This window comes from Peromyscus californicus, unplaced genomic scaffold, assembly GCF_007827085.1.
Source record: "Peromyscus californicus insignis strain IS unplaced genomic scaffold, ASM782708v3 Scaffold_12__1_contigs__length_115047231, whole genome shotgun sequence".
NCBI lineage: Eukaryota > Metazoa > Chordata > Mammalia > Rodentia > Cricetidae > Peromyscus > Peromyscus californicus.
The window spans coordinates 92,635,761-92,746,959 of NW_026294413.1; the positions used below are offsets into that span (position 1 = coordinate 92,635,761).

The window sequence follows — 111,199 nt, forward strand, 5'->3', positions numbered from 1 at the left end:
GGCCTCTTGTTTGGAGACTATCTTAGACACCCTTGGTCAATAACTCAAATGGAAGTTTCTCATTGCCTGGTATGGGATTATTGTTAGGTATATGACTCTTGGGGGGAGTATTATTACCCCAAATGGCATAACTTCATTTAAACTATATATGTATGTATATACTCAAACATTTATATGTATTATGTATAATTTTATATAAATATAAAATAATATGAATTCTATGGCTTTTTTAAAAAAAATCTTTAGAATTACTTAAACCATCTCTCTCCTTCTGTATTGATCTTCCCCCTCAATTAAATCCACTCCCTTTCTCATTTCTCCCTTCACTTGAAAGGAATTGTAGAGAGAAGAGGTAGACTGGGAAATTATGTAATTATATTTTAATTTAAAAATTGCAAATAAAATGATAAATAAAATTACAATTAAATGAGTTATGTAGAATTTCCCTGAACTGATTTTTAGGTTCAATGCCATCCCACTGACAATTCATATGCCATGTGTGTGTGTCTATGTATATGGTAAGTTGGACAAGTTGCAGAACAATTGACTCTTATTTGTTTTAAAAAATGTCAGTGTGGCTTCCTGTTCAACATGAGGTGAAGGATCTCTCCTGTAACACTCTCATGCCAACACAGTCTGCTCAAGGCCATGGGACCAAGTGATCATGGGCTGAACCCTGAACTAGGGACAACCTGACAAGGTGAAACATGTACACAGCTTTATCCAGCACATAAAACTGCCAAAAAAATGTGTGACCTCAATCTGATCCAGCCTCTAGTTTAACATCTTGTTTCTGGGCAATTCAATGGCAGACGAACAGATTGAAGAGCATCTTGAGAAATAATTAGGCAAGTTTAGAGGCCAGGACATCTCACCTGGTCTCTTGACAAGGGCAATGTTAGGGAAAAAAAGGTGCAAAGATGATTGTGGATTAAAGGAAATACAAACAGCAATCAGTATTCATATGTATATACCATATGAATGTACAATTAAAAGTATGTACATTCTTCCTGTGGGAATTTTTAAAAATACAGAAGGCACAGAAGAAAATTAATGATTATATATAATCATATTTACATATGTTATCTGTTAAAGTGTTCTTCGGAGGCTCTTTGAGTGTGCTTCCCAGTCCCTTGGTCAATATTAGGAAAGATCCTGTCAATAACCCAATGTGGAATCAGTCCCATGAGAGCCAACAGCCTCATCCAGCTTTGGGAGGACTCATCAGCCTCTTCACGGTGTAGACTGGATTGTCATTCACTCTGGCTTTCCTCTAATACTTCTCTGAGTATAAACGGTGTTTGTGTTCCTTATTTTATAAAACTATAAAATAAAAAGTCAAGGATTTTTATTCTGTGTATGTGCTATCTAAACACTTGAATAAACTAGAGTCTTAATATATATATATATCTCCATGATGCTACAGAAAAGAATAAACCATACTATCAGGTCCAAAAAAAACTCAAGACAAATGACTGAGTGAACATTAGCATACCAAAGTGTATGCTGGCCTATAGGCTCCCTCAGCACCTGTGTGGCTCCTCTTAGCTCTTCTCACCCCACCCCCTTCCCTAAACCTCCCCAGCCCAGAGGCTCCCTTCCCCCAGCTCCTTGTTCTTGTATTTCAGCCATTTAGACCATGCACTCGCTTTTGCTCCATTGGTTCCCTCGGCTCCTCTGCCCGGCTGACCCCATCCCCTCACGCCCCCACCCCTGCTCTTTTGCTCTCTTGGTTCTCCTTCCCCCGTCTTGACTCTCTCGGTCCTCTCTCTCTCTCTCTGTCTCCCTTGCTCCCTTTCTCTCTCTTCCTCTCTCACCCCTGCCCATGGCCCAATTCAGTCTGCTGGTCATGTTTATTCTATTATTTTCTCTCCCTGCTCTGGACTCTTCTGATGCCTCCGGCTATACACTCCCTCATATCTACCATAAGATCCTCCACCTCATACCCTGGAGTGGCCATATCCTCATTTCATTCACATGCTAAGCAAACTAATAGTTAGAAAACAAGAAACTGCAAAACCATTAAAAGGACAGAAATCAGCCACACCTTTCAGTCGTAACTGACGATTAATGGTCTCAATTTCCTAACCAAAGGACACAAATTGACAGATAGGATTAAAAAACAGGATCCAGGGCTGGAGAGATGGCTCAGCAGTTAAGAGCACTGGCTGTTCTTCCAGAGGACCCAGATTCATTCCCAGCACTTACATGGTTGCTAACAGCAATCAACAACAACAACAATAACAATAATAACAACAATAGGTGAGTTAAATACATATGTTGACTTGTGTAACTACTGCTGCACAAAAAAAGGCAGACCCATACATACAGTACCCCAAAGATCTCCCTGTACCCACCACCAATGGGTCTACTTGCTACCCACTATCCCAGACCCCAGCAGCCATGAATCCATTTCCATCCATACAAGCTTGTTATTTTGTCTTATCAATGCAATCACCCCCTCTGCCACCTTTTGAGATTAGTTCCCACCCACCCACCCACCCAATTCAGCAATATGCCCTTACCTTTAAGAGGTACATCATCACCAAGGGATAAGTTCATTGTAAGTCGTGAAGCTGAGGACTATATGTTGAACACTGATTGTATGGAAATGTTTTTGGCTTTAAAACAGGGTTACTGATTGTCTTGGGGGTCTTATTACTGTAATAAAACACCATGACCAAAAGCAACTTGGAGGCATTATTTCACCTTACAGTTCTCAAGTTCACTGAGGGATGTCAGGGCAGGAACTCAAGGCAGGAACCTGGAGGCAGGAACTGATACAGGGGCCATGGAGGTGTGCTGTTTATAGGTTTGCTCTCCATGGCTTGATCAGTCTGCTTTCTCATAGCACCCAGGACCTGCAGCCCCAGGTGACACCTCCCACAGTGGTCTGGGCCCTCCCACATCAATCATTAATTAAGAAAATGCACTACAGAGTTAATTACCAGCCAGCCTTATGGAAGCATTTTCTCAATTGAGAGTCCCTCCTCCCAAATGATTCTAACTTGTATTAAGTTGACATAAAATGAGCTAGCACACTTGTCTGTTCCTTAGTCATCAGAGTGACTTTTATAAATTTTGTTGTATTTGGTATTTAAATTCTCTGAAAAGTATGGTGGGGCTTCCAGCTAACTGTTGAACAGAATTTTCTTGTGTTGAGATGAGAATGGTCTTTTTTTTTTTTTTTTTTTTTTTTTTTGGTTTTTCGAGACAGGGTTTCTCTGTGTAGCTTTGCGCCTCTCCTGGAACTCACTTGGTAGCCCAAGCTGGCCTCGAACTCACAGAGATCTGCCTGGCTCTGCCTCCCAAGTGCTGGGATTAAAGGCGTGCGCCACCACCGCCCAGCTGAGATGAGAATGGAACAGTACTGAAGAGGCTGTGTTTGTGGGGCTTCTGCTGCAGAAAGGAGAGTTCAGACCTTCCTCCAAACACTGTGAGCCTCATGCCGGTGGCTCCCTGCTGCTGTGCACATGGAGTAAAGCACACCAAAGGTGTCTGGATCCCCCAGAGGGAAGCCAGCTTCAGGACCACATTTGCCATCCATGGGAAGTCATCCGTGCCTCTGAACACTGGTGAGAAAGGGACTCCTTGTGGTAGGGAGGCAAAGGTCTCTGATGGGAGAAGCCAGGTCCATAGGGCTTCCTTCTTTCATCATCCGTCCCTGCTGGGTCTCAGAACTTGAGCCGTGATGGGAAGGGACAGTGAACATGTCCATGGTGATGGTCAAGGTAAAGACAGGAGCTGAATAGGTATACATTTGATTCTGCTACAATACTTAGGACTCATTCTGATTTTTAGGTGAAAAAATATTTTGAATATACAGAAAAGGGGCCACAGGAACAGACATCAGTAAACCCATGGACCACTTATCTTGATCAACTCCTGATTTTGTGCTTCACATTAAAATTTTTTTTAATGTTTGTTATTTAAATTTTCTGAGCATTTCATACATGAATACACTGTATTTACATCATCAAAAACCCTCCAACATCTCTGTTCTCCCCTCAAAATTAAGGTGCCCCCCCCTCACACACACACACACACACACACACACACACACACACACCATACCCTACTGAGTGTTGCCCATATTTATTTTTAAGAAAATAAAGCATAACAAATAGAGTTGAAATTCTGTTATTTTCCATATGGAGTTTTAAAAATTGTAAGTTTTGGAATCTGATCCTTGAGATTATATGTGCATCATCTCCCCATTGTATTTACCCATTCTTTAGATAAATAAATACAACCAGAGGGCTGGCTTTTTGCTTGCAAACCAGCCATAATACCACACCAGCCACCTCCTCTAAGCCCCCTCTGCCAAGCACCAGGCAGCTAGAACAACTTCTATGCCCCTTAAGTATTCCATGCCTGCCACAACTGTGCACAGGAGCCTGCCTAAGCCTGATGACTTGTTCCTTCTTGTTGAAACCACACAGGCCTCTGCTCACCCCATGCCCTTTGCCCCTGGGGATCAGAAGACCTGGCCTGGTCTGCCTCCTGATTCTAAGAGTCCGGGAGGATAATGGACATCTTTCTTGTGACAGTCGTTTCGTTTCTGTGTCTGTCTTTCTGTATGTGATTTAAACAAGTCTCAGTTACCTGTGATGTCTAGTTTCTGTCAACTTGACACAAACTTAGGGTCATCTGGGAAAAGCAAGCAGCACTCCTCCATGGCCTCTGCTTCGGTTCCTGCCTCCAGGTTCATGCACTGACTTTCTTTCATGATGGATGGTAACCATAAGGTATAAGATGAAATAAACTCTTTTACCCCACAGTCAGGATGTTTTTGGTGAACCTCACCAGGTGAAAAATCCTCTTGGTTTTCTGGCATAACAGTCCTTTTGTTTACCACATGTACAGTTCTAAGTGGACTGTTTTCCCCTCAGTCTTCTCAAAGATGCCACTGCATTCTCTCTGGCTCTCACTGGCTGATGGAAAGCTTCCCTGACACCTTTCTTTTCCTTTTTCTTTCTTTCTTTTTTTTTTTTTTTTTTTTTTTTTGAGACAGGGTTTCTCTGTGTAGTCCTGGCTGTCCTGGAACTCTATAGACCAGGCTGGCCTTGAACTTAGAGATCTGCCTGCCTCTGCCTCCTGAGTGCTGGGATTAAAAGCATGTGCCACCACTACCCGGCTAACATTTTCTATTTTTCTTGTCCTTTTTTGCAGTGCTGGGAGTTGAGCTCAGAATCTTGCATGTGTTCTGTGAGTACTTTACCACTGAACTATATCTCCAGGCCAGTTTCTTCTTTTTGCCCTTGATGTTATAATTTCTTTTTCTTTTTTTTTCTTTTTTCTTTCTTTCTTTTTTTTTTTTTTTTTTTGTGTTTTGAGACAGGGTTTCTCTGTGTAGCTTTGCACCTTTCCTGGAACTCGCTTTGGAGACCAGGCTGGCCTCAAACTCTCAGAGATCCGCCTGGCTCTGCCTCCCAAGTGCTGGGATTAAAGGCGTGCGCCACCACCGTCCGGCAATTTCTTTAGGTGCACATTTATCTTTCTGTAACTACTTGACATTTATTCCAATCCTGGAAATTTTTTATCTAGTATTTTCAAATGTGCAGTTTTCTATTTCCCCATTCCCTGCCCTGTAACCCCCATCATGTAGCTGTTAGAATATCTCAAAGGAGATTCACAGCTGCATAGCTGCCTTAGGATACTTTTATTGAAAAATTTTCATACAATATATTTTGATCATACTCTTTTCTCTCTCCCAACTCTTCCCAGATTCTCCCACCTCCCTCCCCACCCAACTTCATTTTCTTTCTCTTTTTCTCAAAGACAAACTGGAAAAACAACAAAAAGCAAAACAGAAAATCAAAACTACAAATAAAAAAAAAAAGAAAATCAGTTAAGACAAAAACAAAACAAAACAAAGACACCCGCGCACATGCACACACACACACACACACACACATACACACACACACACACACACACACACACACACACACACCACGAGTGCATTTTGTGTTTACCAACTAATGCTTCTGAGTGTGCATTTCTGCTCCTCCGTATCTCACATCACAGTTGAGTTCCCCAGGACTGTCTTCTAATTCTTCTCAGCTACAGTTTATATTCTTTAATGAATATTACATTTTTTCTTTTCAAAGATTTCTACTTTGTACACGGATGGCTACTTGGTATTTTATTTTAGCATGCATTATTCATTTCTGCCTGCTTAAATGTATTGTTTTTCTTTTCTTGTGCATGTGTACATGGGTCACAGCGAGTATGTGTATGTCGGAGGAAAACTTGTGGGAGTCGGTTCTCTTCTTCCATGATGAGAGTTTCTGGGATTGAATAAGATTAGCGGTCTTGGCAGCCAGTGCCTTTACCTACTGAGCTATCTAGCTGGCCATGATTGTATTTTATTTTTTTACTCTTATTGTTTTGAGATAGGTCTCATTGTGTATCCCTGGTTGCCCTGGAGCTTGCTATGTAGACCAAGCTGGCCTTGAATTCACAAAGATCCACCTGCTTCTGTCTCCAAAGTTCTAGGATTAAAGATGTGTGTAGCATAATTCTCAGCGGTCCTGATTTTATTTTTAATGAATGTTATTTTTACAAACCTCTTTGAACAGCTGTAATTGGAGAGAATTGTGTGCTGGTTAGTTTTTGTGAACGTGAGTGACACAAACCTAGACATATCTGGGAAGAGAGAGGGAAGCTCAGCTGAGGAACTGCCGCCACCAGATCGACCCACCATGGGCTGGGCCCTCCCCATCAATCACTAATTAAGAAAATGTCCTACAGGCTTGCCTACAGCCTGATCTTACAGAGACATTTTCTCAGTTGAGGTTCCCTTCTCTCAGATGACTTGAGCTTGTGTCAAGCTGACATAAAACTATACAGCACACATCTCTTTTCCTGTGGGATACACTTAAAGACCTCCAGGAGATGCCTGCAACCTTGGATGTTACCAAACCCTAAGTATACTGTGTTTTTCCCTATGCACACATAACTATGTTAAATATTCATTTATAAATTAGGTACAGTAGTAAATTAGCAATGGTAACTAGCCATAGACTTTAGCAATCCCAACACAGGGGTTTTTTTTGTTTGTTTGTTTTCAGTTTTTTGAGACAGGGTTTCTCTGTGTAGCCCAGACTGTTTCAGAACAAAGATCTGCCTGCCTCCTCCTCCCGAGTGCTGGGATTAAGGGCATGTGCCACCGCAGACCTGCTGCGTCGTTGTAATTATTGAACACCTTGTTGCCTAAAGGAAGCCCTTTGTATTTCTCTTTGGAAGCTCTGAATCTCCAGGCATCACCAGCCCTGTACTTTGGAGACGTTATTAAGTGCAATGAGTCACCTGATGCAGACAGTGTGAGTGCTCAGCCAGCCTGATCACCAAGATGGCTTACAAGAGACTGTGGGGCTGTGTGTGCACAGTATAGATTTGCTAGACAAAGGTGTGAGTCATGGCCACTGTGATGGAGCTGAAAGTGGGGGACGTCATCACACCACTCAGATTGCTACAAACTAATTCTTTATTTCTGGAATTTTCCATGTAATGTTTTTCTGATAGCAGTTGATCACAAAACTGAGTGCAAATGGGGTTCATAACTGTCTCTGATTTTGGATATCCTCTGAGGATTTTGGAATGTAGCCCAAGGATGGGGCAAGTGACTGCAATGGAGATCATGGATTCTATTCTATGGTGACACAGGAGAGATGCAAAGCTTAGACTAGATGCCATGAAGCGCTTCATTTAGTTTGGGTTCTTTATCCAGACTCCCCTTTAGGTCCAGAAGCGCAAAGAAACTGATGTTGCAAGCATCTAGGTAGAGTTTGCTTTGGCTCCATTTCCTGACTAATGGATACTCACTCAGCACCTGATTTGAAGCAGAAATATGGTATCAGTCTCCACCTGACACACAATGCTTTCAGCCCTGTTCCTGGAGAAGCCAGACTTCCTGCTCCAGCTCCAGTGCTCACACGCCCCGTGGCTCCGGCCCATCTACTATTTTCTGTCCAGTCTTGTTTCTGGTCTCAGGATGTTTATCATTTTTTTGAACTGACTTTATGTTAGGGGACTCCTCTCTTAAAATTCTACCTGTGGTTGTGATGTATCGGGAGCAGGGCAGTGTGCTGAATATGCCTTCTCGCAGGGTGTCTTAGAGTGCATTTCTTGCCAGCCACACACCTGGAGAATTTGCATCTACAAAGTCCATGGAACAGTGTACACAGTGTGTGTGTGTGTGTGTGTGTGTGTGTGTGTGTGCGTGACCAGAATGGATCTGAGCATTTTTTGCTGCCAGAGCTGATGGAGGGTCTGTTCCATGTTTGGTTCCCAAGATGAATTCCTGGGTTTTCTATCCACGTTCTATTGACTTGTCACTGTCTCTAAGAGTCTAGAAAAGATATATATGGCATCTCTTGGCCAATCCATATCTTTCTTGGGGTAACTGGTAACTTTTCTTAAGACTATGTACAAGGAATGGTGGAAGGAACCAAACAAAGCTGGTTGTGGCTTCAAGAAGAAAGGGATGTGGGTGTGGTCAGAACAAACTATAGGTGGCCATCCTCTGTTGCCAGAGGCAGTATGAAGACAATGGCAATACCCAGTGCTTACCCAGTGCTTTCAAGTTCTTACTGTGTGTCTGCTTGGTTTGGGGCCCTTCGACCTTGCATGGCCTCTCAACCTCACCCACCTAGGAGACACACCCAGGGTCACAGCTGAGAGTCACGGCCTCTGGGTGGGGGTACTCAAGGCTGTTATGAGAACAAAGAGAGGTGGGTCAGAGAAACCCTGAGCCTGTGCTGCTCAGGGTCCAGCCATGTTGATCAGTGTGGGTCCAGCTGGGGCTCATTTGATTGTCTCCTTATTCGGGGAGTGGAAGAACACAGCCAGCTGTTTCCTTTTGAACAAGCAACTTCCCAATGTGATCAGAGGGATTTCTCAGAATTTAGAGGTAGGAGCGGAACTATGTTACAACTTATCCACCTCCACAGGCCGTTTGCACCTCTCTGTCTAGCTGGAGTGCAAAATGAAAATCCCCTGCAGTTTTTTCCTTCTCAGAATGTCACACCCAGACAGAGAGGGCTGCAGAGGACAGAGGCAGGGCTTCAGTGCTGATCCTGAACAGCAGGCTGTGTGGACAAACACAAGGAAGGGACAGCGGAACAGTCCTCCATCTCCACTGACAGCTTCGCTTGTGATTTGAATCACACAGTCTAGGCTCCTTTAAAAAACTGGGGGACAGGTGTGGTGCGCACGCCTTTAATCCCAGCACTCAAGAGGCAGAGGCAGGTGGATTTCTATGAGTTTGAGGCCAGTGTAAGGAGTTCTATGAGTTCATGGTCTGTGTAGGGAGCTCTGGGATAGCCAGGGCTACATAGTTTAGACAGACAGACAGACCGACAGACAGACTGATAAATCTGTGATGATAAGGATGGAACCCAAGGAGGGCTGTGTTGCACTGCCCCATTTTATAGGTCAGAAAGTTGAGGTATAAGAGGCTGAATAGTTTTTCAGTCATCTAGAGAGGTGGCATTCTGAATCTCTACCTGGAGCTGCACAGATTGGGTGAGCAAAAATCAAGATAGCAAGCTTCTCTTTTTTCTGGTTCACCATCCCATCACAGGACATACATGCTTCTACATGAGCAATCACTGAAATGTTTCCCAGACACACATGTGCCCAAATTGTCTTGTGCCATAAAGGGATTTCAGGACAACCATGTAGCCTGTTGACATGTGTGTTTTGAACAAGATGGTGGCCATCCATGCTGGGTGGGGCCAGGACTCATCTACATTTTAGACACACTGTCCAGAGAACAGCATCAATCACTGTGACAAACTGAACTGCATATTGGGAAAGGGTAGTATTTTCCCAAACATGCCACGGTGACAAAGAGTTTTCTCAGGAAAAGCTCTACAGCACACCTTCGTGCCTTTGCCCTAACATGCTCCAACACCTCCACATCAAATGGAGAGAGTCCAAGTGCTTTCAGTCACCCCACTTGTGGTCTCCCTCACTCATTAACACCTTGCTCACCCAAGCCATCTTCTAATTCCATCTGGGTCACACAGATCTGAGTTGGAGGCTGACTCTGCCTCTACAGGCTTTGGGGGTGTGTGTGAGAAGTTTCATTCTCTGAAATACCTTTTGTAGCATTATTTAGCATATCCAGAAAACTGAATTCTGAATGTTGTCATCTCAAAGAAACGACAAGCACATGTCCCGAGTTGACCAATAAGCAATGTGTAAATGTAGTGCAACATTTTTACAGTACTCCAGATAGCTGCATGATTGTTATCTATTAACCAACAGCATCTGCAAGCAAGGCTTGTTAGCATGCAAGTCCTTGGGAGCTCCTGAACACATGTGAAGAGCCTGGTATTGCTTCCTCGTTCAAAGAGGTGACAGGTTGAAGTCTCCTGAACTGTAGCCTATGTTTGCCTGGAGTAGAGACCAGGGGGAGGTTGGCTGCCCAAGGAGTAAACAGTGAGTGTTTGCTTCTGAAGGAGGAGGTGGCAGAACCCATGGGAAACAAGAAGAATGAGGGAAGAGCTGAGCTGGCTGGATAAGACAGGTGAGAGCCTGGGGTGGGGTGGGATAGCTATATAAACTTGAGGAAAATATTTCTTACTATTTTAAAACTTTATTCCTAATTGGTTTGTGATTACTGATACTCTTGTGAGGCATATGCTGTTGTTTGTTTTTCTACTCTTTTGTGGGGACATGCCACCCAGCTCCCAAATAAGTCACACATGGCTTATTCTTACTTATAAATGTCCGGCCTTAGCCTGGCTTATTTCTTATAAGCTTATCTTAAATCAGCCCATCTATCTTTTACCTCTGGCCTTTTCCCTTTTCTTACTTCTGTGTATATTACTTTAACTCTTACTCCATGGCTTGTTGTGTAGCTGGGTGGCTGACCCCTGGCGTCCTCCTCTTTTCTTCTTTCTCTTTCAGATTTCTCCTTCTTTTTATTCTCTCTGCCTACCAGCTCCACCTATATCTCTCTCCTGCCTCACTATTGGCTGTTCAATTCTTTATTAGACCATCAGGTGTTTTAGACAGGCAAAGTAACACAGCTTCACAGAATTAAACAAATGCAACATAAACAAAAGTAACACACCTTAAAATAATATTCTACAACAGCATGGTATGATGTTTCAGTGTATGTATACATCATGTAACAATCAAGTCAGGCTAATTAGTAAAAGGATCTGATGCCCTCTTCTGGCATCTGTGGGCACTGCATGCACACAGTACACATACAAACATGTAGACAAAACATTGATACACAGAAAATAAAAATAAATCTTTAGCACGACAATTAGGGTGTTTGGCCATCTTATCACCAGAGTAGGTCAGTTCGGGCTTTCTCTCGACCATTGCCAGTAGTCTATTGTGGAGGTATCTTTGTGGATTTCTGTGGACCTCTCTAGCACTTTGCTTCTTCCTATTCTCATGTGGTCTTCATTTATCATGGTCTCCTATTCCTTGTTCTCCCTCTCTGTTCTTGATCCAGCTGGGATCTCCCGCTCCCCTAAGCTCTCTTTCCCTCGATCCTTGCCCTTCATTACCCCCACTCACATCCAGGTTGTTCATGTAGATCTCATCCATTTCTCTGTCATTGGGTGATTCCTGTGTCTTTCTTGGTTGTCATGCTAGAAACCTCATCCAATGACTGAGGGAACCGGATGCAAAGATCCATGGCCAGGCCCCAGGTGGAGCTCCAGGAGCCCAATTGGCGAGAAAGAGGAGGGTTTGTATGAGCGAGAATTGTTGAGATCAAGATTGGAAAAAACACAGGGACAAATAGCCAAACGAATGGAAACACATGAACTATGAACCAATGGCTGAGGAGCCCCCAACTGGATCAGGCCCTCTGGATAAGTGAGACAGTTGATTAGCTTGATCCGTTTGGGAGGCCTTCAGCCAGTGGGACCGAGACCTGTCCTCAGTGTATGAGCTGGCTGTTTGGAACCTGGGGCTTAAACAGGGACACTTGGCTCAGCCTGGGAGGAGGGGACTGGACCTGCCTGGACTGAATCTACCAGGTTGAACTCAATCCCCAGGGGAGTCTTTGCCCTGGAGGAAATGGGAATTGGGGGTGGGCTGGAAGGAGGGGGGCCAGAGGGGAAAAACAAGGGAATCCGTGGCTGATATGTAAAATTAAATTAAATTATAAAATAAAATAAAATGAAAATAAATCTTTAAAACACTTTCTATGGATAAAGCATAGGAGCCCTGTCTTTTCTCCCTAGGGAATCAGAAATTCTGCTTGGTGCATGGGGGTCTCTGGGAGGGTGGGCAGATTGGAAGATGTCCCAAGAAGAGGAGCATCAATAGCCAGTTCCTACAGGAGTGTGAGTGATTCAAGTCTAAGACTTGAGTGGAACATGCTAGGAGCTGTAGGAAGCTGCCTGGTTCCTGTATGAGAGGCACCCTGGCCTTCCAGCTACTCAACATCTTACTGTGTTATGTTTGGAGGTGGTTCTAGGGAAAATTGTTTTGGTTCCAAGTGATAGGATCTGATTAATCAAGCTGGCCTAAGAAAATCTGTGTCTTGGGAGATGTCCTACTTTGATTGACCAGGCATGAGTCAGTAGCAACAACACGATGGCCAAAGAGAAACAGCCAGTGTCCACCACTGTTGCTGGAGCATCTTGAGAGTCAAGCCTCCCTGACTCACAGTCAGAGCTCTGCCAGACACCGGGACCCAAGGGAAATAGTTTCCCCAAGGAGTCAACTGCTCCCTAAAAGGAGATGCCAAGTAGCTGTCAGAAACAATTTGTACTATGCACTTCTGGGACGTTCAGACATTCCCAAACATGCTTTATCCCATGAAGCAAGAACGCAGCACAGCACCTTGGGGTATGAATGGGACCTGCTCAGTCTTAGCAGGTTGCAGTGTATGGTTACTTTTGTACTAGTTACCTGTCGTTGTGACCATTTGTTTCTGTTTTTGTCACAGTGACCAGATACCTGACAATGAGTAACTTAAGGGAAGATTCTTTTGGCTCCTGGCGAGGGCAACAGTGGATCATGGCAGCAAAGGCGTGAGCTCCAGATTGTGATGTAGTTAGTTACGTTGTGTCTACAGTCAGAAAATCAAGGGAGATGAGTACTGGCGCTCAGCTCACCGTTTGCTTCCCCCCAGCCCCTGTGACGGTGCCACCTACTTCCAGGGTGGATCCGCCCTCTCCGGTGAATCACCCTTGGAACCTCCCTCACAGTGATGCCCAGAGATGTGTCTCCTAGGTGACAGTAAATCCAGTCAAACTGACATTGAAGATGGACCATCATACCTTCTGGTGTTCTCCACATGACTGTGGAGAGTTGATGACATGTTTTGCTCTTGGGTAAGAGGCACGAAGATAGAAAAGATGATATGGCTGCTGCTGTTATGTGCTCTTGACCCTGCCTGGAGACAGACACAGCTACGATGTGTCAGATATTTTCTCAGAGACCGTGGAGCACACAGGCTGTGTGAGACAAGAGGAGCCTATATCTTTCTTCCACTATCCTAGAGTCACATACTCTAGAGTCAAGGTGTGGGGCAGAAACTGACCAAGCATGAGCTATTTGCTCATGTCGCCTAATATCCATGATAATGCAGGTCCCTAAAATAATATTAGGACAGGAAGGGAATATAGCCACAGGAAAGGAATGGGTGATTGGGAATGCAGAGAAACTCTTGGTAGTCATGTGGAGAGTGGTTTGCAGCTGGGGATCCTGGGGATCCCAGGGACTGATTCATGAGACAGGAATCCAGGGCAACAGCTCAAGAGGGGGATGTCCAATCACTCAAAGTAAAAGTGAGAGTGCTGTCGGGTCTGGATCTTAGCTGTCCCCACAGAGCCGTGTGTTAAAGGTGTGGTACCTGGAACGGTCCTGTGGGAAGGTGGATCCCAGTGGATGCTCTTCCTGTCACATGGGGGAGGCAGACCCTCACGGCAAGAGGGGGCCCCCCTGGGCCTTTCTCCTTTGCTCTGCTCCCCAGGCACAGCGGGAGTGATTGGCTCTGCTGCTGGTGTGTGTCACTTCACTCCAGGACAGGAAACAACGGGGTGGATTGCTCAGGGGACAGGAAACTCCAGAGCCAAGCATATTCTCTTTCTAAATTGATGATCTTAGTTGTTTGTTATGGTGATGGGGAGATGGGTAGCACTGTAGGAAAGGCAAATTGGTAATATTTCAGGAAAATGTAAGATGGCAGGGGAGTAATCGTAACAGTCCCTAACTTTCCAAAGTAAGCCACTGATAACTGGAGTCAACATGGGGGTAGATGCAGTTAGGTCTAGTGATGAGGAGCAGGTGGGGTGCTGGCCGTGTGGATGGGGATATGTAGTTGGAGATGTCCATGGTACATGGAATAATGCTCTTTTTGGTTACTCTAGTCTTCCCTACTCGGGAATCAGTCACTGTTTCCCTTTTGGAAACTCGTCCCTTTCCCCTACCAGGTCTGTTGCTCTAACAGGATGAAATTCTCCACCTCTCGAGCCTACAAGTGTGTGTGATGTGGCCAACCCAGGTCACCAGAGCACTCTGAAATGAGTACGTGACCCAATCAGGGGACATCAGAGTTAGGTTACAGAACTTGACTGGAATTGATTGGGAAGCAAAAACTTCCTTTCCACTAGGGCTTCCCAGTCAGGGAATTCCAGCCAGCCTGGAGCTGCTGGTGGCTATCTTATCACTGTTTTGGGAAAGTGTAGCCAACCAGTGGCAGGAGAGGCCAGATGTCACCTATGGGGCATTCGTGACCAGCTAAGACTGAAGCTGACTTTCTCTGTTACACAAACCAACATATATCTATTTCCTTAAGTCAGTTGTAGTTGACTTAAAACCACTTGGTTCAGCCACTGGGATTTGGAATCTGGTCTTAGCAAGGGAAATAGGGCTCAAGGAAGACATTGGGGTGTTGGAGTGAAGATGGGACCTCAGAGTTACAGGGAGAAGATAGGTGTGGACAGAACCATGAGATGAGCCATGATTTGGGAGCTTGTGTAGAGATGTGCTCAGAAATACTTCTAACTCCACTAACAATTCGCTGTTCTTATAAAGCACTGATGTTTGTAACAGATTGAGAAAACACTTAGGACTGTTAGAAATACAAGAAGGGGCCTGGGGAGTCGGCTCAGTTGGTAAAATGCTTGCCTTGTGAGCATGAGGACCTGAGTTCAGACCCCCCAGCATCTGTGTAAGAGCAGGTGCGGCAGAGTGCACGCACCTGTAATGCCAGCATTGGGGAGGCAGACAGTGGAGGACCCCCGGGCTCTGTTGGCCAGCTAGTCTAGCTGAACTGGCAAGTTCAAGTTCAGTGAGAAACACGGTTTCAAAAACTAGTAAGGTGATGAGCCACTGGAGAAGATAACTAATGGCTAATGTCAACCTCCGGCCTCCACATGCACCTTCACCTCCATATGTACACATGCACACACACACACACACACACACACACACACACACACACACACACACACACTACAATAAGCCCAGCATTTTTTTTCTATAAGGAAGATACAACTGACATTTGGGAAGCATCTTTAGAAAGTGGGAAAACAGGTTCCTCTGAAGACTGTCCAGAGTTCCACCCTTCACATGTCATTGCACTTCTCTGGGGGTCTGCAGAAAGTACGTCAAATAACAAGCACGCTGGAGATTTCTCTGCTAGGACTGGAGGTGTTCAATTCATTTTCCCAGTGCTGCCGAATCACCAGGGCATAGTTAAATGACGTACATTTAAGAACAAGGGTCAGTCAGGTCCTGGCGCCTGAGCTGCTGCTCCAAGTCCCCTGTGTGCTATTCAGGCTCTTTGCCTAAGCTTTGGTGATATTGAAGTTTGTTAAATGAGGCTGGTTTATCTCACATGGGTGCTGAGGTGGATTGTGTTTGTCATTCTTTTGTCACTAAAGGGTCAATTGGGGGACAGTTACTAAAATAGTTTGAGGCCCATTTCAGGAACAGGAGAGGATAGAGTGGGAGCAATTGAGCTTGGGGGTCTCACAGCACTTGGTTCTGCCTACAGGCTTGGCTGCCTCTTACCTGAATAGCTCAGCCTGGTTGAGCCCCTTAACTCCACTGAGACTCAGTTTCCCCATCTATTAAATAGAATTTTGTGCAGGGATCTGTGTGAGGATTCAGTGACACTGACTGCATCAGGACACCAGATGGGCACGTGCACATAGCCAGGGCTTAATACTCACTGATCCTCAGTAAAGGAGCTTAATTTTTATTACTATTTTAAAATAATATGTGTGTGTAGGGGGTGCCTCTGGAGTTACAGGCAGTTGCGTGAGCTACCTAACATGAGTGCTGAGAACCCATCTCAGGTCCTCTACAAGAGCAGTATACCCTCTTCACAGCTGAGCCATTTCTCCAGCTCCTAAGGAGCTCATTTTTTGCCTTTTTACTGTGTTTTAATTGTATACAAACAAAACTGCATGTGCTCACAGTGCGGTGTTCATTCAGGCAGCTCAGACTGACATAGAGTAAAAGGGGAGTGTCCTTTTTGGTCTCCCTGTTCATCTCGCTCCTGGGGTCTCCAGGAAAGCATATTTTTTCAGATGTACTTTTACCTGTGTGAACTGGTGTACCTACAACACACACCACCTACTTCCCCACGTGCACACATCCTTTCATACATATCACACACACCAGGCATTGTTAACATATTTATGACATTGACATCTTTGCAAAGCTAATACATATAGACAAGTATAATAAGTAAGTTCATTTTTAAGTTGTTCAAATAGTTTAAAGAGTGGACATAATGGCTGTTTATTTTTTCAGAGCTGAGGATCGAACCCAGGGCCTTGCGCTCGCTAGGCAAACACTCTACCACTGAGCTAAATCCCCAACCCCTGCTCTTTTTTTTGCTAACAGCTTTGTTAAGATATATATAATTCACAGATCACGCAATTCGCCCATTTTTTTTTTAAGATTTATTTATTTATTATGTATACAGCATGTATGCCTGCAGGCCAGAAGAGGGCACCAGATCTCATTACAGATGGTTGTGAGCCACCATGTGGTTGCTGGGAATTGAACTCAGGACCTCTGGAAGAGCAATCAGTGCTCTTAATCTCTGAACCATCTCTCCAGCCCCAATTCGCCCATTTCTAAGTGCACAATTCTCTGGATTTTAGCATGTTCATGGACTGGTATAAGCATCACCACAATTAATTATAGGACATTTTCATTATGTAAAACATAAGCGCCTTGACAGGCATGGTGGCACACACCTTTAATCCCAGCACTCGGGAGACAGATGCAGGCAGATCTCTATGAGTTTGAGGCCAGTCTGGTCTACAGAGTGAGTTTAGGACAGTCAGGGCTACACAGAGAAACCCTGTTTTGAAAAACCAAAACCAACCAACCAACAAACCAACTAAACAAGTCCCTTAATTTTTAGCTGTCACCTTCTTCTCACTCCCTCCGTGTCAGCCTCATACAACCACTAATCTACATTTGGTCCCTGTATGTTCATTTGGTTTGACTCTTCTTTTTTTCATATGAATAGACTTATATGATAAATGGTCTTTTAAAAAAAGATTTATTTGTATTTTATGCACATGTTTGCCTGCCTGTATGTATGTGGACCATGTGCATGCCTGCTGCTCTTAGCAATCAGAAGAGGGTGTGGATCTGCTGGAGCTGGAGTTATGGATGGTTGTGGGTGCTGGGAATCTGGCCCAGGGGCTCTGCAAACAAGTACTCTTAACCACCGAGCCATCTCTCCAGCACCCCTAACCATGTTTTAACGACTTTCTTTGTTCCTATAAACATTGGTTTGCGGACACTGTTAGGATAAATTCCTGAAAGGGACTAATACTGAACTGAAGGATATATGCCCTAATTTTTTGACAAATAATGCCAAGTTGTTACACAAACATCTTATCAACATGCTGTTTCTGTCCAGGAGTAAGTACTTCTTCTGCATCTGCTGCAAAGACAGCGCCCTCTCCTCTGATTTAATATTCAGCTTTAATTCACAGTGATCTTATTATGAGTGAGGTTAAAACATCTTTTCCTGTGTTGAAGGACCATTTATATATCCTTTTCTGTGAATGTTCTCTCCATTTCCTTTGCCTTTCTTCTGCGTTAGCTGTTAGGATTTTTTTTTTTTATTGATTTTTGGGAGTCTTGTATTGATTAAAAAATGAGTGGAAAAGGCCCTTTTCCACATGTATTTTTACTTCTGATGTGATTTAATATTTTGTAAAAAAAAAAACTGTGAAATTTTGTTTCTTATGGGATTGAAGTTATCCATTTATTCTTTTGTGTTTGGGGGTATTAAGTCACACTTTTAAAGGCCCTCTTTATGGGGGCCATTGAGGTGGTCCAGTGGTTAAAAGTGTTTGCTATGCAGGCCCGATGACCCGAGTTCACTCCCCAGAACTCATATGGTGGAAGGAGAGAACCGACTCGCTAACACTTCCTCTGACATCCACAGGTGTGCTCTGACATGCTTCGCCCCTCTCCACAGAAAGCAAATAAATACAAATTCTTAAAAAGGAAGAGCTTTCTTCAAGAATTTCGGATTCGTGGTTTTATTTGTTACATTTAAATCCCTATCATTTATTTCAGTCTAGGTTTAAATCCAACCTTCTTCCAGGTTGCTGTCAAACTTCCCTAGCATTTTTAGAATAAACACTCTTCCCTCAAGTGGTTTGAAAAGGCATTTACTGTATGCTGCTTTCCTTGGTGGGTCAAATTTCAGTTCTGCTCCATACTGAGGGTCACTTTGCTTGATAATATTTCAATATAAACATTGTAATTAGTTTGTCTTGTTTTCAAACAGCCCAGCTGGCATTTTTATTGGCGCAACATCAGATTCATAGGAGAGCTGGTATTGTGTGATGAAACTGCTTAAAGCACTTGGCAGGGTGAAGAGTGAGAGGGCTATGTGGAAATATCCCCAGACCTGAAACACTTTGTTCATCACAGTCACAAGCCCCCAACGGTGACCAGTTTTCCTCTGGTTCATGTGGAGGGGACATCCTGTGAGCACGTGGGATGCTGGTGACCAGATTCCATGGAGCTCAGAAGAGCTTGGGGTATTCCTGTACAGTGAGAGTACTTGCTCTCCCGGCTGAGACCTCTGTTCATGGCTAGGCTGGAAAGATTCTGGAGGCTGGTACTCACTGAACATGACCAATTATCCCCAGGCCTCCGGCCTGTGCTTGCTAACAGTGGCAGGAACACTGGAGCCTCATGAGATGTGGGCAGACCTGCAAGGTCTGTCTGCTCTTGGGGTGGAGTTAAGGGCCAGTGTGTGGAGGGAACTATTTCCAACCAGAACAGGGGCAGCAGCTGTGGTCAGAGCCTGCAGAACCTGCTGGAGGTGAGTCAGGCAGTAAGCAGGTCTCTATGGGAGACCATTGGCACATACAGTCCTCAACACTCCTGTCCAGAGACAGTCTGGCTTGGAGGTGTGGCCTTGTCCTTCTACCATGCAGGAGGACACTTCTGAGCAAACCCACAACCCAGGAAGAACCCCCCGAGGATCTGGGTGGTGTGCTTGAAAATTGCTCACCTTTCTACAATATCTGTGTATTAAAATTCACAGTTTTTCATTTAGAAGTCTTTTGCTTTGAATAAAAAGCAGTAGAGGCCTGTGTTCCAGCGAAAGGTGGCTGGGGAACTGTGATCTTAGAGGAGTGGGCCTGAGACCTTCTCCCAGGATACATTCGAGTTATAACTCTTTCATCTGGAGGCCCAGTGGAGACTAGTATGGTACCCAGTTAGGGGATGAGCAGCTTGTTGAGCCCCTAATACTGATGTGACCATGTGATGAATGTAGAAAGCTAAGTTGAGAACCAGTTCCAGTTTTTGTGGCGTGTTTCTTTCTCTGTGGGCTTTGCGTTAGACTTCCAAATTGCTCTAACCATTGCACTGCAAACTGTGTCTTGAATGTATTATGGTTTTTCGTGACATTTAAGTCCTACCACTGGCCTGCCTTGTATCCTGTATACACACCATCTTAGTTACTTTGCTGTCGCCACAACAGAACAGCACGACCAAAGCAGCTTATAAAAGAAAACATTTCATTTGGGAGATCATGGTTCCAGAGGGTCCATGACCATCAGGGTAGGGAGTGTGGCAACAGGCAGGCAGGCATGGTGCTGGAGCAGGAGCTGAGAGCTCATATCTGATCCACGAGCACAAGACAGAGAAAGAGAAAGGCAGAGAGGGAGTCAACTGGAATGGCATGGGCTTTTGAAACCTCAAAGCCTACCCCCAGTGGCACACCCTCTCCAACAAGGCCACACCTCCTAATCCTTCCCAAATAGTCCCACTAACTGGGGACTAAGCATTCAAACATATGAGCCTATGGGGCCATTCTCATTCAAACCACCACACATATTATCAGGATACCCGTGTTCTTAGATGAGCTTGCCACTGTCCACCTGCTGTCATCCAGCCTCCATAGCTCCAGAATGTGAGCTTACCTGGAAAAGGTCCCTTATCTGCTTCCCGTGACTCAGAATACTAGCTCACAGCCAAGCTCAGAGCACTTGGCTGCACTACCATCACATGCTCTTTTCCCTTTAAATGTTCAATTAAGGAAGACTGTCTCTCTGCTGGCACTTTCTTGTCTTTCACCTGGATCTGGCTAGCTAGTGTGTTTTTCTTGGAAACTTGGCACCCAGAGGGAGCATGCATTGTTATCACCTGACATGTGCTTTTCCTGTAACATTGAATCACCCACAAAGGCATCAGCTGGAAGTCAGTGTCTGAAGGAGAAAGATCTGGGTGTCGTGTCCCAGGATTACTTTGTCTGGGAGATGTGTCCAAGAGAGTATTTAGCCCCAGAGGGTACAAGGGTCTCTTCCAGGTCTTCTCTCTGTCACACTCCTGAAATGTTCCTGTGTCTGTCCTTGGGAGCTGAGGTTCTCCTATATATGGCTAGGTCGTAGGATTGTTGGCCACAGGTTTCAAGGGTAAAACTAACAAGAGAAAGCAGGTGTAGTCAGCAAGGCTTACAGCAACAGCAGTCTTGGAAGCCCCCACGCCCCAAATCTATTCATTAAAAAATTTTAAAATGATGAAAAAGGCTTAGAAACTCCAAATTTCATTTCTTAAACTGCTGAGACAGAACCATGACTTTAATTTTATTCTAAAAAAGACACTTTCTTTATGTGTTCCACTAACAGTGGCATTGATTTGTCATTTTATGAATCTTGAAATGTGATTTAATTAAGTGGTGTTTTAGGAGCATTAAAAGGCACCCGGATGTCTAGCTTGTGGAGGCACAGAGCACTTTTGTCTTCACAGGGCAAAAGCAGGTTCCTGGTTCTCTACAGGGAAGTGTCTTCAAGGAGATGGAAGACAGAGGAAGGCAGGGAAGGCAGAAGAATGACAGGGACATGTCCTCAGACGTTTCCAAAGAGAGGCCATGTGGATAGATGGCTCTATTCATGCCAAAGTCTTAAGTGCCTCTATTTAGTTTTTAACATTTGTGTGTGTGTGTGTGTGTGTGTGTGTGTATGTGTGTGTGTGTGTGTGTGTGTGTAAGAGGGCAGTTGAGAGAGTTGGTTCTCTCCTCTTACCATGTGAACTCTGGGGACTGAACTCAGATCCTTAGACTTGGTGACAAGCACCTTTATCCACCGAGCCATCTTGCTGCTCCTTAAGTTTATTTTCAATGTTTACTTGAAAGTACTTTTTCTAGGTTTGGAATAGGTTTTTCCCATAAGGTTTATGTGCTAGAAGTTTGGTCTCCAGTGCAATGGTGGGGTCTCTGAGAGGTGGAACCTCACAGGCAGCAGATGAGTCATGAGTGCTTTTTGTGGAAGAGATTAGTGATGGCATCATGAATGGTACCATGAATGGCATCATGAATGTATCATTAATGGTATCATGAATGGTACCATGAATGGTATCATGAATGGCATCATGAGTGGTATCATGAATGGTATCATCATGAGTGGTATCATGAATGGCATCATAATGGTATTATGAATGGTATCATAATAGCATCATGAATGGCATCATGAATGGCATCATGAATGGTATCATGAGTGGTATCATGAATGGTATCATGAGTGGTATCATGAATGGCATCATGACTGGTATCATGAATCAGGTCTCACAGGTCTCAAGAGTAAGTTCTTACAAAAGCGTAGACTATCTCTTGTCTCTTGCTTCATCTCTCACATGGGATGGCATCTACCACGTACCAACATATCACCAGACACCAGCGCCATGCTGTTTGGACTTTCTACCAAACAGAATTATGAGCCAAATAAACCTTTTTTCTTCATGCATTACCTCGGGCCAGATACTGAGTTACAGTAATGCAAAACGGACTAAGACAGCTCCTTACACACTTCCAAGGAGAAGAACTTCCCTGATTTAAACACAGTGCTCAGACAGTCAGTAAATGCTCAGCCACATGGGAACAAGCTCAATATAAAACACTAAGTTAAAAGAAGAAATTACAGTGTGGTCTTGACCAGGCACAGTCAAGTTCTGTGTATGTTCGTTTCTGTGAATATCTAGACCTAACTAGAAGAAATTCAAACATGAAATACACCAAAACTATGCTGAATTTCTACTCTATCATTACTTTGTATTCTCCATAGTTCTTTAGTGAAAATATATTCCTCTAAATTTTTATATTGAAATAAATATGAAATGCTACATATATTGTAACTGAAGTTGGCCTCTAACAAAAGGGACTAAGGAATTTTGAAAACCAGTTCCAGAAACTGGGAGGGAACTGTACTGGAGCCTGAGTTTCTTACTAAGGGGATGATTAAATATTTCTGAAGAGGTCTGAGCAATTTGTAGTCTGGATCGACTCTGACAAATGAAGGCTGTAATTCAGCACATGGAATCTCTATTGGCCTTTGTAATTGGGGATGTGGGGGAACCTGAGGCTTCCCAAGCTGGTGGGAAGGACAACTTCCCAGGTGGTGTAGATTCCTGCAGGGTATGAAAGCACCTTTCTTTCTGCATAGGCTCTTGACTTCCGTTGGGGTCTTCTAAAATATAGAGGTGTGCTGCAAACAAGCTCATATGTGACACCGTACAGTAGAATCTCTTTCCCTCCTGACTCTGTGCCTTTATAGTTAAGAATATACATATATATTCTTATAAAAATTACACACACACATACACACACACACACACACACACACATACACACACACACATGCAGCAAAGGACTTGGAAAGCAAACACACCGTCATTTCAGCACGACTGATACTTTGCTTTACAGTACCTGTCACTAAAGTCCCTTTCTGTGAGGCTGTGTTCTCCACCAGAGAGCCCGAGAGTCACTCTCATTGCCCTGGACTGTTTCCTGCCTCCTTCAGAGCATCCGGTTAAACTGGCTCACACAAAAGAAGGCAGATGCTTTTCTTTTTGCAACAGGGACAAGTGAAAATTTGATCTCACCTAATTTTATACTAGCAATTAAAAATGTACTCCAGTAGGAGCAAGAAATAAATCTGTAGAGACAGCCAGGTTTCCGAATTCTTCATTGACACTGACTTGGTCCAGGTTTTCAAAGGCCTCATTCCCACCCTCTGCCCAGGCAGCTTTAATTTCACCTATTCCTAGTTCTTGGCTTGCTTCGGAATGGAATGTCTAATGCTCCTGGCAACGGTGCTTTATTAGGGGATGGCGTTCTGTTATTAGATTGCATTTTATTATTTCCTTCAGATCCACATGCACCCGATATTGGAGGGCCCTCCCTATGGGTTGAGACAGAGAGATGCTGCCAGTGAGGTGATTTTTTATTATTTTTGTGAGTGTCTATGCAGCCAGATGAGAAACCCAAACCGCACAGACCAGAGGATGGGTGCCATTGCCATGTTCTAACTGGTAGAGCCCACTGTCCATGCCCAATAAGCCCCTTTTGCTGACACTGTAGACTGGAGGGAGAGCTGGCTTTCTTCTGTCTGCTCCATGAGATCAGAAGGCATTTAGCACAGCGATCCTGGCCTCTTCACACAGCGGATCTAGTTTGCCGTCACCCCCTAGGGAAATAGATAACACGCACCTTCGGCCAGCTTTATGTACAGTTTGATGTAGCACTAAATATACCTTGGGCTTCCATCGGAAGCGTATTTTCCAAGGCTACAGGCATGTAAAATATTAAGTAGCCTCTAGCAGAGTCTTAGTGGATTCCTGAAGCTCTTACTCTCAGGCACAGGGAGGTAAACATGGTGTCAGTCTATGGGCCAGAAGCCCTCCAGGGCAAAAAAAGGTGCAGAATACAGCTGATGATGCCATACACTGTGGGCATACTCTAATTGTCTCAGAAGTCTAGATGAAATAAACAAATGGAACAAAAAATCACTTTGAAGAAAATAATAAAACACATTATTAAAGTTAAAAAAAAGAAACTAACCACAAAACCTTATTTTCTTCCAATTCCATCACATATGAAAGGTGGGCTCAGCTTTGCTTTCTTTCCTCTCCTGTCTCCAGTATTGGGGAAGAAGCTGGGTACCACAGCACTTCAGTGTGACTATATGTGTGTGGTGTGTATGGGGGTGTGTGTGTGCATGTGGTATGTGTGTGTATGAGTGTGTGTGTAAGTATGTGTGTGGAGTGTGTGTATGCCATGCTATGTGCATGTGAGTGTGTGCCATGCTATGTGTGTTTGAGTGTGTGTTGTATGATTATGTGTGAGTGTGGTATATGTGTGTGTGTGTATTATGTGTGTGTATGTGTATGAATGTGTGTATGTGTGCGAGTGAATTTGTGTAGTGTGTGTGGTGTGTATGTGTGTGTGAGTGTAGTGTATGTGTGTAAGTGTGTATGAGTGTGTGTGAGTATGTGTGTGAGTGTACATGTGTGGTATGTATGTGTGTGTGCCATGCTATGTGTGTGTGTATGTGTGTGTGAGTGTAGTATATGTGTGCAAGTGTGTGTGCGTGGTGTATGTGTATATATATATATACATACATACACATATATATGTATGTGTGGGGTGTGTGTGTGTGTGTGTGTGTGTGTGTGTGTGTGTGTGTGGTGTGTGCCATGGTGTGTGTGAGAGAGTATGTGTGATTGTGTGAGTGTGTGTGAGTGTGTGTGTGTGTGTGTTATTTAGTCAGATTTTTCTTTGGTCTGCCAGTTCACAAATAATGACATGGAAACTTATTATTAATTATGAAAGCTTGGCCTTTCACTTAGGCTTGTCTCAACTAGTTCTAATAACTTAAATTAACCCATTTATATTAATGTACATTCTTCCATGTGGTGTTACCTCATCTCTGTACTGCCCATCTTGCTTTCTCTGAGTCTGCTGGTGACTCCACCTTTCTTCTTTCCAAAGTTCTCTCTCTGCCCAGAAGTCCTATCTATACCTCCTGAGTAGCTGTTGGCCATTCAGCTTTTTATTACACTAATCACAGTAATACATCTTCACACAGTGTACAAATATCCCACAACATTTCCCCTTTTTTGTCTAAATAAAAGGAAAGGTTTTAACTCTAATACAGTAAAGTTATATACAATAAGAACAATTATCAAGTAAGAATTGCATTCACAATGTCAAGTCCATTTTTATTTGGCAAATTTGGAGAAATTATTATCTATCCTATCCTGATGAGTCCATAGTTTTATACCTAAACCATTTTCTATCATAACTTGTATAACCATCCTAAAAATATCCTTTTAGATCTAACAACATTTTTTTAGATAGATAAATTAAGCTTTTATGTCTCTCAACCTTAAACACTTTACATCTCTTTTGTAAGTTTTCTTCTGAATTTGATAACAAGGAAAACTGTAACTATAACTATCTAGTCTTCAACCCAATCAAAGACCTGAGAAGAATATACTATTACCTATGTAAACAGGAAGCACAGAACAAACAACTTCTAAAATTATAGAAATGACAGTGACATCTGGCTGCCTGGACAGTCACCCCAAGTTTCCTCTGCAACACTGGGTCATCCACCTCTGGCCTACAGGCCTGGCATATATGACAGATTCTTCTGTGAAGCAGCAATTTTGAAGGACTCTCCTACCTTGTTTTGGCAAAGTTTGGCAGTTGCCTTCTTTTGTGTCCTGCTTGTCCAATTAGGACAACATAATGTTAGCAGTTGAAGCAAGGACAGTTTCTTGCCTAGTGGCTAACTTTGCCACAATGAAAGCAAACTCCATATGGAGGTTCTCTGATGCCCATCATCTTTTTTTTTTAAGTAAATTAGTGCTACCAGGAGCACACATGTCTCACTGTCATGAAAAGCCTTATGTTGTTAAAGCATCTTAAATGCCATATTCTATAGGTCTCTGAAGTGTTTGAAGACCACCTATCTATCTAAAATATATCTCTGTTAAACCTTGAAAACATACCTACATGACTGCAAGTTTGATTGTTATAGATGACTAACTACCAACCTACATTTTTTAATTATCCTAAACAGTTTCTGATAATAGCATTTAAGGACTAAAACTTTACACTAAATTTTAAAATGACCTGCATAGGTATAATACCTTAAACAAGAGTAGAAACATATATACAGTATAACAAAAATAACCTTAAATTTGTATCAATACACAAAATCCATACCAATGTAAAATACTTAAGACTAGTATTTGCTTTTTTTAGTTTAAAAGGAGATTCAATAATCTACTATCTTATTATTCCTATAGTGGTGTGTCTGTACCATGGTGTGTGTGTGTGTGTGTGTGTGTGTGTGTGTGTGTGTGTGTGTGTGTATGTGTGTGGTGTGTATGAGTATGTAGTGTGTGTGTGTGTGTGTGTGTGTGTGTGTGCTGTCTTTCATATGCCTCCGGAAACAGGGCTCTTGATCTGAGTTTGAGATGCAGAAAAAACCCCAATTTGGTTCTAGGCATGACTCCCTGAGCTTTTCAACTAGAAACTGAGGGACTTCTCAGAGGAGGCTGAGTGCTGGGCAGAGGCCTCCTACGGCCTTACCAAACTCCAAGTCTTGGATGTCACACCGGAAGACTATTTCTTCATTTACCACAAGCTCCACTAGATTCCAGTCTTCTATCTGCTCCAGGATGACATCATGTCCATCTTTGGTCAACACAGCTGGAAAACAGGGAAGGATGTAGGTGACATGGGGGCAGACTCCAGGTTAGCCTATGTCTGTGTTCTCATGGACGGCAGCAGCTTGTCTCCTCCCTGGCTGTTCATGGTCATAACCACCTGCTGGGCACCTAGATGGTCCTTGATCTCCATGTATCCTTATAGTCTCAGGAAAGCAAAGACAGATACCCAAGTGGCACATCTCTTGCTTATGAATTACCCCAGACCTAGGGGATCTGTTAGGAAATGACCCATCTCTTGGAAGTGGCAATTGAGTGTTCCACAGCTTAGTCTCATAGAGACAGTGCTCAGGGGACCCAGGATCCAGCAACTTCTTTCCCTGCTGATGGAAATATAATTTGGTTGCCTTTCAAGAGGGCAATCCATAGCATAAGCCATAACCTTCAAAAACATGTTTTGAGAACATCATACTTAAAAGAAACCCCGTAAGAAAAAAGTCAGAAATACAGGTAGATTTTTGCAATAAGATGTTCTTTTTACTATATAATACCAAAATTCAGTGAACAATTCATAAGTCTGATAATAAAAGGCTGACTGAGTAAATAATGCTATGTGTTCATAATGAGATTTTAATTTGGAAGTTTATAGTTACAGGATGGTGAGATTGGTGAAGGGTGCTTGCTGCCAAGGCTTAGAACCTGAAGTGGAAGGAGAAGATCAACTCTTCAGTCATTCTCTGATGTCCACATGTGTGCCATGATGTGGTGGTATGAATAGGGATGGCCCCCATAGACTTATGTGTTTGAATACTTGGCTAATATGGAGTGGTACTGTTGGAAGATATGGCTTTGTTGGAGAAGGTGTGGCCTTGTTGGAGGAAGTGTGTCACTGTGGAGGCAGGCTTTAAGGTCTCACATATGCTCAAGCCATGCCCAGTGTGACAGTTCACTTCCTGTTGACTGTGGATCAAAATATAGAACTCTCAATCCCTTCTTCAGCACCATGTCTGCCTGCATGTCGCCATGATTCTCACTAGGACAATAATGGACTAAATCTCTAAAACTGTAAACCAGCCCCAATGAAATATTTTCCTTTATGAGAGTTGCTGTGGTCATGATGTCTCTTCACAGCAATAGAAACCCTAATTAAAACACATGATGTACACAGAAACACACAAACAATATGTAAATATGTGTAAAAAATTAAATAGGAGCTTAGCTGGGTGGTGGTGGGGGTCTCTCAGGATATTTGAGGAATGGTAGGCAGTTCAGGCTGGTAGAAGATGGTGTACAGCAAGAGAGTTGGGTCTGTTTACCTCTGACCTCAAGGAGTTGGCAAAGGTGCCTAGGTGAAGAACCATGAGTTAGCTGGGCAGTGGTATCGTACATCTTTAATCCCAGCACTTGGGAGGCAGAGGCAGGCAGACCTCTGAGTTTGAGGCCAGCGTGGTCTACAGAGCTAGTTCCAGGACAGCCAGGGCGACACAGTCCATCTTAGAGTCTGTGTGCCGTTTGCCTTCAGCGTTCTGTGTGCACTGCTGAGGATTTGGGTTAGAAGGAACAAGGCAGCAGATGGGGTCATTTTTTTTTTTTAAAGTCTTAGCATTCCAATCAGTTTTAGGATGGGAAAAGCAGACATTTCTGTCAGTTAATTGCATTTAATTACAGAGACAATTGCTGTTTGAAAACGTTGTCCTGTCCACTTCTTCATCTTTCAATCAGTTCAAGAACATCCAGCCCCAGCTGTGAGCATTTTAATTGCATAATTTTGATTTCACTTTTGGAAAGAAACTTGAGAAAGACTCAGTGAGGGTCTCCATTAACACGATCACGCTCCTCAGGCGCCCAGTGGCAGCCCTAATTGACCTGCTTCAGCTAATGCCTCTCTCCAAAGAACGCCTGCATCGTTTCTTTGGCATATTTATGCTATTGTATCCTGTTCAAGTGTCTTGATCTTAAACATCTCTGAAGAGGGCACTCAGCTTGGACCAGTGACTTGTTTAAATGGAAGTGGTCCAGCTGGGTTGGAAGGGCAGTTCATCGTGTAGGGAGACATGACATCAGTCCATGGTAGGGATTTCTGGCTTCACCTTCCCCTGCCCATAGCACCCCTCTCCCCAGTAGGAAATAGCTATACTTGGGAAAGTGCACTGTGGCCTCTAGGACCTTAGGCTTTGCACGGTCTGTAGATCCTCCTGGGGAGTGGGCTAGAATCTGACAGGGACAACTCAGGAGCCTAGCTGTCTGTCACTCTGCTACAAACTCCTACAGCCAGCTTTCTAAGGCCTAAGGGGCTCTGAGAGACCGAGACTATAAGGACTAGCCTAGCCAGGTGGTCCCACAAGAGACCTCAGGAGGTAAGCACCTCCCAGCTGCCCCTGATGTCCCCTAAAAGGCCCATCAGATTGAGCTCAGATCACACTTGGGTTTGGAATATCGTATAGAGATGAAATTACTCTTACAAGACAAGGTGTGGCTGAGAAAACGGATTTGATCTACAAAACAAGACAAGAAAGGGTCCTCCCTCCTTCTAGGGGCTGCCAGGTACAGGCACCTGAGCTCTGGAAGGGCAGGCCTCTTGACCTTCTTCTGGGAACCTGGGGTCAACACTGGCTCCCCAAAGTAGCAAACGCAGAATGATGCTGAGTACCACCAACTCCCCTTGTGGCTGTTGGTTACCTGCCTGGTCTGTACTCCAGCGACAACAGCTGCAGAGTCTGTCACACTGTCAGCCTCAGGACATTGTCCCCTTCCTGTCAGAGAGGAGTGACATGGAACAGCGAGGCTGACTGTAACATGGCTGGTGCGGGCTTAAGGGATGAGAGAAGAAGACACGTTGGAATCCCCGCAGCTCACCCAAATGCCACCACTCGGCACGGAGGGGGCCACGGTTTCCTGAGTTGCTACTGAGGTGTCTATTCAAAGAAAGGTCAGATAAATATGTTCCCTGAAACAAAGTCTGTGCACAGGCAGTGGCTGAACTCCAGCATAAATCAGCCAGAAGTGGTAAGCCACCCGCAGAACACCCACCTCTTTGAAGTGGCACCTCATTCCTCACAGGCGATCTGGATAAAGAGAAGGGACAGGGGAAAGGCTCTGTCCTCACTGAGCGGGCAGAGCTGTGTAGCGAGCTGTGTAGCCTCTGCGGATGGTATAAATGCTTCTGAGTAGGAAGTCGAGGTATACCGGCAGATCGCTTTCCTTCCTTTACTCTGAGCAGACAAGATGCCAGTGGCCATTAATGAGTTCAGCTAATGCATCACTGGAGAGGCAGGGTAGCATTTGGGTGCCTCGACTAAATAAAGATTGATTCTATTTTTAATGGTCAGTTTCAGTGCCTTCCAATCCCTTTGAGGGGCTCCTTTGGCAGGCTCAACTACAGTAGGCAAGGAGCAACCGTGGCCAGGGCAATTACTTAGCACTCTTTTAAGCAACTGGCTTAGTGAAGACATTTTTTGCTGCGCCATCATAATTCATGGATAACAAAGAACAAAAGTGTTCAGATTGCTTAGGGCATGGTACGTTCAGAAAAGATCAGGCATCCTTCCAAAGACAGCAGGGCTTCGGGAAACGATAAAGGGCTATGATTTTTTTAAAAGTCATATGCAGAATTCAGATGCAGATTTTACAGAGGGGCTGCAAGAAGATCTGCTTGCCTCAGTGTTAGCACCGGGTCTCAAGTGGGGGGCGTGGGGGAGGAGCGAATGTTCCCTGCTTTGTTGCTATTAACACCTCGGCCCTTGTCACTGGGTCCTCTGTAAATGTTGGCAGCTGTTATTAGATGCGTTATCAAGCATGGGTGTACACAAATTACTCTACAAATCAGCCACCTGCAGATACCTTACAAACCTCGCCGGCCATCAAAATGCTCCCCATGATCTTCTCAGAATACCTTCCCTCCCCAAGAGGGTGCAGCAGCCTGCGCCTGTGGCCTCAGCTCAGTGCCCGGCTCCACCGATTCCTTTCCCTCGGCACTGAACCACACGCTCAGTAATTCACCAATCTCTGCATCCCTCTCCGACCCATGTCTGCTTTCTCTACTCTCTTCCATTTCCCTCTCTTTCCTTCCTCTGTCCTTTCTTTTCCCACCCCTCTTTCTTACTTTATTTGCAGGTGGGTGGCAGGGTCTTAGTGTGTAGTTCAGGCTGGCCTTGAACTCATGACCCTCCTACCTCACCTCCTGAATCCTGGATTACAGGTGTGTTCTCCCCTGACTGGTTCTCCATCTTCCTCTTTTGTTCTCCCCTCTTCAGAGTCTCATGTAGCCCAGGCTAGCTTGAACTCCTAATCTTCCCTCTGCTTTCCAAGTGCCACGATTACAGATGTGCACTGGTTCTATGTTTCTTTCCCAGTGCCACGATTACAGATGTGCACTGGTCCTATGTTTCTTTCCCTTGCCACGATTACAGATGTGCACTGGTCCTATGTTTCTTTCCCTTGCCACGATTACAGATGTGCACTGGTTCTATGTTTCTTTCCCAGTGCCATGCATACAGATGTGCACTGGTTCTATGTCTCTTTCCCAGTGCCACAATTACAGATGTGTACTGGTCCTATGCTTCTTTCCCAGTGCCACGATTACAGATATGCACTGGTTCTATGTTTCTTTCCCAGTGCCATGCATACAGATGTGCACTGGTCCTATGTTTCTTTCCAAGTACCATGATTACAGATGTGCACTGGTCCTATGTTTCTTTCCAAGTGCCATGATTACAGATGTGCACTGGTCCTATGTTTCTTTTCAAGTGCCATGCTTACAGGTGTACACTACGTCTATGTTTCTTTCTTCTTTTTTTAGTACATTTTTGCTGAAAAAAAAAAGTACATCTAAAAATATTATCAGCTTATCAATGCAAAGCAGACTCTTGATTCTGTAAAAACCTTAGAAATTATAGAAAAGGACAAAATTTTTAAAACCACCCTGACTCTATCCTGTGTGCCTCTTCCATTATCTGCCTCTTTGGGCACAGAGAGATCATGGAGTACAGGGGACTCTGGGCAGGCTCTCTCCCTAGTGCTGCGCTTACCCAGCCCAGCCTTCCACCACCCCATGTCACATGATGGATGTGCTGCAATTTACCGAGCCATTGCAGTTTCTGGTTGTTTCTATTTTTTCCTTTCACCAAGAAGGTTGCAGAAAACATTGGTAGTATGCCACCTGGGTATGGGTGGTCTTTTTCAGTTAAGAAGGCACCTGGAAATGAAGCGGTTGGTTTCTGTTGTGTGGGCTACATTTTATAGACACTCCCAAGTTGCCTTCCAAGGTCACTGTCCCATTTGCGAACAACTGGGAACCTAGGAGAATATTCATTTTCTAATCCTTTCACAACTGACAACCATGACAGCATCTCTCTCTGGAGATAATTTGAGCTCAACAGTTTAGGATCCATTTCTTCTGGAATCCCACCTCACATGCCTTCTGGTACTTCCACATCATCTCCCACTTGTGCACTACCCATCCCTGGCCCCTAATACTTTGTCCTTAGGCAACACCTCTGCCAGCTGCCTGGTTACGTCTCTCCCTCCAGCATGTGGCTCTATCTTTCTGATGAGTAGTCATGTCCTTAAAACATTCCCTCCTGGAATATTTAGAAAATTACTTTATCAGGAGACCCCACTTTGAAGGTCATGTAAGCAGTGAACCATGACTGGGGAGAACATACTCTTTAGTAGGGTCAGTTGAGCAGGGACCTCTAGGAATGCAGCTTTTGCGACTCATCACCCCTGCCAGAGTGGACTTTCCTAGGAGTCGCTCATGCTCCTGTAAGCAGGCAATCCCAATAAGCTCGCTGGCTGACTGCATTAGACTTGGGTGGAATTGTTTCTTCGGTCTTTGTTAGTGCCCCATCTGGGGTGAATATTTGTTCACCCCCCTCCAGGAAAAGTCATGGAACACTTTCTATACACCAAGTACAGGAACTGGGACCCCACGGGACAGACGGGAATCTCTGAAGATTACATCCGAGTGTGTATGAGGAGAGGAGGTGAGATCAGTGCTGTGGCAGATACCTAGACACACTAAGAAGGACAGAGGAGGAGGGAAGGACCAGAGATGGAGGAGGGTAGAGCTGCTGAGACGGCTCAGTGGGTGAAGGCATTTGCTATCAAGTCTGCCAACCTTAGTGTGATACCCAGTACCCACATGGTGGAAGAAGGGAACAGACTCCTGCGTGAGCGCGCGCGCATGCACACACACACACACACACACACACACACACACACACACACACACACACACACACACAAATACTTCAGGATGTCTTGTCCATGAGGGTGACTTTCGGGCTGATAACTTGAAGGCTGAGGGAGGAAAGGGAAGATCACGTGGAGAAAGGCATCACAGGTGTAGCACCTGTTGGGCATGGGTGTCAGCTCCCGGGATCCCTGGAGAGGTCCTTGGTCAGTGAGGATGTGGCTGTCGCTGGAGAGGATGTGTAAGGAGGTCAAGGAGGTCAGGAGAAGCTTGGAAGGTCTTTAGCGTCTATGAGCTGGGAGTCACCAGAGTCACCCAGGAATGAAGCCATGTTCTGACCCGGCTCTGGTTCTGAGAACAGACTATAAGGAGACCGCTGTGGTCACAAAGATCTCTGGCTGGAAGCCATGACACAACTCAGCAGAGAGTGATGGGGACTGGACATAAATGGAGGAGGAGAGAGGTTGATAGGGTGAAGGATTGACTTATGGACATGTGCTGAGGACAAGGACCATGGGATGGATTGACAGGCCTGACAGTAGGTACAGTGGAGGGAGGCCTGAGACATGAGTGACAGCAGAACTGGAGCAGTGAGGACCTGGGACAGGGATGCTGATGTCATCAGTATCTAGATCTGGTCTACAGTTAGAAGGGCTCCTGCCTTCTTCCTTCTAAATTCTAGAACATGATTTCTACCCACTGGTTTGGTGTCTCTTAATAATCCAACGTCCTACACTTCTCTTCTCCAATTTCCTCCTTTCAGAATCAAACATTAAAGTACAAATTAATGGTGGGTTTTTTGTTGTTGTTTGTTTTTTGTTTTGTTTGTTTGTTTCTGAGACAGCATTTCTCTGTGTAGCCTTGACTGTCCTGGAACTCGCTCTGTAGACCAGGCTGGCCTCAAACTCAGAGGTCTGCCTGCCTCTGCCTCCTGAGTGCTGGGATTAAAGATGTATGATACCATTGCCCAGCTAACTCATAGTTCTTCACCTAGGCACCTTTGCCAACTGCTTGATGTCAAGGGCAAAACAGACCCAACTTTCTTGTTATACACCATCCTCTACCAGCCCGAACTGCTTACCAGTCCTCAGATGCTCTGAGAGACCCCCCCACACACACACCTTTCCTAATGACTGTCTCCAGAGTAAGTCCTTGTTATGTGTGCTTTTCTCATTAGACTCACACCAATGGGGGGCGGGGGTTCATATTCTCCTTTACCAACAAGGAACATGAGGCTCATAAAGGAAAACCAACTTGATTTTGACTTTGTCTATAAGTCTATGAGGAGTAGAGACTGTGTCAAAACTAGGTTAGCTCAACATCCGGGCCCCTTGTGCTTTGCCTCTGCTAATGCTGTCTCCCTGGCAGTAGAGAAGGCCTTATGAGCAGATTCTACACAATATTAAATATCTAAACTTGGAAGATTCACGGGTGTTGTGGAATATTTCACTGTGTAAAGATGTGTTGCGTTTGTTTATGCTGTGGAATATTACTTCAATTGTGTAAAGGTGTGTGACATTTGTTTATGATGCATCTGTTTAATGATGTAAGGATGTGTGTTTAACTATGTAAAGATGTGATACATTTGTTTCACCTGGTCTGCCTAAGGCACCTGATTGATCTAATAAAAAGCCGAATGGCCAATAGTTAGGCAGAAAAAGGATAGGTGGGGCTGGGGGGCAGAGAGAATAAATAGGAGGAGAAATCTAGGCTTGGGAGAGAAGAGAAAATGAGATGATAATGATGATGATGAGGAGGAGGATGAGGAGGAGGAGGAGAGAACAAGGGAAACACCCAGGGCCAGAAGCCAGGCAGCTACCACCAACCAGACACAAGAAGCAGTGAAAGTAAGATATACAGAAGGAAAGAAAATTAAAAGGCTCTGAGTCAAAAGGTAGATAAACAGAAACAGGGTAATTTAAGTTAAAAGAGCTAACCAGAGATGAGTCTAAGCTACGCTGAGCATTCACAACTAAAAGTCTCCGTGTCCTGATTTGAGAGCTGGTTGGTGGCCCAAAAGAGAGAGAAAGCCTGGTGCACACAGGGCTGTAGAGAGGATTAGAGTGTGTCAGGTCTAATGTGGGAGGTGGAGTTACTGCTTTCTAAGTTATTGTTCAGGACACTGGAAAACTCTGCCAATAGACAGTGATGGGTCTATGATATTGCGATCTGTAATGAATGTCACCACATGCTGCTGCTATGGACTGAATTGTGCTTTTCCTATTTTTTTTTTTTTTTTGGTTTTTCGAGACAGGGTTTCTCTGTGTAGCTTTGCGCCTTTCCTGGAACTCGCTTTGGAGACCAGGCTGGCCTCGAACTCACAGAGATCCGCCTGCCTCTGCCTCCCGAGTGCTGGGATTAAAGGCGTGCGCCACCACCGCCCGGCCGCTTTTCCTATTTTGTATGTTGAAAGTCCTAACTCCCTCTGACCATGCTTGGAGACAGGGCCTTTAGGACATAACTAAGGTGAAATGAAGTCATTGTGGGGTGGGGGGCTGGTTTGACAGGATTAGAGTTTCTTATTCTTTGTGCATTGACCTAAGTAGCTAAAAGCACATGAAGTTTAATGTGTCCACAACCGAATGTGATCATCCAAATTGTGGCCCCCGGTTGGTGCTTCCCAGTTTGGTAGACAGCATTGCCATCCATCAGCTCTGCTGCTAGGCAGACGTGGCTAAATGCTGGTGGCACCCTCCCTACCCTTGCCTACCCAGTCTACTGTCCTAGGGAGGTCACTGCTGTTACTTGGCATAACTTCCCTTTATGGCTGTCTTGACCCAAGATGCTCTCATTACAACCTTGGACCACCATCAAAGCCCTTCTGCTGTCTCTCTCCCTTCTGCTCTTGACCCTCCAGCTTGGGACCCTCAGAGCAGCTGATGTTTCATTTCCCTGCCTGGAGCTCTCAGGGTGCGCCTGGAGCTCTTGCTCCTTCTGGCCTAACCTCCATCAGTTCAACATCTCAACACTTATTCCTACCACCGGTTTCTGAAAGCGTCAGGTCTTCTGCCCGGAATGCCCTGGCCTCTCTTTACCTGGCCAATCTCTATTCATTTATTAAAACGCAAATGTATCCTCAGTCCCCTCCAATTTACCGGCACTCTAACAGGCACTTAGGAAATGCTTTTGCTAAAAAGAACCAATTTATCTCTTGGTTGTACAAGATAACTCAGAGTGGGATGAAAGTCTGCCATCTCTGCCTTCACTTTGTGTCTGTCTCGTTTATTCTGGGTCACTTGATTGCTTAACGTGGCTATCGCTCAAGGAGTCTTCCTGAACACTGGGGATGCTCAATCAATCAGGATGGCTGGAGTATATGAGCATCTCACCTCCTGCACCAATTCCACTTTAATTGTTTTTGTTGTTTGTTTTTTGAGACAGGGTTTCTCTGTGTAGCCCTGACTGTCCTGGAACTCATTCTGTAGACCAGGCTGGCTTGAAACTCAGATCTACCTGCCTCTGCCTCCTAAGTGCTGGGATTAAAGGCGTGTGCCATCACCGGGCCCTTTCTCCACTTAATCCTAAAATGTAGGCAGCACCCCAGGGATGGATTTGGGCTCATTGTGCCCTTTGTCCCTTCCTCCTTTCAGTGTGCAACATTAATGACATTTCTCTGCTTCTGTAGGCTTATCTATTTAAGTATCATATTGGGGTGGTGTGATGGCTATTCTCGGTTGTCAACTTGACCATATCTGGAATGAAATGGAGGGCACATTTGTGATCCAGATCTTGAGTCAGGAAGGGAGCATGCCTTTGATCCGGATCTTGAGGCGGGATGACACACCTTTAATCTGGGCCACACCTTCTGCTGGAAAGCCTATATAAGGACACTAGAAGAAGGAAGGGGTTGTTTATTCTTCGCCTGCTTGTCCTTGTCAGCACATCCATTGAGCCTACTTCGGGATTCCAGCTGAGACACCCAGCCTCAGGGGGGACTGAGCAACTACTGGATTCTTGGACTTTCCATCCACAACTAGCTATTGTTGGGCTGCAGCCTGTAAGTCATTCCAACAAATACATATTTTGTAAGTTCTGTGACTCTAGAGAACAACAAATATATATTCTATTAGTTCTGTGACTAACACAGGTGGTGGCTGAGTTTGGTCTCTTGGGACTTTTGCCCTAAAATTCTGGTGGCTCCGCTGTGAGCAGGTTCCCATGCAGCCTCTAGTCTGTCAGGGTTTAGGCATGACTCTGAGTAATCAATGCTCTCCTGCACACATCCTGTTCAACGGTGAGCCCATCTGCCTGAGTCCAGGCACACAGATGTTTAACACAGGCCTTGCCGCATAAATGAACAAGCAGGGGATAGAATCTCAGCCTTGTCACTTTGCAGCCATTTGACTTGCAAAGGACACTTAGTATTTCTGACCCTAATTTTCCCAAATTGTAATGTGGGATTAGGTGCTGTGTGTGTGTGTGTGTGTGTGTGTGTGTGTGTGTGTGTGTGTGTATTTTGCCTGGTAACACTCAGGGTGCCCACAGATCATGTAGTGGGAATCAGAGGGAGGTGCTAAGTCATCTTATGAAGGCTTCCTGGGGAAGGCAGCACTTGCCTGGGGTCTGAGGCAGGAAGGCCTAGGTAGAAGACTCAGCCTGAGTCCGGGAGGCTGAGTCTCAAAAAGGGGCACTCAGCAGGGTGTCCCACCTTGCAGACCCTCCAGTCGGTAGGTACGGTGCTCCACGGACAGGCCCACTGCGCTGTAGGGCCCGTAGCGCAAGGTCACTAAGGCGTTCTTGGGCATGGTGCTTCTTCCTGGCTGCTGGAGGCTGTCAAGGACTCCAAACAACACCTGCTGCTAGGCAACTACTCTGAGGCCCTTCCGGCCCCCAGAGGGGTGGGCGTGGCCATGCGCTGGGCGGGGCTAAGGCTTCCTTGTCCCAAGTCCCCAGGCCTAGGACAGTTGCTGTACAGCCTCATAAACTAACTCAGTTTCCACCTGCTGCGGTAAGTGCTGTGTGGTACGTGCTGTGCTAAGTACTAGCGGTGAATGGGTGAATGACTAACTAACGCTGACTAGCTATGGAAAGCACGTGTCTGGCTGCGTTTTCCAAAGTTTCTTCCTTTTCCCAGTAACCATTGCTCAAGGTGAGTTGCCGCCTGTGGTTTTGCTGAGGCTCGGGAGCCTTGCCAGGTGGCGCAGGAAAGTAGAGTGGATGGGAAACTGCGTTTTCTCTACTCTCTGTTCTGTGTTTGATTGATTGATTATACATACACACAAATAGACATAGCTTTGTTTTGTTGAAGCCTCCCAAACGCTGGGATTACAGGCATGTGCCACCACATGTGCTGATAAGTTTTCAATTAGTCCATTTCCGCTCTGTTTGGAAGTAGTTTCCATTCCTTGCTAGTTAACCTGTTTGGCTGAGACAAACCTAGATTCACCAAACTCTCATCCTGGGGTTGGGATAAGGACTCAAAAGGGTCTCTGTCTGTCTGTCTGTCTCTCTCCCTCCCTCCCTTTTGCCCTCTTACTACTACTACTACTACTACTACTATTACTACTACTACTACTACACACACACACACACACACACACACACACACACACACACACACACACACACACACACGCCCCAGGCACAGACAACCCAGGGAGAAACTGGAAGTCCCATAATCCAGAGACCCCACTACAGGGAGGAAGCTGGATTCCTGGACGTAGCCTCAGCAGCCTGCTTTATTCTGGGGGAGGAAGAAGGAAGCATTTCCTCTACAGTCCTGAGATTCAGGGGTGAGTTGTTGTTTTTTTTCTTTTTTTTTTTTTCACAGCAGTTAGCCAGTCCTAACAATCACCTTCTTGTGAGTGCAACACACATTTATAAAAATCAACATGGTTGATATTTTTATACTCATTATGAAAAGTGCAAGGATTAAAAACTCCCATTAATTCTTCTCCCAACATATGCTACTGTTGTGCATTAATATTAATTCTCTCCACGTGCACAGTCTGCTCTTCTGTGACACATACTGGTTGATCCGTATTGCCAGTAGACGTATGACTTTCGGAGGGCACAAAGAATTTCCCCTAGTACTCGGCTTCACATTGCCAATGCAAGACATAACTTTCACCTTAATAGGAAGAGTTGATTCTGAGCCAAATACCAGTAACCATGGCCCAGAGGCACGAATTCAGATTGCCCCAAATATAACGTGTTTTGACATAGACGTCGTCTTATGAACTTTTTTATAATCATAAAACAAAAAAAGTCATAATTCAAAGCATTTACCAAATACATTGGTGGGCACAGTGGGTATACAAGCTACAGCAAGGCGGGGTAACTCAGCAACAGGCTTCAGACATAGTCTGATGATATTTTAGCTGTGGGGTTGTGGAAGCTAATGGTCTGTTAATATACTCCAAAGGTTTTACATAATAGCTGAAAAGATGTTGGGTCAGACAGGAAAGTTAGCAATGGGTGAATATTAAGGGGACTAACAATAACCCAAGATAATTTGGGCTCTGGATCTGAACATTACAAGCACGAAATCAAATCAACCAATCAGCCATGCAGAATCTTTCATATGGGTGTGGCTTTTTCTGGGAACTTCAGTTTACAGCACCACTGAATAGTAGAAAGGGAGTCACAACACGGAGGAGCACAGCCAACTACAGGGAGAGAAAGGCAGAGCCCTACATGACATCAGTGCTCTTCATCCTAATCAGTGTGGCCTCATGCCTTTCGGAAGGACCCAATTGTGCTGGCTAGTTTTATGTCAACTTGATACAAGCTGTAGTTATCTGAGAAGGTGGGGAGGGGAGAACCTCAATTGAGAAAATGCCTAGAGAAAATCTGGTTGTAAGCAGGCAAGCCTGTAGGGCATTGCCTTAATTAGTGATTGATGGGGAAGGGCCCAGCCCATTGTGAGTGATGTCATCCCTGGGCTGGTAGTCTTGAGTTCTAAAAGAAAGTAGGTTGAGCAAGCCACAAGGAGCAAGCCAGTAAACAGCACCCTTCCATAGCCTCTGCATCAGCTCCTACCTCCAGGTTCCTGCCCTGTTTGAGTTCCTGTCCTGACTTCCTTCAATGATGAACGGCAATGTGGAAGTGTAAGCCAAATAAACCCTTTCCTCCCCAAGTTGCTTTTGGTCATGGTGTTTCATCACAGCAGTAGTAACCCTAACTAAGACACTGATGTTTGGTTTTCTCTGAACTTGGTGCACTTTTAGAAGACAAAATCTACTCCTCACTGAAGTACTACTGATTGGATGATTAACTTTGTTAAAAATGTTTGTAAGTACTTTCTTCTTGGTTTTGATACTAATCTGTTTTCATATTTCACCTCCTTGTCGCTGTGTGTGCCTATTTGTATGTGTGTGTGTGCTGTGGCATGCATGTGGAGGTCAGAGGACAACTTGTGGCACTCGTCTCTCTCTATGTGGGTCCCAGGGCTTGAACTGAGGTCATCAGCCTTGGTGCCCAGAGCCTGGATTCACCACGTCTGCTTATCAGCCCACTATAGTGAGCTTCTTGCTTTTTTGTTTGTTTGTTTGTTTGTTTGTTTTGAGATGCAGTTTCTCTATATAACCCTGGCTGTCCTGGAACTTGCTATATAGATTAGGCTGGCCTCAAACTCACCTCTACCTTCTGAGTGCTGGCATTAGAAGTGTGTGCCACCATGCCTGGCATTACCTTGGATCTAGATACAGAGTCTCTCACTGAACCTAGAGTTTACTGATTTGGCTAGACTGGTGTCTTAGGGGTTTCTATTACTGTGAAGAGACACCATGACCACAGCAACTCTTATAAGGGAAAACATTTAACTGAGGCTGGCTTACAGTTCAGAGGTTTAGCCCATTATCATCACGTGGGGGAAGCATGGTGGCATGCAGGCAGACGTGATGCTGGAGAAGGAGCTGAGAGTTATACATCTGAATCTGCAGACATCAGGAAGAGAGAGTGACACTGGACCTGGCTTGAGCATTTGAAACCCTAAAGCCCACCCCCAGTGACACATTTCCCCCAACAAGGCCACACCTACTCCAACAAGGCCACACCTCCCAATGCTACTCCTTAAGCATTCATATATATGAGCCTATGGGGGCCAATATTATTTAAACCACCACAACTGGCTTGTTGGGCAAGTTTCTAGAAACCTTTTGTCTCTGCACCCCACCCCACCCCCAAGTGCCCAGGGTTGAGGTTATAGATGTGAGCGTCCACATTTAGCTTTTACACGGGCACTGGAGATATGAACTCAGTTTCTTGTGCTTGCATAGCAAGTACTTGGCCCACTGAACCATGTTCCCAGCCCCTAAACCATGTCTTTTCAATGCTGAGTTTATTTCTGGAATATAACATAAATTTACATAAGCTACCTTGATCTTCTTCGGTATTTTTGATAATGTGTTTGTAGGTCCTTTTGGGACATCTATGTAAACAGTCATACAGTTTGAAAACAGTTACAGCTGTATTTCCTTCATTGAACCTTTCCTTTTTCCTTCTTTTTATCGTATATCACTGTCTAGAAACTCTGCCACAAAGTCGAATAGAATGGTTATTATATATATTTTCTCTTTATTCTGAGCTTGAGATGTTATCCTCTAATCTTAATTTTTCCTCTTTGATTCTGCAGTTATAGTCTCACATGGAACAGTTCTAATTCCGGGGAAGACTGGCCTTTCATATGTAAATTACCGTAACTCTTATTTCTGGATAACAACTTGATTTGTCCTATTACCTAGGTATTTTCTACATTCCAGTTTGTGGAAATAAATGGAAGATAATAAGGCTATCCTACTTAAAAAAAATTTTAACAAAGTTATATTTTCCACAGGTTCAAAGTATTATTAGTAATAGGGGCAGAAATAAAAGTCCAAATATGTGAGAAAACAGGACTCCATAGATTTTGTTTGCATGACCAAATCTCATTCATTATTTTATATCAGAAAACGAAATGGGATCCAACCACTCTCAGCTTTCTGGAGGTGGAGGTAGGAGAATCAGAAGATCAAGTTCATCCTCAACCTAGGTAACAGGTTCAAGGCTGGTCTGGGCTACGTGAGGCCCTGTCGTCACAAAAACAAACAAAAGAAAAAAGAAAAAAAAAGAGAAAAGGAAGAATAAAGGGAACTGTGACTCCAATGGAGTTGTTTTGTAACACTGTTCATTTACTTTTCATTGGAAAAACATAATGTTGTTTAGTTTTTTTTTTCTAATCCAAACTAACTGCATGATGGGGCACCTTGAAGACTCAATAAGGAAGTATGGGTTCTTAAACTCTGGTCTCCTAGGTTACAAATTTTCTCTGTTCTGAAATAACAATTTTCATGTCCCATTTTTGAACATTAATTATTTTTAAAGTGTGTCTTTTAAAATTATTTTCAGCAGATTGGGTTTGTCCTAAAATTCGCAGGCCAGTGCCTATACTCCCAGAGAAGTTTCTTGATTCTAGCATTTGGCCAATTTTTATTAAAAACAAACTGACAACAAAAACATCATCATAAATGTTTTTGCCATTGGATACTGTTTGTACATAATTTGAACAAAAAGTGTCAACCTAAATCTTGGGTAGTCCTGACAAGGGTCAAAGTTACTCTAAAGAAGGCGTAAGTTTTTACACTATGGAGCTGTCTAGAGGTTTTAATTTGTTCTATCTTAACATTTTTAGTGTCAGTAGCAATATAGTAAACCAATAGGTCAGACCCAGTTAATATTCTTTCTTTGGGGGCACTGGGGAAATATAGCTCTGTTGGGAAAGTGCTTGGAATGCAAGTCTGAGGACCGGAGTTCAAGCCTCAGCACCCACATAAAAAAGCCAGGCAAGTCTGAGGACCGGAGTTCAAGCCTCAGCACCCACATAAAGCCAGGCGTGATAGTGTGCACTTACGTTCCAGCATGGGAAGACAGAGACAGGAGGATCGTCCAGAGTCTAGACTCGGTTAGAATGGTAGCCAGCCATCTTAGTCTAATGAGTGAGATTCTGGTCCCTCCCAGTGAGAGACATGCATATACACACATGCAAATCCAATATATATTAAGTTCTTTTGTTCTTATCTGTAAGAATTTGGATCTCAAATAAAGATATGATCTACAGCCATCCCAGACTAAACCCACCCAATTTCATCTGAGAGAAAGGTACCCCAAAATACAAAGCTCTTTTTAGAAGATTTTCAATAGGCCTCTATGGGACTGGAACAATGTCTTAGCAGTTAAGAGTGAGTACTGCCCTTACAGAGGACCCAAGTTTAGTTCCCAGCATCCACATGGGACAGGGTGACCCCAGCCTTTGTGAGCACCTGAAACTCATATGCACATACACCCATACAAACATACATGTACACATATAATTAAAAACAAATCTAAAAACGAAAAGCCTCTGTCCAATTTTTGTTTTGTTTTTTTGAGACAGGATTTCTCTGTGTAGTTTTGGTTCCTGTCCTGGATCTCGCTCTGTAGACCAGGCTGGCCTCAAACTCACAGAGATCTGCCTGGCTTTGCCTCCTGAGTGCTGGGATTAAAGATGTGCGCCACCGCCACCCGGCTTCCTCTGTCCTATTTTTTTGTCTAAAAATTATATTTTCTCCAAATAAGATACTTTATTTTATGAAGGGAGTGAAATTTTTAAATTTTTTTAAGACTAGAAACTTGATTCAAATAAAGTAGAAGGTTTGGGTAAGCTAAGAGTCATAACAAATAATGTGATTAATGTAAGGATGTAATATCATCCTCATTTGTACTTTTATTAAAACTCAAATCATCACTCTCTCTCTCATTTAGAAAAAATAGACTAAGGAATGATTTTTTTCAGATAGTTAAAATATAAAAGGATTTAGGAAACATGCTATAAAAGAGCGGAAGTTAGTAGAGATGTGAGAGGAGCATTGAGTCCCGTTGTGCCCAGCTGGGGTCCTCCACTACAGATCTGAAGTGGTGGAAATAAGCCTCACTGAGGCCCCCTGAGGTTCACATGGGTATGCCCGCAGGACAAGGGGGCACAAGTCTGAGGTGAGAAACACAAACCTAAGCTTTGTCTCTTGGAGTTTTGCAACACAAGGGTTAGAAGTGGCTCTTGTGTCTCTCTTTACTGTGGCTGAACAGAATCTTCAATCTGGTATCTTTTTCAAAGTCCCTGTAACCAATTCTGAACTTTTAGCTATCATTTGAAAAATACCGTCCAATGCCTCATGCAGTCATTCCGTTTTGATAGGATGCCCAGCGATGATTTTATAAAGAGATAAACTGATGTTTTCCACGTGACATAGATCTTAGTCTGAAGAGCCAAAGGCAGCCTCTTTGGCTAAGGAAGCTGAAGCGTGGTTGATTTTGACAATTTCTTTTCATGTCATTTGTTTAACAACTTACCCAGAGGACTGACGATCGTAGGCACAGTGAAAATTCTGCACAATAGGTCAACTTTTAGATTGAAATGTTTGTCCATAAATATAAGTTTCATGATTGTTTAACAAGAATGCTTCCAAAAGGAATAATTTTTTTCTAACATATTTTTCCTTCCTACTGACAAGGTGGTGGTTTTCTGAGAAGAAAAGACTTTACCCCAATAGGAAACTAAACTATTCCAAACTAGTTTTACCACACTTGTGTATTTTGTTAGTCTTTTCAAATAGCCTAATTTTTCTTTCTCTTTTCTACTGTGTTTTGTTTTCTGTTTCTTTGGTAACTGATTTTTGTCTTTAATCTTTTCTCTTCTTCTTTGGGGTCACTGGTTGGTTCCTTCTAACTGATTCTAAAACCCTTTACTTTTTATTGGTTTTCTTTTTAAGACAGGGTCTCATGGTGGTGCTCTGCCTAGCCTGAATGCACTGTGTAGCCTAGACTGGCCTTCAATCTGATCCTCCTGTCTCAGATTCCCAAGTGCTGGGACTATAGGCACAGGCCCCCAGGTCCAGCTTTTCCCTTTTTGTTTCAAAGTTATATTTAGCTCACCAATTCTTTTATCATATCCTTTTCTGATGTATTTTGAAGTATTTGCCTGTGAAAATTTTTGCCATATCCCAAAGGTTTCGATATTAGGTACCTTTAAATGAATTTCATTTACTCCTTTACAACTTCATACACATCTTTAACACGCTTTGAGTGTATTCCCACTCAGCCTCTCTGCTCCCACTGAACCCCTTTTCCTCCTTTCCAATGTGTGTTCCTCCCTCGTTCTTGTCTTTTTGTTTGTTATTGTTTTTTTACCTCCTGTATTTAATTACAGTTGCCTTCATGAGCATGTATGGGAGATTATTTACTTGATCAAGAGAAATTTACCTGTGGCTCTACCACTGGGGAATATGACTCCTTCAGCCCCGTCAACCGTTAAGTTCCTACAGCTCCATGGATCCCTCTCAGTCTGTGAAGGAATGTTGATAGGCCCAGTCTTACGAAGGTCTTATGCAGGTAACCACTGCTGCTATGAGTTCATGGGTACAATAGCTGGAAGCATCTTCCCTGGTTGGCTAGCTTTCACAGTGCCGTGTTTAGAAAATAGTATGGCTCTTACATTCTTCCCATATCCTCTTCCACAATATTCCTTGGAGGAAGTGATATAGTTACCCGATTTATGGCCAAGCACTCAATAGTTACTTATTCTCGGCATCAACTCCAAACAGAAGCTTCTCTGACCACTTCAGAGAGTGGCACTAAACTATGCATATAAAAACTGGAAGGCAGCGTGGTATCATATCCACTTAGCAAAACAATAGAGTAGGTTCCCATCTTAGGGTCTATGACCTTCCTGGCCATGGTTTGTGACTAGGTTTCTAGTACCAGACATGAATTCCTCTTGTGGAGAGAGCCTCAGATCCAACAATAAAGTGATTGGACACTCCCATGTCAGCCATGCCACTATTACGTCAATGAGCACATTTGTCTGACAAATTGGTACTGTATAGTGCACAGGGTTCATAGCTAGGTAAGACCGTTAATGCCTTTTCTCACCCAGCAGACTATATAGAGCGTTCCAACAGTATGAAAGCTAGCCAGCAGGGAGCACAATTCCAGCTCGTTTTCAGCTTGATTTATTGGTCTCCTGAGACCAAATCAAGGGGTGTCTTCAATATCGGGGTCTTATCATCTAGTTCTGGTTGGTAACCAAGAACAATGGTAATGGCCTGTATGTTTTGAGGTGTGGTGTGTGTGTGTGTGTGTGTGTGTCTCATAATAAGGTATCCTACACTTTGGCCCCAGACATTCCGGGAACAGCATTGCTATGTGGTGTCTTTAGCATTCTTTAAGTATTTTAAAGTTTATGTTATCTTCTTTTCTTTGACCCAGGAGTTTTAGAATTGTGTATGAGATTCTGGAATATTCTCAGTCATTTCTCATTGACTAGTGCTTTCCCACATTCTGTCTGACATGTCCCTGTGCTGGCTCTGGTTTTGTCAACTCCACAGAAGCCAGAGTCATCGGGAAGAGGGAGCCTCAGCTGAGGAGTTGCCTCTGTCAGATTGGCCTGTGGACAAGTTCATGGGGACATTTTCTTGATCAATAATTCATATAGGAGGGTCTCACCCACTGTGGTGGTCCTGGATTGCATAAAAATGCAGACTGAGTAAGCCATGAGAGCAAGCCAGTAAGCAGCATCCCTCCGTGGTCCGTGCTTCAGCTCCTGCCTCCAGGTTCCTTCCTTGAGTACCTGCTCTTCTCTCAGTGATGGACTGTGATGGAGAGGTGTAAGCCAAAGAAATCTTTTCCTCCCTAAGTTGCCTTTGGCCTTGATCTTTATCACAGCAACAGGAAACAAACTGAGATGCTTCCCCTGCGACTCTTACATGTACGTCTGAGTTTCGTATTTTGTCTTCCTTCAACAGTGTCTTTAGCAATACTAGACATCTGTTTATTGGTTTCTCTGAGGTGTCTATTATCTGAAGCTGCTGTGGTACTGGCTCCTCTTTACTTCTCTGCTGCTCTCCTGTGGTGCACATCATTTCCTAACTTTGTATTTCTGACTGTGAGCTCATCTGCAATAGACTGTTTCCCACTGTGGGTGTTTGATGTGTCCAAGGTGGAAAGTGGTTTTATATTGTATCAGGCCTTATTGTATCAGGCCAATTTGGCCTTTTAAAATGATCATGTAAATTCAGATTTCTCGTCTTCACATGGTAAAGTTTGTGGTTTTGATTTCTCATTCATTTCTTCCCTCTACATCTACTACCTTGAGTAGATGACAGACTTTCTTGGCCTTGTCCGGGGCGGGAAGGGGGCTCATGGGAAGATTTTTTCTAGTTCTTTTCACAGGATGAAGATGCCTCTGGAAATTGGTTTTGTGCTGGACATTAAGTGGTTCTTCCACCCTCCATGGGCTTGTGCATTCTGTCAACCCCAAGGGATGGTGTGCTGGATGGGCCAGTGGGGTCATGGGCTGCCTAGTTTTAAATGTCAACTAGTCACCACCTAGAATCACCTGGGAAGGGAGTCTCAGTTGAGGGATTATGTCGATCAGGTGAGCCTGTTGGCTTGTTCTAGGAATTGCCTTGACTGTTGATGGCAAGACTCACCCTGATTGTGAGCAGCACCATTTCATGGGCTGTGCCCTGAACTGTGTAAGAGTGAAGAAAGCCAGGTGACATCGACGGTGCTCAGTAGGGGTCCATGTGCATCTTCTCTGTCTGCTCCTGGCTGTGGATATGGTGCTTGAAGTTCCTGTCTCCTGACTTCTCAGCCATACTGGACTGCAGCCTGGAACTGTAAGCCAAATAAACCCTTCCCTCCTGCAGGCTGCTCTTGGACAGGGTATTTCACCACAGCAACAGAAGTGAAGCCAGGACAGACCTGTCGTGTGTAAACTTGTAGCTCCTGCTAACTATGGGTGCCCTTCCTTCTGAAATGCACTTATTTTCTTTCTTTCTTTCTTTCTTTCTTTCTTTCTTTCTTTCTTTCTTTCTTTCTTTCTTTCTTTCTTTCTTCCTTCCTTCCTTCCTTCCTTCCTTCCTTCCTTCCTTCCTTCCTTCCTTCCTTCCTTTCTTTCTTTCTTTCTTCTTTTTTTTTGAGACAGGCTCTCTTTATATAACCCTGGCTGTCTTGGAACTTGCTTTGTAGACCAGGGTGGCCTAGAACTCACAGAAATCTCCCTGCTTCTGCTTCCCAAGTGCTGGAATTTTTTTTTTTAATCTTCTGAATGTCAGTACATAGCTTAAATATTTTCCTTTAAGTATATGTTTTCATAGTTGGAGGAGCCCTTCTGCATCAACTCGGCCTGCCATACCACTCCTTCTTAATTAGAAATAGAGAGCATAGACAGAACACTGGGGCCCATGACATAAGGGACAGAGGCAGGAACAGAAATCCTTTCAAGAGATGGAAGGGACACACGATGGGAGTGGAACCGAGAGAGAGTCGGTTTAGAAAGGTCTTTGTGTCTGGTGGGAGGCCAGCTCTTCCCTGGGGGAGCACTGTACTCACCCTACATGTGTAAAGGGATTTCTGAAAGGGAAACTCGGGGAAATAAATAAATAAATAAATAAATAAATAAATAAATAAATAAATAAATAAATAAACAAATAAACAAACACACACACACACACACACAGTGACTAGGATGAACTGACAAGAGAATGGCTGCTGGTATTTCCCTCTAAGGAGACTGCTGCTCCAGAATCATTTGGAGACTGCTGCCCCAGAATCATTTGGAAACTGCTGGTTGCTCTTGTGCCATTCAGAGGGATTCTCCCCGCCACCTTCTCTGGATATTAACATCCACCCAATGGAAAGGAGGCATAATTTTATATTGTCTTTACTTCCTGTTCTCTGTGTTATCTGTATTTTCACATCTGGTTGTTTGAAGGCCATCTGCCATATGTATGATAGATAAGAACAAATCACATTACTTTCATCCTCTTCTCCATGCTGGAATATTCTAAGCCATTCTCTCTTTGAAAAGTGGCTTTCCCACATCCTGACTCCCTAACCAGCACACCCCAGTGTTCCGCATCCAAAGCCCTGGTTTTCCCATTTGGAAGACTCTCCATTCTGGCACTATGGATTGCTCACTTGTGGAGAGGTCTTGCAGCCTGGACCAGTGTGACCATGTATTTGTGAGCCTGTAACAAGAATGCTAGATCTTTACATTGTTTTCCTTCTATTTTCAAACAATGGCCATCTCATATCATCTTGTCCCAAACCTCAGAGATAAGTAGTGTTGTTCTCAACATTCCCACATTATAGGTAAGGATTCTATGGCCTTGAAAGGCAATAAGGCTCCCCAGGAACCATAACAACTTTGGAGTACCACTGGGCTTGTTAGCCAGGCATCTGGCTTCTGAGCCTGGCGGTTTTATCTCTACTTTATGCTGCCTACATATGTTTGGACAGGCTTACAGGCAGCACCCATCTCTATACTGAGTTCCTGTCAATCAATTAAAATGTCACATGGAACCTATGCTTCTCTTCAATCACAATATGGCCTGCCATATACACTAACAGAGACTTAGTTTCCTCCTTCCTTTTCTTTCATGGCCCAGTATCTTTTATTTTAGATGCAGAATCTGCTTATGTTGCCCAGGTTGGCTTCAAACTCCTGACTTCACGTGATGTTCTAGCCTCACCCTCAGACCCTGGTGCTGTCATAGACATAGGCCATTGAGCTGTGAATTTGTATCATCTGTCAGCAGGAACAATGATATCATCATCTTTCTTGGCATTACATTTTATTGAATACCGTCTTACAGTCCTTAAATATCTTGAATAGAATATTTTCAATATACTGCTCTTTATTCATACATGTATTTCTTTAAAGCACAGAACTATAAATTAAAATGTACATATTGCCATAAATCTAGAGCTATATTATAAAAATAGAACCCAAACGTCAACTTCATATGTAATTTGGCAATTTAGCAGTACGATAAGGTGGCCACACTTAGGATGCGTCATTGCTTCAAACAGCTGTCTCATTTTCCATCTCTTTAGGGACACACTGGACAGTCTCTCTTCCCAGGGTCCCCACAGAGCAGCCTGTGGCCATGGCTCAGTGTCGCCTTTGCATAAAGATGAGTACGCTTTGTTCTTGGAGGGGGAAGGCCAGCTTCCAGTCTCTTCCTAAGGGAGGAGGTGTTCCCTCCAGCCAAGGGTCTGCCACTCATGAGTCTTGACACCCTCACAGTGCGTGGTTTGATATATCCAATAAATACAGTGAATTCCTTTTCTGATAGAGGATTGGTTCTTCCAGATCAGTGTAAATAGTTTACAAGAAAAATCACTCAATGCCAGTGGGGTATTATCATCCCAAGCGGGCACCACTGCTCAGCTACCATGCAGCCCTTCACCCACAACCCAACCTTTAATCTTCACAGCCCAGAAACCTAGTTCCCTCCATTATCAAATGAAGAGACTTGTTTTTTTCTTTCTGAATATCTGGATGAGATGATCTGAACTCAAGGAAGACCGCTGTGGAAGATGAAAGCAATGTCTTTGAGGGTGTGGGCCGCGCTGTATTTTAATGGAACTTGGGCTGTATGTGTGTGGAGGGACAGCGGCAGGTAATGATCCAGAGCTAGCCTCTGCCTTCATGACTTATTTGGGTCCACCTCATCATGTGATGAGGTGACTCATCCTTTTATGAGGCAGAACTACTATGTGTACCACTGGGTGCTGCTGGGAAAGAAGCATAACTGTTAAGTTTTTGAAGATCCTAGAGCATGGTCCCAGTTCACCCAGGCTGCTTGCAAGCTAGGCTAGTCTCATTTCCAGTTGTAAAGGCCAGGGGCCGCCTTGATAAATAATGAGGGACTCTTTCTCCTAACATGCCAGCTTTGTGTGATGCCTCCCCACAGAGTCTGTGGGTTGGGCCCATAAGGATTGGGGAGCAACAAAAAGCTGGGGTGGGGGATGGGAGCAGGGCTTGGCAGGGTTTGGCTCCTGCAGGAGATCAGGCTAGCGGCAGGAGTCAAGATTGTTTGCCCGGGTTGGGCCTCTAGCATTTTCCTTTGTTGCTGGTGGCTTGCCCTCAGCGGGCTGCCATGCACTGCAGACCTCTCTCATGTCAACCAGGCTTGCTCCCACAGCTTCCGCAAACTCCACAGAAGAGGTCTCTTTGCAGCTGTGAAAGCTGGAGATGCAGAAGATGATGGCCTCAGGCTGGGGGTTGTAGCAGGCTCCATATCCATTGGGGACCACAGGGCCGTAACAGCAGAACATCTCCATGGTTGTGGGCACCTGGAGAAGAGCATAGGTCAGAAGCAACCTATTCTGACATTCAATCTGGAACCTGCTAGACTGCGGTGGGTGAGTCCCTGTATCCTAAGACCTCCAATGTATTTGTTTCCCTGTCTATCCCTGTCCATCTGGATTTGACCAGATTAGATTGTGTTGGCATGAATGAAAGGGTGTGGCTAGAGTAACAAAGATGAGCCCATCAAGGTGCGTGGTGTCGGGGGGAGAGAGACCCCCAACCCACTCTCCACTGTGCAATTGGTTCTGCTTGTGGAGCTGGAAGCTCCCAGGGCGACCTGCTGCTCCGGCTTGAGCCAAGACTTTCCTTCATCCAGGGGCCATTTGAGGCACTGTGGCAATCAGGCTAATTTACTAAACGGCACCCTGGTGGCACCCAACCATTAGATGGCTTCCCACAGGGAGTAATTTATGAACTGGAGGAAATCTGGCCCATCTTCTCTGTTGATTTCCCCCAGATCCTTAATTACTGTCAGTGCCGCCTGGCTGGGCTGATTTCCTCCCCAAGGCCCACCCATGCACAATTGCGCAGCGCTGGGCACCTCCAAGCCTGCTGTCACCTGGAATCTTAGTCAATCGGCTAAGATGTTTTGAATTTAGAGGGCTGAGGCTTTGCAGTCCAGATCACAAACCAAGACAGTGTGTCACTGAAAGCTCACGCCGCAAATGCCACTTTCCAGCGGGAAAGGACTTAACAACCCACACCCCCAACTCATTTTATCAACTGGTTTTAGGGATAAGTAGAAAGGATTGTTGAGCCAGTGTAGTGTGGGACAGGGTCTGTTTTCAGTCCACAGGTTTCTGGGGCTGTGTTCTTGGGCCTTCAGAAATGACACTGGCCATTTTAATGGGGCAGAACAAGCCATTAGTCTTGCTAATAGACTCACTGCATTGTCAGAGAAATTTGCCGTGCAATGGCTGGAGGCCATAAAGCCATTCCAGAGCACTCTGTGCCCACGGATGGTTTCCTGAAGAATTTATGTTGTAGTATTCTGGTCTCATTTATTCCTGTCTGCGAGCTCACCACCGTAATGACAAAATTAAATTACTGAGTGGGCTTTTATCTTCAAACATAGCTTCGTCGGCCCCCTTCGCGGTCCACGTCCAGCGGTTTGCAGAGAAGGTAACTTCCAGGAGACTGGTGTGTTTAGGTGTGTCCTCCCCTCCCCTGCAGCTTCCCACTAATGAATGTCATTTCTCTGTGGTTGTGGTCCTTTAACACAGTCTGCGTATGTAGAGCACCAGGTCGGAAGTGTTGGGCTGACAATTGATTTTCTGCCATCCGTGGCCTGGCCATTCATTAACATAATCCCCATGACCTAATTGGGGAACCTCCAACCAGGCCTGTCTGGCTTCGGGTCCTAGGGTCCTCTACAGTGGAATACAAGTCCGTGCAGCAGATGGCAAGGCAGTACCGCATAGAACCCCCAGGTGGATGTGTTCACAGCCTGTCTACCTTGGCTAAGGGAGCCTGTGGTCATTCCTACTTAGAAGATAGAGATAGGGGACTATCAATTCCTTAAGAACAGAGTCTGGGGTCGGAGAGATGGCTCAGTGGTTCAGAGAGCTTGTAGCTCTTCCAGAGGTCTCAAGTTTGAATTCCCAGCACCCATATCAGGCATCTAGCTCACAAATGCCTGTAACTTTAGCTCCAGGGCATCCAACACCCTCTTGTGGCTTCTGAGGGCACCAGCAGACACAGAGCATACACTCACATAGGCACATACATGTATACACACATAGAAACACATAAGTAGAGACAAAACTTGTTAAAAGAAAAAAGGAAGAGCCAGGTGGTGGGGTTGAGAGTGAAGAGGATATTGTTTGATGGCACAGTAGGAAGGATATGGTTGACAACAGTAACTTAAATATTTTAAAGTCGCTAGTAGAAAAGATTTTGAATGTTCTCTAAATGACTGAGTTGATAGATATACCAATTAGGCTGATCTGACTGCTACCCATTACATGCAGATAGTTCAGCATACACTGTACCCTGTAAGGATGTATAATTATTTTTGCATAATTAACATATATTAAATATATGCAAATATATTCGTGTGTGTGTGTGTGTGTGTGAGAGAGAGAGAGAGAGAGAGAGAGAGAGAGAGAGAGAGAGAGAAGAGAGTGTTAATAAAAAGCAGAGACAAAGACAGATTCCAAGTTATTATTGTCTTCAGAAACTCCCTGATTCTCCTATGAGGCCCTGGCCCCACACACAGAGGCAGTACCTGGCTGGTGGAGAGGACAAACCGGTTGCTCATCAGGTATGTTTCATCCATGAACATCTCAGGTGGCTCCTTGCACAGGTCCCGGGCCAGCTCCCTCAGTGCCAGCAGGTGGTTGTCAATGGCCATGCCAGTTATGGCCTGGGAGTCAGGAACAAGAAATCAATGAGACTTGCACTCCTCTGTACCTTCTCTCCTGTCTTGTCTCCTCAAGACCAGTGATGACCCCAGCAGTCACGGCTCTTGCTTAAACTTCTCTGGATAGACAGCCTGTGTGAACTCAAGCTGACTGCTCTACTATGCAGCCTCTGCTCCTGGACTCTTGCATACTGCTACACACACAGGCTGTGTCCAGAGAAGGCTGGGGCCTACCTTACCAATGTCTGGGTAAAAGGTAGGTGGACCCATCACCCACTACACAGCTGCACCAGCATGCTATTCTAACAGAAGAATGGGTGAGCCTGCCTATCCCAACACCAGCCTGCTCTGGACAGGCAAAGGGTATTCAGGAGAAGGCTGGCTCATGTGTTGGGTCCAGTCACAGGGGAGGGGTGTCAAAACTGTCAGGGCTAGAATCGCACCATAACTAATTCTTCACCCTCCAGCACAAAGCTGCAACAGGGTTCATCACCCAGTCAGTGCAGTGTGTGGACTCACTTAAATTCGACTCATCATCTCAGAAATTAAGTCAGGAACTAGACGGCTGAGCAAAGCTCTGCTGATGCTAAGGTGAAGAAAGTGCTAGTTGATGATGTGTGTGTGTGTGTGTGTGTGTGTGTGTGTGTGTGTGTGTGTGTGTATGTCTGTCTGTCTCTGTCTCTCTGTCTCTCTCTGTCTCTGTCTCTGTCTCTCTCTGAGATAGTTAAACGCTTCTCAGTAGATGAGGTGAAGGGGGAGGACTCGGGGCCAGAACACTGTTCTAGGTCTCCCCATCTTAAGGCAGCATGGATGGCATCTACACTCTTGTTTGCCTTTTGTTTGTGATCATGTGTTTATTTGGGGCAACTGAGGAAGTGGGGAGACTCGGGGGACTGCTCCTGGCCAGTAACAATAACCCAGTTACCACCAGAGTAATTAAACTTTTGGGGTTCCCCTTATGTATGGTGGCCATTTAGCTGTTCGAGGCCCTTGTGGGAGGGAACTGCCCTTTGCCAGTGAACTTGGCTTGGGTTTACCAGGCACGTATTCACATCTGACAGCTGCTTTCCTTCCTTTAAGAAAAATGCATAAGGATGATGCAGAGGCTCTGGTCTCTCAGACGGCATCTAATTACAGTCTCAAAAGATGTTATAAAACTTCAGCTAACTTTATTCCTAATTAATTTACTTATGTAAGGTGGTGCTGGAGATGGAATCAGGGGCCTCATACATGCTAAACAAGTATTCTACCATGGTGCTATAGCCAGGTCCCATGGTTTGGATTTTATATGCTCTGTTGGGACAGAGAAGACGTACTATAAGCCCTCCCCAATCGTGAACACTCTTGTTTCTCTGGGGACCTCTATTTATCCTTCCCTTTGTGAAGGCCCACAAAGGGAGACGTTCTGTAAAGCAGCCTGCCCACTCTGCTCTTGTCAATTAAATGTGCCCAGAGGAATGAAATGAACAGTTATTTAGAGTGTTGAGTAGCAGTGAGTACAAGGACTCCTGGGTTAGTCCTCCATCTAGGACTTCGAGGAGTTACCGTATGTCTGATGCCGCTGCTGTGGACAGCAGAGGGGCAGAGGCCTGTGTTCATGCTGTAGTGGGATAGGGCGTCACCATCATGTGACCTGCATTGTACTGTCAACTGCAATAAAGGCTGGGAAGGAGGAGTGTCGAGAGATAGGAGAGGAGTGAGGGGGCTGGACCATGCCTTCCCATCGAGTTTCCTTTCCTTTCTATCTCAAATACACTTGTGCTGTGGGAGGCTGCCTCTTCCTGTGTCTTTCCCCTGTTCTCAGGGCTGCCTGGGTACCAGTGCCACCTACCAGCTGCCCTCCTACCTCTCTCTCCTCTCTCTGCTGCCCACTCCTGAGTCAGTTGCTTTTGTCTGATTCCCACTCCACAGGGGCAAGGCCTTTTAGCCGCTCTTTCTGATATTATGTTCATTGTTCTGAATCCGTGCTTGAGAGTACAGTGACTGTACTTTTCCAGACTTACTTAAAACTTCATGTTATAAGAAAGAAAACAGCTGGGCAGTGCTGGCACACACCTTTAATCCCAGGACTTGGGAGGCAGAGGTAGGTGGATCTCTGTGAGTTCGATGCCAGCCTGGCCTATAGAGTGAGTTCCAGGAAAGTCAGGGCTACACAGAGAAACCCTGTCTCAAAAAAAACAAAAATAAATAAATAAAAACAAAAAGAAATAAAACATTAGCTTCTGCTTCCTCTATCATCTTTCCAATAGTCATATTTCAACTCTTTGCTGTTTGAGCAACAGCCAATGCTTAGATGATATCACTGCGTAAACATTCACAGCTGGGTCTTGTAGTATATTATGATTAGATTAGAACCCAGCACCTATCACCTTAGGCAAGTGCTCTACCAACCTAGCTATGTTCCCAGACATAGATTTCCTTTCTTATTAAACATTTTGTTCTTCCTTTAAGTTGAATAGATTAAATTGGTTATTTTTTATGTATCTACTTCTAGTTAGTTCTCAAATGCAGCCATCATTTCATACCTCCTCTCACTGATCCCTCCTTTATGCACCAATAGCTCTCTAGATCTACTGAGTAGCTGCTGACTTTTTGTTTCCTTTTGGCATCATCCTGGGGAGTCCTTCTACTTCATTTCCATTTGTGTGTGTTGAATCTTCTGGTTTTATTAGGTTTTATGTCTCATTTTCTTACTTTAGAGACATGCAGCCTTTAGCAGTTAAATGAGAAAGAGTATTTAGTAAGTAAAAAACATAAATTTCTTCTGTCCAAAATGTCTGTATTCTGTCTTCACATCCGATGACAGTTTAGCTAGGTATGGAAAGTGTGGTGAAGATAGTTTTCCCTTAGAGTCTGAAGGCCTTGCTCCACTGTCATCTACCTTCTGATGTGTTGTTGAGAAACCAATTAAATCTTTATTTATGACCTTTTTTCTCCTTTTCTCTGAGAAACTTAGGATCTTCTCTTTGTCTGTAGTGTAATGAAATTTCCTTGATATGAGAATTTTCTATTGTGTAAGATACTTGGTGGATTTGCTCAATATAGAAACATTTTCTGCAGTTCTAAAGAGTTTTTACTTTCTTAGTGCTGGGGATAGTACCCAGGGCTTTATGCCTGCTAGCCAAGCTCTCTGCCACTGAATTATCCTTTGATATTTCTCTGAATTACTTTGTTGGTGATCCCTCTACTCTCTAATTTCTCTTTCTAACAACTTTTATTTGGAATACTGCTCACCTGAACTAAGCCACCCCATTTTTCTTACATTTCACCCATTTTTTGTTTGTGTTTAAAATAGGTTGCCTCGGATTGTCTCCCAATATTTCCACTGAAATTTTCTACTACATTCTACTTTAGAACTATCTTTATTTCTTGATAACATTTTTTAGAGTTTCCCATTCCTATTTATTTATTTATTTATTTATTTAGGTTTTTCGAGACAGGGTTTCTCTGTGTAGCTTTGCACCTTTTCCTGGAACTCACTCTGTAGCCCAGGCTGGCCTCGAACTCACAGAGATCCACCTACCTCTGCCTCCCAAGTGCTGGGATTAAAGGTGTGCGCCACCACCGCCTGGCCCCCATTCTTATTTGTAGAATAAGAAAATTTGAAATTTCACATCTTGAAAGTTACTAATCAATGACTACATTAAGAGGTCATGCTTTTAATAAGTGATTAGGTCATTAGGGCTCTTTCCTTGTTAAGGTTCCTATAAGAGAAACTTCACACAGCTTTCAGCCTTCTTGTCTTCCACCACATGAACATAACACATCCTTCCACTCTGGAGGATGCGGCAGCAGGCACCATCTTGGAAGCAGGGGCCAACAGCCTCTCCTGCTGACCCTTTGATCTCAGACTCCCTGACTCCAGAGGTGTGGGAAATCTGTTCTTGGTAAACTATCCAGTTCAAGGGATTCTGTTATAGCAGGCCAAACAGAAAAACCCATCAACCAACCCCTTCTTTTCCCACACCCCACTTCCGGTGCATCCCTGGTGCCTGAGCTACCCCAAGTGCGGCGGTGCAGTTGGGTGGGTCTTCCAGCCTCTTTGCCTGTGCCCTAGGCCGGCTGCCATCTGCTCTGCTTTCTCTAATTCTTTGCTGTCACCTTTTCTCCAATTCTCTTTCCTATGTGTACGGCTTAAAGTACCTGAGTGTTGTCCTGGAGAATTCCAGAGTGGGGGATATTCAACTTTTATGTTCAACATGCCCCGTTGAATCAGAAGTCCACACATTCCTCTTCATCCCTTTGGCCCTGCCCAGCCACAGTCTGTACACCAGCTCTCCCCAGTAACATACAGCTTCTGCTTAGCCAGCCACTCCCACAATGCAACTTGCCTGTGGGGGGCCCGTTTTCAGGTTCCTCGTGGCTTTACCCAGCAGGTCCGCATAGAGGATGATTAGGACCACGGGCCTGAGTGCAGATGTCTGAGATGGTCTGCACTTGGCTGTGCTGGGGGAGGAGGTCTTTTGCTCTACCCCTTGGCGTCTCTATAAATACCCTGAGGCAGAGACAGTCAGGGCTTGTTGGAATAGGTTCCAGGCTCTCTTGAGGCTATCCTTTATTTTCTATCTGTTTATCTCCGCAATCTAAATCCTTCTATCTAATATTTCCTGCTGCTCGCACTCAAAACTCTGGGGAGCTGTGGGGTTGGTGGGTAAACGTCCTGCACTTGCCCTTCTTTGGTCCCACACTGGTGTAACAGACAACCTGGCTCTTCTGTCCTTTGCAAGCTGCACACTCAGCTGCTCTTCTCATCAGGTGTATTCACAAGACGCCCGTCTTTACAACAGGCTGCTCTCCCCTTGCCCTTCTTTCCCTTTCTTCTTTATTTTTTTCCTGGTTTTTCGAGACAGGGTTTCTCTGTGTAGTCCTAGTCCTGGCTGTCCTGGAACTCACTCTGTAGACCAGGCTGGCCTCGAACTCACAGAGATCAGCCTGCCTCAGCCTCCTGAGTGCTGGCATTAAAGGCGTGCACCACCAACTCGGGTTTCCTTCTCTTTCTTAATCCTTCCCACTTCACGTTCAAGACTGCCTCCTCAGGGAATTCATCTCAGCTTTTCAAAGGAGAGGAGAGAGCTTGCTCCTCCACGTTCTCTGAAACTTCTCAGACTCTCTTCATGTAGCTTTGACATAACTTTGAAGTACCTCTACCCCAGCTCCATGTTAAACTCCCTACTGACCAGCGCTTAGGGATTTGTTTCCTGTATGTAGCACTTGGCCTAGCATGAAGCAGGAAAAAGAATAATTCATGGAAAACAGAGAGGACACTTGCTGGAGTTTGGATCTGACATGTTTCCAAAGGCTCATGCATTGAAGACTTAGCACCATTGGACCATTCCACCAAGCTGTGGAAACTTCAAGAGATGGAGCCCAGTGGAAGGTCTTCCTGTAATTTTGGGTGTGCCCTTGAGGGGGATTGTGGACCCCAGCTCCTCCTTTTCTTCTTTTACTTTGTCACAGAGGGGAATGGTTTTGTTTCATCGTGGGCTCCCTACCATGATGTACTGCCTTTCCACAGACCTAAAATCCCTGGACGCCACCAACCTTGGACTGACACCTCTGAAGCTGTGAGCCAATACCCTGTCCCTTTTCTGGCTGATTGATCGACTGTCTTGACTATTTTGCTTGAGTAATGGAAAGTGACCTTTTCAGACAAGAATCTCACTCGTATACCAGGCTCGCCTTGAACTTGTGATCCTCCTGCTTTGGGCTCCTGAGTACTTGGAGCATAGGCTAATACAATGCTTAAACAGAACAAACATAGCTATTAAGATGAATTAGGGACTGAGTTAGAGGAAAGTCTACCCTGGTGAGTTCTAAAACCCACAAATACGTTGTATTTGCTTTCAAGTACATAGAGAAAAATTTTATCAGTCCTTCTCATAGATTTTTGTCATCCTTCTGGTTGATTTTGAGTGATCTGTAATTAACGTATTGATCACTAGCTCAAGTTCCCCATTGTTTATATGCAAATAATGGCTTTGCAATATTAAAAAATAAATTATTCCCTCAAACTAGAGAAATAGTCCCCATACAATTTTGATGTCACTATTAATTTTGAGCAAAGACTTTGAGTTCACGGGCAGCATAAATGAACATAGAGCAATCAAGAGGGAAAAGCAGCCCTGGGTATTAGTAAATTCTAACTCCTTTCCAGTGTGCCAGGGACCAAGCTACCAGTATTCATCAAGCTGCCCCACCCCACCTCAATTTGGTTCTTGTAAACTGTAAAGCACCACACATATTGTGAACTATTATTATCATTATGGCTATGTCAACAGGTTTCAAACACCACTTACTGTTCTCTGATGGAACCTGGGGAAAGCAGGAAGGGTAGGCTGCCCATGTTGTAGAAAGAAGAAAAAGACCCATCCAGTGGCAGAAGCCTGTAATCAATCCCAGCCACTTGAGAGACTGAAGTAAGAGGATCCCACATTAAAGGCCAACCTGGGCTAATAGTGAATTCAAGGCCAACTTGGGCAACATAATGAGACTCTTGTCTCAAAATGAAAAGTAAAAAAAAAAAAAAAAAAAAAAAAAAAAAAAAAAAAGGACGTAGCATATACAGCTTAGTGCTATAGCACTTGTCTTGCATGTGTAAGACCTCAGGTTCAATCCCCAATGTCACAAAAATAGAATAAGAACGAGGGTCGGTAGCCTGGCTGAGTCACCGAGCAGTTGGTGTTAGGGAGGCCCCACCACTCACCATGACTGTGTACTCAGTCTGGGCCTGGATGGCTGACTTCAGCAGCTGCAGTTTCTCAAAAGCCTGTGAGCAAAGGAGAGGGTGTCAGGGTGCCAGAGAACCCTGTCCTGGAACAAAGGGCTGGGGCAGCCACAGCAGCCTCACGGGCCTCCTTGTGGTTCCTTAAGGCAGAGCGGGGTTTACCAGCACGACAGCCTTGTGGTCAGTCATGGCTCGCACGAAAGCCAGAGCCTCTGGAGTGGCCGATCTGATGTTGTCCACCCGACCTTCCTGGAACCGGCGAATGGATGCGCTCTCGTAGGTGGGCACCAGTCTCTGATAAAGCCTGAGCAAGATAAAAGATGGATGGCAAACAGTAATTTGTTCTCAGGGAGTCATAAATACTGAAAGAAGTATAGCCCCGGCAGGCTTTATTTTCATAGCTCTGACATGACGTGGCATAGTATTTCATTTTAATGTTAATAGAATTCTAGAGGAGAGTTCCAAAGATGAATGCTGGCAAGTCTTTGATGTGAAGAACCATGTACACTTTTATACACTGGGGACTCCGTTGATATAAAACGAAGAGACGACTGGTTGCTTTTGAAAAACAGAACACTGCCACCAGTCTGTAGGGAAACCTGGAATTTTCTGTGAAGCCTAATGAGTGTTGATTAATATTATCACAGCATCAGATGAAAGTGCAGTGCATCATGCACACCTTTCAGGGAAGCCTGCTTTATTTTAAATGGTTCACCATGACCTCTAGTTAAAGCAGGCGAGCATGGTGAGTGTAGACAGATGCCCAGGCCCACAAGCGTGTCAAGGTGTGTCTCATGGGAAAACTGCAGCTGACATCCCCACACATTGTTTCAGTCTCTGGGCCGTTCTAGCAGAGCTCATGCTGGTGGCTTGAAAGCCTTTCTTCCTGTGCATGGAAACCAGGTGAACACCCCCGGCTTGCCACCCTGACCAGCAGAACCCCCACTTCCCATCAGCCAGTAACGTCCATGGAGTCGAGGAAAAGGAAGAAGAAAAAAAATGACAGAGTTCAGACCAACGGAAACCCAGTGTCACATAATGAGTTGTAGCCCTGCGCCTTACTACCTTTATAGGGGGTGAGCTCCTGGAGGGACAATGTGATATGATAGAAAACTGGGTGACAACAGAGCCCAAGGTGGTGGCTTCCGGGAAGAGAGTATCTCCAGACAGTCCTCTGAAAGGTGACAGGTAAGAGAGTGGACTCACAGCCAAGGCAAAGATCTGGAGGCCAAAGAGTTTACAGGAGGGTCCCAAAGCACAAGGGGGGTCCTGGAGTCCCAGACAGCGAGTGTTTGTCTTATTTGCATGTGTCCAAGGCCACTCTTCGTGAATACAGGACTGTAGGGGGCACACATGGAAGCAGTGATCTGTGGAGCCCGTGCTGCTTCTGACCAGGCAAAGGCTGTTGGTAGTTTCGAAGGGGCTGATGGTGGTGATAGGGGAGGGCAGACAGCAGGCTCGAGAGACATCTGGAGAACTGACAAGTCTTTGATTAGACCAACTTGGGAGGTGGGGTGGGTATCCTTGCTTCCATGCCCCAAACAAGGCTTGGAAGAGCAGGGAGGGAGGGGCCACACCACCGGGACTCAGATGGGTGGAGGAAATCAGATGAGGAACAGTCTCTGCAACTTCTTGGTCTTCCTAACCCACGTGATTCTCTTCGGCCGCACCTGGCAGCCCCTTTGAGTCCCAGCTCGGGCAGTCCCTCAATTATGATACCTTTCTTCTTCTGTTGGAGTTTGAGTCTGACCTGAAACCTAGTTCAGAGGGCAACATCTCCGTGCAGCTGGCTTTGGCCATCCCCCCAGTGCTCTGCCCTGACCCTGAAAGCCACACTTCCCTTCATGATGCTTCTAGACTCTAAAGCATCCCATTCGACAGTTGACCGGGGCAACGGCTCATCTTGCCTTCACCCACCTGTAGAAGGCCAGCTGGAGGGCTACCTGGATGAAGGCATCAGGGCTGCATTTCTGCTTCTTAATAAATGTTTTTCCATAGTTGTCAAACTTATAAACAATGAAATCCAGATTCTTTACTATTCTGTGGAAGAGAAAGAAGATATTCTGCATGCAAGATAGGCTACCTGTACCACAGAGCCCACCCAAGCTTTCCTGGTCCATGTCCTAGTAGCCCAGAAGGTGAGTGCACAGCCCTTATCCTCCAGAAATACCCTAGGATATCAGAGACCTACCTTCACTCACGCCAAGTGGCGGAAGGCACCCTGGAAGTTGTGCCTTTCTAGAAGAGCTCAGCCCAGCGGGGCCCTTCTAGGGGGAGGTGGGTGTGGCTGCAGCAGCGAGGTGGGAGGAGCATGGAAATGAGACATTTGCATGGGCAGGGTGAGCCTCACCCACAGACTCCTACCTGCTGGCTGCCTACAAGGCAAGCCTGAAAGAGACCATTTATATGTCTGTGGAGGAACAGGGGTCCAATGTCCCCGTGGATTCTCAGCTGTCCTAACAGTTAATTTCTCAGCCGGCTGTCACCCATGCTCATCCCTGCTTGCCATGGGCAGAAGGACTTGGGATCTGACTGGCTGTCATGGTAGCCCCAGCGAGGGCTGGGGCTTTACTCATCTGCTGCTTTACTTGTAACAGAAATCCCATGTTATCCAGTGACTGCTGATAGGTCTCCCAGGACATGCTTATCATTCTCAGAGTGTCAGGAAACTTCCCTGTGTCTGCACAGAAATGCCTGTGCCACCGCCATATTGACCAGTGTCATCCTTTAGGAGTTAGGGGTCCGGTCTGACTATCATGGGGGCATTGGCAGCAAGGTGTGTGCCATTGTCTTGGGTCCTGCGGGAGTAACCTGCCCTGACTCTCTCTGTCCCTGGGACTGGATGCTACATCTACTACTCTCCTGGCCCACCTTAAATCAGTCTTCCTGCCTCATATGAGCTGAGCTCCCAGGAGTCATGCAGTTGCTTGGGACAGGAGAGACCCTACCTTTTGACATATTCCTTGGGCAAATTTCTCTTTCACCATGGCCGCTCAGAAACCCCCTTCCCACCCACTGCTCACCTAGGTCCACCACCTCCCACAGACTGTTCAGGTCCAGGTGACTCCTCATGCCTGTTCGGAAGAAGCTGGGGGGACTTCTTCCTAACACACAGGGCCAGCTCAGGGCCTTCAGCTATTTTTCTATCTCCTTCTTCTGGCAACCCACCCACCTTGGACCGCCCAAAATAAAAATTGAGGTGTCAACATCATCCCATGGAAACCTCGAGCCCCCTTCCACGTTCAATAAAGCTAGGCAGCCTCCACAGCAGCTCCAAGTGAGTGTTTCCATCCTAGGTTTCCCAGCTTGGTCACACTGTGTCCTGCTCACCTGTGCTACTCCCACAGACTCCTCCACAACTTCTACTGAGGAGCAGCTCCTCCTCATAGGCAAGGCAGTAGCATGACCCAGCTTCTCTTTTATGTCCCAAATCCAGCCATCTTCTCATTTACCGTCTCCATACCAGCCTGGATCTTTATGAACCTACAGAGGCTTATACAAGCCACTGTCTTGCCTCTTCCCTGCCTGCTAGCCCCTCAAGCTGCTGTTCATCCTCACTGTCCAGGCAGAGTTCAACCTCATGTCTATCTTCAGGTTCGGGTCTGCAGGCCTCTCTCTGTTTTGGACACTTCATGTCTCGTACATGATTTGATCTGGGGTCTGCTGCTTCCACTAAAGTGTGAAGGATAAGCCCACGGCACACTCCTTTCTGAGTTCCCAGTACTTTACCACAGAGCTGACACACACTAGAGCTCCACAAGTTTGATGTGTGAGTGAATGGGTGTTCTCACACTCATTTACACAGGGACTGATAAGGACAGTTCAGATCCGGCCCTTCTGCCTGTGTCCTTTAAGGCCCGAAGCGGCCCCTCCCCGGGGAAAAAGGCCCCCTTGTCAAGTTGCAGTGTAAAGTCAAATTGAAATAGCTTGGATTCAAATGACCTATTCAAAGCAGTTGTTTATTACTCCCTCAAAGCAGGGAATCATTTCCCAGCCTTGACTCTGCTTAGTCAGGTGAAACCTGCAGGAAAAAAATAGCTTCAGGTTTGCATTTTATGAAAATGGTAGGATATTCGAGCAAGGTTATTTCCTGAGAGCCGTGACTCCTCTTTAGCTTGACTGATTTTCCATGAGGGGTGAGAGAGGGTGGAGCCTGGAGGGGAACAGAGTCCCAGGGGCCTTTGGGATCACCCAGGGTGCTGCAGCAGCTGCTGAGGGGGCAGAGTGGGTCTTGGGGTTCCCCTCACCTTTGAAGTTTCTCTGCCGAGGAGGCGAGGTGGCCTTGAGTTTCTGGGGAACATTTCCACCTCAGCCTCCTGGGGGCAGGGAGCTCGCTCACTGAGTCAGCTCGCACCAGCTTCCTGTTGCTCTTCATCCTGCAGACACAAAGGGACAGCCTCCTGTAGCAGGAATCTTAAAAGGTCTTATTAATTAAATCAAACCTGAGGCCAGTTATTGGGGTGAACAATGGAAGATCAGAGAGACAGAACAAGCCACAGCTAACCTCACCTGGCCAACTTCTCAGCTGATCTTGTTTCCTCAGACTGGAAGCCTGTGTGTCCTCATCCAGAATGAATCTCAGATGAACTGCTGCTAGAAGCCTGAAAGCTTAACCAGCCAAATGCTTCTAGTTTCTGGTCTTCACGCCTTATATATCTTTCTGTTTTTGCCATCACTCCCTGGGATTAAAGGCTCTCTTCTTGGGATTAAAGGCGTGTGTCACCATGCCTGACTGTTTCCAATGTGGCCTTGAACTCACAGAGATCCAGAGGGATTTCTACCTCTGGAGTGCTAGGATTAAAGGTGTGAGTGCCACCATTTTCTAGCCTCTGAATCTAGTGGCTGTTCTGTTCTCTGACCCCAGATAAGTTTATTAGGGTGCACAATAGTTTGGGGAACACAATACCACCACAAACTCCTGAGACCCTGCAACCTGGGGCTGTGGGCAACGTTGCTTTCCTGCACAGCCATCTTAGCTGCTGGTCTGCACAGCTCCTGAACTTTAGGGGGTCTGAGCTGCTGGAAGCATGGAGCAGATAAAACAAATTCAGCGACAGAGCCAGGATCCCACCCACTTGCACCTGACTCCAAAGTGCATCATTCCCTTCTCTATCTCCTAGTGTTAATCCATGTTCGGGCTGCACTTATGGAAGACTTGGAAATGTGGTAGCAAGCTGAGTGTGTGTCTCAGTCACTCCAAAGACTTTTGTGGAAGAGACTGAGAACCTACATGCCAGGAGATACTGCAAGAGAGTGAGCAAAACCGTGAAAGCTAGAAGGAACTCAGCCTGGTTAAGGAACAGGAAAGCAGGCCTTCACCCTAGCCAGCATGAAGGCTGGGGACCTGGCCTGTGATGGAGGAGACCCCCCTCTGTGCCTGTTGCTGGTTTCAGGACCAATAACAAAGATTGATCTGAGCTTCCCTGGATCAAAGCTTGGATCCCCGCTTCTCTCTGTCTGCCCCGAGTTTCCTGCCTGATCTGTACCTCCCGTCTGTGGCTCATAAAGCTCATTTTGCAGTTTCCGAGCTTCTTTCCAAATTCATCTTTGGCTCAGCCATTTTCTGGCCCGACGCCCCAGTTTCTCCCGGCTTTTCATGGCAGCCCTCTGAGGTCTTCCTCTGCTCTGCCCCAGACTCACATATGTTTCAGCAGGTGCTCCGTGCACTGTACCAGGACGATGCCATCAAATGGGGAGTGCTCACACACCACGCCACAGGTGCCATCTTGGCCCACCACAAACTGCAACAGGAAAGAGGCAGGTGAGCTGACCCTGGAGTCAGCATTTCAAACTAGGCTCTGGGCCTGGGTTAGGACCACCTGACCTACTGGGGCATTTCTCCTCCAAGGATACCAAGGATCCCTGATTCCTGAAAAGGATGCTGCAGGTGGCTGCAGGCAGAGAGTGTGGAAATCTCAGGGAAGCTCCCACAGGCCTCCAGGCAGTGAGGGGGCAGCCCAAGTTCCCCACGGAAGCAGTCCAGGGTTCTTAGTGAGCTCATACTGTCTGGTGCATGGTCTATAGGGCTGAGTGGGTGCTCAGGCCTGTTTGTCCTTAATTGCATGCACAGCAGACACCATTCTCCACTGCTTTTTGTAACCATTTGCCTAATGGACTGACTCTGCTTCTCTTGGCAACCGTTGATTTTTATTCCCAGGATCTAGACCAGTGTCTATCCCAGAGCAGCTGCCGGGTAATTGAGTTGCATGAATGAATAAAAAAATAACAATGTGATTTGGTGGTAAGAGGATTTGTAGGGAGAAATTACAGGTTCCTTGGCGGGAAAGGTGTGGGGAGAATTTCTGTTAAACAGTCACCAGATCTCAGTCTGCTGTCATGTCTGGTTATGGAGGAAACTTCCACCAGACTCTTCGAACTCCTGGACTGGGCTCGTTTAAACCAGCCCAGTAGAGCAGCTCACAAGACTGAGATGGAAATTAGAGAGAAAGGCTCTGGGGGATCCACACACACCAGAAAGATTCTGCGGGCCTCTTTTACAAAGACCGTATTGAGTTGACTTGGGAAACGAACATTCTCGGGGCTCAAAAGTATTGAGAGAAAATAACGAGAAAGACAAGACTTGACTCTTGGGGTGTACCCCACGTGAAGTGGGGCCTCTCTGGAGCTCCTCACACTCAGACTGCCCTGGGTAATGAACAAACAAGGAAGCAAAGGAACGAGCTCTTACGGTGTTTCCTGAAGGCACTTCCCGGGACCACGGCACACAGTTTGAGCTGCCTCTTCCCATACCTTCCCCCAGTCTTGGTTATCTTTGCCAGACACTGGAATCTCAATGTATTCCAATATTCTAACCAACAACCACACACCCACAGGGCATCTTTTGTATGCATCTTTCTCTCTTTTCCTTCGCCAGCAATCTCTTTCTTTCCATGTGGAGACTCATTTTCCATCCCCTTAAATTCAGGTCCACGGCACCTCAGTAGCAACCCTAGCTCACCTATTTTCTGTCCTGTCTACAAAATGGGGAACATGTGCCCTCTCCCTATGAACACCTTTCTGTCCCTGTCACTTAAAGGGAAGAAAATAGATCTTTTAAAAACTGTACCCAATGCTTACTCTGCTCTGTGTCCTGTACATCCATTACATCATTACGTTCCCACCACTGCTCTGTGAATGATTGTAAGCCATTAGCGCCACTGTGGATGCTAAACAGCCAGCACAGTGGGGATAGAATTCATCAGAAATAACAGAAACACTATGCAAACCAATAAAGAAAATAACCCACCAAATGCAGGGATGGGGAGAGGAGAAAATTAGATACTTCCGGGAAATGCTTACGGAGGTGGGCTGTCCCAACCCAGAGAGATGGTTAACTTGCTTTTATGTGGTCACTGGGAGAGTGTGGTGGTATTGTAAATAAACAAGATTGCATTAGATTTTGGCATGTTGTGGGGTATGCTGGGCGTGGTGGGGTTTTAAGGGTAGAGGTCTGAAATGAATGGCCAACCTAGAGCACAACCCATTTGCGTGCGTGTTTTCCTCTAAATCAACGTAAGATGTTATCCTGATGCATGTGGGTGAAAAGCTATGGATTATTTGATTGTACCTTAGGATGTATTTAGGGAGTGCTGAGTCGCCTTGCTTCTCAGCATAGGTTGAAATAGTTAAACCAGGGGATGGACATTCAGAGAAGCTGGCATCCCCGGCCTGACCTGTTTAACTAACTGCTGAGGACTTACTGGGTGAGTTCATGGTACTCTCCCACCCCAAAGTGTGATGGAGGTGGAGAACAAGCCCAGGTGTGACCAAGCTCTTCCAACACAGTAGCAGGACAGTCAGGGAGTCTCAGTTGGGTTCTACTACTTGGCTTCTGAGAAGAACTCCAGCTAGTTCAGAGGTGACGTCACTAGTACAGTCTGAGTGACAGAGACAGCAAGACCATGTGCTGGCAGCCAGCTCCAGCAGAGACTGTGCCGTTGCAAGGCCACAGACAAGGCACTTACCTGCAGGGACTTGTCGTACCAGCGATTCGCGCCATTGAAGCTGCAGCCTCCGCCATGGAGGAGCTGGAGCGCCCTGTGAGTGTCACTCAGCTCTCCAGTACCCGGAACATCCAGGCACACCAGGCAGATGCAGCGCTCAATCATGTCCAGGGAGTCCCGGTTGGTGGAGTCTGCAGGACAGGTGAGGGTGGCCTCAGGTCTGGGGCACCTGCAGAGTCCCACAGGCTGCATGCAGCCTGCCTGCCTTGACAGGACCCTGCAGTCAGAGGTACTGTCCCGAGCCTCTCTCTGCTCTACCCCACTGGTCTCTGGAAGACTGTTGAAACCTAGCAGTGCCCAGTGCTTCACCCAGTGTGAGGTCGCTGGTTCTGCCTGCCCAGGTGAAGGGGGGTGCTTCAGTCCTCAGTCCTGTCCAGGATCCCACTCCCTTGTCTGACAGCACCCTCACTCTGGCACCGATATTACTTTATCTGTGCACATTGATCATCGACTCTGATTTTTTTCTGAGTATTTGTTCCTGAGATTTTTAAATTAGGCAATTTCACATGAAAAACTGAAGAACGGTGCTGCTTGCCTCTTCCGTTTCCCCTGAGGCTATTGGTTCAGAGTCTGAGTTGCAGGGGGATGGGCAAGGCTACAGCGGATGCTGAACCTTAATGAACTGGCTGGGGCCAGTGGAGGCACATAGAACTCACTTATCAGGGCAAATAGGCTAGAAGCCACTAGATGTCCGCAGGACAGATGTCACCTGGGAGCCCAACCTGGCCTACAGCTTATTCTTACATAAAGCCTCTAACACTCCCCAAGAGATTGACAAGCCCACCTGGCAGGTGGCACCAATCGTGGGTACCTGCTGCTGCCACTGTCATGTTTTTCCTTCTTCCAAACACGGGACCTTCTTGAGGAGGTGACTTTCTCCACCCCGTGCTGGGTATGGGCATAATAAACCATCTTTTGCTTTGAAGTTAATCAAAAATTTAAATCTATCATAAGCCAAAACTTCATAGCTTTGATCTAAAATTCCAAGGAGCTACTTCAAGACCCAGAGGAGAGGGCTGAGCATGGCCTGGGGACTCTGAACTTGGAGCTGGATGCAATGACAGAATGGAGACAGGTACCCTTAGCCTCTGAGCAGGGGTGAGAGTGCGCTACACACAGAAGACTTGGGATGTGGCATTAGGAACCGTTGTGAACTATTGGCAGGGGTTGCTGCCTGCATCCTGCAGCTTCCCTGCTCTTTACTCAGAGGACCCTGCATTTAGCCTGGCACATGGACTGCTGGTTAAAGTGACAATTTCCAGTCTCCTCTCAGCTAGAAGCAAGCAAAGGTCTAAATTCTTCCAATAAAATCTGGAGGCAAGAAAGCCAAGCGCCTGCTCTCCTCACTGTGCCCCTTGTCTCTCTGGCTGGAAGATGGCCATGGTGCTTAGTTTTGGACTGCATGCTCTATGGCAGCTGGGGGTCAGGGTGGGTTTTGGGATCCCAGGCTAGCCAGGACCTTCAGAGCACACAGAGGGTATGCTGGGTCAGATCCTTCCCTTCACTCCTAGGAAGCCGCGTTATAGAGAAGCAGCAGGTACTCTGCCGCTCTTTCCACCTTCCTCCACACTACGCAACTCCTGAGCACTGGGCTATGCTACCCTTCCCTGTCTGCCACCCTAGGTCCTCAAGGTTCTGGCTGTCATGCAACCTTTTGGGGGCTTCCATGTCTGTGGACTCATTGAGGGTGAGACCTCCATTTAATGTGGGCAAAGAGAACTGTCCATGGTTAGTAACAGATTTCAGGGCACTTTCCTGAGCCTGGGCCATAAGAGATGATAATAGCCCAGCAGCCTTACAGGATAGCTCAGGGCCCCACTAAGGACCAGAATCCACGACCCATCTGGCATAAGCCTAGGGGAAAGGCAGGAGTAAGGGTGGACTGGGGACAGGATACATTCCCTTCCACTACCGGGTTCTCCACACTCTGTCCCTCTTTTCTCCAGCATGCATCTCTGAAGATGGCTGTGGAACTAATTCTTATATGGTGTGCTGTGCTGGGGTCCCTTTAGACTCCTAGCGTAGGCAATGCCTTCAGAGCATGGGACATTATGCCTGGCCAGACCCATGTCAGATCCAGATAGTCAGGGGAAAGGAGAAGCATATAGGAAGGAGATAACACCCAGGATGGCGGGAGGGCTGGAAGCAGACCCCAGCCACGTGGGTGGAGCTCGTGAGTAAACTGACTGGCTCCAGCTTCTGTGTAAAGGTTATAGGATTCAGATGAGGCCAGATGACCACAATGCTGTGAGGTTATGATCCAACCTTTGCTGAGCACCTGCTATGTGCCAGGTGCCAATTTAGGCATGCATACTATAATAGGGGACTGGCAACATTATCATGTCCCATTTGCAGGTGAGGGGAAAAGGAAATAAATAACCTGACTATAAGCCATTTCCAAGATCTTACTTAAATATGAGGTTTGATAATAATTGCCCAGTAACTGGAGAAGGCTGGGTTTGTTCCAATCATGTAAGCCCCAAGCCCAAGTTGGGAGCAGAGCATCAAGAAGGTCAGACTTGGGAATGAGGAGTCCTCCCAAGAGTCACTGAAGTTTCCTGGGCCCAGTTTATGTGCTTATAGTAGAGCCAAGGATGCCTGGAAACATGGGAAGAATAAGACCTTGTTGGCTAGTGAGGGACCATAGACAGCTCAAATGCTATATATCATTTCCCTCTTGTCCATTTCTTGGTAAGCACTGGAAGTCTGACTTTGTATCTTCCTTAACCAGGGTTTCTCAGAAACAAGCCCAAACCAGTGTGTGACAGCTAGACTGCAGCCCAGCCAGGAAGCTGCAGCAAGGCCTGATCCAACCTCTGGATGGAAGAGTGAAAGCTTGGCATGCTCCTCCCAGCTGTCCAGCACAGGCTTGCAGCAAAAAAAGGGCTGTTCCTCCCCATGCTAGTAGCTTGACCTCCTTCAGACAGACGAGACAAATCCCTGAGGAGGGGCTGAGGCCTTGCTACCAAATGCTGGCCATGTCTGGCCCAGAAGTTCAGCACCACTCACCAGGAACTCACCCTGGCTCATTAGGCAAGATGAAATGGGAGCAGGAGAGCAGTGCTGGGATGCCAGGTGGCCTTGCAAATGAACTCCCTGAACGTAAGCCCTGATCCATCAAATACTGACAAGTTTATTGTGTAAGGCAGGAAATGAAGCACACCCAAACTCATCTACCATGACTGTGGCCCAAGTGGAATAGAAATACTGGGTGGTGGGATGGACACTCGTGGCAGGGGCTGTTTGTCTTGTGACCGCCTCGTGGAGCACGTTGGGGCTTGCTTAATGTAGTGAGTCAATCTTCCTCAAGAAGCCCCTATTTACTAGTGGGAAGTGGGAATTAGGTAATAGGGGGTTTCTCCTGAGCCTCACAGCTTCAGTGATGTGGAAATTCCAGAGGTCTGGATGTTAGAAGCTTCCAGACTCGCTCAGATGTGCAAAGATACAACACAGTCCTTCGTGCCTCTGCCTTGGAAGGCTGGGACTCTCAGATCCTACTCTCTAACAAGGATGCACACCTGTGCACAAACACATACACATACCCAGCCCTCTCCAGGACTTCTGCCTTCTCTGTTCTCTACCAGAAAAAGTACAAATCCCATTTTCTTCCAGGAGGTGAGGTCCTGGAATTCCTCGTGGAGACATAGAACTTCTCATCTTTTGTCATGTCCGTCATAATGACTGTCCTTTCTAGGACAAGGGATTACATCTTTTGGGAGATAAATTTTCCATCAAACATTTGATATTTTCCTCTAATCTATGGACTTGGGGAGGTAATCTTTATCATACCAGTTCCCAGTGCCTGAGATGTCAACAAAAGTATGTCTTTGTCAATGAGACCTCTCTCTTGTGAATCAGAACCAATTTGAATTGAGTTATAAAATCTCCTTTAAATTTTTCAAAAGAGAGAGTCTTGTCTTCCAGGAAAATGGACTAGGTTTTCCCCCATCCCTCCCATTGGATGTCCTGAGTAAATATTATATTTAAAACAAATATAAGAAGTCTCCGGAAGATGGAAAGAGGAAAGCATGCCAGACAGGGACCTCAGGACCTAAAAAAGCAGCATGGCAGCAGGTCCTTCGAGTGTATTGGACTGAATTGTACTCCATGCAAATTGTGTAGTAAAGATCTAAGCTCCATTATGACTGAATTTTGAGAAAGAACCATTAAAGCAGTAACTGAGGTTAAAGGAAGTCATAAGCAGGGCCTGTAATCCGCCCATAGGACTGGTTCATATAAGGAGAGGCACCAGTTATATGGACACAGCGAAAAGGCCTTTTAAAGACACAGTGAGAAGGTGGTGGTCTGCCAAGCAAGGAGTGAGGCTGCAGGGGAGACCGTCCTTGCTGCCATGCTGCTCTTGGACCCCAGTTTCTGTAAGTTAGAAGGACACTTCCGAGTCACCCAGTCTGTGCTGTTTTTCTTATGGCATCTTTAGTAAACCAACACAGAGAGAGTCCCCTTCCTTTTCGTCTAAAACAGTTCATTTCTGGATGAGAAGAAACCAGAAATGTGAAAATACAAATGAGGATACACACACACACAAAGACAATGCCCCTGCACAGACCTCTCTATCCACAGCAAAATAGAAAACTCGTGGATAAGCAGGGTGTACTGGTGCTTGCTTTTAAGTCCAGCACTTGGCAGGCAGATCAGGTGGATGTCTGTGAATCTGAAGCCAGTCTGGTCTACATAGTGAGTTCCAGGACAGCCAGGGCTACATAACAGAGAGACCAGACTTTGTTTAAAAAAAAAAAAAGAAAAAAAAGAAAAGAAAAAGAAGAGAAAAGAAAGAAAGAAAGAAAGAAAACAAAAAACCAAGCAATCCCTCCAAAAGAAAGACAACTCTTAGATAATAGCCTTTATACTTCAGCCAAATACCACCAGGAAAACTGTACAAGTCCCCAACTCTATATACACCTGTAGTCTAGCTGTTCCACCCCCTGCTGCCAGCTCAAGGCCAATGGCAGACCTAGTCTGCCGTCGCTGATTCATGCTGAGGCACCTCCACCTCTGTGGATGTCAAAGACGCCATGGTTTCTTACGGAAGCTGGACCTTCCAGCTCCACTGAGTGGTGACCGGCCCAGCCCACCATATTTCACACAGCACCCACAGAAAGCATGTCGAGACCTTGGATTCTCACTGAGCAGGATTAAGGGCTACCTCTCCTAGCAGAGTATCAACAGATTGAAGAACTTTGATTTCTGTCTCCACCTGGGTGTGATGAGTAACATCTCTCCCATCACCGACTGCAGTAGTGGGAGAATAAGACAATTGAATCCGTGGGCTTATATAACACCCAGGGCCTTATAACATAAGTCACCCAAGTTCCAGTAGAAACCACTCACCACAACTGGGGACATTTTGACTTTAACAGAGTGAAAGAAGTGTTCAAATTATATGTGACATAGGTTTTTAAATTCAGTACTCATGAAATGTACCAACAAGCAATTTTGAACATGTTTGAAAAGACAGTTTTTTTTTTTTTAAGGCCAGAGTATACTGGCAGATAAATAGAAACTCTCAGAAAAGAAGATGTGAAGAACCAAATAAACACCTTAGAAATAAAAAATAGTAAATATACAAATGTAAAATCAGTAGATGAATCGAGAGCCAAACATAGGGGGCAGAGAAGAGACAAGCAAACTTGAAGATGGAATAACAGCAGAAAGAGAAGAGACTGGAGGGGAGTGCAGACAGCTGTGGAACCTGCAGCACAGGACATGCAACTTCCATGTCAGAGTGCAGAGCAGCTGTGGAACCTGCAGCACAGGACATGCAACTTCCATGTCAGAGTGCAGACAGCTGTGGAACCTGCAGCACAGGACATGCAACTTCCATGTCAGAGTGCAGAGCAGATGTGGAACCTGCAGCACGGGACATGCAACTTCCATGTCAGAGTGCAGAGCAGATGTGGAACCTGCAGCACGGGACATGCAACTTCCATGTCAGAGTGCAGACAGCTGTGGAACCTGCAGCACGGGACATGCAACTTCCATGTCAGAGTGCAGAGCAGATGTGGAACCTGCAGCATGGGACATGCAACTTCCATGTCAGAGTGCAGAGCAGATGTGGAACCTGCAGCATAGGACATGCAACTTCCATATCAGAGTGCAGAGCAGATGTGGAACCTGCAGCACAGGACATGCAACTTCCATGTTAGAGTGCAGACAGCTGTGGAACCTGCAGCACAGGACATGCAACTTGCATGTCAGAGTGCAGAGCAGATGTGGAACCTGCAGCACAGGACATGCAACTTCTATGTCAGAGTGCAGAGCAGATGTGGAACCTGCAGCATGGGACATGCAACTTCCATGTCAGAGTGCAGAGCAGATGTGGAACCTGCAGCATGGGACATGCAATTTGCATGTCAGAGTGCAGAGCAGATGTGGAACCTGAAGCATGGGACATGCAACTTCCATGTCAGAGTGCAGAGCAGCCATGGAGCCTGCAGCACAGGACATGCAACTTCCACGTCATCACATTCCCACAAGAAGAACAGAGAGAGGGCAGAACAGAAAGCACTCAGAGAAACAATGGCTAGAACTCCCAGAATTAGGAAAAGTCCTCGGTCTAAAGACTGAAGAGACTAGCAACCCAAACAGGGTAAGTCAAAAGAAATCTGCACCAACACACATCATGCTGAATGCATGAAAACCAACAGCAGAGGAAGTATTGACAGAAATGTCATGATCTACGGGAGAAAAGCAGGTAGAGTGACGGCAGACTTCTTACTGGACCCCGTGGGGCCTGGAAGGAAGTAGAGGTAGACGTGAAAGATGTCTACATCCAAACAAAAGCCCTTTAAAAAGAAGGGAAATCAATCAAAGCATAAAAGTGAGGAATGGGGCGTAACTCATTGGTAGGATGCTTGCCTTTGATCCTGGGGGTAGGGGAGAGAATGTATCTCTAGCCTGTCTACCATAAAACAATGACTAAAGAGTGTTCAAAACAATAGGGGACATGATTAATGGAATACTGGTACATGACCAAGGAAGAAAAGACATTGGGAAGAGTAAAAGCCCGAGTGAAAAGTTCATTTTCCTTTGTGTTTTTATGTTTTGGTATGAAGCTAACTATAACAGTGCTTGACATGGTTCTAAATGTACACAAAGACAAGATGAGTATATCATAAATAAAGGGAACGTGGTGAGCTTCGTGCACACGGGAGATGATTTCTTCAACACAACAGACTGATGAGTTGTATATACTTAAGGCAATACTTATGTGAACATCTAGAAAAGGTTATACAAACAGATAATGTTAAAACATTAGAATTATTTAAAAAAAAACCATATAATCTATAGGAAGGCAAGAAAGAGAAAAAAAAAGAATTAGAATCCAGGAAAAAATGATTTAAAAACAGAGAAAACAAAAATATTAAACAGCAGAGTTAAGACAAAACATGCCAATGACTATTTTATGTGTAAATAATCTAAATACACCAGTTAGAAATAGTGGTAGGGGCCAGGTGGTGGTGGCACACACCTTTAATACCAGCAGTCAAGAGGCAGCAGATCTCTGAGTTTGAGGCCAGCCTGGTCTACAGAATGAATTCTAGGACAGAAAAACCCTGTCAAAATCAAATAAATAAATAAATAAATAAATAAATAAATAAATAAATAAATAAATAAATAAATAAATAGTGGTAGGTGGTGGCAGAATATAATAGAATGTTACCCAGCTACATGCTGCCTACAGAGAGCTACATCAAATATATTATAAATTTGCTGTAAGCAAAAAGAAGGAAAGTACTATTTCATACAGCATTAATCAAAAGAAATCATGAATCTGAATTAGTATGATATACACTTCAAAACAAAACAGAACTAGAGACCTAGGAGCAAATTACATAAATAAAGGGTAAATCTGCAAGATGACAGGGCAATGCATGTGTTATAGGTAACAAACACTTTGCAAGTATGTGAAGCAAAACTAACAGAACTAGAAGGAAAAATCCACGAATGCATTGCTGAGGTGAGACATCAGCACTTCTCTGTCAGCAATGGACAGAACAACTAGGTATAAATTCAGCAAGGACACAGAACCCAATGCCACCACCCGACGGGATGTGTTTGACATTTACAGAACATTTCATCCAAGAATAACAGCATGGACATTCCTTCCAAGCACCTGCTGAACGTATTCCAAGACAGACTACATCTAGGGCCATAGGACAGCCCTCAGAATGGAAAAGAATGAACTAATACTTCGTGTTTGTTCTCTGACTGTGATGGAAATGAAATATAAATAAATAACATAAAATTATACACGTTGGCATGCTAAACAACACACTTGAAAAATAATCAATAGTTAAAATGAGAGTCATAAGAGAATTATGAAAAACACACCACAACGAATGAGAATAAAAACACACAATTAAAAATTAGATTCAGCTAAAGTAATTAGAGGGGAATTTAAAGTGCCAAATGTGTGTGTGTGTGTGTGTGTGTGTGTGTGTGTGTGAGAGAGAGAGAGAGAGAGAGAGAGAGAGAGAGAGACTGAAAGAATGAATTACCAATATCAGTGCCCCCATAGATATAACATACAATTAAAATATTATAAATATCTATACACATAAATCTGGCAAGTTAGAGAAAATGGACCAATTCCTGAAATGCATAAAACTCCCACAATGCATTGAGTCTGAAATAAATGATTGAAATGGTCTTACAACTATTAAGGAAATTGACTTTGTAATTTTATGCCCCCCTAATAAATCTCTAGACCCAGATGACTTCACTAAAGAATTCTGCTAGGTGTTTAAGGTAGAATGAGCATCACATTTGTGTCATTTATTCCATAAAATACAAGGAGAACATTCCCACTGGATCACCCCACTGTCAGCACAACTTATGTATACTACAAGAGAACAAGGCAACTCCAGACCAGTGTTCCTCGTGTACAAACAGCAAAACCCACCAAACTATAGATTAAAGGATAGAAGTAAGCAGCAGCCTTCTATAAGAAAGAAATCACATTATCATAAAAATTGATACAGGAAGAAAAACTATTTGGCCAAATCCAACATTGGTTCATGATAAAATTTCTTCAAAAACTTCAAAGAATAGAGCCAGCGAGATGGCTCAGCAGGCAAAGCTGAGTTTGATCCCTGAAACACGGTGGAAGGAGAGAACTAACTTCTGCAAGTTGTCCTCTGACTTTTACATGTTTGCCATGGTACTGTATGCGCGCGCACACACACACACACACACACACACACACACACAAATCAATCAATCAATAAATAGATAAATATTTTTAAAAACTCAGAAAATAAAAGGGACCATCAACTTAACAAAAAATCTATAAAAGCTCTATAGCTCACAGATTTATAAGTTAAAGAACTGAATCTTTTTTTTTTTTTTTTTTTTTTTTTTTGGTTTTTCGAGACAGGGTTTCTCTGTGTAGCTTTGCGCCTTTCCTGGAACTCACTTGATAGTCCAGGCTGGCCTCGAACTCACAGAGATCCGCCTGGCTCTGCCTCCCGAGTGCTGGGATTAAAGGCGTGCGCCACCACCGCCCGGCTTTTTTTTTTTAATTTAATAAAGTAGAAGGTTTATTCTTGAGCCACATATGGATGGACATGGCCCAGGAATGTGGATTCAGGCTGCCCCAAATAACATGTTCCAATGTGGAAACTGTTCATGAAGTTTTACAGTTACAGAATGAAAGAAAGTTCTAAAGTAGGGCTTTCAAACACACAGGAGAGCTCACTGTGTAGGTGGGTTATAGCAGGACTGTATGTCTCAGATGTTCTGATGACAATCTTAGCTTTGGGGTTGGGGAAAGGTAGTGGTCTGTTAATACAGTCCCAAAGGTTACCGGATAGTCACAAGGATGTTAGCTTAGATACAGAGGTGGGCGATGATTGGCTACCAACATGACTAAAGATAGTCCAAGGTAATTTGGTTCTGGGCCACAACATTTCAGCAATCACAAAGTTCTAGCCAAACTGAATTCTTTCTAAGATCAGGAACAAGATAAAAGCACCCACTCTCTCCACACAACTATTGAACACAGTGACAGCTGCCTAGCCAATGTAACGAGGAAAGAAAGTTTTTAGAAGAGAAAGAAAATTGTCACCATTTATCGCACCTAGTTATCCTTAGTAATTCTTCGGATGTCCTATGTAATCTACTGAGAACTCTCAGGGGGCTTACAGGATGGCTGAATCAGTAAAGGGGCTTGCCGCCAAGCCTGACAAACTGAGTTTGATCTCCAGAACTCATCTAGTGGAAGGAGAGGCCTAATTCCGGCAAATAGTTTTCTGATCTCTACAGAAACAAGTATGTGTTCACACACACACACACACACACACACACACACACACACACACACACACACACACGCACGCACACACGCGCACACACACACACACATACACACACACACACACACTAAATAGACTTAAAAATAACTCTCATAGAATTAACAAAGAGATTCATCAATATTTCAAGATACACAATCAACACACTAAAAGTCACTATAGTTTTGTATACCACTGACAAACATTTAGAAAAATAAAAAACAAAACCCCAATCATAATAATTAAATAAAAATTAAATACTTCACTGGGCAGTGGTGGCACATGCCTTTAATCTCAGCACTCAGGAGGCAGAGGCAGGCAGATCTCTGTGAGTTTGAGGCCAGCCTGGGCTACAGAGTGAGTTCCAGGAAAGGCTCCAAAGCTACACAGAGAAATCCTGTCTCAAACAAACAAACAAACAAACAAACAAACAAACAAAAATCTAAATACTTCAGGGTAAATCTAACAAAAATATATGGGACACTTTTATGCTGAAAATACAAACCGTAAAAGAAAGAAAGAAAGCTCAAAATAAGAGGAGGGCTGCTCTAGGCACATGCTTTGGAAGACCCAACATCATGACGCTCTCAGTTTTCTCTGCATGGATACATGGGTTTAGCAGAATTCCCATCAAGCTCCAAGCAGAATTTTTTTGCAGATAGAGATGAGATTATTCTAAAGTCTGTATGAAAAGGCAATGGAAGAAAAACAGCTCAAACAACTTCAAAAAGAATAAAGTTAGAGGAATCAGTATATTGAATTTCAAGACCATTATATAGCCACATAAACAAGACTATACTATATTGGCAGAGGGATAAACGCACACATCAGTGCAATAATATATAGAACTCCTTAAAACAGACTCTCCAAATATGCTCCGCCGATACCGAGGAAGGTGCAAAGACCATGCAATGGAGGAAGGTGAGCCATTTCTTCAGCAAAGGTTCTCAAAGTGATGGAGCCCCCAGAGGAAAAGGAAAAGAAAACTTGGGCTTGAATTTTATACAGAAACTGACTCAAGATGGATTCCTGACTTCATAGCATATGCTGTAACGCTACAAAACTGTCAGGAAAAAGTAGAGGAGAAAAGCCTTGGCATCTCGGCCTAGGCAAAGAATTCTTAGTCTTGACACCAAAAGCACAATTATAGCTGATAAATTAAACCACGATGAAATAAAAATGTATTGCCCATTAGAATATTCCACTAAGATAAGCTATAGACTAGTGTGAAATATCTGGAAGCCAAGTATCCGACAATTTGCATCTAGAATATACAAGCAACTCTCAAAACTCACAGTGAAAAAAAGAATCCAGTTAACAAGAGACGAGGATGTGAAACAATATGTCATCAAAGAGGATACACACATGGAAAACTAACACATGCAAAGATACTCAGTGTCCTTAGACATGCATGAAGGCAAAACACACACACACACACACACACACACACACACACACACACACACACACACACAAATAAAATAAAAATAAGTAAATAAAATAAAAGCTTAGCAGACAACTATAGTATGTCCTATTGGTTTCATGCCTGAACATTTCTCCAGAAATGGTAACACATTGCTGTAAAAATCCATATGCTATACTGGGCGGTGGTGACACACGCCTTTGATCCCAACACTCAGGGGGCAGAGGCAGGCAGATCTCTGTGTTCGGGACCAGCTTGGTCTATAGAGCAAGTGTCAGGACAGCCAGGGCTACACAGAGTAACCTTGTGACAAAACAAAAACACTAACTTTTTAAAGAAATAAATCTCTTGAGAATTATGCTGAGTAAAAACCAAAAAATTCTGACAACCACACATTCTATAGGATTTAATTTATATAACATTCTCAAAGCAACAGCATTATAAAAATGGAGAGATTTGTGGTTGCCAGGGGCTAAAGAGGAGTTGAGGTGGGAGAAGGCAAGTGTGGCTCAAAAGTCTACTTTGGGGAGTCCCTGAGGTAATAGAGATGTCTGACAATTGACTGTCAGCACCCTGGGTGTGGCACCGTACTGTAGTTTCTCAAGATGTCGATGACTCTTGGGTAAACAGAGACATGTGGCCTCTCTCCATGTTATTTCGCACAACTTTAGAACCATCTATACTTATGCCAAAAAAAGTTTAACTTTATTGGAAAAAAAAAAAAAGAACTCTTTTCCATTCTCCTACCTATCCTCCACCACAATCGGGGAGTCTCGTGCCCAGCCTGCTACAGGCTGCTTGCAGATCGCTCCCTATCTCCATTTCCTGGGGACCCTGCCTAACCTTGGTGTTCACTCAGCTTTCCTCATTCTTGTGGACCCTCTACCTGGGACCCCCAGTGGCCACATGGGACAGGGACTCAGCTCAGTGACTGACTCAGCCATCGCCAGAGAAGCTTCCTCTTAAAGTAGATGGGAACTAATACACAGACCCACGAGTGGACAATGTGCAGAGAGTGAGAGACCTTAGAACACTCAGTCCTAAATGGGATGTCTTCATCAACCCTCCCCGCCCTCCACTTAGACTCGGGGAGCTATGAGGAAGAGGAAGCAGAAAGATTGTAAGAGCCAGAGGGGATGGATGACTCCAAGGAAACAGTGTCTTCCAGACACAACAGGACTACGCACATATGAATTCACAGAGACTGTGGGAGCATGCACAGGGCCTGCACAGGGTCAAGCCACCCGGCTCTGAGAAGGGACGTGGACATGAGCCCCCATCCCTAATCCAGAAGCTATCTTCAATTGAAAACAACTTGCAAAGGAAAATTAGTTTTCTCCAGTGGAGTCTCACTGGGTATGGTAACCACACTTAAGGGCATGCCCCAAGCCCAGTAGATGGCTCACAAAATGAACTCAACGGTATTTTTTTTTTTTTTTTTTTTTTTGCCTCATATTGTTCGGGCATTGTTTATCTTACTGGTCTCTTGCTTGCATATTATAGTTTCTGACTTTGTGTTTTTTATGGATTTTGGATTTTTTTTGTGTGTATCTGTATGTGTGTGTGTGTGTCTGTCTGTGTGTGTATGTATATCTGTGTGTATGTATGTGTATCTGTATGTGTGTATCTCTAGGTATGTATCTGTATGTGTGTTTATCTTTATGTGTGTGTCTCTGTGTGTGTATCTGTATGTGTGTGTATGTATATCTATGTGTGTGTATGTATGTGTTATCTGTATGTGTGTTTATCTGTATGTGTGTGTCCCTATGTATGTATCTGTATGTGTGTATGTGTGTTATGTATATCTATATGTGTGTATGTATGTGTATCTATATGTGTGTATATATCTGTATGTGTGTGTATGTGTTATGTATATCTGTGTGTGTGTATGTATGTGTTATCTGTATGTGTGTTATGTATATCTGTGTGTGTATGTATGTGTTATCTGTCTGTCTGTCTGTATGTGTGTGTGTGTATGTGTGTTATGTATATCTGTGTGTATATGTATGTGTTATCTGTATGTATGTGGGGGTATGTGTGGTTCTTGTGCTTTCTCTTTGTTGCTGTTGTTTGTATTCTAATTTGTTCATTTTTTATGTTTGCCTATTTGTTTTCTACAGAGAGAGAGAGAGAGAGAGAGAGAGAGAGAGAGAACTGGGGAGAGAAGAGGGGAAAGGAAATTGTGATCAGAATATATTGTAGGAAAAATTATTTTCTTTTATGGAGTTTGTGTTTTGTTTGTTTGTTTGAGACAGGGTCTCTCTATGTAGCCCTGGCTGTCCTGGAACTTGGTATGTAGACCAGGCTAACCTTGAACTCACAGAGATATGTCTGCCTCTGCTTCCTGGGTGCTGGGACTAAAAGTGTGTGTTACCATGCTCAGCCATCAAAATTTATTTAAAGAAGAAGAAGGAGGAGGAGGGGGAGGGGGAGGAGAAGAAAAACTCAAGAATCAAGCCAAACAAATCCCTTTGCTCTAGAACCAGGGTCACGGGTGGCAGTGGGGTCGGATAGCAGGGGCAGATAAGCAAAAACCTGCTTCTCAGTGCTTTACACTTCATGCCTAAAATGGGAGACAAAGGCTGGAGAACTGCAGGTCAGAGACATTTTTAAAAAGACAGGTTTTGCGTGTGTGCACAATATGATATGTACAAGGCACAGGACACAAAATGTCCCTAAGGTAAAAAGCTTCTAAGTTAGGATGGCATGTAAGGAGGAAAGCTGTGCAGCCTACGTCTACAGGCCATTGTCTCTGACTACATGGGCAGTGCCCATGTGGTCCTTGGGCAAAGTGATGCAGAGATTTTCCCTATATCTAATAAGAGCTCTCATTTAGTGAAGACCCTTGGTGCACCAGGTACCAGGCCACATGCCCCCATTATATCCAAGGAGCAGGCTGTGGTCTCCACCATGGAATAGGAATCCCAGGCTGTAACTGATAAGAAGGATGGGTCCATACCAGACCTTTTGCTCTGGACCTCTCACTCCCCTGCTGGATGTGCTCATCACAAAGGTCTCTACTTCTACTGCAGAGGGTGGGGACATAGCCCCAGATCCTCCTTCCCTAGAGAAAGAAAATTGTATTCCAATTCGAAAGCTCAGGAGGTATTTCTGGGCCAATTAAATCAGAGAGGCTGTTATTGCTAATGTATAATTGGTTTTAAAGCCAACAGACTTGCTGAGCTCTGGATGACAATATTTAAGCAGCATTTTGCCCCCTTCCTGAGTGGTTCTTGTAAACCATGACCATGGCCTTATGCAGCTGCAGCCACCTTCTGTTAGCTCCCTTCTTGGAAGCAGTGCCTTGGCTCTAATTGGCTGCTGGGGATAAATATTTACGGGGCTGTGTAAACGAGAGCATCTGCCTGTGAGGTCTGTTCCCAGGATCGCCACACAGCGCCCAGGAAGGCTGGAGGGCTCCGGCAACCTCTCCAAGCTGGCCATACTTCTCCTACAAATTGACAAGCGCTGTAGTCTTCCAGACTCAGGGCTGAATGTCTAATTAAATTTCCAGACGACGATAATGGTGTTAGCTCCTCCCGGGTTCAGGAGGCCACAGTTTCACAGTTTGATGGGGAGGAAGGTCCTCTAAGGATGAGCAGACCCTTCTGAGGCCCCAAGTTCATCTTCAGACCCCACCCTCTCCCCCTGTAGCATGGATCTCAGGCTGGGTACCTAGGTACCTAGTGCCCTTGGCCATTACCTCTAAGGCTAGGACACTGCACAAGCCATGCAGACGAAATCTCCCTTTCATAGGCAAAATGAAAACTCTGACGATGGACAGAAATGCCCAGGTTGAGGCCATGGAAACTAAAAGAGGAGCTTGGAGTGTGGCTGAAGCTGATATCCCAGTAAGTGAGTTCCAATCATGGCTTCACCTGAAGGTGACAGTGTGCTTTTAAAACAGAATCCTAGTCCACACCAACCCCACTGGGAAACCCCTGGGCTTGGGAATCTTTGTTTTTTGGCAATGTTTCAGAGGATTCTCATGTCATCAGTCAACCTCATTGCATGGCTTGCTGGGCCTCAGGTTCCACTGCCTCCCAAACTACGACAGGTATGTAGTATGTGGCTCTACATTGCTTTAAAATACTGTCTGAAATGCTTCTCTGGTTGGAGCCTGTATGCCCTGGCACCAAGGCCTCCTAGAGGACTCTTAGCATTGGCCCATCGATGCTGGGGGTGCAAAGGGTACTGCCCAGGGTGTGGTGTCTGAGTGAGCTTGGAAGGGGAACCAACGTGGGTATAGGGAAGGGAGGGACTTTGCAGCAGGCAGTCGGCTTCCCGGAGTGGGCTATGCCTCCTGGTGCTCCCTGGACGCTCAGGAGCCCCACTGCCTGTCAGGGCAGGGGGTTGGACTCACTGACCGGGGAGCTCACAGAAGGGACAGTCCTAGCTGAGAGCTGTGTAGAGGGTCAGGGACAAGGTCTAGAAGGAGAAGAGTTAGCAAGGTAAAGGACTGTCCAAGCCCCTGCTCCACTGGCTCTCAGCTGCCTGGAGAAGGACTCATTTTGACCAGAGAGCACATTTCCTGTGAGCGGTGTCCATGGTCAGCCCCCTCTACCAGGGAGAGAAGGGGAGTGTCCCAGTCAGTCTGCTGGACAGCACCTCTCTGGTCCTGTGCCAGCACCTGAGAGGGGGTGGGGCTCTTGGGTTTCAGCTGAGAGTTGGGATCTACATCATCTGGAAAAAGCTCGATACCAACACAGAGTTACTTTGGCCAGTAACTGCCAGCTGGCAGGCAGCAGCTTCCTGGACATTACAGACTTCGGACCATGGCTGCCTATGGCGATTCCTCCTCCCATTCCCCATTTCAGGTATCCCCTAAGAGCACTTGGTCAGTCTCCTGCCCTCTGTAACTCCCTGAGCAATTCATACTGCTCCTTGTGATGGGCCAATTCTCAGAGTGGCTAATCCCTCTACGAACGCTCCATCCACATGCTTCAGCTGGAGTCTGATGCTCCCAAAGGTTCCCACCCCCGGGCCCCGTGACAGGACACTGCTGTTTTCCTTCACTTCCATATATCCCGGGCCAAGTTGGGTAGGTACCTTCTCAGCAATCCCTGTCCCTCATCCCCTTACACTTGGGTCTAGAGCCTATAATTACTTTGTTCCCCACCCCCACCCCCCAGGCATTGTCTCCTTGTGACTACACTGTGACAATCTCTTCCCAACTTCCTATCATGAGTGTCTGGGCTCTTGTATCACCTTCTCCACCCTCCCATCCCTTACTACTCTCATCCTCATTCTGTGCAACTTGGAACATCCATATGGACAAACAGGTCCTTATTCAATTCTCCTCTCTATTCCTGGACTCACTCGTCTCTGACAGAGTAACCACAGCGCCCACTGGGGAACTTCTCTCTATTAGAAGCACCTTGCCTCGAAAGAACTAATTAAGTTAAATGAGGCCTTATTATCGTGGACCCTAATCCAACAGTACTAGAACCTTTATAAGAAGGGGGGAGGCGACTAGGACACAGACCGACACAGAAGAATGACCATGTGGAGGCTCAGGCTGAAGTTGTCACTTGCAAGGCTCAAAGTGAGGCTTCAGTAGAAAACAGCCCTGTGGATCCCCCATAGTGGACTTCCAGCCTCCCAAACTGTGAAGCAATCCCCTCTATTGTTAACCACAGCCTGTGGCACTTTGCCATGGCAGCTTGAGCATGGCACTGTAGTAACTTACTCAATTCAGACCCCAGCGTCACAGCCACTGCTTGCCTACCTGTCCCCTAGTGACATTCATCAACTCTGCTAAATCCAGGCACCCACCTTGAATCTGAGAAGCTGAACAGTGTGTGTGTGTGTGTGTGTGTGTGTGTGTGTGTGTGTAGAGAGACTCTTATAACATTGTTAAATAGCTTTTCCTAGGTTGATTATTCCTGAAACCCTCCTATGTGGGCCTGAAAGAGTCCCAAAATCTCTATATCCAGAGGGGTTTTTTCCCCCCATTTCCAAAGAGGCTATTTACAAATTTCTCTGTCTTCAGAATCCCACCCTCATTTCTAACTCACATTATGATTCTGCCCACTCCTGACCTGGATCTGCTCCTGGGAGCCTCCTTCCATTCCACTATGCCAGCTGTAGACCCATGAATGGGTCTCAAATCTAATGAAGGTCTCATCTCCTGCTTCGATCTGCTTTCTCCTTTGCAAACATCCCATGTCCTCTACCCCCTCTCTCCTCTTCAGCATTTCCCTTTACTCCATTCCTTCATGGCACTTGCCTGCCCACAGCGATGCACTTGTCTCTCCTACTAAGAACGCTTGCCTGGCCCTTATCCTCTTCCAGAAATGTCCTATTATTCTGCTTTTTTTCAGTCCCCAAGTTTCTGAACAGTCACCCACACATGCTGGGTCTGGTCATTGACCACTTGATCAACAGTCCCCTGCTGCTGTTCCTACCCACATATGCACTTGTCAGCTCCCGGACAATGTCAAGGCTGAAAAGCTCAGCGGCCCCTTTCTCAAGCTCTCAACAGCCTTCCATGGGGCCAAACGCTCTCTCCTCTTCCCCTTTTCAGTCTTTGCCTCAGCGCCTGGTTTTCCTGTACTGGCCAGGCTGTTCTCACTCCTTTTGCCTTTCTCTGCTTGACCCCCGGGACCCTGTTCTATTTCTAGATGATCTCATCCAGGCCCATAACTTTAAATATTACTTAGGTCCTGATGCCTGTCAAATTTATAACTCTCTCTCTCTCTCTCTCTCTCTCTCTCTCTCTCTCTCTCTCTCTCTCTCTCACTCACTCCAGACACATAGATCTAACATGACACCTCCACTTCGATGACTCAGGGTGCCTCAAATCAAGTGTGCTTGGACAAGATCTCTCCATTTTCAACCCGCTCCCCATCTCAGTAAATGATCCCAGTGTCCACTCAGACATGGCTCTGCCTCCTTTCCCGTGCCTTCCTGATGAGGTTTCTGCTTTGAGACCTGTCTAGACTCACCCGAATCTCTTCATCCCCACTCTCGCCCCTCGCCCATGCTGCATCAGTAGTTCACTTGGAAACAGGAATGATTTCTGAACCGGCTTCCCTGTTTCCCTTCCGTGGTGGTCCAGGGAAGAGGGTGCCGGTCTGGGAGGAGTTGGTTTCCTGCTGTGCGGAGAATGCTGCCAGCGGTGCTAATTGGATTAATTGATTTGCCCAAGGGGAGGTGTGTGTGATCCCTTTCTGCAGAACTTCCTTTAAAAACAGCACTTCCATTCAGAAAGCCAGATCAAGTGCCATTAACAAATTAATTCTGATTAGTGCTGCCCAAGCACTCAGACCTTAAGGCAACCCCATTCAGTCATCTTGGGCCTGGCCACCTAATAAAGTGGAAACTCTCTGGACTGCAGAGGTGATTATTTTGACGCCTGTCTCCATCCCCAGAGGGCAAAGGAGTGGGATGTGATTTCACCACAGTCTCCTGAGGGAATTAACTACTTTCAAATTCTAAGTTATTAGTTCCCCAACATGGCACCATGTCCATGAAAATGAAAATGGATTTGAGGTACACATTTCTGCAGCCCTCTCTTTAGGACCAAGTATGCAGCAGGCGCTCAATATTTGGATGAGCATTTGGTAAATATGTCCCGGCCTAGTATCCTTGGTAACCCTTGGTCGTTTTATTCCACATTGCACTGCTTCTGTGGTTGGCCTGGTAGATTTGGAAGTTAAACTAAACAGGTCTCTGTCCTCCCAGACCTGACGGGTGGTGGCAGGGTGTCAGAGCACTGATTAGGAAAGAGCATGGCGAGTCCTTCAAGAGGAGAAAATGGGTCCCGGGGACTGGAGGGATGGCTCAGGGGTTAAGGGCACTTACTGTTCTTTCAGAGGACCTGAGTTTGGCCCAGCACCCCCCTAATGTGTGCTGGGTCATAACCGCCTGTAACTCCAGCTCCAGGAATCCAGTACCTCCTCCCATCTCTACACTCACATGCCCATAGTCCCCCCCACACACCCAGGGGTGGGGAGAGAGATTAAAACAAACCTTTAAAAGGTGGATCAAGGTGACAGCAAGGAAGGGAGATTAGGGAGGCCCGAGGCCCTGACACCAGAGTGGAGCTTGGCATGGTACAAGGGGCCGGCCAACTCTGGAGGAAGAACTCTCTAGGGGGAGGGACTAGAACATGCAAACACTTATCGTCTGGGAGCCTGGACATCTGACCCGCACAGACATCCTTGCTTACAGATTGTGCTTTTGTGATTCCTAGAACAGGACAACATGTCCCTACACTGTGGCCAACTTTGCCCACACTAATCTATCTGCCTAGGTGTCATCCTCCAGCCCACCTGCTTCTCTCACTCAGAGTTTCCCGACAAGACCTTTCAAATCCTATTTGGGTGTGCTACTTCTGTTCTCTGGAGCCCTGGGGCGTTCCTGAGACACCTGCTCTCCCTGTCCCTTATGGGTCAAGATGGCGTTCTGGGTACTCGGGCCTCCTCTCTGTGCCTCTATTGCAGGGTGGCGTGGGGCCTTGGTCCTATCCGACTCTCACACCCCAGAGGTTGCACACACAGAGTCTGAATTATGGCCTGGCCCTTTGCAATCCCTAGCAGTGGGTGAAGACTCCCAGAAGGCTGGCTTCTCGGTACATGACATCCCACAGAGTCAAGAAGGGAAGCCGGTCCTTCAGTGAATGCTGGCTTTGGTTTCAAAAGTAGCTTCTAGGAGATGAATAAAAACTTAAAACTGGGGCTGGAGAGATGGTTGAATTTATAAAAATTCTTGCTTTGCAAGCACACAGACCAGTTTGATTCCACTGAACTCATGTAAAGTTAAATAAACAACAACAGCAACAACAGCAAAACACCACCCAGGGCATAGTATACCACACTTGTAATCTCAGCATGGGGAGAGGTAGAGGTAGGTGGATCTCTGGAGCTTTCTGGCCAGCCAGGCTTGCTTACTTTCTGAATTCCAGAACAGTGAGAGATCTTGTCTCAGAAAGTGTGTGGGGGTGGGGGTGGGGGGGGTGGGGGGGCGGAGTTGGGGGAAAACACCTGATGAATGACAGCTGAAGTTGTCCTCTGACCTTTATATGTATACATGCATACACATGTGCACCTGTATGCACATGAACATGAACACACACACATACATACACACAGATATACATACGCATACACACGTATACACACACACACACACACACACACACACACACACACACACACACACACACACACGGGGGGGGGGGGGGGCGGACTAGATGTCTAATGAGGATGTTTAGAAGCTTCATAAGAACTGCCAGAGGAACATGTGTCAGGCTGTACAGGAAAAGTCCTAGGACCAAGAAGCCAAGTAAAGAAGGGGGCCAGCTATACTCCCAGAGGGGGGCCCTGCACCTGATTCCCATCTGCCTTCTCTTCCAGGGACTGGAGTCTCCAAATGAACGTGACACAGCCCACCATGACACGGCTGCTGGCTGTCATCAGCACTCGGCGTCCCCAGATGACCCACACTCCGGGCTCCTTTCTCTCATCCGGAAAGCCAGAGTATCACCGCGTAGAATGAAAAGGCGCAACAGGTCCCTCTGCTGCCAGGGACCTCCCCACTGCCCCACCCTGGGCTGGAGGTCCCTGAGCTCCCCCGCTATGGCTGATGGAGAGTATGTGCTTAACGCTGGAGGGGGAAAAGCCGATGGGCATGAGGATGAGATGGAGATGGGCTGGGTGCTGCAGCTGACCTTTTAGGAGGACCGTCCTGGCCTTGGCCCACTCGCTCCTCCCGTCTGACGTCAGCAGGCCGATGGGAGGCAGGCGTTCATCCTCGTTGGACGCCATTTTGACTATCTTTCTCAACTGAGTGAACAGATCACCCTCACTGAGACGGCGGAAATTAATGACAACATCCAAGACAAAGAACTGTGGGGGAAACAGGTCAAACACATCACTTGTGGCAGCCAGCCCAAGGCTCCCAAGGCTTCACGGAGCCTTCAGGAAGCTCAGGCCCAAGGTTCCCAGGGGGTTTAATGTTTCCGAGTTGTCTCATTTTGGAGAGCATCCAAAGCTGTTGGCTGTACTCGACTCCAAGCTCTCCCCAGCACAGGCCTGATTAAACCTAGCTACGAGAAAGCTTTTTCCTTCCTTCCTTCCTTCCTTCCTTCCTTCCTTCCTTCCTTCCTTCCTTCCTTCCTTCCTTCCTTCCTTTTTTCTCTTTCTTTTTTTTTTTTTCTTGTGGTTTCTAGTGCATGCAAAATTCTCGGGTTTGCAGAGAGTCAAGTATAAACTGGTACAACCACTGTTGGAAGGCTGTGTCAATCAAAACTAAAAGTGCTTGTCTGACTCAGCAGCTGCACCTTGTGTATGCAGAGTTTAGCCCGGGGCTTAGGGAAGCACATTCATGTGTACCAGAACAATATGAGAGAGAGCGTGTGTAAATCAGGCTTCTTGTATTAGCAAAGCAATAGAAAGAGCCCGGGTGTTCTTTTGGAGTAGACTGGTTAAGTAAAATGCAGTGCACCCATGCAGTTTCCTATGAACTAGAACAAACAGCTACAGACAGAGCTGTGGGTATATATCTAAACAACAGCAACAACAACAAACCAACAGTCATGACAAATATTAAAATAGAAAACCAACACACAAAACACTAGGTACATCTGTGCACATTCATCTGCGTATGCACGAGCTAGGCATGTATGCTTTGTGATGCTGGAGTTCTATAGCTCTGAAAGCCAGGGCCTTGGACTTGGTAAAGGGTATCAATCTTGACACATCCTGCTGCATCCTTTTCAGCATATGGACATGATGAGCAATTGCCCCACCCGGCACCCTCAGCGAAGTCCATGAAATCTGGTCTATGGTTGCTTCCAGAAGACTTGAATAATGTGCCATTTGGAGGCTGAGAAATGTTTGATTTGACTTTGTTTGAATGAAAATGAAGAGAGTTTTTCACTTTGTGGCTGGCTGGTCAGGGTATCAGGTGGCTGGGAAGCATGCTGCAAACTTTTAAGCCTGCAAACAGTGATCACAGCTACCCTTAGATGATAGACTTTCCCCAAGCTCACTATTTCCTGAAATGAGCCCAGGAAGAAAACAGACAATAAGTAGAGAGTGTGGGTAGGGAGGCAGGGATGGTTTCAAACTTAGGCTCTCAATGTAAAAAGTCAGGAAGACCCCCAAACCCCCACTTTTTGTCACAAGAAATACTTTATGAGGCATCAGCGTACAAGATACACAGTGTGGTGGGCACTGGGAAGGGGTCAGTAGCCTTCACGCTCACCTTGTTCCCTTGCCATGGGGACCCTGACTGGTCCTATAGAACTGTCTGAAAACCTGAACTTTAGGATATAGAGCCCATCTTGGGCAGGTGGTAGGACTTGGAATCCTTCTTCCTCTTACACACACCATTAGCTTCCCTAAGCCTCATCTTCTTGCCTGTCAATGAAGACTCAAAGGTCTCCTCTACAGGGTCATTGTGAATAATTAAATGAAATTAATAAATGTGAGTTCTGGACCCACAGTCTTACACATGGGAGGTCTTTTCTGTTAGTTCTTACTCTGTCCATCCATCTAGTCTCCAGGAAGGACATTTACTATATGAGAATGAATAGCTGTGAAGATGAAGGTTCATTAGATGGGTCTTCAGCCTGACTCAGCTTCTCAGGGATAAGCATCTAGGGGGTGCATTCCCTAACTGAATATTCTATTCATTCTTAAATTACAGCTGCCAGATAGAAATGGATTGACTGAGTAGAGAATCCTATTTGGGGGGCACCATGCCCCAAGCTCACTGTCTGCTCAGGAACACAAGTGCATGCACACTTGTGAAGGAGCAGGAATGGATGGGCACTATATGCTACACGTGTGCGCCACTCTATGCTCCACACCCGCTCCAAGTCTGAGAGCCTGTGACAATGGGCCACGTACCTGGCTGCAGCAGGCAACTATGACGTGCTCTGGCTCAGGCATGATGCTGCTCTTCTGGGCCACCAGTGTGTCCTGAGCATGGCCAGGAAGCCGGTAAGAGGAGAAGAGCCTGTAGTACTGCTTCATGCAGAGGGGCTGCCCTGAGAGCTGGCCCTTGGCCCAGTCCGTGGGGAGGGAGTGGCTGGAAGGGGAGAGCATAGAGAGGCAGGCAGGCAGGTGAGAGGGTGGAGGAGGAGAGAGGCACTGGGGTGGCTTCTATGGTAACCTTATTTTTTCTTTTTGAAGGATTTTGCATCAAACTGAGGGCATGCTAAACAAACACTCTGCCACTGGGCTACTACCCCATACTTTCTTGTGGTTAGGCTAAAGCTACACCAAACTTACAACTGCACTGTGGCAGAGCTCATCTTCGTTTTGTGAAATAATGGAATGTTCCATTTCTGTGACTCATGGAACATCTCACAATTTCCCCAAACCTCTACAACTCCATCCTAACCACAGTCTCAGGCAATGCACGTGTAATTTTTGCCTTTTAAATCCCCCGTGCCTTTGATTACATCAATCTTTTCTTGGCACACCTTTACCTCTACCCTGGTACTTATTGTCTTTTTAGAAAACTCCTCCTGTAAGAGCCAATTCTGTATTATCTCTTCTGGAAACCTTCTCAAAGTTCAAAGTAGAAGTTCTTTTTGTCATGTGGTTTCTAAATGATATGTCTGTTCCATCCATCCACCCATCCACCCATCCACCCATCCATCCATCCATCCATCCATCCATTCATCCATTCATCCATTCATCCATCATTATGTATGCTAAGGCATCCTTCTACCCATTCGCCCATTTTATCCACCAAATCTATCAATTCATCCATTTATCCATCTCTCCAAATACTCATCCATTTATCTATCATCCATTCACTACCTCCATGTGTTGTAGAACATTATTTTAAGGTGTGTTACTTTTGTTTATGTTGCATTTGTCTAACTCTGTGAAGCTGTGTTACTGCGCCGGTGTAAAACACCTGATGGTGTAATAAAGATCTGAACGGCTAGTAGCAAAGCAGTAGAAAGCATAGGTGGGGCTGGCAGGCAGAGAGAATAAATAGACGGAGAAATCTGGGAGGAGAGAGCAAGGAACGAGAGAGAAGGAGGAGGACATCAGGGGCCAGCCACCCAGCTATACAACCAGCAACGGAGTAAGAAAGAAAAGTATACAAAAATAGAGAAAGATAAAAGCCCAAAGGCAAAAGCTAGATGGGATAATTTTAAGTAAAGCTGGCTAGCACTGAGCCAAGCTAAGGCCAGACATTTATAGCTAAGAATAAGCCTTTGTGTGTGACTTATTTGGGAGCTGGGTGGCAGGACGCCCCAAAAAGAATAAAAAGCAAACTACAACAACAACCATGTATCCTCCCATCCATCTATCCATCCATCCATCCATCCATCCATCCATCTACCCATCCATCCACCCAGATATCATGCATCTATCCATCTGCCATTCAACCACCCACACATCTACCATGCATCTGTCTATCCAGATATACATCCACCATTCAACCACAACTGTCATCCATCCATCCATACACCCGTCTGTTGTGGAATATTATTTTAACTAGGCAAAGATGTGTTACATTTGTTTATGCTGCAGAATATTACTTTAACTGTGTAAAGGTGTGTTACTTTTGTTTACACTGCATTTGTTTAATTCTGTAAAGATGTGTTGCATTTGTTTCACCTTGCCTGCCTAAGGTACCTGATTGGTCTAAAAAAGAGCTGAATGGCCAATAATTAGGAGGAGAGAGATAGGCAGGGCTGCCAAGCAGAAAGAATAAATAGGAGGAGAAACCCAGGCCTATGGAAGGAGTGAGAGAAGGAGAAGGAGGAGAGAAGGAGGGAGACGCCTGGGACCAGGAGTCAAGCAGTCTCCAGTCAGCAGATATGAGAAGCAGTAAAAGTAAGCTATGCAGAAGGAAAGAAAAATAAAAAGCCCTGAGGCAAAATGGAGATAAAGAGAAGCAGGTTCATTTAAGTTAAAAGAGCTAACTAGAAATGAGCCTAAGCTAGAACAAGCATTCAAAACTAGTAATAAGCCGGATGGCAGTGGTGCATGCCTTTAATCCCAGCACTCAGGAGGCAGAGCCAGGTGGATCTCTGTGAGTTCGAGGCCAGCCTAGACTACAGAGCAAGATCCAGGACAGGCACCAAAACTACACAGAGGAACCCTGTCTCGAAAAACCAAAACAAACAATAGGTCTCCATGTCATGATTTTGGAACTGGTTGGTGACCAAAAAGTAAAAACCTGGTACATCCATCTACCTATCATCTAATCATTCATATGTCTATCCATGCACTATCTAGTCATCCATCCAGCTACTATCAATGCATTCATTCATACACCACTATCATGCACTAACTCAGTGGTTCTCAACATGTAGGTCACAACCCATTTGGGGAGTCAAACAACCCGTTTATAGGGGTTATCTAAGACCATCTGAAAACACAGATATTTATGTTATGATTCATAAAAATAGCAAAATTGCAGTTATGAAGTAGTAATGAAAATAATTTTATGGTTGGGGTGAACACAACATAAGGAACTACATTAAAGGGTTGCAACATTAGAAAGGTTTAGAACCACTGTATCAACCCATCCATTCATCGGTCTATCAATTCACTATCCATCCACCCATCAACATGCATGTATACATCCGTCTATTAAATATCCATCCATCCATCCATCCACTCATCTATCTGCCACCCACCCATCCACTAAGTCACCATATATCTGTCTTCTGTGAGTTGAATGAGAAATGCTCCACCATAGGTTCATGTATTTGAACATTTGATCTCCAGTTGATGTCACCATTTGGGGAGATTATAGAACCCTTAGGAGGTACAGACTTGGTGGAAGAAGTATATTTCAGGGGGAGCGCTTTAAGAGTTTATACCTTCCCCCTACTTTCCTGAACTCCTCCTCCACTCATCTCTGTCTCTCTGTCTCTATCTCTGTCTCTGTCTCTGTCTGTCTGTCTGTTTCTTTCTCCTTTATACATGCTGTTCAAATGTGTTCAGGCAGCTTTCTTTTCAGGGTATGGGTCCTGGGATGTGTTGCTGGGGTGCACGTCGCAAATCGGCAATCAGGAGAATTTCAGGCATATTGAGTGGCTGGCAGGGGCAGGAGTCCAGGGCTAAGGGGAAAGAAGACCTGTTTGACTGAGCTGAGCCCAAAGGGTAAAAAGCTTCCAGGCAGGTGGGCTAGGTGGAGTGCCCACAGCGCTGCCACGAAAGTGAGGCTATATTGCGTGGCAATTTCATGACTGACCTGTGGTGAGATGAGTGGCAGGATCCAAAAGCACCTGTAGCAATGGTGGGATCTGATGCTAATTGAATTCCATACTAAAACATGCTATCCTGTGTTTCATAAACTTGGTCTAGTCACTACTTTTTTGTTGTATTTTACAAAATTTGAAAATAGAGACCCTTCTTCAGAGATAGTTTGAGACTTACCAGAGGACCAGTGGAAGGCAGAAAGTAAGCCAGCAGGGTCGCAACTGAGTGAAGTGCACAGAAAAGGCTACAAAAACGGGCAGGGACAGCCTCTGGGCTGTGGTGGCAGGGTAGAAGTTGGCAGCCTGTGCTTGGTGCATTAAAAAGCCCCTGGAGCTTTGACATGCAGGAGCATGATTTGAATTACGCTGGCTTTTTTCTTTTGGAGCTAAGGGTTGAACTTAGGGCCTCGCCCATGCTAAGCATACACACCATCACAGAAACACAGCATTCCTAGCTCTGGCGTGTGTGTGTGTGTGTGTGTGTGTGTGTGTGTGTGTGTGTGTGTGTGCGTGTGTGGTTTGGTTTGGTTTTTGTTAGTACTAAGGACTAAACCCAGGGCCTCACCCATGTAAGGCAAGTGCTCTACAACTGAACTATATTCCCAGCATGTCCTATCCTGTTTTGTTTTTTAATGGCCTAGCTTCTGTAGGGAGAGGATCAAAGTCTGTCCCAGAAAGCACCAGGAAGAAGGCTGTAGGCAAGGTGTGAAAATAATGTGGGCCATCTAGGAAGGAAGATGTTTGGGAACCAGCTGGGGTAGGTGGTAGCCACTTCTAAGCACCGTGGATGTCATGGAGGGAGAAAGAGTGACCCCAAAGAGACTTGTGGATCTGCCAACCCAGGTTGTACTACTGCCTGTACTGAGAAGGCAGGATGGCTGAGGGATGAGTGCCCATGGAAGAAACATACAAAGCTCACTGGACCCCTTTGTAGTGACCAGGAGATGCCCCAGTGGGGATGCCTGGGGTTCGGGGAAGGAATGGGGTTTTATTTTGTATCCACCTGTGAACCTTTTGGGAGCAGGTAGGAGGCCTAAATTCTTGTTCTCTTCCCACATCAACACACTGGAAAGTGAATGATTGCTGCAGTGTCCTAGCCAGGCACTCTTTCAAATGTTGCAACTTTGTGATATTTGCAAGTACAGGGCACAGGAAACTGTGTGTGGGCTTGCATGGAAATAGGTGTCTGTGTGTGTATGTGCATGTAATGTGCTCACACATACATATGTATCTGCACACTCGTGTGAGAGTTGGGGGTCAAGCCTGCTAGTAATGCCTGGCTCCACGGTCCCTGTGCTCTGCTGCCGGGGTCGGAATCGTCCCTCCTCTACTCTGCAGCAAGGGTGCTGCTGAAAGGCACAAGCTCACGATGGTATGTGAATGGAGGAGTGAGTTCCAGAAGGAGCCCTGGAAACCTGGTAGGAAAGGGCAGCCCACAGGCCTGGCAGCCCAGTGTGGAAAGAGAGCTTTCAGACTGGCCCCAAGCCAACGCTCCCACCACGGTCTTAAACAATTCAGACTCAATCATGCTGACCCCAGGGCCGGCCGGAGCCTCGCCCCTCTTCCCCTCTTCCCCAGAGAGAATGTATGTCTTAGCTTCTGTCCCAGGGTTGGGTAAACACTGACCTGGATCCACACAGACCAGAGAGGGAGGCTACCCTGTGCCTTCCTTGCCCTTCCACGTCTCAGCTGTGTGGCCATGGATAAGTTACTAAACTTCTCCGAGCTTCACTTCCTGATCTGTGCCTAGGACATTGCTGTCGACCCCTCCTTCTTTCCAGCACCTGTGGTTCGTTGCTCTCCCCAGTGTCCCCAGTGCCCTGGGGTTGACTAGGAGGGGGACCTTCCTCCTAGAACGGAGAACTCGCTGCCGGAGCAGCCCCCACCCCCTGTAGGAGGAGCCTATGTTCGCTAAGCTAGGGTGGGCATGTGGACACCAAGGCTCCCAATGGGGAGACTGTCATCCTGCTGGCACTGTTTGGCTCAACACCGCCTCCCTAACACCGCTTCTTCCTTCTCCACCCTTCCCGGGGGATCTCCAGACCCAAACTGTCTAGTTCATACCACAGGAGGAAAGAGGAGGCTGGGAGGGAGGGGCACTTTCAAAGGTCAGAGAAAGTGCTCATTCAAGGAAAAGGAATGCTTAATGGCCAGGAGAGCTGGCCTGAAGGCCGTCCTGATGCTGGGCAGTGGGCAAGGGACACCACACGGCTGGGTAAAAGACCAGCTCCCTGCTCTCCCTGGCATCCTGTAATACCTCAGCAGGGAGACGGACGTGAGAGGAGACCGCCAAGCAGGGCCCTACCCCGTCCCAGGCTGGGCGCCAGGCGTACCTGTCCACCAGAGCCTTGTAGCTGAGCACACCAGAGATGAGGCTGGCTGCGAACCTGCAGGGACATGGAGAGACAGGAGGAGTCTTGTGAGCCAGCTCTCCCACCCCCCAGCTCTCTCACTTTTCCTTTTTCCTTCCGAACTTCCTCGCCCCGCTTCCTTTCTCCGCCAGCGCCAGCGCGCTCCCCGCCTCTCCCTCGGCTTCAGACTCACCCATCTATTGCCCGCCGTTCGCCAGGCCCCCGTGTGCACTCACGGGATGTGGGTCGTGCTGCCCCTCCCCCCAGGCTGTCATTCCACTCCAGCCTCGGATTACAAATGGCCCTTTGGTGAGGACTGAGAATGGCTTAGCTCTGGGGGGTGGGGAGAGGAAGCCAGAATCACCTTGAGGAGGAAGAGGTGTCTGAAGGAGTGGTAGAGTGAGTGTCAGGAGAGGGAAGGTGAAGGCTGGGGTACCCCTGGGCAAGGCCAGCCCCTTGGCTGGATCTTCTGGGAAATGCAGTCTCCTGGGGCAAGCCTGCAATTTGGATCCTTTTAGAGGCTAATGAAAAGGAAAGTGAGTCCTGGGAGGAAAGCCTCGGGGACCAGTGCCAGGGGACAGTGCTCTCTTAACTGGCCATGGATGAGGAGGCCTGACTTAATTGCATACGGAGGGAAATGTCCCTCAGATGCAATTTGGAGAACTGTCTTCAGAATCCATCCATCCTCATTCTTCCTTCTAAGGGAGAGGGGGGCAAGTGGGAGCCAGGCCTGGGCTGTGCCTCTGTTCACCCTATTGAAATATTAAGAGGATGAAATTCTGACAGACTCCAAAAGGGAGGCCCTTCTTCCCTGCCCCTCACCACCACTGCCACCATCCTCAGTGCACCTAGAGGCCCTTCCAGCGGCTCACTGAGCTCTGAAATTGCAGCAGATGGCAGCTGTGCTGGTGGGGAGGGACGTCCCTCCTCCAGGAGTCTGTTTGGAGCAGGGCTCCAGGGGGCTCAGAGAAACTCTCAGGCACCTGGAGCAGCATGCCCCAGCCGGGACTACTTTTAAATGACAGCTCACAGATCCAGCCGGGGTCAAAACCAATATGTGGGTCCCTGGGGTCCATGGCCCCCATTAGTGCCATCAAAAAAAGAATGTGTTTGGGGCAAGAGTGTATGTTTGTTACTGAGCACTACCATGTCTAACCTCCCTCCTGGCCTGATGGTGCTGGGAGTTAATGTCCCGAGCCCCCGAAAGCTCAGCCAAGGCACAAGCTCTGGCCTCTCCTTCCTGGCATGAGGTCAGGCCCCACATCTGGGGTGGGTTCCTCTGCTGCACACCCAGTGGCACCGTGGCCTTACCTTAGCTGGTCGTTGGTGTCTTGGAAGTGCTGCCGAGCAAAGATCACAGCTGGGCTAGAGTTGACTGGCAAGGCCAGGCGGTTATTGAGATACATGTCATTCAGCCAGTATTCAGATACCTGCCAGGGAGCACAGGGGAGGGGCACATTACATCTGACCCCCTACACACCCCTCCTAAACAGGAACTGTGCTAGCAGAAGTCATCAGTCCCATTGCGACCACCCTGGGTCAGCACCTCCCCCGCCCCGTGGATCCTTCATTCATTCCACAAACGCTCTAAGCTCCAGCTATGTGCTGAACCTGCATCCTCCCAGTCTTCCAAGCCTGCCCTTCATCTCCACCCCATATTGTTTCCTTTATTCCTTCCTCTGTTCCCATCTTCAATGATAAATCCCTGCACTACCGGTAGGTCCTTGTTACGCCTCAGTCCTACCTGTCACTGCACTCTGCCTTTTAAGCTCATCTCTATCCCCATCTTTCCATGTCCCTGTCCCTAGCTCTGGGCCCCATCTCTCCCAGTCTCTCACCTCTCTGTCTTCATCTTTCACATTCTGCGTCCTTCTCTTTCCGTTATCTTCCATCTTGCCTGCCTCTCTCCTTTGTTACGCTACCCAACCTATGCTACCGGCCTGTTCCCCTCTATCGCCCAATCCCAATCTCCCCCCAATCCCAATCTCCCCCCAATCCCAATCTCCCCCAATCCCACCGACCTATCAGCCTCACCCACATCCTCTCCTCTCTCTCCGTCCCCCACAGGGATCTCTTGTCAGCTTCTGTCCAGCAACCCTTACCCAGTTGGCCGTCTTCTCCTGCCTCTCCAAGAGCTTTTTCTGCAGGGTCTCACCCAGACCACCAGGGGCCCCAAACCGCTTCACAATGGCCTGGCTTTTCCTGAACTGCTCCTCAGGTACCAGGTGCTGCATGCACTTCAGGTAAGTGGCCAATGTCTGCTGCAGTGGGGGCACTGGCAATTTGGGTAGGTCCTGGAAAAGAGGGTTCATGGCACTCACTCCCTTTCCTTAATATGGCCCATACCTATCCTTGAGTTGACGCCAGGACATGTCCCATTCTGTCCCATCCACATTCCCCATTCTGGAACCTGTTTACTGGGCTTAGTTCAGCAGACTTGTAAATCAAAGGTCCTCCTGTTTGCTGTCCCTGCCCCTGTACTGTCCCTGGGTCTCAGGAAGGCACAGAAGGCAGATGACAGGCCCGGGTTCACACCCTGACCTTGCTGCTGGTCAGTTGTACGTCCTTGGGAAAGTCTCTCCCTCTGCAAGGGCCCAGCTCTTCATATGAAAAATGATCCTCTCACAAGACGGAAGGGATGACAGATGTGAGCGTGCTTACAGCCCATAAAGGATGGGTCTGGGATGAAAGATCATTGGCAAGATTGCTGCCTGCTGGTCACTCTTCATGTGGGAGCTCTTCCCAGCTGGTGCTCCAGGGTGTGTGTACTCTCTTAGAGAGAGCCCCGTGGATTAAGACAGCTTTGGGTGGAGACATGGCTTCCTGGGGGTAGGGGCTATCTCTGCCCTGCGCTTCTTGTTTCACACTTCCAGGTATGAAACCCAGGCAGAGGACTGGTTCCATGTGGGAACTGGAGTCACATAAGGAACAGTGGAGGTCTTTCCTGCCCAGGTCTCTCCAAGCCTCGAGTCATTTCACCCATAGGACACAAACAACAAATCTTCCTACCTCATGAACCCCAAGGGAACGAAAGAGAAAAATAATTGGCTCCCGTAAACGTATGCCAGGTTTGGTTAACTGGCCTTATCCCTCCAAAGGGAATTATGAGAAGAAGCCTGTGGTCTCTGGGCTCCGGGTGAGGTGAGAGTCGGAAAGGAACCACCTGGACTCCTCCCACGGGCAGTGCCTGTTCCAGTTAATCAGCCATGGTGGGTTAAGGGTCTGTGTGCTTATGTGTTCATGTGTCACATAGCCAGGGTGGGGGTGTCAGTACACATGAGGAAACTAACCCACAATGTGGAGAGACTAATCCTCGGTCACATAGTCAATGTATTTTCTCCCCTCCTCCCCCTCCTCCCCCTCCTCCCCTCGCCTCCCAACTCCCCCCGCCCCCATCCTTTGCCCTGCTCTCTCCCCTCCCCATCACTCCCCTCCCCTCTCTCAGGGTCTTGCACAGTTAGGTAAGCAGTGCTGTTGAGCTACACCCCCAGTTCACCTCTCCTCCTTTCTCTGGGATTTTCCTCCTCTTATATCCTTTCTGCTCTTCCCCCCTGTCCCCCTCTCTCAACCCTTGATAACAGAGAAGCAGATCTTTAATGCCTGCTGTTGCTTAAACTGTTGGCACACAGCAGGGTGCCCTTCTTCGGGGTTTCTTGTCTGTGAGGTGGTGAGTCAAGTTTCTGTAGGGTAGTCAAGGGCTCACCTACTCTGGTGGGCCGCTGAAAGCACCTGTCTTCTCCTGAGGCAGCCCTGGGTGTTGGCAGCAGCAGCACTGATGGATGAGAAAGTCCCACCCATCTGATCCTGTCTCTGCAGCTCACTACTCTGGCTGGAGGTGGGGAGTGTCAGCACCAGCTTCTGGTGCTGCTGTCCTGGGGAACGCGACAAATGCAAGAGTGGGCCTGGCCAGTGCCCCAGGTCCTTTAGCCGGCTTCAAGCAAGCCAGGTTGACCTCCCCTCGGCCACTCTTGTTCCTCCTCTTATATTTATGGGGATCTGTGTGGATGGGGCAGGCAAATATCTCCAGAAAGCATAGAGCAAGCGGTGGTCTGGTCAAGAGTGGTGGCAGCTTTGACCAGAGTGGGCTGTGGTCCAGCCTGGGTGGAGGGAAACGGTGACGGGTAAGATGAACAAATCTCAGTTTAGGCATTTCAGCTCCAGGCGTGGTTCCTCCCCTGACTGTTGCGGACCTCTGGCCTTGTGAAGACTCGGAAGCCTGGAGTTTGCATGTTTCCTGGGTGGCTCCAATGAACCAGGTTCTGGACTGGTCTTAAAGACAGTGGAGAGACAGAGCCTGCCCTCCAGGAAGCTACATCCCAATGCAGGGGAAGAAGAGGGACATGCCATGGGCTGTAGCAGCAGAAGCATGGGTCCGCTATGGAACTTTGGGCAATGTAAGGAGCAAGTTCAAGGACAGAAGACGGAAAGTTCTGATAGGGTCAGGTGGAGGGGCGAGAAGGGTGTGGTAGAGGAACCAGCACATGCAGGAACTTGAACTGAGATGCACTGCTCTATCTCTGGAAAGTTAGATGTAGCAGGAGGGAGGGTGCCTTCCCAGGAAGGCTGCCCAGGGAAGGTAGTGTTGTTTCAAAGCAGTGGAAAAGATGATGCTTAATGCTCCTGGGCTGAACCAGTGGCAGCAGTTGGAGCTGGGACGTGCCAGGGCTTGGGAAGGGGATTCAGCCTTGCCTAGGCAAGCACCTTGGGGTACAGTGAGGTTGGGAAAAGGTGAGGGAGATGGTGCCTGACTGGTGCCAGGGTCTCCCCCTTGGACTTGAGATTAAGAGGTGTGGTCATCTGCGTTCCCCAGCAGCCTGAAGCTATAGCTGGCATGTAAAAGCCGCTTTTGCCCCCAAAGCCTGACTACTCCTCACGTGGCCCACAAGGGAATGAAGAATGGGGTGAAAGCCTGGTACCTCTGCTTTCATTTTGAATGTGCTGCCTGATTCTGCATGTAGGCATGGTAACTACTCAAGGAGTATCTGTCTTTAAAAACAAAAAACAACGAAGAGACAACAGCAGCAATACCTAACCTAACTCACCCCTCTACATGGCTGAAGGGACAAAGATAAGAGGAATTTAACGTAGCTGGGTGGTGGTGGCGCACACCTTTAATCTCAGCACTTGGGAGGCAGAGGCAGGTGGATCTCTGAGTACAAGGCCAGCCTGGTCTACAGAGCAAGTTCCAGGACAGCCAAAGCTACCCAGAGAAATCCTATCCCCCCCCCCAAAAAAAATAAAACAAAGAGAAACTTAACCATCTCTCACAGATTTTCCAATGCTCCAGACCCTCCAAAGGTACCTAAACCTCTCCAGCCATTGTTCTAAACACCTTGCCCTTCCACAAACAGCACCATCTGAAGCCTTACAGAACAGACTATCCTTCAAATCAGGGTAATTATTCATAATAAGGAAGCTTCCTTCTGGACCAGGAAAACATTGGAAACCAAACTGCTTCCTCTGAATGGTCATAGAAATAACTTCTTCTGACCACCTTGTGGAATCATAGCTGAGATAATGGTCAGACCCCATCTTAAGTCTGGATCATGACTGTTTAATTGTACGTGTTTCTGCTCCTATGCCAATTTTTCCTCTAAAACCTCCAGTTTATGGCCAGGCCTTGAAGATAGATTTAGAATCCCTGGACCTCTTTACCTGTTCATCTTTCCAATGTGTCAATTGATTAAGTCTCTTTCCTCTGCCTTTTTACCATAGCGCCAGCTTAATTGATATATTGAGGACAGATGACTCAGTCTAGCCTTTTGGAACTACTAGAACCAGAGCTGGGGCTTTTGCCTTAAAACTCCAGTAGTGGGGCTACTAGCCCTTCAGGCCCAATCAGACTCCTCTGAAGAACAGGACGGGGCTGCAGTCTGGCCTTTTGCCTAGGAGAATACAGAGCTGGGGGACCATCGAGGGGCCAGTGCCACTCCAGACTGTTCTGGGAATAAGAGTGTGTGAGAGGAGAGATCGGGGATAAGACACATGGATCAGAAAGTTACTTACCAGCTCCTCCTCACTGCTAGAAGGTTTGGCAGCCATCTTTTGGGGGACCTTTTCCAGGATGGGCATCTTGGTGATTCTTGCTCCAGAGTAGCAGAGCTATGGACCTTGGAACAGAGAAGAAGCGGTATCACAGAAAGCCACTTGGACCAGAATGAATCCCTCACCTCCCATAGCCTTACCTCCATACTAGAAAGAGGCCAGAGCCTGACACTGGTGTGTAGGGAACTCAGTGCTGCTGTGACTGCCATCTCAGACCTCTGTCCTGTGCCCCTGACCACAGTGACTTCCCTGAATCCAGAGGCAGGGGGGAGAGGGGGAATGAGTCCTGCCTTGAGCCATCAGCTGGAACCTGCTTCTTGAAGCCGCTGTGACTCAAGGCGAGCTGACCACCTCAAGTAGCACTGGGAGGACCTGGGCTGGGCTTGCCCACTCCCAACCTAGCAGGATCAGAGCACTAGCTTTGGTTTGCCTGGAACTCACCTGATACACACTGTGCTGGTCTCAATTTTTACCCAAAACTGTAGCTCCTCAAAAGCAAAACTATACCAACTGTGTTCAGATTTTCCTCTAGGATGCCTGGCCTGGGTCAGGTATGGAGTAGAGGGGATGTGAGTTCAGAAAGCTCCCCCCTCGCCTGTGTGTGTTTGAATATGTGTGTGTGTGTATGCTTGAGTGCCCTCCAGTCTTCTAAGGCCCTGTATTCTGTGTGACATTCTGGGCTGCTTGAGGACTCTGGGGTCTGCTAGCAGAGTGGTGACTTGGGTAGTCTCTGGTACAATGGGAATATGGAAGGACATGATAGTGAAAGATAGGTAGTCAAGACCTCTGACCTGGGAAAGGCACATTAATTTGGAAGGTGCGATAGAAATAAACTAGGCTAAGAATGACACGGGCCAATTTTTTAGAGCTGTGGGGTACATCCTCTGCCCCACTAAACCAAAACCTGCACAGACGCACAGTCAAGATTTCTACCAACCTACTCTTTATTTCCCCCCAAGAGGCTAAAGCTGCTGTTTAGCTTGTTGGACCAGCAGCAGCAGCAGCAGCAACAGCCTCTCTCAGAGTCAAGCACAGTCAGGTGCTGGCCGAAGGCTCAGCTCATCTTGGGGAGAGGCCAATCAGAAAGGTGGAAGAACCAGACTCAGGGATAGAAAAGTCTGGGAATGCCTGGCCCCACTGAAGAGAGAAGGTAAAGGCTTTGGAGGTTTGTACAGGGCATTCCCAATACAATAGTCCTTGAGCCCAACCGTGCCCAGAAATTGCCCATGAAGATGTGGATGTTGATTACTTTGAGGGGTCAACCAAGCCAAGGTCAAGTTGATAAAGGCTCTACAGATTATTCAGCCAATGCTTCCTCTTGTGCCATCTAAGGAGTGGGAAGGGGAAAACACTGGCCAGCCTTCAGCGACTTCATATCTTGGAGAGGAGAATGGACCCCTGTCAGCTGCCATGCTGATGGGTGTTTCCTTGTCTCCCCCAGCCCCCAGCTCCTTCCTCCTAACCTCCTTTGCCCAGGCTTAAAGAGTTTGTATGTGTTTATCTTCCCCTGGTTTGTACCATCCCATTTCTGCTTCTGCTGGCTTGGCATGTGGGGGGCTACTGGGAGAGGTCTCTGCTCTGCCATGAAGGCCCACCCCCAGTCTGATCTGGCTGCCCAGGCTCTCTGTGCTTCCACTCCTGCAGAAGTTCCACCTGCCCCTCTGGCACTCCCTACCTTCCCAAGGATGGTTGGAGAAAACTGGGGCCCAGGGATGACAGCAACGGCAACGGCCCCTGGTATTGGACACCAAAACCACAGACCTTGGGCTTGGTAGATGGTAGGTGAAGTAAAAATAACATAGGTGGACGGGTAAAGATCAGGGGAGTCCTGAGCCCTGGTTATCAAGCCCTCCCAGCCCAGGCATCCGGGAAGCAGAATCCTGCAGTCTCCTGAATGTACCCCGACGACCACTGGTGCCTGGGGCGCTGAGGACTCCGAGAGTCTCCTGGGAGCTGTCCCTCCGTGGACAGCTCCTCCGGAGGGACAGTGCCTGGATCTGAGGCGCTCCGTGGCTCAGCTCTTCGCGCCAGCAGCCAGCGCACGGATGCCCAGCCCTCCTCACCTGCTCTCCTGGGCTGTTCTGCGCCGAACCGGCGCTGCTCCACACCAAGCAGGGCTGTAGGCGGCTGTGTGAGCCAGAAGGACCAGGGAGGGGGTGGCAGCAGCGTCAGAGATTGGGGCCGCTGCCTAGGTCTGTAGTAGAGCCTCCGACGACGTTGCCGGGTCCCAGCAGCCGCCCTACTGACAGCAATCAAACCAGCCCCACCTCTCTCAACTCCCTCCCCTTCCTCCTCCCTCTCCTCTTTTTTCCCTCCCCCTGTCCCTCCCTCCCTCCCTCTTCCTCCTCACTGCCCTCTGCTTCCCCCACCCCACGCCCCGCCCTGTGATTCCCTTCTTCTGTCCTCAAAACCTGTCTCGGACAGCTTCCCGGATGAGTTCGTGCGCTGGCATCGCATTTAAGCCCTGGAAAGGGGCACAGAACATTGTCCTTCTAATGGCCATCGCTCCAACCGAGCCTTCCCCAGTACCCATTTGCATCCCCCATCCCCATGGTCTCTTGTGTAGCTGCTTGTGGAGAACGCTGCAGAGTGTTTGGGTCAGAAGAAATTTTGCCCCTCCTAACAAGCTAGACCAGACTGGGACCCTGCTGCACCCCTTTAAAATATTGTAATTAATGACTGTGTTGGCCATTCTTGGACCTCCTTTCCTTTCTTTTACTGTCACATTCCTGCAGGCTCTTTGGGGAGGGAGGAGGAGACAAGGGAACACAGACTTGGTCCACTCTGATGGCAGGCAGGGATTGTTTAGGGACTCAACCAAAGGCTCACAGACACTTCTCCCAGGCAAAGTATCCCCCTTGTTCATATATATATATATATATCACAAGCAGACCCACAGACAAGGACAGACAGACAGACAGACAGACACACACACACACACACACACACACACACACACACACACACACACACCAGTACACACATACAGCTTACCCTAACCCAACTGCCTCTCCACTCTGAAATCTGAGGGCTCCATGGACAGACAGCAGGATCCAGGAATGGGTGTACTGCCTACAACCCGGGCCTCCACCATGGGAAATGAAGGATGGGAAACTTCCCTGACATCCCTGAATGGCCACTTTTATTCTGGACAGGGAGGGCTAGGGATTGGCACCAGCTCTCACATCCACATTCCTTCCCTTCTCCATTCAAACTGGCATGACAGAGAAAAGTCAGACCCACAGGCAACTGGTCTCCCCTTCCTCAGATAACAGAGCATAGCTCCTTAAGGAACACTGTCCCCAGGCTGGAACCCTAAAAGCTGAGGATTGCCTCCCCCTTCTCTGCAGAAAACAGCTCCCTCCTGCTCCCTTCTTGACAAGATGAGATGAGATCCCAGTGTGTAGGAAAAGCCAGTTCAGACATCAAGAGCTTCTGGTACCAACTGTCCTCCAAGGCCAGGTATATCCTCAGGCTCCCTCGGGTGGAGCCTCCAGGTGCTGCACTGAGCTCAGAAAGGGGGGACTATGGTGTGTGCGTGTGTGTGTGTGTGTGTGTGTGTGTGTGTGTGTGTGTGTGTGTATGTGTGTGTGTGTGTGTAGGTATCCATAGGGAGAGCCCTATTTGAATTTGTTTTCTTTTTCTAGGCAGCAAAGGAGCCTATGGGCTCTCATTCCTCCTCAGGCCTGGATTGAACCTGTGAAACCCAGACCAGCCATCTCTCCGCTCAGGTTTTGTGTGACACCACCCACCCATCAGTAAAGAGACGGCCTCCTCAGACAGATATGGTTTATTAATTCAGGCCGGAAGCACCGGGGTGCAGCAGATCAAGTTTGGCACTGGAAAGATCCGCAGGAAGGACAAACAGTTGCATGACTATTTGGGGGCACTCGGTCGGTGATTGGAGATCACCCCGCATACCTCTTCACCTCTGCCAGGAGCCCAATAGCTTCTCATGCCTCCCTGCTCCATTCCCTCAACGGATAAGACAGTGTGTATGGGAAGGGGGTTAGATTGAGATGGGTCACGGAGAAGGGATTCCAACAAGGGAATTCAAGACTGGAGAGGGTACTAGGGTACTCGCTGGAGGAGGTGGGCCCCAAGCCATAGTTGGCCAGTGCTCTCGCAGAATGCCCACCTTGACCTAAACGGGGAGAGTAGGTGGCCTGGAGGAGAAGCGGGTCTGCTAGCTGCGAGTGTAGTAGCTGTAGTCGTCCTCGCACCCATCAAAAGGGCCAGGCGGGCTGCAGGGTTCGCCGCCGTCCGTGCCCTGCACCGAACGCTCACGCAGGCGCACCGCGTCGTACAGACCCTGCGGTGGTTCATCAAGCAGCACATCGCGCTCAGAACGCGAGCGTGTAAGGAGGCCCACGTTACGCAAGAGCAACAGGACCGGTGCATAGAGCAGGTTGGCCAGGCCCATGCCAAGGCTGAGCTGCTCAAAGCCAAGCGAGTGAACGATATGGCCTGCCACTATGGGCCCGAGAGCATAGGCCACAGAATAGGAGATGTCAGCTATGGCATAGACGCTGCCATAGACTGATACGTGGCGCACGTCCACCAGGAAGGCGAGCGTGGGGAGCAGCGCCGTGTCCACTAACGCGATGCCGAAGCAGAGGCCGCAGAGCGAGACGACTAGCGGCGCGAAGGAGCGGCAGGCAGGCACGATGCACGAGCTCACTCCAATCACCGCCAGCCCGAGAGCGCCATACAGCCACTGCAGGTGTGGATAGCGCGCCGCTAGGCGCACGGTGAGATAGACGCCTAACACGTGCGGCACAAAAGCCGGCAGCCAAGCCATGCCCATCTCCCACTCGGATGCCGCCATTGTGTGCTTCATCCATGTGGCGATGGTGGGCTCGAGGAACGCAAGGGGAATGTTACAGGTCGTGAGCGCGCCGGCTACCACAGCGATGTAAGGGTCCAGCATGAGGCGATGGATAGGGGTGCCCACAGGCAGGTTGGCCCGCGCCCGAGCCGCAGCCGAGAAGGGCTTAGCCACCGCCAGCAGCAGCAGCGCGTCGAAGAGCGACACGGCAGCGAGCACTAGAAAGGGTACGCGTTTGCCGGCGAACTCGTAGAGGATACCCCCAAAGGGTGGCGCCACCAGACTTCCAAAGCTGATGAAGGCCAGCGCCACGCCCAGGGCACGACTGCGCTCAGGCTCCTCCGGATACTTGTCGGCGATCATGGCAATGCCAGACGTGTCCGCGAAGGCTGAGCCCAGGCCTTGAAGACTGCGCGCAGCGAAGAGCGTGGCATAGTCCTCTGCAAAGGCAAACATGACTGTAGAGGCGAACATGACGCCCAGGCCAATAAGCAGTGGCACGTCGTAGCTCATGCGATCAATGAAAGGCCCGCTCAAGGGGTTCACCAGAAGCTGCAGGATGGCCTTGGAGGCAAACAACACCCCTATCTTCACATCTTCACTTTCTGTAGGGTAGCGAGGCCGCAGAATTGATCGGGTAGACCCAGCAGCCGTCGGGGACGCCGAGGTGTTGCCCAAATAGGCACTGGCATTAGCCAGAGTGGGCGGCGGCAGGGTGGGTTCCCACACCTCAGAGACCAGGGTAGGGCTCTCGCTGCCCCCTCGCATATGGGCGATATAGTCGGGAACAATGGGCACGATGACCATGTACAACATGTTGTCCAGTAACAGTGCAACGCACACGATGACCAGCACCAGGCGTCGCTGCCTCTGGGGCTCTTGTAGCGCGGCTCCCACCGCTTCTGACAGCTTGGTGGCCGCCGCCCGGGCCTGCCCCGTTGGCGCGGTGGGTTCCATGCCCCCACCCGCTGCTCTTCCGAAGACGCCTCTGCCGGAGTCGGGTGCCGGCGTCCCGCAGTGCAGAGGCTAGGGTATGGGACTTCGGGGGCGCGGTCCTAGCCGCGTAGCGCCCCCTGTGCTTCAGGTGGCTGTGGGGCTCATATCCCTGAGCTCAGAGAAAAGCAAGGACTGTCCCGCGCGGCGCCGCTGCTCTTAGCTGCTCCAGGGACCAGTTGCCGATGTTTCAGGTGCAACCGCGGAGGCGGGCAAGCCGAGGGGCTGAGGCGGGAGACTGGACGCGCGGTGCCCAGAGAGCGCAGGAGCAGCCCCTGCCAAGCAGAGAGGCAGTATGCGCCCGCCCAGGGGCATGCTGTCACCACCCGCCGTCTCTCCAGCCCCGCCGCCGCGCTCCCCACCCCGCGCGTCCGCTCTTGCCTCTTTCTCCGCCGCCGCCGCCTCTTTTTTTTTTTCTCCTTCCACTTGGGGCTATGACGCGGTGAGTCTCGGCCCCCGAGTGATGCCCCGGCCACTGGCGTGGCTCATGCTAATGCGACGTCGTCGGGGCGGGGGCCAGGGGCGGGGCGCGTCCGGGCAGGGGTCCGCTTCCTAGATGCGCCCAGGCTGGAAGCCAGGGGAAGGGGTCTTGGGGAGCAAGAGTCCTAGACAAGCCCCTGGGGATGGGTGCGCCGTGGGAGGAACCGGCTCTCTATTTCCCCCCAATTCTGGGACCTATAGGGGTGAGGCCCCGTTCTTCCCTACTTGGTAGGAGGGGTGCGGCAGCTGGTTCCCCGCAGCCTGGTGGGAGACGGGACAGCCGGGGGCTCTAGACCTCCTCCTCAGCCTGGACCTCGGCGCACAGCGGGCACGGAGCCCCCGAGGTGAGCCGTGCTGCCTCCATCTGTTCTCACAGCTGGAACGCGCAGCCGGGACCCTGGGGCACAGCGCGAGCAACCCCCCTCCTCAACCCCGCCCCCAGCCCCTCTCGTCCCCCTCCTCCGGGAAGGGAGGGGGAAGGTACATAGACTTCAGGGTCTGATTCCGACCCACCTGCCCTTGGGCAGAATGTCTTGGCAGCGAATTCCCGACTGTGCGCGTGTGAGGACTGAGGGGAGGAGTCGTTCCCTGCACCCAGGGTCCTGGACGTCAGCGCTAACCCTTTTTGACACCCCCCCCCAACTCCCCCGCCTGGATTCTCCCTTTCCGCTTTCCCGGGCTCGGGTCCCCCTCCCATTCCCCCGCTCCCCGCCTCTTCTCCCTTTCTCCTCTCCTTCTCCTCATTCTAACTCCTCCCAGGTCCTCTTCTCTCCAGACCAAGCCCTCCCTTGGCTCTGGCGAGCCTCCGCCCACTTTTCTGCATAACCCCCTCCCCCCAGCCGCCTCCAAGCCCTGAGTGGGCTCACAAGTGGTGTGGCACTGCTAAGAAGCCCTGCATGGACGCCTCTGGGGCTCATGTGGCAGGGCCTCCGCAGCTTTGCTGTCAATAGAGGCTCGAGAAGGCTCACCTTCCTTCCGGGAGGGCTGCACAGGCTGAGACTCCTGGTTTGCAGCCGACAAGCTGAGCAGATCAGGCTATGCGCTGGGCCCGGGGTGTCCTCAGACGAACTTTGACCCTAGATGGCACGTGAGGCCCGTGTTCCAGTCCACAGACTGGCAGAAGAGAGGGTACTAGTCAGCTGAGATTGGGGGGGGGGGGTGACGTTGAGATTGCAGTTTCTCTGTCTTCCGGAGTCAGAGGAGCCTTCAGATGCTTCTAGCCTTTAGATCCCAAGCTAGCAT

The 111,199-nt window shown here is 46.8% G+C and overlaps 3 protein-coding genes across 3 annotated transcripts; all 3 read right to left on the bottom strand.

Annotated features, from left to right (window-relative positions):
• Nucleotides 1–23,742: 23,742 nt before the first annotated feature.
• Nucleotides 23,743–37,911, bottom strand: CUNH10orf53 (chromosome unknown C10orf53 homolog). Its single transcript, XM_052734355.1, has 3 exons — nt 37,788–37,911; nt 26,870–26,989; nt 23,743–23,954 (listed from the first exon to the last, which is right to left on the bottom strand). The coding sequence occupies exons 1-3, from the start codon at nt 37,882–37,884 to the stop codon at nt 23,890–23,892; spliced, it is 282 nt and encodes a 93-aa protein (XP_052590315.1). The 5' UTR covers nt 37,885–37,911; the 3' UTR covers nt 23,743–23,889.
• Nucleotides 37,912–49,720: 11,809 nt separating this feature from the next.
• Nucleotides 49,721–105,908, bottom strand: Chat (choline O-acetyltransferase). Its single transcript, XM_052733901.1, has 15 exons — nt 105,720–105,908; nt 103,618–103,721; nt 99,714–99,905; nt 98,923–99,041; nt 97,594–97,647; nt 91,932–92,112; nt 89,747–89,924; nt 68,302–68,471; nt 65,978–66,078; nt 64,585–64,713; nt 62,255–62,377; nt 60,500–60,641; nt 60,317–60,379; nt 53,479–53,616; nt 49,721–51,235 (listed from the first exon to the last, which is right to left on the bottom strand). Exons 2-15 carry the CDS (start codon nt 103,681–103,683, stop codon nt 50,954–50,956), a joined length of 1,938 nt encoding a protein of 645 aa, XP_052589861.1. The 5' UTR covers nt 103,684–103,721; nt 105,720–105,908; the 3' UTR covers nt 49,721–50,953.
• A 1,523-nt stretch (nt 105,909–107,431) lies between these two features.
• Nucleotides 107,432–110,388, bottom strand: Slc18a3 (solute carrier family 18 member A3). The gene has a single exon (XM_052733902.1). It carries the CDS (start codon nt 109,439–109,441, stop codon nt 107,843–107,845), a length of 1,599 nt encoding a protein of 532 aa, XP_052589862.1. The 5' UTR covers nt 109,442–110,388; the 3' UTR covers nt 107,432–107,842.
• Between the last annotated feature and the right edge of the window lie 811 nt (nt 110,389–111,199).

What these genes read in the sequence shown, in the direction of transcription:
- CUNH10orf53 (XM_052734355.1), bottom strand. Translation starts at nt 37,884, where the DNA reads ATGCCCAAGAACGCCTTAGTGACCTTGCGCTACGGGCCCTACAGCGCA. An exon ending in CCGACTGGAGGGTCTGCAAG is followed by an intron (nt 26,990 to 37,787) that starts GTGGGACACCCT and finishes CCTGTTTTCCAG; the next exon opens with CTGTGTTGACCAAAGATGGA. An exon ending in CATCCAAGACTTGGAGTTTG is followed by an intron (nt 23,955 to 26,869) that starts GTAAGGCCGTAG and finishes CTATTTCCCTAG; the next exon opens with GGGGTGACGGCAAACTAGAT.
- Chat (XM_052733901.1), bottom strand. Translation starts at nt 103,683, where the DNA reads ATGCCCATCCTGGAAAAGGTCCCCCAAAAGATGGCTGCCAAACCTTCT. An exon ending in TAGTTGCCTGCTGCAGCCAG is followed by an intron (nt 89,925 to 91,931) that starts GTACGTGGCCCA and finishes TTTCCCCCACAG; the next exon opens with TTCTTTGTCTTGGATGTTGT. An exon ending in AGACTGAGTACACAGTCATG is followed by an intron (nt 53,617 to 60,316) that starts GTGAGTGGTGGG and finishes CCTGACTCCCAG; the next exon opens with GCCATAACTGGCATGGCCAT.
- Slc18a3 (XM_052733902.1), bottom strand. Translation starts at nt 109,441, where the DNA reads ATGGAACCCACCGCGCCAACGGGGCAGGCCCGGGCGGCGGCCACCAAG.